The sequence below is a fragment of the Haemorhous mexicanus genome, chromosome Z (assembly GCF_027477595.1).
Source record: "Haemorhous mexicanus isolate bHaeMex1 chromosome Z, bHaeMex1.pri, whole genome shotgun sequence".
Taxonomy (NCBI): domain Eukaryota; kingdom Metazoa; phylum Chordata; class Aves; order Passeriformes; family Fringillidae; genus Haemorhous; species Haemorhous mexicanus.
In genome coordinates, this window is record NC_082381.1 from 67,661,668 (window position 1) to 67,805,846 (window position 144,179).

At 38.7% G+C, this 144,179-nt stretch overlaps 1 protein-coding gene across 5 annotated transcripts; it reads right to left on the reverse strand.

Annotated features, from left to right (window-relative positions):
• Window positions 1-33,601: 33,601 nt before the first annotated feature.
• On the reverse strand, window positions 33,602-94,040 carry PIK3R1 (phosphoinositide-3-kinase regulatory subunit 1). 5 transcript variants are annotated; one of them, XM_059837022.1, is made up of 16 exons: window positions 93,861-94,040; window positions 88,537-89,287; window positions 60,439-60,531; window positions 58,988-59,062; window positions 56,075-56,206; window positions 54,990-55,191; window positions 54,715-54,794; window positions 44,595-44,697; window positions 43,817-43,915; window positions 43,515-43,695; window positions 42,940-43,065; window positions 41,800-41,942; window positions 41,350-41,526; window positions 41,184-41,252; window positions 38,631-38,801; window positions 33,602-38,174 (listed from the first exon to the last, which is right to left on the reverse strand). In XM_059837022.1, exons 2-16 carry the CDS (start codon window positions 88,868-88,870, stop codon window positions 37,985-37,987), a joined length of 2,175 nt encoding a protein of 724 aa, XP_059693005.1. In that variant the 5' UTR covers window positions 88,871-89,287; window positions 93,861-94,040; the 3' UTR covers window positions 33,602-37,984. The 5 variants fall into 5 exon arrangements, with proteins under 5 accessions (XP_059693005.1, XP_059693006.1, XP_059693007.1 ...); XM_059837023.1 differs by lacking the exon at window positions 93,861-94,040 and adding an exon at window positions 89,577-89,642; XM_059837024.1 differs by lacking the exons at window positions 88,537-89,287; window positions 93,861-94,040 and adding an exon at window positions 70,266-70,326.
• Between the last annotated feature and the right edge of the window lie 50,139 nt (window positions 94,041-144,179).

Consider the following 144,179-nt stretch of genomic DNA (forward strand, 5'->3'; position numbering starts at 1 on the left):
CTTGGGCAGATGTATGAGGTTTTAGTATACACTGGGGAGAGGAAAGATGCTTCCTCCACACCAGGTTTAGTTAAGACAGTGCTCTGCCTGAGCAGGGCTGGGATAGAGTGCTCTACTCCACGTGGGAGAGACAGTGAAGAAGTGATCTGTAGACAGCCGCAGCTATGGAAGAAAAACTCAAAATGAATAAGCAAGTAGGAAAGACATTTTCTGGAAGAAAAGCATGGGTTCAGAAGAAGCACAGAAAAACTGAAGAAGTAAGAGGAAAATGCATGTTTCCCTCAGCACTGGTAGAGTGAACAGTTAGTAAGAGGAGAGAGCTATGCGATGAGATCTGAATAAAGTCCAGGTTTGGCTTTGCCAACATCCTGTGTGTAATAACACCCAAATAATTTCATCTTTCCTGTGTTTGTTTTTTTTTTTCCCCTTCACACTTTGGTAATGTCTCTTGCTCCAGGTTTGCATGTGTCGTGGTTCCAGCCAGGATATAGTTAATTTTTTGCAGTAACTGTAATGGGATGTAAGTGGAACACAGAGGTTATTCTATACCATCTCATGTCAGTGCCAGGAGCAGGGGAAAGGAGCTCTCACTTCCAGAGAGAAGGGGTTGATCCTAGTCAAGAAGACGTGGTGGAGGGAGCTGTCCAGTATTTTCTGTTATTGGGGAATGTTTGTCCATGTGAATACTTTATTTTCTTCTAGCCTTTGTTAATAATATTTTTGCTGTTACTATTTGTTTTCTTATCTCATTGCTGTTTCCGGTAAATTGTTCTTATCTCATTTAGCCCATGACCTTTGCTTTCTGTGCCTCCAGTAGGAGCAGCATATGGCTGGGAGAGTCTCCTTGGAGCACTGAATGGGGCAGTACCATTCCTATGCCACAGCAGCATGGTTCCAGCACAGGAGAGCCTCGGGTTTCCTGGGGCCTCCAAACACCGTGAAAATGAAATATTACCTTACTGAAACAGAAGTAACAGAAAGGAGGCCAGGTCCAAACACAGGCCTGGAAAATGAAGGTAAGTAGGGCAGAAGAAGAACACAAAATATCCAGAACTTTTTCTAGGAAGGAGGGGTGTTCATGGTCCCTGAAATGTCTGGACCACCTTCTTTTGTCCATCCTTTCCTTCTTGTCATTCCCCTTGTATTGTGCCTTCATTTTATAGTTATCAGCCAAGGTCCAGCAGCTAAAATCTACATGTTATTCACAACTAAGGCTCGCACACTGCTAAAAACTACCTCTCTGTTTCCATGGAAATGAAAGCATGACAATAAAATAGGAGAGAACCATCAAAAGAGAGCAGTTGAATACCTTTATCTTACTTCTACTTAGTAGTAGCAAGAAGGCAAATGCTTTCCATCCAGAGCAATTTCTAGTGGTGGATGTCAAAATTCTTTCCAAGAGTAACTACAGCTAGCCTCAAAATGTCCTCGAGGAAATAGTCCTCTCTTTTCCTAGTGGACAAACAGGCTTTTTGGGCTCCCTTCCCATGTAGATGTGAATGTCCTTGTTTGAGACTGGGCCTTTCAGACACTACATAGCAATGTTATACAGCATGTGACTTGTCAGGACTATATTAATATGATCAGGAATAGATTCCTATATGAGATGCCCATATAATCACATCATTTTCTCTCAAAAACAATCTTCTTCCTAGGTGCAGAAGGAAGCAAAATGGCCTTTCCCGGCTTTGTGGGAATACAGATTGAAATAAATACCACCAAAAATAACAAGTGGGGTGTCTGACTTTTACTCCCACAATCATTCTCAGACAAAAATTAGATCAAGGAATAATAAAGCCTTTCAAGCTCCTTTAAAACAATTGCCTATACCATATGCCTGACCTTCTTTCTCCCATTTCCATGGAAACAGAGCAGAAAAAATGAAATAGAATGGGACAGAGGACAATTATGCCAAATATATGTAATAGTTCTCACTAATAGTTCTCATTGCAATTTCAGTTTGGGTGCATTTTAAGGAAGGGGAAAGTTAAAATCTAATGGGTATCTGAAGGTGGATCACTCACCAATACAAGTCTTCTCCAGCTAGTCAAATCTCTTTTTCTTTATCATTCGCATCACGATAAACTTTATTGCACTGATGTGAGAGTGATTGAGCACTGGAACACGAGGCCCACAGAGGCTGTAGAGTCTCATTCCCTGGAGATATTAAAAAATGTCTGGGCACAGTCCTAATGTGGTCTAGGGGACTCTACTTGAGCAGGGAGGTTGGTTTAGATGACCTCCAAGGTCTCCTTTCAGCTTTATCCATTCCATGATTGATAAATTTCTTCAGCTTGGTTCTTGGTTGCATCAAACTTGGCCTTGTGGAACAAATGTATTAGAATAGGCACAAATAAACACCACAGCCTTAAAGCAAGCCTGAGACACATTGGAAATAAGCCTGTCTATCTATTTTTGGGTCCACACACTTTTGCAATACCTGTGCACTTCTGTGTTTCCACACTGGGTCAAGCCTGTAGCACTGATTTCATATGCCAAATTCCATGTAATTATCTTTGCTTCCTGGAGTGATACAAATGCTTTAATGAATTATATGAATCATTCTGGATGGTACTGCAGCTTAATGGGAACAGAGCAACATTTTTCCTGTGGGTGAAACATACACAAATGACAATCTGCGCATCCATCAACAATCCATGGGAGGCAGCAGGCTCTAGATTTTGGCTTCTGGTGCAAAAGACACTCAACTTCCTCCTTTTTTTTGGTAAAGAGATGAGGAGAAACTGGTGATCATGGGCTCATACACACTTGTTTATTTTGTGTCACTTACAGAAGCAACAAAAAATTCCAGAGCAATCGTTAATATACAGCTGTAATATTTTAAACAGATCAAACTGACACTAGGAAAAAAAGAAAGAAAAGCCTTCCAGAACTTTTTGATGCCATCCTGGCATGGAGGTGGTCCTGCAGGTGCATGAGGTCTGATATCTGCATGGTCTGACTGTTGTGAAGGTCTGTTTGAGCTCAGAAGTTTACATGTGGGCATCTTTTTGCAAGTTAAACCAGTCAAGAGTTTTCCAATGAAACCCTCCTAAATGAGGTATACTCTCCAGAAAAGCACATGATCTTACACAGAGGAAAAGGGGAACATGGATTGTTAGGACTTTACCCAATTTAACAGATTCTCCCTCCCATGAAAGACTCTTTGAGCAAGAAGACCAGGTGGCCTTAAACAAAAATGTTGTAAGATGCTGTAATTCTTCATTACAGCTGCTTCACAGCAACTTTGTACTCTCTTCTGTCCTTTCTATGGACCATTTGGTCAGAAAATAGAGGGAAAAATGCCCTGAGGCCAGTAGCAGCCTCCAAGTCTCTTGTTAAAATACCCAGCATTACTCAGAATAGGAGAGTGAGGATTTTAGTGAGAAAAGGGGAGTTGCTGGGGACATGAGATGCAGACTCTTGGGAAAAGAAGAGCCATTTAAGCCTCTTACAAAGAAGAGTCTTCTGGCAGGAGGAGGAAGGGAGCAGGTCACTGAGTATAGTCTTGCAACATACTCATTGGGAAAATGCAAACAGAGCAAGTGAGGGGGAGCTGTGGTCTGCTTATGGATATTCTGGAAGCAGACAAACAGGCTGATTTAACTGGATAAGTTATTAACCATGAATTACTCTTTCCACCTGGATGATTAAAAAGTCTGTTTATCTTTCTAGCCCATTTTGTATTTCTTCACAGACCTCACAGGTAAATTCAGAACTGGTTACTTAGGTAAGGCATTTTGATAAAGGACAAGGTAAATTAGTCAACTTGATTACAGTGGCTTCCTGCCCAAGGGCATTTGACAAAGATTACATTACACAAAGAAATAATTCAGATGTGCCTCTGAAACAACCACATGACTAACTCTGACCCTTTATAAGAAACCTTGTCAGTTGCTTACCTGCACAATTAATAGTCTGTATCTCACTTTGGCCTGAATAGAGCTAGTTCAACTCTCCTTGAACTTTACTCAGAAAACTCCGAGTTTAGACAAAGTAAAGCAGATGTATCTTTACTGACAAAGCTGAGATGTTTTTGCAAGGTTGATCTAAACTGAAGAGAGCTGTTAAGTGATGGTGTCCTTTCAGTCCAGCAAAGGAAAGCAGGAAGTGCTGGCTAATTTATTTATCCTAAGATACTGCACAGAAAAAGAAAGAACTGCTATTCTGGGAGAGCCCTTCCTTTGGTGCTGGGAAATAGTCAGAGCAAGGTTGGTTTAAAAAAAAAAAAAAAAAAAGAAGAAGTGCAGCATTAGAATTCATCTCCTCTTCAAACTGTTTAGGAAAGTTTTGCCATCTGCCCCGTCTAACTTTGAAATAAAGTGATATCACAGCAAATCAAACAGATTTTGTCTGGAAGCCAGGCCACCCAGAGCAATCTGCTGCTTCTGAAAAAGGGAAGACAAAACTTTGCCCTTGGGCTGATTGCCATGGCTATCTGCTATCTGCTAGACCTGCCTATACATCTGTGAGGGACAACTCCCCGCAGAACCTCCATTCAGATCCAGTTTGTACTCAAGGCTCTCCATGTGGCCTTTCAGCCTACATAGCTCATGTTCGTCCTCCTCCCATTATCACAGCTTTCCTGTACATTGGCCTCCTTTGTGGTTGTACCCCACACTGACTGCAGAATTGAATGTGTAGCTCCAGCCACCACCAGTACTACGATTTTTTAGTTGCTTACCAGAATATTTTAGGTCTGGTAACAAAGATTCTCCATGTATGAGGGATGAGGATGGGTGACTGATGTTAGCTCCTTTGCTTCTCAGCTTCCCCACTCCTCACTCTATGCCCGTTTTTCAGTTAAATACTTCTTGTTTCATGGGCCAGCAGTGGTTTCCCAGTCACTTGTCTCCCAGCTGCCTTAGGAGGAAAGTGCAGGGAGTCCAGCACTGCAGGGAGGAAGGCTGATATTCATCCCTTTGAGCTTTATTTTCCCTTACTCTTGGTGAATACTCAGGTGCAATACTTACCTTTAGACATAGATGGTGGTGTCTCTGCTCTGTTGTAGGGGAGCACAAACTTCTTTGCCATGGACAGCTTCAGGTCCTCTCCTGTGAGGAAGGGGTATCCTGCAGTGGGTTCTGTGCTGCAGAATGAGGCTGCTTGTGGCCCACTAGGTCACTCTGAATTTGTGCCTTGCACATGATTCTGGGAACCTGTGACAGGTCCCTTTCTCAGAAAATTCTCAGACATAAGTTCTGGCTTTCTTCCAATGACCTGAAATTAATCACTAAAACATCAAAGAAGGCATACAGAAGAGAGAGGCATGGTAAAGCTTGACTCTATTTTGGAAGTCATGTGGCTTTTTTTCAGGAAATCCTTTGGGTCTTTTGAGGAGGGATTTGGCTACTCACAGAGAAAGTCCTGCTCATCCCTGGATCCCGGGAGCTGTTTCCAGAGCTGTCTCTTTGTCCCTGAGTCCAGCTCAGTTCTAATCCCTCTGTGGTGCAGTGCCTCCAGACTGATGTGGCGCAGTGTGGGGTGGTCCTGCTGGGAGGTGGCACCAGTGATGCCACACTCAGAAATCACAGCTACCAGACTATGGTGAACGTGGGTGTGGGGCCATCTCCTTAAAGAGATATAACTGCAGCCCTATTACTTTGACTTTTCTGCTTATGAGCTCAGGAATGTAACCTTGGAAATGCTGTTTAGTTTTCCAAATATTACCTTTTGCTTCCATACATTCATCAGTAATCTTATCAGCAGTGCTGTACAGTTTTTGCATTGAGCTAGATTGCCAAAATAGTTTTAGTTGGGTTGTGACCCAAAAGATCTGGTGTCTGTTCCACATTCTGCTATTAAGATCATCTGCAACTCTGAGTAAATCCCTTCTTCTGGCAGTAATGCAGTGAGGTGAGCCAACAGCAAAATGAGGGGATTCAATGTTTTGCTTGTTCATATGCAGTAATCATTATGCCCCTGTAACATGATAAGAAGTAATGCAGTGAGTGAAAAACACAGATAAGTTCTGCAAAGCTTCAGCATAGCACCGGGGAACACAGAAAAAGAAGATGCAACCTTCTAGAAAGTTCCATCTAGTCTTTAAGCTACCTGGAGCCTGTTGAAATATTTTAGCATTTATCAGATCATGCTAATATTTAAATTAATTTATGAAAAAGCTGTATAGCAATATAGCTGTAATTATAAACATAGGCTGCAGTTTTAAGATAGTTTAAACCTCAATATACGCGTATTTTATAAAACTTTTATATACGCATATAGCTCTACACAAGCATAACTGGAGAATCACACACTCTCTTAGATGTGTATATCTGTGTCTTTCTGTTGAAAAGGAGTGAAGACCAGTATAATATTCTAGGATAATATTCTATATATTCTAGTATAATAAAGGTCTCAACTGAAAAAAACCCAAACAAACACAAAATCAGCTCAAGTTTAACTCTCTTCCTTTCTAAAGAATCAACCAATAGAAGTCAACCAATCTACTCAAAACATACTGAAAAGACAGCAGACCAACAACATAATCTTCATTACTTTGGAAAACCATGCCAAAAGTCAAGCTTAGACTTTGAAAGACTTTTATAGTGCTCACACTCTGTCATTTGAATAAGAAGTAATGACTTTAAAACTATTTTACAGAAAAAATGCTCTATCAATTTGTTTACCTTTCTACACTCTAACTTTACTAGGTTATTTACTGTGCTTTTCAAACTTGTCTCCAAACCTCTGCCCCTTTACTTTTCACTGTTTAAAACAACTTATGAAAGAGCCCATTAAAAGTCAGCATAGCCTCAGACTCAGATTATGATACGTTGGATCAGCTCCTCCCTACTGACCAGCTTTATCTTGGTCTACAAAGAAATTTGCAAATTAAGCTTGTCCATCTGGCTGATCAGTGACTATACACATCCTGTGAACTGATTATGTTCAACTCCTAAAGAGACCTCGTGTGTTTCCACATGTTTTGATGGGTGTCTGTGTCCCGAATCCCTCAGCTGTTGTGTCTATACAAACATCCTTGGCCTCTGAGCCATTGCTGCATCCAACTCCTTGGTCTGTAGTATGGTCTCAAACATGACTTCTCACTTTTGGAAAGACTGCCTGATACAGGAATCAATTTTAAATTAACAACTTCTCAGTTTTCTTTCAGCCAATACAGAGAATCACAGACTTATGGCATTTGCAAAAGACTGCTAAAATCGTCAACATACAATAGACACTAAGGCTTTTCCTTATATTGCTCCAAAAATGCACCAAAGAGTACCATGAAAGTTGAGCACATAAATGCACAAAAAGAGATAGTCAGAAACAATGAAGAATATGGGAAAAGGGCAAAACCACTAAATGATTATATTGTCCTGTTTTGTTTTGACACAGACTGTTTATTCCTTCTAATTAATCCTAATTACAGAACTATTTTGCATTATTATCTACATTGGATAATTAAATTTTTTCTTACTCTGAAGAAAAATGTGGATGTATTCCTTGCTGTCACTGAGGAAGCTTATCCAAATTCTTGCTCAGATTCTCTGTGAAAGGAACCAGAGCTGTTCCCTCAGCTCTCCAACCCTGGACTCCTAGCACATCCTGTCTACACATTTTCAGCGCTGGTCATAGGACTGACTGCATGTTTTCAGGATATTCTCACTAAAGAGATGCCCAGTAGTGTTACTTCTCCATCCCACTGAAATTTTTATGGACATAACTCCCAAAAGTGGCCAAAGATGCAGACTGAACTGTTATAGACAGACTGCTTGTCATCTTCATGTATTCCTGAGCAGTATCCTTGCCAAGGCTTCAGCCTAACTCCAGTGATATTACAGAATATTGAAGGAATTCAGCACGTTGTATATACAGCTTGGCACAAGAAAAGTATTTCATTGCCTCTGGATGAAGCAGTTTAAATTTACTTTTTTTGGTGCATGAAAGACACACTCTAAATGGACTGCTACAAATGATGCAATAGGTACTAGACTAACTGGGAAAACTGGGAAAAATTTTGTTTTGGAAGAATTTTATAATTTCAAATAAAAAAACCCAATATATTCATAAAACTGTCAGTTTTGTATGACAATTTTTTAGTGAAAGGGATTTGAAACCTATGGCCATTTTCAACAAGTTTTCATTTCTTGCTACTTCTCAACCACAGGAACCAGTGCAAAAGGTTCTTCTTAGTCCTACCCACACATGAGTACCCTTCCTTTCTTTTCTCCACTCCTCATCTGTGATCCTCATTATCAAATTCAGTTAAATCTTCCAGGGCTTCTTATTCAGCAGCTACAATTTCAGAAACAACTTCTGTTTTAGGTAGCTGCTTATATGCTCTGCAGGTGCTGGCTTTTGCTCACATCTAAATCCCGTTGTAGCAGCCTTTGTGCACTTTGCCCTGCCTATTCCTCTTCTCACCCTCTCCTCCAATATCCTGCCTCAACTCCAGTGAACACTGTATAATGACAGAAAACATAGAAGTTACAAATATTTATAACACCTCACAATCTACTATAGAATAAAACGACCTAGCACCTTGCTTGTTTTTTCCTGAATCCTTTTTCTTTAGGTCCTTCTGCTTTTTAAGTTACTCCTGTAAACATATAGGGATTAGGATGGCTTTTTAATTCTGATTTTGCATCTTGTTGATGATAGTGGATTGTGTCCACAACAATCATATAGTAAGTTGTTAGTGAGATGACAATGGTTTTATACACAATAGGACAAAATGAAATTAAACAGTGCCAGGATGAAATAAACATCATGATTTTTGAAGCTTACTGGTAATCTCTCATCCAAGTCATTAGTTGATCAGAACCACCAGAATAAATGAATGATCAGATTTTGTGGACTTCTCAGTGTTGCAGCAGCTGTCCTGTCAACTGTAGAAAATGAACTTTTGCTTGAAGTTATTCAGTTACATAAAGAACCACTAACCCATCAGCATGAAGTCTTGACTACTGCAAAACAACCATGTGCCACGTCATTTTTGAGAGTATGTGTTTCTCTCATTCTCCTTGGCTGTACTACTTGTCCTCGATCTGACAACATTTTGTAATCCAGTCCCAAGGGGAAAAGAAAATGAGGATATTTTTACATCATGCAATGTTGCAAATTCCTTTGTTATAGTCCTGTTTTGCCTTTTTACAAGAAATCATCTGCTCTGATTCTGCTTATGAGCACCCATTTAAATAGAAAAAAAACCCCAGTGATCTCTAGATTCACGTATGGCCTTTTCCATTATGTTCTGGAGGTGTTAGAGTATAATTTGTCTCCTTTTTATCTAGCTATGAGCCCTATGGGGGAAAAATTTAACCATCTTTGAAATGTTGTGTGATATTAGATAGATTTAGGACCACAATATTTAGTGAAATAAAGAATATCATTTCAGATTATGTAAACAGAGAATGAGGAAGGGGAGGTGAGCGCATTTTAACTTTGTAAAAGTAGTGAAATACCTCAATCACTGTGTGGAATAGCACTCAATGGAATCAGTGTGCTGTTGAAAAATGATTTTTGCAGTGTGGCCTTAGCCTAAATACACTCTCCCTGCTGCTGCAATCTGAATTGGCTGGCCCCAGATTCTTCAAAGAAGATGAAACATTGTTCTCTCACAAATTTCACGTTTATTAAAAGATTTCATCTTCTCCTGTGCTGTGTTTGCATCACAACACAAATCATCAACTTGCTTTGACTGTGACACCATTTTATAGGCTTAATAACAATAAATCTATGTCCTGAAATAGTTTCTGCAGATTACAGCAATCAATCAAAATTCAGGGAGCCTTAAACCATTAATGTCATTGGCAATGATCCAGCACCCTGGGAATCCATCTAAATCAGCCATTATTACTGAAAATGCTCCTTAAGAGCCTTAAGATAAAGGTAGTATTTGGGAGCATAAATTGCAGTTCTATTTTTATCAGCCACTAAGGGATGATTTTCATGGCAATGTTTTTTGTATCTGTTTAGAACAAGACAAAGCCAGAACAATTCCTTCTTTTGCCTCATGCAGCTCTTTTGGTTATTGTTACAGCAAAATAGAAGCCAATACATAGCAGATTGCTTTGCCTATGTGAAACGTGTTTGTTATACAAAGGAGTCTCAGGATTTTTTGAAGGAAAAGGAAAGAGCTGCCATCACAAGCCCTTGTTGTACTTCATGGAGACATTTCTAGTTCAAGGCAGAGTTCCTAAGAGAAGCTGTGCCCACTTTATGAGACTACAGATATCTACAGGTTTGGTAATTTCACACTCTGAAGTTTGTTATGCAGAGAAACAATGCAAGACTGTGGGACAAAGCAACTTTTTCACTGAGAGATACATCTACAGCTCTTTGTCTCAGAATTTTCTGTAGATGACCATTAGCAAAGTACCTGAAAACCTTTCATGTAAAATCAGTGGCAATTGTGTAATGCTGCAGAACTCATATATATATATCTCTTTTATTGGTAAAATGTTTACTTTCTACTTTGTGTGTAGATTTTTTTAAAGATTCTTTTACCTGTTGTAACATGATTGTTTAAATATTATTTTTTACTTAGCTGTTTTGATTGAGGGATTCTAGTTAAAAAGAAGGGCCATATGCTTTGGAACAGGGTCTTTTGAAAGTGTCTAAACTGTGTCCTGCTGATTATTTTGCTTATTGTGCTATGACAGCTTGTTCCCACTCAACTGTGAGCACACCATGCATCTCAAGCAAATCGATGCAGGCTCTGTGATCAGCATTGTTCTGAGAACAGCCATCATTTTATAAAGACCTGGTGTCCATCACTAGTGGGAACGGATTCAAGGCACCACTGAAGACCAGGCTGGGCTCACAGGTTTGTTAGAAGCAGTCTGATTGCCCAGCAGCCTGACCCTAATGGACAGTGCTGAGGCAGTTCTGCAGTCTCCATCTTCAGCCATCAGTCTCTCAGCAGAGATCCAGCCAGATAGCTATACAACATGCTAGCAAGCTAAAAGAAAAAATGTTTAAGTCATTTTGCAGAGGACAGGATTGTTAATCAGGTGATCAGACTGTCCCTAACACAAGACATGTCTGAAAAGGAAAGAGTTTTTCTTCCTCTGATGGCCTAATTCATCCACAGGTACAGCTACACTGTTTCCTTTTTCATGACTTGATCTTTCTGCAGAACACAGCAAAGGTGAACTGGATGGACAATTCTGAATCTTCATATCAATGAAACAAAAGAAAAGATCACAAATAAAATCCTGTGTTGGAAACTATGTTGTTCGAGACTCAATGAAAAGCACCTTAAATTTTTTATCTAATTCAAAGGAACTTTATCTACAGACAGGTTTTAAGCTTCCCATTTCACACTGAAAAGTGGAATATGCAAGGGAATCATTTTCTGGTTCCCCACTGCAGTCTGACTGTTTTTGCAACTGCTTTACTTCCCTGTGAAGAGACCAGCTGAGTTTTGTACTTGAAATACTATGTAGGTATTATTGTCTAATGATGGTTCAAACCAAACTTCAAGGTGTCAAGGCAAAACGATTTCCACAGCTGACCCATCCCCAGTGAGAAATCTCTAAACTTTGCTCCTAGTAACCAGGAGGTTACTGGGTCTATAAAATTCTGGAACCATCAGAAGCATGACAAGTTTCTCTACTTGAATCTGGATTACAGCTTGTGGAGTCTATGCAGTAGAGAAAGATGGTTGTAAGGAAAAACCAAACAAGCATTGTCCTTTCTCACCTGATCGTAGTTAATGGAAAAATAATCTATGAATATCATTAACTAAGGAGCATGCCACTAAATCTTCTCTGGTTCTTCCCTTAACCTTGTATTTCCTGAAACGGTAAACTTGACCTTTTACATCTTTTAAATTTGATAGCAGAATCTTTTAAAAACAGACAGGCAATTGTGACCTTGTCAATGTCAAATAATTTTATCTACCATTAGATGCCAGTCCTTCTCATTTAACTGATTTACATTTGGGACTGCATCTCTCCCTGAGCTAGGTGGCTGTTAATGGGGCCTGTTGCTGTGGTTGGTGATGCAGTGAGCTATAAATGCTGCCTTTTATCTTAGCTTTTACTATCCAAGTGAAACCAGTTACTGGAAAAGCTGTTTGGTCAAATGGGTGACAAAGCCCTTCAATTGGACAATGTAGCCCATCTTGCATCTGAAACTTTGCTACAGGCATTGCAGCTAGACTGCAAAGGTGGAGACTAAAAAGCCCCAAGTTCAAGACTTTGGAGATGGATAGTTGCTACTTTAACTGAACAGTGGAACAAGAAGCAAAGTTTTTGTTATTTCTGAGGCAAGTTTTCTCAATGCACTGAATGAATGCATTCAGCTAAAAAACAGAGTTACATGAGAAGGAGAAATTTGATTTCTTGGAGTTCAAGGTATTCCCCAGTATCACAATTTTTGGCTGGTCTAGGTTATAGCTCACAGCTGCTACCCACATGACAGGACAAAGGAAGATTTCTCTGAGTTCTTTTTCTAATACATCTCTGTGTGTAACACGTATCAGGCTGTATAGGGCTTCTTGAGGCTCTGCTCTTCAGTTCTAACTAATGGTTGTGAGATCAGTGTTTGAAGTGGTGGTTGGTGTAGGAATGAGCCACAGATCCCCTGACAATGATGAAACCCATGGACCTGCATAGTAACAGAGCTCAGGGATGTGCCAGGTAATGACCTAATCCTCAACTGAGGGTAAAACTAGCTTCTTTCTGAGTAGCATTTTATCTTCAGCAGAGCAAGCAAAGGCTAATGAAATCTGTATATGTGGTGCAAACAAATTTGGAAGACTGAAAACCATGGTAAGTTTTGGGATGAACATTTGAACTCTGAATATCTAACTCTTGACACAGTATCTCTGTTCTCAGAGGAGGGTTATCTTATCTAAAAGAAGTGCTAATTTGCACTGAGCTGTATTTCTATGCAATCTAAACAGGAAGAGGGTATTTCAGAACTGGGATGTCTGATGTGTGTGGACTCCCTGTACTTACAAATGTTTACTCTTTCACTTAATGTTTGACCTTCCAGTTCTGACTGTCTCGTTCTGGAAGTCTGATCTGTGAACTCTAATCTTTCCCCTGAACTGCAAATGAAGACATTGATACCATCACATCAAAGGAGAAAAGATGATCAGGATCACCTGCATGCAGAGTACCCTATGTGGCATAGATGGTTCTTCTGGCAACTAACTCCATCTCAGAGATTTCTAACCCTCTTGGTTCTTCAAGAAGCAGCCCAGATTCTGCCACATTGCATTCGGGTGAAACTAGATGAAGGAGATTTGCTGACGTAGCGACTGTGTTTATACTACAGTAGATAAATTAGATCATAATCTTAGAAGTCTACATCTGATTTTGACAAATATGTTCATGTATTCAAAAGAGAGTTTATTGCACTTAGTTAACCATATGCATAAAATGTCTCTAAGAGCTGAACTTCAATTGTTGAATGTATTTCATCCTGTTCTATGTTCTCACAGATTTGTACCATCAAGAAAGTGAAAAACTTGCACTTGTGGGATACTCCTGAAGATTAATGGAGACAAATTAGTATAAAAAGACCTAGTTTTAAAGTATATATGTCTTTCTAAGTAAATCAAACATGATCTTTCTGACTGCATTAGCTCAATTTTGGCAGATTCCAGCTTTCCCATTTACAAGCTTTACACTCCAGAAGATTAAAAATTGTTCTATTGCTTCAAATAGCTTTGGGGTTGTCCCAGTTCTGATGGTTCCAGTAAGCCATGAGAAGTTATGCCATAAGGCATCCGTTCCCTTCAAGTGCACAGCCTAGTCCCATGTCTAGTGCAGGGTAAGAGGCTCCCTAGGAATATCAAGTATCCTCTGTAGGAGCAGTTCAAGGTGCGAAGTCTTGAGGAACTTGAGGACAGATCAGAAATGGCACTGAGCTACCCAGTGATTGTTCCTGCCTACAGGAACTAGGCCTTTCAGATCTGCTACAGCTACAAAATAAAGCAATCAAGACTACAAGTTGCCAGGGTGTATTAAAGAGAAAATTGGAAGGTAGGCAAAGAGCTAAGTATAGTAATGTGAAAATGTACATAGAAAAAAATCTTCAGCATTTCTGGAGGCTTTTCTGCTCCTAATCTTCAAGTCTAAATCATGTCCTCAGTGAGCTGGTTCTTCCAGTACCTGTCTCAGTCCTTCAGATTATTTCCTCACTGGATGAGGACCAGAGAGGAAAAGCAATAGGTGGAGGCAGGGTGGTGATATAGGAGAGAGCAATACTTACACTAATGGCTTCATTGAGAGAATAATTTAAGGATTATTGCTTACTGCTTATTGCTTTTGAGGCCATTTCTGAAGCTGAAGATGAAGGGAATAATTATTATTTTAATTATTATTCTGCTAAATATTGTGAAGAGGCATTTAAGAATCTCCAAACTGTCCATGAGGAGGTGTTGGTTCTCTCCAGATTTCCAGGAGATAAGGCAGGCTATCTGGTGTCTGTCTATTCTTTAAGACTTCCAAGGGATAGGGAAATTATGTAATGAACAATAGGATTACAGCTCTTTCCCATTAAAAAAATAATGAAGATCTTGCATTAAAAAGTTGCTGAAAGTGTCTCTGAGTCTTTCATTTCTTTGTAGCTATGTGCTGTCATTCCCATGGGGTCAAAGTGGAGCCAGGATGGGGCAAGAGAAAGCCAAGAATACAAAACAATCTTGTCTGCATAGTTGTAGAGTAATGGTCTACAGTTAGAAATTATTTTAAGCATTTCAGCTTGATGTTTTAGTGAGGATCAGTACACCCAAGGCCTAATGAGGCCTGTAGAACAGATTGGTCATAATAGAGAAGCAGCTTTCATCACCTATTTTTTCATCCACATTATTCTAGATATAATGGGAAACAACCTCAAAGATTTGAAGTGTCTAATAAAGACAAGTTTTTCCTTCTTTGAGAAGAAATGTCAAGTGGAAGCATCTGTATTTAGGATGATAATTTCTGAGCTCAGTGAGTGAGCAGAGAGCTGACGAATATGTAGTGAAGGGTTCCTGAAAACTAGCCATGGTTTTGAATCACCAATTGCACATTAAATATGTACGTGGCCTGACATTATGTGCAGCTCTTAGCAGAGGTGTAACAGAGAAATAAATTGCATTCAGTGTTTCCTCTTTTAGACCTTGCCAGCTGTTGTATAATTCCTAGTGGTGACAAAAGTCTTTGAATCCCAAGATGTTAAAAGGATCAGTATGTGCTCAGCATCTCTTCTCTGAGAGGACTGAGTCAACAGGCTCACTGCAAATCAGAGCCCAGGGCAGAGCTGGTAGGGAAGTGATAACCTGCTGGTGGGCAGAGGCTGAAATGTCTATAATCTCATTGATCAACACCTCTACAGGTAGGCTCTGATGCAGTCCTGAGACAATGCAGCAGTTTGGCTCTGTGTAATAGAGAGCTGGACTTGGCTGGACAGGGAGTGTCTGATTGAAGTCCCATCCAACCATGGTGACCCTATGCATGCCAGCTACAAAACAAGTTTTCCAAAGTCTTCTTCACTGCACCATTACAAAGTGTACCACACTTCATTGGCTGTCTAAGGATATGGTTTAAGTTGAGGACTAGAAATCTCACTGGGTAGAGCAAAGTGCAAGTAGCTTTTGCACCACACCTATCTGACAGTTATGATAACATTCACAAACCTTCAGGATCTGGCCTGATTATTTTGTAGGGCAGAAAAATCAATGTCCAGCATACGTTTATTCTTTAATGTTGAACTCTGTTCCTGCTTCCTCAGAGATTCTGTTTCAGCATTCTAAAAGGTAAAATTTTGCAATCATATTAGCTCAAGCAATGCAAATCATGCAGTTCAAAGACTGTTATGTTAAACTGCAGGCTAATATGCTCAAAAACTTGTCAGCTGCTCATATTTGGTTGGGGGGCTAGTGTAGGCTACAATTCATTTCATACCTTCAAACTTCACTTTGCTCTTAATGTAGTATAAACAAAACCACGAAACAATATAGGTATAAACATATTCCAAGAGACTGTCACCAATATATATGTATGCAGATAGATGTACATACAGGTTCACTATCTAACTTCTTTAGCATTAGAAGCCAGTCATTTTCATTTAACTAATTTACATTTACATTTTTCACTATTTAACTTCTTTCCAGTGACATTCAAAACAGTGACATGAGAGCCCAGAAAAAAGCTACAGGATATAAGAGCGTTATTAAAATATTTGAACATTTCATCTGTGTCCTGCACTGGGCTTTTCAATCTCCCTAAATTAACCTAGCTACACCTTTTCTACTCCTAAAGAAGAATGAAAGCCCCATGATCAAAGATACCTCTTCCTTATTGCTGACTGTAATTAATGGCATTCATCTGACTCAATAGACAGGGTAAATCAGATAGTTGTATTTTGCTTGAGTAAGTTTATACAAGACACACATTTTCCTATTGGTCCTAAAGCACATAGCAGCTTGATGGAAGTAAATTTGTGCAAGGATTTGCTTCCTGCTTTCTGATTTCAAATCCAGACTAAGAATCAAGCCTCAGTTTTTAAAAGGTTTAGGATCATAAAGTCATAGAACGGTTGGTATTAGAAGGGATCCTAAAAAATATCCTGTTGCAGCCAGCCTGCCATAGTCAGAGACAACTTTCAGTGGACCAGGTTGCTCAAAGCCCCATTAAGACTGGCTTTGAACACTTGCGGGAATGAGGCAATATAAAGTTCACTTCAAACTGAAGCTTTCCTTTGTGAGGCTAAAGAGAAAACGGAGCTCTTTGTCTGCAACTCCTGCAGCTGCCCAGACTGGCGGTGCTGCCCCAGCACTCCCGCCAGTCCCTGTCACGCACTCCAGCTCCATCCTTCTCTGGGTCTCCACTCTGTGTCTGGTTCAGCTGAGGCTTCCTCTGCACTTGGACGATGTGCTGGGCAGCACAATCCTGTTCGGTGCCTCTCTTTGGGTGCTCATGTGGCATCTGTGCCCATAATGTCCTACAGCCAAAAGGAAAGGCAGGGCTGTCGTTGCTCTGAGCTGGCCAGCCCTCGTGCCCGGGCACAGCGTGTTCCCTCGGCCTGCCTGCTGCAAGGGGGCTCAGGAGGAAGGGCACACAGCCCTCACGCTCTGATGAGAAGGATTTGCTTGCCAATTGAGCCATGCTCTGTGTTGCAGCTGACTGCCACCTCAGTTTATGGACGCGGGAGCACGAACACGAGGCTTCAAAAAGCCAGGCCCAGTCAGCGCTGGCCCTGGTTGCAGGAACAGGAATTGCTTGGATGGTTTCCAGACACCCCCTGTGAGGGCAGAGCCTGCAAGGAATGCCAGGCAAGTCACGCTGGCCTGCAGTGCTGGCATGCCCCTGAGCTCAGAGGGCTCACTGCAAATTCGGCCACAGCATCGCCTCGTCGCCACCGCAGTCGGGGCCTGGAGGAGCCATGGGAAGGTTTCCTGACGCACTGCAGGAATCCTTCCCGTTGCTCGCCACCCCTGCAGCAAATGGACGCTCTCAAGCATGGAAAGCTGCCACATCCTCAAGCTCCTTCCCACACAGTGTGTCCCCCCCAGCTCAACTGAGGCACTTGATGGCAGGAGCTGCTCCAAACCACAGGTGGCTGCAGCCGTGGGGCAGGACACGGTGCTGGCTGCTCTGTGTTGGCATCCGGGGCACGGGGCAGGGGGCTGGGAGGGGACAAACAGAAAGGCAAGTTTGGCTGCTCCTAATGATGTGCAGAAACAACACAATTACCATCCACGAGACAGTCATTTCATGGCCCCAAAGCTGTAGCCACACCACTGTTTTAAAAAGAGGACGTAAATGGAAGATCAATTCATGATCTATCACAGAACAGAATTCGGTCTATTCCTTAATTTTAATGGCTCATGAGGTCATCATGGCTTATGCCATATTGTCAATTTTTGTCTTCCCCGAAGAGATGCTCTATTGCAAGTGAAATGTCTAAAGTGCAGAATTTTATGTGATTATGACGGTGCGTTTTTCCTGACAGAGAAATGAAATGAACCTCTATTCTCTAAGTCCTTGCACTGCAGGGTTCTTGGTGCACCTTCCTCCCTCTCCACTCCCTCCCTCCACCCACCCTCCAACAGAGTTTAAAAGAACTACAGGAGGGGATTTTTTACTGCTCTAATCACCCCTCATTTGTGCTGGAAGTAGCTCCTGGCCAGGGCTGCTTTACTTCAGGCCAAGCAGAGGTCAGGCTGCTCAGAAGATCAAGCAAAGCACAGCTTACCTTTCCCTGGTGCTGTCAGCTTTCTGAATATTCTGAGTTGGAAACCCCTGCCCACTGCAACCACCATGTTTTAAAATTTTGGAATTGCTAATGCTTTCTTTTCAAAAGGAGAGCACTGCTACAAACCTACGCCCCACCTGCAGCATAGCCTGACTTTGGCATGGTGTAACCAACAGCTGAACACTGACTGGCAGTGGTCCAACAATGAGCGTGGTGATGCTGCCCGTCACGTGCACACGGACACCTTGTTCTTGTCCTCCGAAGGAATTGATTCCATGCACAAATCAGAAGAACAATTGCCACAGAGAATTTCATCGTCAGAGAAGCAAAACAGGGCTGTGGAGAGCCAGGGGCCCACGGAGCAGGGTGGGGGGCAGCTGGAATCTCAACACACTGTGCCTTGTCCCAGTTTCATCCCTGTAAAAGTGAGAAGCAGAGCTGGGAAACGGAGGGCCTGGCAGGGCCCTGCAGTTTTGGACATCTGACTTGCATGGTGCGGCAGGACTACTCTGGCAAAAGGTTCTCCACTGCTCAAATGAGTTCTTCTCAAATCTTAACTTACTCCCTGCCTCATTACACTAAAACTGAAATACTTCTTAGGAGGTTACTGAGGCCTTGGACACAGTAACCACAGCAATCATTCTCTGATTTCTGATCACTTATTGAGACAATTTCACTGCCATTTTTACTGGCCCTTTTTTTGGTGATCTTTAAAAAAACTTTATTATTTTTTAATTTTCTGCGCAGTTAAAGTAAAAATGATGGTGACAGATTGCCTAGTGAGGGATGAATTGGAGTATTGGTACAGCTGCAAGCCCATTCCAAGTGTAAAATATGATACTGATTTTGTGCCTCCCAGAGGTATTTTTACAGTTGATAGGGCTTGCTGTATCAGTGTTTCAGTTTCTGTTTGAGATAAACTGCAACCATAAGACATTATTAAAATTGACAAAAATATTTCCCAGTCAAAACTGGAATAACAAGCCATGTGTACAGAGCATTTCCTAAACCATGCCCTGCCAAGCACCCTTTCCCACGAGAGGGACTCCTGCAGCAGCCCTTTGTGTTCCTGTACCTGTGCCCGGTGCAGTGTGCTCATACTCACATGACTTCCTCCTCAACACAGCCTTCGCCACCAGCAAATCTTCTTGAGTGCTTTCTTCAAAAATCTAACACAAAAATAATCCAGAACACTCTTTGAGTCTCTCCTATTAGTCACAGCTTTAAAACAGCTAAGCAGTTTATTTTAAGCCACTCCTTCACCTAATTCCGTGTCTCTAATCAAATTATCCTGCTGTTAGCTGCTCTATCAGTAATCCTCAAAAAACTGTTTTCCAGCTAAGCTGATTTGTAACAAAGTCTACTCCACAGGCCTTAGTACTGGGGCCAGAGCTGGCCCCTCCACCCTGACCCGGAGCTTGTAATGGCTTGAATGCTTTCCCTTGGGTTTCTTTTCCCTGAAGGAGTCAAAATGATGCCACACTGCTGAATTGCTCCCAGAAGCAAAGCCCATTTCAGAGGACTTCAAAATCCATTTACAACAGCTCTTCACTTAGCGAGAAACAACTGCTCACTTTTAAAATGTTAAAAGATTTATTAAATCTTAACAAAAAATACAACAAAAGGACTAAATAATGAAAAAATTACAGTATTGTGACTGAGCTGAGCCAAACTCAAGCTGAGCCCCACGACTACCAGCTGCATGCTCATCTATAAAATGAATGCTCTGCTTTTTACACCCTTAGCCCTGCCCAAAGTTTTGTCAATCAACTCCTCTGCCATTGGTGGAGATCACTTTCTTACATCCTAATTGGAGGTCAGGTGTTGTTATGCTGTGCCTCCTGGCAACAAGCCAGCCTTCTCCCAATGCCCTGGCTGCTGAGGCTACTACAAGGGGAAGGGGAAAAGGGACTATGGAAGGACATATTACCATAACATCACTCTACATTTTAACATCCACCTAATATGTATCTCTTAATTGTGAGAGCCAGCTATTAAATAACTCATATAACAACTTCCTTATATATTCCAGAGAAAATGTGTCAAATGACATGGGGAAACCTACGAGCTGGAATGCTTTTTTCTTGCTACAGGAATGGCATTGTAGTTTGGTGGGGGAAAACCCAAGGGAAAGGAGAACAGTCTTATGCTCACTACAATGGGTAATTGCTGATGAGCTTCTGTCCCTGAGTCAGTTTAAGAAATCAAAAAGCAGCTTGTCCACAACATAGTGGAGTCACCACGATGCAGCCACATATTTGAAATATGACTTTTCCAAATGAAAACTCTTGTTAGTATCATTAAAATAGATAAATACTGTCTACTAGAACTTATAAATAATTAAATCGGTGCTAGAGAAGGAACTTGAACCTTGTCTCCTATATCCCCCAGTGGGAGATCTACCCACTGTGCCATCATATCCATCCTAATTGCCTATCATTGCTCTAGGCCAGTGAGTGTTTAATTATTTCCACAGAGAAGAATAGCTCCCACAAAAGAGACTGGTATTGGTGGAGAGTCTGGTAATGATACTACTTTGCCAAAATATGGTGTATTGTTATAATATCACAGCATCCTTCCTGAAGTACTGTGTCCTTGGTCATTTCTCCCTGACATGGAAAGTGGAAGCTCTGCAGTCACAGAGCCTGACCGAAATGATTCTTTTAAGAGTTTTTTTTTCACTTTTCATGTGTGTGTCTAATTTTTTACTCTTCATTTTCTAAGGACTGAGTGTTCTCTCATGCCTTTCCTCCCCACTTTAAAGAAGCTTGTGGTAGAAAGCTTAAAGATAAGGCTCTGCTAAAACAGAGAAAAGAAAAACTGTGACCAGTTGCAATAAGAAGCTTGCACTGGGAAATTTGATACACACATGAGTTCTGCTTTCCTAATATGCTGTGTAAGTCACTGCAGTAGTCAATTGGCCACAAGAAAAACAAAACCGAAGGGAAAAGAGAATCTGAATAGGAAGAACCCGCCCATGCTCCAACCCTCCCAGAGAGGAGTGAGGGAATTTTTGGTACCCAAATATTTTAGGTGAATTATGTCTCCCTCCCAGAGTCATCTAGATGAAAGGAGACAGGCTGATGAGAGTCATTAAGCTTTCCACAAGCATCCTGGTCTGACAGAAAAGTGCCCTCCCAATTAGTTTCTATTAACATAAGGCCAAAAATGAAGTACAGTGGCTCTAAGGCTACTGGGTGCAACTGAGGAATTGAGGGACAGACAGAGTTTAACAGGCTCTTGTAGCACAGTGGATCCTCTGACAGAGCTTCATCTCATGCCTGGAATGAATTCCAGATGTATCTGCATTCCAGTGAACAGGAGGAACTGCAATATCTGCCTTGAAAATTATTCAGGATCATATAACTTTGTACTAGTATCCAAACAGCTGGAGACAAAAATTGGCTTGTCACTGGGTTAATCTGAAAGTTGCTACTTTTCTTTTAGCTTTGTCTAAATGAGGGATTTTTTAGTTTCGTCTCTTTGTAATAGTTTTTTGTTCATTTTGGGTTATGGGTTTGTTTTGGTTTTTGTACCTGCAATGTATGGAAATAGAAGGAGATTCTATTTTCCTCATACTTGTCCAAGTAGTGAAGAATGAGAAAGGAGACAAAGGGTAGGAGGGAATAAAAATTTAGAAATTCATCAGGTGGAAATGCAGTGACTAATCTATGATAATTCAGGGATTAATAGGCTTAATCCAGCACAATCCATGGGTTTTTGCTTTCTCTCCTTTCACTTCAAGACAAAACTTCCCCTTACGGCTAAACGTAGGGAAATAATAATAAAAAAAATCCTCATATTTATCCTACTTGGTGAGTGTTTTCCAGAATGGAAAGGAGGAGGAAGCCCTGTTTGAATGACTAAAAATTTAAAGACTAAATTATCAGGAAAATGTTTCTGACTAAATAAATATTATTGGCATGTAGCATGAGTTCTGAATATATGGGCAGGCAACTACTAAATGTGTTATAGTGCAATCCATATTGGATGGCAGCTAATGAACTCTTGGCTTCAACATGTTTGGATAGAGTAGTACCTTAATTTTTTTCCCCTTCCTGTTAATGGGAAGAACAGCAGCTGGGAGGAACATTTGCTATGGGCAGAGTGTAGACTGCATTAAAGATCAAACATTTAAGCAGAACATTTCAACAGGGATACAGAACCCATTTAGATTTCAGCTGTGAACATGTTCCATCTTGTTTAAAACTGAGCCTCTTAGAATGTCTCTGCAAAAGCTGAGGAGTGTTAGAATTTAAGATTGTATTTACCCTTGAAGCAAAAGGTCATAAGAATGAAATAAGAATATTGCCTTATTTGTTTATGTTAAAAAATATGTGGTGTAGTTATGGTACTGCACACTGGAGTGTGCAGTAACTGTTTGAAAGTGAGTCTCACAGACTCTTGTAGAGATGCATTCCTACAGATGTTTCCAGAACTTCTGTTAAATCAGTCATGAGCTCCGGGAGACTTGGGAGGGGGAAAAAAAAAAAAAAAAAAAAGTGGTATTCTAAATGTGAACCAAAATTCTGGAAAAATGGCAAAGCATAACAAGACCTGACATTTCTGAATGTAGAACTATGTCAAGTTGATAATCACAGGTGACCCTATAAAGGGTCTATTCCTAAAACCGTAAAAAAATTGGCATCTAGACCTGAATGATTTCAATATCTTTTTACTATGTACTTGATTAGTCCCTTTATAATAGCTTCTGTGGCTTATCATTCCTTCAGTTCTACCTGCAGTCTACGGATTTTCCTGCCTGTAGTTGTAGCAGCAGTTTTTATTCAGCTATCTGGCTGTATTTGACTGCAATGAATTTGTCTTATTACCCCTCAGCATTCATAGTTTCCCAGGCTAAAGAATTTTACAGTGCATCTATGTATTATTTGTATTTATGTGTTTTAAGTTAGCCGCCTGTTGAGTTTGTTTAATGCCCTTGGACCTTGTCTTCTAAGAAGCAGTAACTAAATTTTCTGTTCATCTTCTTTCTGTCTTTTACAAGTTGTACCTACCACACCTCCTCATCAGTTTCTTTGCTGAACTAAAGCACCCTAGTCTAACTTGTGTCCTCTTTCAGTGAAGCTGTGCCACACCTTTGACCACATTTGTCATGCTATCTCTACTTTTGCTAGCTTTGTCATCTGCTTTTCATCTGCTTTTTTTCATGATGAAGAAGACAACAACGATATGTAATCAAAGGCTCCCACTATCTTTGAAACAGCTGAGTTGTCTACCAACTTATGAACTGAGCCTCTTTGGGATGGGTTCCACATAAAGGCTTTCTCACAGGTTCAGGTTTGATAAGGCAACACTGAAGTGTGAAGTTCCACTGCCAGCCCAAGAAAAAATAGGTTTGTCTGTACAGGTCTTCAGGATGATTGTCATCATGGTGCCGGGGAGGGTCTAGCAGTGACATTTACTTATTCACTTGTCCTATGTGCCTGAAGAAACACATACAAAAAGCCCACAAAAAGAAAACCAAACCAACAAACAAATACAACCAGCTTTTAAAAGCATTGCAGTTTTAGAAGAGGAAAGGTACACCTCCCTTTGCCTTTATGACTAATGAAAAAAGCCACTTCCTCTGCATACCCCACCCCAGCTATCTCCACAAAGAAACAAGAGATAGAAAATGTTGAACCCTCAAAAATAAGGTAAGCAACAAGAGAAAATTTTCTCACCACCCCCTGAAATTTTCTCTTGTACCAACTGCTTGCCCCATCCTGAAAGAGTGGGGCTCCTGACTGTGTGAGACAAGCATCTAATCTGACTGTCAATTTGCCCCCATTCCCTCACTCCCGCCGCTTTATTTTTCAGACAGGGAGATGAACATGCAGAAGAACTTAAAAGGCAAAATCCACCTTGTGTGAACAATGTATAAACAAAATTTATATTTCAGATTCAAAGGACAAAGAGATTAAGAAACTTGATCATCTGTTATAACAGTCAAGCTCTCTAATTGGGAAAGACAAGTTCTCCATTGCAAATATTATTCAGGTGCAGTAGGTGCAATCAGTCAGGCATAGAAGGGGAAAGGTTTCTACGACACTAGTACAAAAGCAGTTGACAGGAACTTGTGGCAGAAAAATTACGTGAGACAGATAATTTACAAAAGCACTTACAAAAGCAGTATCATCAGATCTAGATAAATTATTGAAAAAGTTGTCAAATAAATAGCCTAATGGATATGATCACTGTTTTGCTGGTTGAACAGCATTTGAACAAGTGCTCCTCCAAAAATTTGTAAAAGGGATTGTCTGAGCGAAGTTTTAATGTGACTTTCCTTCTGCTAAACTTTTAAAAATTAATACCCTTATGCAATTTCATCACTCCCTCATAATTTTTGCACTTTGATACTGCTCCCTTAGAAGTGATAGGAGAAGAGTTTCTCCTGAACAGACTATGCATGTTTTCAAGACTGGGACGACTGACCAGTGATTTTAGTTCAGGCACACTTAAAAACGTTGGTAAAGAAAGAAGAAACCATTTTAAAATATTCTAGTGTAGCAGGTAGGCAGGGCTAATCACTTTAATTTAACACCAAGAATAGTGACCTAAATGGTAGCCATATCTACCTATAAGGTAGATAATTCTGGGGAGACATTTTGTCCTGGGACTAGATGGGATCAGTGAACCTAAAAAGATTTTTGGCACATGCTATTCCACTGTGTATATTTGTCCGTTTTTAGTTCACACCAATTTCTGTTGTGATTGGAGTAGTCTGGAGGGAAGGGATCTGAAACAAATAGCAAAGGGTCTTTTCTAACTTGGAGTTTCCAATCAGTGTAATAGTTAGTTATGTTTTATGGTTAGTGCTTCATGCAGCCATAAAAGATTCTAATGCATTCATTGGCCTTTTTTTATTGATGTGGTCAAGTGTTTGTGTTTCCGATTGAAAAGACTAGGCAGTATTGAGTTTTTCAGTACAATGGAGCCAAACCTTTGATTTCTGAATGTATAAGAAATGGTTATGAATATACCAGTCCAGTCTGGTTTCTGTGTCATACTCAGATCTGGCTAGGTTTGGTTTCCTGCTCTGTTTTAAAGTTACTTATGTCCAAAGCAGCAGGTCTGTCATTTCTACAATTGCCTGAGATGTTTTTTTGTGGTCTTCCACAGAAAAATCTCCCAGATTTTGATACTTTGGCATCCAAAGCCAGATTCACATTGCAGACAAATCAAGCCTTAAAATGTGGATATTGATCTAAAAATAGTTCTGATCCTGATATCACTTCTTGATCTGTAATACTCAGTAAAACCAAAACCTCAAACTGCTTATAGAAAAGCACCACCACTTTTATAACTATACAATTACCCATATCTACCCAATGCCTGCCTAGTTTTCTTGCTCTAGACATGCAGTAATCATTGAAGCAGGGATGTGAATTCAATCTTCCTTTTTATCTGCTGAGTGACAAAATAACCAGGCATTATAATCAGTTTTCTTTATCCAAAGGAATATTTTTATTTATTTTATTTTATTGGTGGACTAAAACCACCAACGAACTGAAACTATTTCTGTAGTGTGGTGGAAATTGCATAAAGCATTCACCTAGAGCATCTTCTCCCTGACTTCAGCCTCTGCTCACTGAAGACTCTCCTAGATCTCACATGGGCTAAGTGACTACTAGAATGGTCACAGTTGGCTAAGAGGCTTTATTAGATTTAAAATGAAGTCCTGCTTTTAGTTTTGAACCTCCATATGGGCCGTTCACTTCAGAGTTGGACTTATGATCCTTGTGGATCTCTTTCAACTCAGAATATTCTGTGATTCTGTGATCTGTAAATGAGTTCTGCTAAATTCATAACCCTTGTGAGGATTTCATATGAAATAAGTGAGGGTTTTTAAATAAGAATTTCCATGGAAGAATGATTCTTGATCAACTCTAATTTGTGCATCCTGAGCCTTTCCTTCCTAGGGTCTTTCAAGGTCCATGACTAAATTAGCTTCTCGGAAAGGATGAAGAATGGTGTTATCTTGCTTCTAAGTGTGTCATTTATATGACACAGGAATATAACCTTGGATTATCAAATGCATCAGCACTAACAAGTACACTAATAACTTTGAATTGATAAGGGTGTTGGGCTGGAAAACTTTATCCTCAATTACCTGCAGAGCAAATTCAAAAAGATAAGTAAATCCAAGGTTTTAGAAGACTGTGTGGACACCTGGACATATTTTTGTGCCTTGACCCTTCTGCTTCCATTCAAAAAGATTCACCAGGAATATAATGCATTGCAAATGGGTAGCTCAGGAAAATAATGGAAGAAAACTTGGTTTTTCATGTCTTGCGGTCCTCCTCCTGCAGTGGGAGCTAGTTCTCAGAGCTCCAGAGTTAGGTTTGCATCAGAAGCCGTAGAGATGAAAATATAGATAAACTTCAGATATGAATTATGTGCAGAGACTCTGAAGATGTCAGCTCAAAGAAGAAAACATGCATGTTGAATTGGGCATGGACACATACCTGTGAAGGGCTACATACGTATTACCAGACGAGAGAGTATTTTTTTTGAGTTTCTGGATTAGGCATGTTTCTCACACACATCCTGATTTCATATTAGGGCATAAGACAGCCACCACCTTCCTTCACGTCTCTGGTTGCCACAGAAAACAACCCAGGTGCATGGGTAGGAGTAGCTTTGGCTGCTTCAGCTGGTTTCCCAATCAGTGGACAAAACACTAAAATTTGAGAACAGTCAAATAGAACACAGCCCTTGTTTTTTGACTTCATATAAATATATCAGATCTGATATAGAAATAATAAATATCGCTGTGGTTTGAAAGACAGATGTCTTCCAAGGAAGGTGGAAACATCCCTTGGAATGGAGAATAGGACCCCTTCCATCCAAATTATTGTAAATTTGAAATTAGGGGTTTTCAGGCAAAGATATGGAAAAGGAATAACAGTTCTTCACTGGTATGTATGTGTATAACAAGGCAAACAAACAATAACAACAAACAAGCCAGAGAACCCAATGGAGTCTCCTCCCTGCGGTTTGACCCATTTCCCCTTCGGTGCAGTTCCGGTCACAGCCAGCAGGGGCGCTGCTGGCTCCCGGCCAGGCAGGGGGTGCGGTGATTCCCCCGCGGCTGCAGGGGGCGCTGTGCTGCGGGGTCGGGGACCGCACGGTCATGGCGGCTTGGCCGAGACGGGAAGGATGGAAAAAAGGTTTTCTTTACAAATTCTCAGGGGTAGCCAATCTAGGTGCCCCTCTGGATAGTGTAATGAGTTGTAGCAGGGACCTCGGAGCAGCAGCTGGAACGGCAGGGATGAGGAAAGTCCTGGAGTAGTAGATGAGGTATATCAGAAACTCTGCACCTGTAGCAGGAGGCCTCGGCAGGCACTGGGTGTGGGGCTACAGTGTAGTGGGAAAAAAACCCCAGAGCAGTGGCAGAGCAGTATTGGGGCTGGGCAGCAGCAGCCTGGCTCCTCAACACGGCAGGGAGAGGTTCCCTTGGAGAGGGAAAGAGGCTCAGGGATCCCAGGATGCCCTGAGGGAGCTGAGCAGATGGCGAAGGATCCTGTCTAGTGAGGTAGGGTGTTAATAATGTCCCAGTGCAATGGCCGCTCTTATGAGCAGAGTTCCACTCCTGGTAGGAGGCAGCAGAAGACAGAATCCTGCAGGGGTGGCGAATTCTTCTGACAGTGACCCCAGCCTCTTTTACCCCCTCTTTTACCTCTCTCTCTTGCTGAGAAAGCAATACAGAGCTAGGAGCTGAGCCCAGCCAGTTCCCTCAGCCCCAGTCTTGTGGTATCTCTGCCCTTTCCAGGAGAATGTCCCTTAGCTACCATAGTAAAGCCAGCTGCACTCCTCCTTCTCTGCGGTCACTTCTTTTCTTTCTCCCAAGTACCAATCGTCACTGCTTTTTAGCAACAAAATGGGAGAAATGCCCTAAGAGAAATAAAATAAAAAAGGAAAAATCCTAACCTCAAACAAATATGTACAATAGGGATGGGATCTATCAAGCTCTGTAAGTGTCTCTTCTGGAAAACCTCTATGGCAATGTGTTTCACTTGGGCAGCATAGTTACTTCTTTACTGAGGCATTCACATGGATTTCTTTGGCCTCTCCAGAGGCTTTTCCTCAATTTTATACTAATTTCAAAGGATGCTTGAATTTCAGAAATTTGGGAAGAGTGGCATTTTGAAAGGAAGACTATTCATTGGCATGGCCTGACTAAGAATCTAAAGACATTTTCCATAAGTTAGCGTGTCTTCAGACGTGAGGTCATGTTATTGGGTGTATTCCACTAAGGAATGTCAGGTGAGCCTTAGGTCATGGATGTTTCAGTTGCTGTGTCTCCAACAGAGACATGCTGAAGGGAGCATGTGCATCTACACTGGTATAGTGAAAATAAGGGAGAACTTGTTCTTGTAATTGCCACAGCTAACCATCTCCCCCAGTAAAAGGAGCTCTCTCCAACCATCTTAATAGAGGACGCCAAAAGGAAAATTCGGTATGTGACGCCAAAAGGAAAATTCTTACTATCAAAACTTTAATAACAATCCCTTTCTTCTTCTGTCTGCTCCCATATTCTGGAAATGGCTATTTGGAGCCAGGATTTCTCAGGAGTTGCCTCACACAGCTGTCAGAAGGTCATGCAGGCAAATTGTGTATGGTCTCTGGCCACACCCTTCTGGAAGTACATGTGGCCCAGCCAGATAAGAGGCATTTTTTCTACTGGAGAGCTGTGGACAAGACCTAGCTCATCTGGGCCTGCCAAGATTACAGTGCAAATTTTACAGGCCATGACAAGATTACAGTTTTAGTAACACTGTTATTGGTAATGAAGATCAAGACATTATCAAGACATTTCCAAATAACAATGTCATTTAATTGTGTGTATTTGTACACAGGTGGCTTTTTTTTTTTTCCTTAAAACCAGTTTGTCCTCTCATTCTGTCTGAAATACAGCCCTGCAAGAGATTGGCTGTACAAATTCACTCACAAACTAGGTCAATCTGTTTTCACCTAGAATCAATATGCTCTTGCCCAGAAATCTACAGTGCCTACCATAAAGAGGTGCAATGCTGTGAACCCATACTGAGGATTTTACTGACATATCCTGAGAAATCCTGGTGCTCAAGGGTTGTTTGTCAATCCCTGGCTTTCTTGTTTACATTGCCTCTTATCAGTAGAGTGACAGACTGTTTGCAAAGCAGCTTGTCTTCCTTCATCTCAAGACTTCTGAAGCTTCTCCTCAAAATTTTCCTGCTTTTGACCTGACACTGGATCTGCTCTAGCCGTAGAAGTTATTCAAGGCCTGATCTCCTGTTTCGGGGAAACTCCCCAGGCTGTCTGCAGACTCTTTCCAGTAGAACACTCTGCACTGAAAGGTTTGGTTTAACTGGAGTAGGTATGCACACACTCATGTACCCAAAAACCACCACAGGACCTGCCACCTTCTTGAATTTTTCATGTACTAGATGCCTGGGGGATTTCACACAGTTCTCTTGACCTGAGGTAGAACTCAGTCTGACTGGGAGGTAATTTGTCAAAAGTCCTTCCTATCATAGTTTTACTATCACAATACCCCACCCTGTGGTCTTGGCTATGAACCAACTGGAAGGAAAGAAAGTCAAGTTCCCTAGATTTCCCTTGGATAAGAAAGGAAATACAGATGCGGTGACTAACAAACTGATCTTACTTGGAAAAAACAGCAGCATCTTCTTCATCCATGTCTCTTCAGTGACCACATGGCTGGCAAGAGACCAAATTATTCTTCAAAAGACAGGTCTATAGCCCTCACAAAGACAGGCTGTTGGGAGGTACTGACAAGCCAGGTCTGAGGCAGTGCCAGAAGACTTTTTCCCTGAAGCAGTCAGAGAAGGCGGTGGTGTCATGGTATTACTGCTTATCTGGATTCCTCTGTGTGGAGACCAGCATTATATCTCCAAGGAAGATATGGGCCAGCATCTCTTTGAACCTGTCACCCTTGCAATTATTATAAAAACCCCAAGTTCTACTAACCAATTGAAATTCCAGACCCAAATTAATTGTCCTTTATCATTATGCCTAAGAGCAGAAGACATTGTAGCTCGTACTGGAAGGACTAAAACTGAACTGCCTATCAGCGGGGAAGAGACTGAATTCATCTAACCACAGTCACATTAAGGGTGCATATCTAGCATAAGCCATTTTCCTGGGCTCTCCTCCCAGTCAATGGAACAATTCCATGGAGTGATTCACTGCATCCTAGGAATAGTGCCTGAGGTAGGTGGGGTGAATCACTCTGGGGAGTTGCCTGGCTCTCTCTGAAGAGAGTTTTGCCAGACAGCTTTGATGACAAGCCTTTCTTTATGTGCTTAAAATTAGATGAGATGAATCCCACCTCTGAGTGTTCAAGCTCACTGTTTTACTGAAACAATGAAGAGCTGCAAATTGCATAAGAATGCAAACAGCTGATGTTTTTAAGTGCCCAGATTTACCCAGGGCAAATCCTGCATGGATTTCGCAGTCAGGGTGGAAGGCAACTGGACAATGCAGTCTGTGTGGGAGGTGCTTGCTCAGTCTGCAGTGGGAGGTGCAAAGCTGCTCCTCTCACCTTTGCTCCCAGATCCAGCTCCAGTTCTGACACCTGCTGATTTGCATTCATTTTGTATTTCCACATCATGCTCTATGAGGTCTCTACTCCCATTCAGCTGTACAACAAGCAAGCTATTAAGAGTTGCTATACCTTTTAGATAGGTAAAGCTTACTTCTCATTGCCATGAGTACAGTGACAGGCATGAGGGGCCATGAAAGCCATCACCAGTATGAACCACTGCCATGGTACTGTGCAGGGGTAATAGATGACCCTGTCACACAAACAAGACACAGGATTCCTGCAGAATTGACTCCGAACATTAACTCTCAGTGTGTCTGTTTTACCTAACACCCCATGGATGACTGCTGGAGGACTTCCACCAATTACAACAGGAACAAAAATGTGAATATTATGAATCCAGCAATATTTGTTTTATACCAAGCACAAGATTTGGGGGGAAAAAGGTAAACCATGTAGAAAGCAAACATTTATAGAGGATTGAATGCTCTCAGGTATGAATTCATTATCTTTCTCCTCTGGCTATGGGCTTTTAATGAGTTAGGAATACCAGAGACAGGACAGTGAAATCATCACCTGAATTGACTATATTCGTGTCCAGTTTTGTCAATATTTTTTGTCCAAAGACCTGGGAATGGTAGGCTTTATATCCTTTTATATGCTCCCTGTTGAATTTTACTCCTGTAAATATTTGCACGTTTAAATCAGTAACCCTAAAGGCCTCCATTTTTAGTATGCAAAGGTAGTTTCTTCCTAGAGGACAGAATGGCACAAGTGGTGTCCTTGTAATGTCATTCTGGCAGAAAACAAACCCTGGAATTGCCATGGATAAAAGCCCGTTTTTTCAAAGGGCATTTCTGGTTATCTCATTGCTTGATCAGAGGTCAAAAGGCTTGTCCCTGCAAAGACTATCCAAAGTTTAAATACTGGCTGATCAATTAATATCTATTTATCTAGAAGGTCCCAACAGAATTTCTTTTTGGTGGTCTATGTACTTGAGGACATAGGTCATCAAAGGGATTAAAAGACACCAGAACCATGTGGTGTTCCCACAGTTCCTGCTTTTTGTTGTCCCAGTGGCTATAGGGAAGGCCTGATGCCTCTTGCACAGCCCACATCTGTCTGGAAGTATTTCTGGCCTCCCTCCCCCATAAGCTGCCCTGCAGGGAAAGCAAAACCACTTATTTTTTTGCCTTCTTTCCAGTCAGGGATGCTGGGAAGTCTCTGCTGTTTGCTATTTCCTCAGTTTGCACCCTCTAAATGAGGGAATGGGGCCCCTGTGGTAAATGTTAGATGTGTCCTAATGGCAATCACTTCAAAGGAGTCCATATGAACAAGAGTGACTATTCCCCCATGATGGCTGGGAGGGCCATTATGAGCAGCGATGGGTGGCCCAGGGCTTCAGAACTGCTCTCCTTGCCCCTGCCCTTCTGTGCCTGGCTGCAGACCTGGGAGCACCTCTTGGTCCATGCAGAGAAACGGAAATGGCAACAGTGAGTTTCAAAACTTCCCTCCCCTTTTTGGCTTCACAGCTCAAATAAAGAGATTTGTGTGAAGTTACTTGCACACAACTTTGCACAAGTCAAGCAACTTTGGGATAAAAAAATCCCAACCCATGAGCATTCTCAAGCCTTTAAAAATATCACATCCATTTGTATCTGCACAAAAATAGATTTAAGCACTTTTCCTATGATTCTGGACCATCAAAGTTTAGCAAGAAAGCAGAGAGAGAAAATGGGGGAGGGTTCATATGCAGACAGTAAAAATAGAATGGCATTTTTGCAAATTACTTTTCTAGTCTGCCAAGTGATTTCTATACAATGTATGATACTGGCAGGAAATCTGCCAGTCCATAGATTTTTCTGGATTATGATCCATCAGTCTTAATTTCTCTCCAATAGACGATGATATATAACACATGATTCATCACCTACAGCACCTTATTTTTCAATGATGACTCTGTGGCTGCAGAAGCCTTTGTGGTCCCCAACATCGGTTCAGGGGGCAGGAGTGAGATAAACTCAGTGTCAGTATAAAAAAATCAGTCTTCTGAGAAAAACTGCAACAGATGCAAGTGCTGGAGGTCTAGCCCCTCTTGCTATTAAGCAGGCTAAAAATACAGTAATAGCCCTCAGTCTAAGTTTCTTGTAAGAATCTCTAAGGGCCAGTGACAATGTTGTGGTTGTTAAAAATTGTTCAAGTTGGTGCTGAATATCTCAGTCAAGAATATTTCCACATTAGTGTGAGCAATATGTAAGCAAATTTTAGAATGAAAACCTTGGACAGAATGGGAATAGGAATCTCTTTCTTCTTCCAGAGTAGCTGGCTGACTTCCCTGGAGGACCTCTCTTTGGGCAAGATATGAATGAACTCGAAGAAGTCAGATATCATATACCAATAATGAGGGGGAGCAAACAATATTCACCATTGCCCTTACCCAATCCCCTTCCCCCCAAACTTCCTCCCTCTTCTTCAGTCTTATGCTGGGTTTCACAATTAGATGCAGACAGGAAGCTGGTAAATGACTTTCAATTGCAAATTCTGACGGCTTCACGGAAATCAGTGACAAAACTCACACTCTTTTCAGAAGAACCATAACTTTGTCTGCACTGCAAGAGGCAGATCACAACTCATGAGCATTGTACTGTTTTTGCAATAGTATGCGATGAGCAAAACCGTCATTTTGTCACTGTTTGATGAGATTATTTTGGAGCTACTCAACTACCTCATTCAGTTCAAGACACAAAATGGCTGTGAGTCAGCTGAAATTATTTGCTCCCTAGTTCCTCTAATAATAAGAGCATTTGGGTATCATTTTCAAGGAAGGCATCATATTGACAGGAAGAGTTAGGCAAGGATGCTGGTAAATAGATATCACGGTCCTTATTGAAGCCTCAACAAATGAACTGCAGTTTCAAAACAACCTTTATTCTGCTTGAAGACTTATTACAATTTTTAAAGCAACTCAAAAACAAGACACAGCTCCATCAACTCTACAGCTTGAACAAAACGCTAAGGAGGCATGTTTTCACTGTTGCCTTGTAAAGGCAATGTACAATCTGCTTTACTCTCCACCTCCTCAACAACAATTTTAAAACAAAGCAATCTTAATGTTTTAAAGACATGTAACAGAACAGAGCTTTATTTTCAAAAAACAAGAAGAAAAAATAAAATAAAATAGCAGCATCTTGGGCAGCTAATGCAATCTCATCAGGACAAGTGCAATGTAACCTTACCAACTCTTACAGTTTAGTCTTAACTGCAGTAAACAGAACATGACTCTACATAAAATGTTGCACTTTGTAACCTTGTCCCATGGGAGGCATTATGCTTTGAGCTGCCCATTTCTAAAGTGACCCTGAAAAAAACCAGTATCAGGATTCACTTTCCCAACTTAATACCATGCATAGCAAAAGCACTGTGTGAAAATCGGCAGTTTCCCCCATTAGAAGCATCTGAATGTTTTCCCAAGCATTATTATTTCATTGCCAATTACAAGACAAAGCCATTTTTTCACTACAGAACAGTTGACACCAAACAGAAAATCTGAAGATTTGGTTTTACAGATTGCTTGACAAGATAACGGAACCATACGGACAAGCTTTTTTTTTTTTTTTTTTTTTTTTTTTTAAAATAAACTATCCAACAACACAGAAACTCAGTTTTTTAACTGTATCTGGAAACATGCTGCACCCACAAAGGTCTAGTGTGCATGTGTGCGTCTTGAAACAAAGTTAATGATATCACTTACTAAATTCAGCAAAACGATCATGTTCTGTGAAAATGTATCTATATTGGGAACTGTTCATACATAAACACAGCAAGTGTGTATGAGTATGCACAGATATGCATCCCCAACCTGCAAATTCATATTTCAACTGAATTAAATCAGAAACTCTAAATTTTGCCTGTGAGTTTTGGTTCTCTTTGCTATGTCTCGTGCCTTTCAAAGGCCTTGTGAAAGAGATGCTGCAATGCAGCATAACTCAATTTAAAATAAAATGAAAAGTTACGCAAATAAAAAACAGAAAAAAAAAAGTAACATAGCCCATCCATTGATTATATTCGATGAAAAAATTATGCATGAATAGAAATACAGAAAAACACTGTGTTTCTTCAGTTATATCCCCATGTTTTTTTTCTGTATATAGTAGTCTGAGATCAGATCAAAACTGGAGTGAACAATATAGTACATTAAAGACAAACAACTCTGCAGTGAATAGGGCCTTTGGCAGGACTTAGCTCTGTGCATTAAGTAGGGAGAGAAATGCAGAGGCCACACAATATGTAAGTACCAAAGAAAACCCACTCATGCCAATTTGAGGGCATAAATGATCCCTGCAAATTGCACAGACCCTGTGTAGGCAGAACATCCCCTTAAGAAGCCCTAAGCATTCATCCTTACAACATAGGGCTAATTTCTCACTGCTGCTTGTGCAAGAAAAGCAAGTGTCAAATCTGCACACACACTATTTTTTTTCTGCTACAGCCACGCACAAAGAGAAGTTGCACAGCACACAGGAATGAATTATATTCCATACTGGGCTGGGCATGCTAAGGATATGGCCCACTGACATAGCAGGGGTTTTCTTAATATGAGGAAAATTAGATCCAAATGCTTTAACTATGATAAAATTTCTTGACAAATGCTACGTAAAACATCAATTCAGATTACATATATTTTGCCTACAGAGAAAAAATACAATTTTACTCTTAAAATATTTAACATTCAGAAATTAATACATGTCCAAAGAATATCTTGGATTGCTATAAGCGTTAAACTGCTGTATATTGAACTAATCTGTTACTTCAAGCCCAGTAGTACAACTGGCATGCTAGAGTTATTGTTGGTGTTTTTTGTGGTATTAACCAGCTATTAGTATAACAGATTCCCATGGTCCTACAGGCCTGAAAAAAGTATGGAATGAGAAAGGGAAGGCATGAAAACTAAACTTCTAATCAGAAAAATATTCAGAATAATTTTCTAAGTGATGACTATCATGAAACAGTATTTGTTGGATCTTGTTTCCGGATATAAATAAGAAAATACACCTATAGGAAAGCAAAGACAACCCACCAAAAAAAAAAAAATTTAGACCACAAGGTCAAAATAAAACGAAAAATCTTACAGCCTCAGAACTGAACTAACAATGTAAAAAATGAAAAGATAATATAAAAATTAGTGGAGACTGTCAATTTTCTTCTTATTATTTCCAACAGCTTATAAAGCATTGTGTACTTTGAAATAAAACACGAGGATCTCTAACCAGAGCTATTATAAGGGAACTCCATGGGTCTCATTCTTTTGATTGTGTGTGCAACTCTCCTTAATAGTAATAGATCTTATCTTTTGCGTCTTGGGGGAAGAATAATTTCATATGTTCACTTAGTCAAATCTTTTCCAAGATTTCTCTGAATGTCATTACTTTATTGATTTGCAATGTGTGAATTTCTTGAGTGGTCAGGACAATAAAGAACTATTGCAAGCCATTGACAGTGAACTATCTCAGGATTATGGGTAACACTGTTTTAGTGAGATTTATGTATTTGTTTCCATTAACTGAAACATGATTTTGTAAGTCTCTGGTGCCCTAAAATTAAGGAAGTGTTCACTTTGATACTGCCTCAGCCTACAGACTTTTGAAAATACGTATCATAGCCTAATCATTTTCAAAAAATATATTTTCCAGCCTTAATTAGTTCTATATTGTATCCAAATGTTCTCAGTAGAGGTGGAAGGTTTTTTTTTTCCACAATACTAATACAAAAAACAAACCTAGGCAACAGATTGGAGAAACTTCCTTCATGTGAAATGAAAATACCTTTACAGGCTGGCAAAAATTCTGTCACAGGAGGTCAAAAAGTCATTTATTTACTGTGAAGGTGGATTCATTCTGAGATCCAAACTATCTACACTCTACACTGCAGTAGCAAAATATCCCCATTTATTTCTGCAGTCACTATCAAAGAAGGATACACTATTTTCCTTGTCTTCCATATACAAAGACAATCAGGAAAGAAGTCCAAAATGCTTCAAGATGCAAATGTAGCATGGTACCGTATTCTAAAGATATCTCTGAAACAGTATTGTTGGACTCAGTGATATTTTGTAATATTCATATAATTTTATTGAATTAAGCAGCTTTGAAGCTTATCAGGCACTGCCCAACAAAGTATTCAGTCAAAAAAAAAAATTATGAATTTTTAAACTTTGAGCTAGTAGCTCAATATTCTATACACTGAAAACTGTAAAATATTTCATAGTTTAAATTTTCAAGCCAACTCTTGCTGGCTCCCTGTACATTAAAACAAAACAAAACAAAACAAAAAACCCCAAACAAACAAGGAAATTATTAACAAAAAGTAATCACCAGGAAGAATATCCTTAGGAAAATGAAATTAAAAAAAAAGAAGACAAAAAACCAAGAAAAACAAGCTTAATCTGTAGATATGCTTGACACTACAGCCTAAAGAAAATTCAGTATTGCATAGCATAGTCTAAAAATTCAGCTTTCAGCAAACAGAAAAGGAAAAAACAAAGCAGTTTGGTATTGACAGTTTCCACCAACGACAGTTAGTCATCCAGTACTATGTACATTATTATACACTGTAAGCCATTGAAAATCCTGTTTTCTTCAGTCTTAAATATATTCTTAAAACAGGATTTTTAATCATCTAAACAAAACACTTCCTGGCACTTTGCTATTACAATTACTCTGAGCAACATACTGTAACTGAAGTCCTTTTAAAGTGTCTCTTAGAAATGAAAGTGCCACTCTGCTACATATCATTCACCAGAAACTAAAATAGAACCACAATGCTGTATGTCTGGATCCACTGAGTGCAGCAACACCATTCCAAGTCAGATTGTGACCACGAAATTCCAATAACTGAATGACACAGACCTCTTATACCTTGTGTCTAGTTAATCCAATGTTCTAGCTGGTAAAGCTTCAGAAGTGGTCGTAAACAAGCACCATGCTTAAAGGCCTCTATGTCCCTGCAGGGAGATCAGGTTTGGATTTTTCTCTTGTGTTTTTCTTTTATAATTACAAAAAAAAAAAAAAAACCAAAAAGCACTTCAGATTATAAACATACATTCACAGCATAACACTGTGATCTCTCCCACTGCAGTTGTGAAGGAAATCCTTAGTTCCATCCGAAGACAACTAGCTTTGATACTGCAAATTCTTGAGTAAAGCTGAAAGGAGCCTTTTCTCTCCAGAGGCCTCAATGTTGCCAAGTATTTTCTTTAAAAAAACCAAAAAACAACCCAGAGTATTAGGATCTTCATCGCCTCTGCTGTGCATATACTGGATAGGCTAGCGTGACATTGAGAGAGTCATTGTGCTGCACAAGTGATGTGTGTTGGTAATGTAGCACCAGTTCTTTGAGCGAGTTGTACAAGTTATATGGCTCTGCAAATCCATACCCAGTAGGTGTTTTGTTTATCACACAGTGCTTTACTTCACCATCCACCCTAAAAAAACAAAAACAAAAACAATCAGTCTTTAGTTTCCATGTACAGTAAAATTAAGATCGAAAATAAGGTATTAGCAATACATCTTAAGATGCTAGTTAGTACATAGAATTCCTCCATTTTGTTGTAGGAAAATGGTAAAAACCTATGTTGAGTCCAAATTTGTGAATGTCATTCTAGCTTAGGGAGGAAGGAGATAGGCAGGACTTAGCAGCTGCACAGAAAGGAGAGCACACATATTTTGGTTTCCCCTCTGAGTGAGGCTCCTCTGTGGGAGTGGCATAGGTTGGAGCTGTATAGAAAATGGAGCAGCAATAAGAATGGCCTCAGGAGTCCTTGACCTGCTACTAAGTCAAAAGATCCAAGAGGAATTGCGCATATGCAAGTCACTATCTGCCCCAGCTGAAGGCAGCCCCTTGCATGTGGGTTATAACGTTCACAAGTTAGGGTACATACACAACAGAGCAGGCGTAGCAGCCTTGTTTGCTGCTCTCTCGAACAAGGAATGTTCCATCTCGTTTTCCCCGCAGCAGATTTTCAGCTTGGCTTCTATTGATATTTCCCACATTCCATGTTCTCTCGTCATGATGAGGCAAGTCCTCATCATCTTCTACCATAGAGTATTGGCTGTTGGAAACAAAAAATGTGTTTGTGAAACAAAGAACAAAATCCATTAATTAAGTAGTCTTTATTCCATGTTACAGTGGTTAGCAGGATGCCTCCTTGGTAAAACTAAGGATTTAAACTAAATCATACTGCACCATTTAAACTACTGCATAAAAGTAAAATATAAGCTCTGTTTCTTGTTTCTTTGAAGAACACTCATGTAAATTTTAGGAAGAATATAAAAAGATGATGTGTTATTTTTCAGAATATACTGTGAGCACTTTAGTACTTCTGCATTGCTCACTGTTTTGGTAAATAGTAAGCCCAACAAAATCAGTACCCTCTGAGTCAGCTTCATTTCCAAAGAGCAGAACACTTGGTCAGCAGTGAAAAATCATGCAATGTATCAACTACAGCTTCTGCCTAGAGAACCTCTGAGCAGTTACATAGGGAGGCATTAATTATTTATAGGGGAATGGCTTTGTGAAAAGGTGCAAGAGTAGAGTGCTTTCTCTCTCTCTCTCTCTCTCTCTCTCTCTCTCTCTCTCTCTCTCTATCTCTCTCTCTCTCTCTCTTCCCCCCCTCCGCCCCTTATGAGATTATGAAAGTAGCATGCAATACATGCTTCTCTACTAAATCAGCAACCAACTATAAAGCTGATTCAGAGTTACAGAGAACCTTCTGAGCTAAAGCTCACTATGAAAAAAGAAGCATCTGGTTCAGCTGTGTGGGTATCACCTTGGAATTTTGCAGTTCCAGAGCTCCCCAATCCCACAACAGCTTGTAGTGTTTGGCTCTCCCTCTCCTGTTCAGCTTGCAATAAGTCTGTGTTAGGCTAATGCATTCATTATCTCTGTAATAGGCTTTTAATTAGTTTTCCTTAGGTCTAAGAAAAGATAACTTCTCACTCATCTATGGTTCTGTTTTTCTGAAGATTCTTAAAGTAGTCAACAGAAACCAGCAATCGCACACAAAATTTTATTTTTCATAAAAAGTTCTTTTTTTTTCAGGTAACACTACCTCCAGGTGCTTTATCCCATCACTCTTTTGACCTGCACGACATTCGCATACATTCAGTAGTGGCTCTGTTTTCAACCAGCATCTAGAGCTAGCAATTCTTGTTTTCATTGTGCTTATTATATTGGGGGATTTTATTCTGCAATACAACTCTGGAAGAAAAGCCATATTCTAAAAGTTTAATTTTTCAGCAGTTACCACGCTTGCCAGCAAGGAGTATCAGAGTGTGAGAAAATGAAGATTTTCTTTAAACAGTTGCATTATTATTTTGATGCTACATTAAACCCACAGAGTGTTCTTTGTCTACTGTCTAAGATATAGGAACACTAGTGGGAACAGGTGCCTACATATTTTACAATATCTCATCTTTGAGTTGTGCTAAGACTGAGAAACCAACACGTCTTTAAAATGTGCATGTCATTTTTATCTCCTGCTTCTACCACAGTGATCAGCACAATTTCTAGGATAACAGTAAGAATTTATTTATTAACAATAAACCAAGCCAAATGAAAATAGATATGGACAAGGCCAGAATGCAAGGCAGAATGCACTACAGTCATTGTCAGTCTGCTGCTTTCATTTTATATTCAACCAGGTAGCATAAAAGGGATGCACAAGAAACTACATAGGCAGGAAATGTTGATACAAATACTACTGAGACAATTTTGATTTTTCTATTTGTTCATTTTTCAATGTTACTGTGCTTCAGATATTATTTTGTGACTTGCTTTTGTTTAAATTTGGCCTATGTTTACACAACCCAAGCACTTTTTGCCTTTTTCTTCCAGGAATGAAATGAAATGCATTTATCAGCCTACCCTCTGTCAGAACCTACAGTAAACCAACTGTATGAAATGACAGAATACTACCCTGCCATTTTCCAGAAAAACAAAACAGACCACAAAACTACAGGATATCCCTCAGCACATACAAATTCCTCATCTCCAATAGCAATGTGACACAATGATGTGGGTACCCTTATACTGGATAACATCATGAGACCCACAGTTGAGATTTGGAAAAACCTGCTCATGCCTAAGAGACCCTCTGAATAATTTATCCATCTGTATGACATCTCTCTAAAGTACTAACACCTTACAAACTTAATTTTGCTGGTAAGAAAAAAGACATAGGTTACATTTCAGTGCTTTGCTACAGTAACTTGAATATGCACTTCGCTGAAAAAAGGAGGAGAGTAGAGGGTGAGACAGCACCCTTTCTAATACTTGCATTATGTAGGCTGTCATGTCTTAATAGCATGCCTTGTTACTGAAGACCTAGGCTTGAGATTTCCTCTTTGTGGTCCAAGACTTAAATATGCCTTATCTCACTTCTGTATTTAGGTGATTTGAAATACCAGAAATATCTAAATCTTTCAATACTTACTCTTCTGCATTTTCATTTCCAAGCCATTCATTTAGCTTCTTTTGCCGAACACCTTTTTGAGTCAGCCACCTGCACAATAATTGTAAATTAAATTAATTTTTAGTCTCAAAATTTGGATACTATTAAGAACCAAACAACTTAAAATTTGTTAATTCATGATACTCACATCAAGTACTGATCTCTTGTCTTCCTCAGCTGTATGAGATCTGGCTTAATGCTGTTCATACGCTTGTCTATCTCTCTATATTCAGCTGCTTGCTTTTTTAAGTCTTCTTCTAATCTACGCCTGCTGTCCACAATTTCACTTATCCGAGACTTCAGTTTTTCGTAGTTGTGCATGATTCTAGATGGAACAATGTGGTAGGTTACACTTTGATGTCTTATTCATAACTTTATACTCTGTTATTTAGAGGTGTAGACACCTAAGAGAACAGATTATTTCTCTAGATATAGTTATACATTTTGCCAGTTCATGTCCACCCTATTTGAGGCTTCTTTGTTTACAACTGAACAGTTTCAAACTTGTCATCTTCCTTCAATTTTAGGCAGACTTATACTTGGCATTGTTTGTTTTTTCAAAAATCATACAATTTGATATTCAAAATCAAATACTGACCTTTGTATTTCTTTTTCATTTCCTTCCCGTTTAAATTTTTCAATGTATTCCTTACTGTATCTTTCCTGTGTTTGGCACTGCTCTTCAAATATTTTTATCGTTTCATTAAATGCCTCAATGGCTGTTCTTTTCATTTGAATTTCCTGAAAATAAAATAATTGTTATTGCAGTTGTTATCAGATAAAGGGGAAGATTTATTGGTTTGTATCACAGAAACACTTCAGTATATTGTAGGAGAATTTCCTTTCAATATCCCTTTATCAAAACATATTTTGTCTGCTGAGCCTCATGGCATAGAGACAACAGGCCTGCACAAAAATGTCACTGTGTAAGATTTCCATGATGAGGTTTATCAAGAAATAGAACTGCTAAAAAAAAAATCAGTTACAATCTTTGATTTATATAAACAAATTGATGCTTAGAACCTTATGGCAGTGCACTTTGCCCTTTGTATGAACTCAAGTCATTAGAGGCACACCTGGCTTTCTGAAATAAAGGTGGCCTTGACAGGTCTCAGGAGGTTATCTGGTTTACCCTCCTGCCTCTACATACCTAGTTGGTAGCCAGGTCTTAAGACATTAGTTCAAGTTGGCGGCAATTCTCCCATTTTCTTCAATTCTTTTTAGGTGTATTTCCTGCACACTTTAGGAAGCAGTCTTGATTCTGGGACTTTAAAACTGGACTTTCAGTGTCACTTCAAGGCATGGCTAATAATTGATTAAGCTGAAAGAGGCAGCTTTTCATTCCTGAATTTTGTCTACACAATTCATCTCTTTATCCTGCATAGGTAAATCAGACCCTTCAAAAACTCAAAATAAAATGCAATGCTTCCCTGAAAATGTGCCTTGAAAACTGTAACTCAGCTGGATGAGGTCAGTATGCAGAAGTGGTGTAAATCAAGACAGTTGTAAATCAGACTTGCTTTGGATGGAGCTTTCAGACTTGGGCAGAGGGTGGCTTAGTTTACAGGTGGTGGCTGTTCAAACGTGAGTAAGTAATTGCACTATTCTGAGCAAGCACATCAGGGCAATGCAGTGGTGGTGGAAGAGAGGAGTAGGAAGATGAAAATACAAAAGCACAATAATATTCTTCAAAATCTGCAAAGTCTTCCATTCCCCCTTTGGTTCAAATCCAGTTTACCTGAGATGTTCTTGTGTAGTCTTCATAGAGCCTGTCATATTCTCTGCTTTTTTCTTGGAACTGGGTATTATATTCATGTAATTTCTTTCCTACTGCTTCAATGCTATCCTCTTTTACAACTTGATCCTGGAATGATGAGCAGAAAGATATTCTGTAAGGAAACAATTATATTGCCCAGCTTTTCTGGACAAAACTGCTTAAAAATGTTTAAATAATTACATGGAAATGTGACTCCTCTTTCACCAATATGCACTAAATGCATGATATGCAAATGAGATATTATTGACAAAAAGGAAATTTGCATTGCAAGTGTTTAGCTTTATACTGAAAATTACATATTTCACCATTGAGTGGGATAATTATTAAGATGTTTATTTCCTAATATTATACCTGCATAATTTAAAGTTTTAAATATTTACATGCAAAGCGTGGAGTTGGTTTTAAACAAAAATATCAGGTTTTGTACCCACATGATTTTTTCAAACAGTAACAGAGCTGAAGTTCTTCATGTTTGGCAAGTTCAACAATAATTTCTCTGTATTTAAGTGAAATGGAAAGAAAATAAACTAAATTACCTGCTGGTACTTAGATACTGGATAGAGTAATTTTACATCTAGTTTAGGATTATACTGGGCTAGAGATTCATTCCGGTAGTGGTTTATTAGCTCAACCACAGAGTTGAACGTTAATGGGTCAGAAAAGCCGTACTTTCCATCTCGGTGAAAAATTTTGATTAATTTGTTATTTCCTCCTTTCCTGCAAATAAAGTATATTGAAAAGTTAGCCATGCTTCAAGTATTCCTAAGAATACTCTGCATTAAGAGCAGTTATTGCATTTTACTATAAAGTATTACAGACCCAGGGTAACTAGTCTTACCTCAGTGTCAGTGTGTAGTCCCCGTGCATTTTGGTTGAAGCATCTCGTACCAAAAAGGTACCATCAGCTGTGTCTCGAAGCTTCTCATTTACTTCTTCTCTAAAATGAAAGCAAAAGTAACCAATCATTTCAATCAGTTCTCACACACTCATTCTTCCACAGAGCTCGAAATTCAAATTCAAATGTTTTGAAGTAAGAGTGTTTTAGAAGCCTTCTATGTCTCCATATTAATACAACTATATATTACTTATTTAACGTTGTTAGAGTACAAGTGGGATAAAAAATGGCATACTCTGTGCTCTCACTACTGGACAAAATAATTATTCATGCAAAGCTCTTTCTGCTTGCTCATACAAGCCTATCCAACTGGAGCAGTCAGTGCTGCTCTAATACAGCTATATATAGTACAGATAAAAATGTTGCTAATATATGGCACTTGTTAGTCTGACTTGCTGATTATGGTGGCTACAGCTAAGGTTCTGAATGAAAGACAAGAACAAAATTCTTTCTTAGTGCTATCTTTTCATGCTAGCATTTCATATAAGTCTTAAAGTAACAGAACAACCATTTTGCATACTAAATTCTTAGTGACTGCCAGTAAATTTTTAGTCAATTTGGAATGAAGCTAACTGTAATATGTTTATGGTGGAAACTATCATAAAATTGCTCTTAAAATTGTGAATTTTCTATACTCAAAGCCTAATACATATACACAGAATAGTACAGCAGTAATAGGACAAAGCCAAACAAAAGAAATACATGTCTTGAGGTGATTTACCTTGAGATATCCCCCCAGTACCATTCAGCGTCTTGTAATGACATGTTGTTATTCATGCTATTGTTAGTTACGGTATTGGGTTTCGGTGGCTTAGGAGGCAGTGCTGCAAATGAAAGGGGGGAAGAAAAGTTGTAACTCACTGAAAACATGACCATATATTCCTTGAAATTACACATTATTGCATAAATTTTATAATTCTATGAGTGTGTTAAAAAAAAAGAACTGGTTACCAAATAGAGTTGTCCATCTTTAACAGAGTTTAAAAGACACTACAGGAATCAAGAAATTTGAAAACAAAATAATTCAAAATAAAGTTTTACTGTTTCAAAAATGATATTATCTCGCAATAATATATTTTAAGGAAAATATAACACCATACTCAACTCCTGCCCCTGTGAAGAAAGCATTTGAGAAAAAAAAAAATCTGAAGTTTGCTTTTACCTTCTTTCACCATAACTGGGTGAACACAAGTAATAAAACAAACATGCCATTTTTTTTTTATCTTTCTATGTAATGATCATAGAGGAATGTTGCTGCTTTCTTACCTAGAAGCTGAGTAATAAAAGATGCAAACCCATAGCAATACAGTATATTTGAAGAAGAATCAGGGTTTTGAAATCCTCAGCATTCTGTGCAATGATTTTCAAGAAAACCAAAAAAACCAGACCCAACAGTTTAAGAAACCCATCTGTGACCCAAATATCCCTTGCGTTAATCTTAGTATCCTACAGAATAAATTGTGTTCCAAATGCCAGGACTGATTAACCACCCCCCCCCGTTTTTCAATGTCAAAGCTGCATATGTATACCAGTGGGTGCCAGAGAAGATACTGCAGCACTGACTTAGTAACAAGGGGGACTACACTGGAATCAGGATTAAAAATCAACTCAGCTCCTTCAGTTCTCCATTAAGTACAACATTCCCATCCTGTATATTTTGACCAGGCTGAAAAGACAATGTTTTTAAAGTTGCAAGGAATATCAGGATAGCATAATACTTTCATATGATATGAAAAAAATGATGCTACAACAGGAATTCAATTACTATTGCTAGATTTTAAAATTGTTTTTTCCTTAAACAAACCAAACCAATGATTTGGAATCACTGTTTCAGGAAATATGAGTGTTACTACAGCATCTCCTTTTAGGCACAGTGCGGAACAGAGAGAGCAAAAATAGTAATAAAAGAAATACAATTTTTACATGATAAAATAGCAGGACTAAAACTACATCTGACATAATAAAATCAAAACAGAAACAGGTCAATTCAGTAAAACTTCAATTAAGTAAGCAATCAGGTATTTTAATATGTTAAGATTCTAATTACTACAACCATGCACTAATCCACAATTTTATTCTAATTTATGAAAAAAGGAAAACTATTTGTATCAATAACAAAGTAAAGAAACCCTACATATCCAGTAACAATTTTTCAGCAGCTATTATAAAGACCAAAATAATTTAAGTCTTCTATAATAAGACTGCAGTTTTACCTGGTGGATCCATTTCTATGTAAAACATCAAGTCTGTGCCACAATTTATATCTGTCTTAGGATATTCTATATCCAGTTCTTCCATATTCCAAACAGTATTGTACATTTGTATGAGTTTCACTGAGTAAGCTCAGATACAAGAAAAGAGTCAGGCTGTCTTTGTAATGGTGTCTTGGAATTCATTTTAAAACCTATAAGGGGCTGCACTGTAACCTATTACATCATAATCCTCAGCCAATCATGTCAAAATAATGTCACCAAACCACTCCTGCTTTCTCATTTTGTTCTACATTAATCTTAAAACAATTTCAGTTTTGGAAAGAATCTACATTTAGCAGAATTGCAATATAAAGCTGGTATTTCACGCAAAAGGAGCAAGTGGACTCTCCTTGCCCATATTCCTGGCTCATTTTCCTGACTTTGCAGCATGGTACAGTCCAATCCTGGCAGGATGACAAAAGGCTGATATGCTGCAGCACGTAGCTCTTAGACACAGGCGCACACAACACTTACACACAGGGCAGCTCCCTTCAGAAGCAGGTTGCTCACATCTCAGGTGCATTCTCCTGCTTAAATGCCTGAAGTTTGCCATTCAAAAAGATTTTAAAGGATTCTATAACTACTGCACATATTAGAGATGCATTACAGAAGAGCATGACTGTGTGTGTATATCCATTACACACTCGTTTCAAATAAACACACGGAGAGATATCTATATCCACATAATGAAATATGGATTATATTTTTAAACTCTGCATATTTCTGCTATTTTTATGGGCACATAAGTATGATAGAGTTTATATTATGATATAAATGTGCTTACTGCAGAGATGTCTTCCTCTCTTACCATTATTATAACCACTATTCAAATCAATCTATATTAGTTAATTTTGAAATCTAAACCCCAAATATTGTAATCTTACATTCAGCTGATTCACTCAAACAATGGAAGAAAGTTATAACTGAGCAAACAACCATTCAAAAATGGTTTTGCTGAATATAAAAAGGCTGTGAGGACACAATAAGATTTAGTCTGCCTTTTCACACAGTTTCTCTACCCTATTCTCATTGATATATTTATCAAGTTAATTGTTTTTAAAAGCAAGAGTCTCTTGTCAGTGTCTCCTTCACCCCTTGTCTTTATGTCAGCAGCATCCTCCAACCATTTAGAGATATTTTATCTTAACTCCCTCATCACTGTCTGTAACTCTCTCTGACCTATTGGAAGAAACATGGACAGAATAGACTATTAACTTCAGAGCAGAATGCTATGTAAAGCAATATACTTGCTATAATCTATAGGGGGAGAAAACCAGAGACCAAAAAATAACTACAACTAGCTGTAGCAACTATCTCTGCCTTACATCTTAAGAAATTGTGGAACAGCTGCAATGTGCTCTATTTGACAAATACTCATTTAAAAAGATTAACACAATTTATACGATTTCCAAATATTTCACTCCTGCCCTTCCCCCATACCCCTCCACTGTCTGTGCCCCTGAGCAGGTTACCCCTTTCAGACAAGCATCAGCATACAAGAGCATGCCTGGAGTACAAACAAATACAAAAAGATGCAAGCTAGTTTACTTTGTACATTAAGAAGCTTCATTTTGAAGTAGACTCTCCCCTTCCTGTTGAGGTAGATATGCTCCAAAGATTCTTTCAATTTCCAAAATGAAAATCACCCCAGACATAAGTCTAAATGCTAAACTTCAGGGTTTAGCCCACCTGCTACCCAACCAAGTAACTTGCCAAGGTAATTATTTAAATTCAGTTACAAAGATTTCCTATAAAAACTGCATTGCTGCTTTTAGGTCTCATATGGGATCAGTAATTTTTTTTTATTCCATTGAATAAAGACTTTCAGGAAAAATTACTCCCCTAGAGTTTCAGTGGTGGCCAAATCTAGGACTGAACAAACTTGTATAATCAGGTTAGTGCTCAGCTCAGACTAGCCTAGCCTGCAGGCAAGAAAAGACAGAGGAGGCAGATAGGCTATTACCCATTCCGTATATAACCTGGAGAGGTACTGAAGTACTAGACTTGAATTCTTGTATCTTAAGACTTTTAAAGCTCTACCTGGTAATCAGTTACAGTATAATACTTCCACAAGATGATGAAAAAAACAGAGAAATTCAAAATCACTTACTTTGTAAATTATGCATCACAAATGATCACTCTCGTAAAACAGTCAGAAATACAATCCAATATTGGTTTCCTGTTATAAAAATCTTGCTTAAAAATAAACCCTAAAACCTCCATTTGCTAGGAAGCTTCTCTGAAGCAATGAAGAAAAAGAGATTGCTCTGCTTTCCAACCAATGTTCCATAAAACCCCCTAAAAGAGTTGTAACTTGCAGTGAGAAAATCCAAGCCCTCTCTCAACTGCTTAAACCTCTGTGCTGTGCAGAAGGTATCCACTTACTCTGGTTCATCATTAAAAAGTGAACCTGACTTCAGTACTGTGGAAAAAAAAAAGAAACCACCACCCTCAGTAGCTTGCACGTCCCTCTCAGATAAAGATCTCAGTTTCATGATTAACTTGGGTAGGTTCAAATATTTGCTGAGCCAGGAATTTCAGCTGGGGGATGGGAGCCAGATTCAAAGTAAAAGTTGTCATCAACTAACAAGTGGCCAAGGCAGAGCTAACTTTCTCATTTTAGCTAAGTAAATGAGAAGACCATTGTAAGAAGCCTTAAAATAGTCCCTATCACTGGCTGCTGCATGCAGCATTGAAAATGAGAAAAGCACAAGAACGGCCAAATACAGGAAGTGGCTAACTGCAGAAAAAAATAGAATAAAAATTTTCCTTGAAAAGAGCTGCATCTCTAGAAGCAGCCTTGTGCAGGCAAAACAGCCTGCTTGCAAGTACAGCATCACCTTGTACATGCTAATGCTGCATCACAAATATAGGTGCTGCTTCAAGACCCTTAGTCTGAGGCTGTGAGACTATCAATTTCCTATATACTAAAAATATTTTAAAAAACCAAAAAAAATCTGTCTGTATCCGTGGTGGTTTCCAGTACATCAGGATTGTTCATTTCTTGGGCAGACAGGTGGGAAAAGGAACTATACAGAGAAGGAGGAGCTTAGGTTAAATCCATTTTCCTTGCCCTAGTGTTTGGTGAAGATCAAAATTGCTAAAGGAACAGAGTAGCAAACGAAGAGCCTACTTCCCTCTGCCTTCAGAGGTCATCTTCTTTGCCAGTTAAACTTCCAAAAAGAAAATAAATTAAAAGTAAAAGGAGAAGCAGACACATTAAGAAAAGGGGAGAAGGGGACTAATGTTTTCCTTACACTTCTTGCAAACAGTGAGAATTTCTAATAAAATCACTGAGAATTTCTTTGAGATCTTCTTGCTGCTCCTTAAGACAGTCAAATAGTATTGAAAAGTTTTTGCCTTAATACTTCACATACCAAAATCCTCCTACACTTTGAAACATCACTTGCATCTAATAATGAAATCCCAAATACCTGCAGTACATTTTGATGTTTTGCACTTGATTGATTAGCTTCACCAATAACAATCCCTTGCTTCCCCAGTTTTAGCCTCTGCCTACTTGAATAGTTGTCACTTCTAAATATAATTTAAATCTGCAGAGTCATAAAAGGTACAGCCTACTTCAAGTGGAGGTGGAAACTTGTATTTCTGAACTAATTCAGCTTCAGACTGTACTTAATATACTTCTTTACTGTTAAAATTACAGAAGGATTTGAGAACATTTCTTGGTTTTTAGGACCACAACACAGATGTATATGGTCAGAGGAGAAAAGACAATGCAAACTTGGTTCACTTTTTATCAACTAAAAAAGCACAGATACCCACACAGAGATAATGAGTTCCTCATTATCCTGCAGGAGAGATACAAGTGTCTTGTCAAAAAGAGATACTGGCATGCGCACACCTGTATTTTCAAATATTGCCAAGTCTTTTCTTTTTATCTAAATTTCAAAATCCTAAGTGGTGCCCATTTAATTTGTAGCTTACTATTCCTTGCAGTCATACTCACAGTGTTCTTCTATTAACATAGCACTTTTTTTCCCTAAAATATTATGTCTGAAGCAGGAAAAGAACTTATCCAGTTTTACATGCTTCCATGTGTTTTACACATACATACCTGCACATGGACATAACAATCTGTAAAAATGCAAATAATGTTGTACGTATTGTTTCACTTTTACAAAATTCTTGCAATTAGGTATTGAGAAACACAGAGCACTGGCTTGTGTGAAAACTTAAACCAAGGATACAGCATTCCAAAATATGGAGGTTAGCCGAGCATTGCGGTTTCCGTTAGGTCAGGGATAAAGCCTGACTTTTATTAGCTTAGAAGGGGAGCCCTCTGCTGGGTAGGACACGGATGCACACGGTCCCCCCTGCCTGCCAGCCGTGGGCACCGCATCTGCTGTGCCTGGCACTCGCAGCCTTCTGCCTGCTCCAAACCCCGCTCGGCGCTGCTGGCAGTCCAGCCAAGACTCCGACACGATGCAGATAAGTTTTGACAACTGACAGCATTCCTACACATTTGTTTACGTCCCCAGGACACTACTGACAGGACTGTGGTCTTAGGCTAAATGCCTGTAACAACACAGGGTATCTTTGGAAGGAATCAAATTCCAGGAGGAACTGCATCAGCCTTTACATTGCCCTGCTCCAGCTGTTACGCCACCACTCTTGTGAATATTTTTTGTGACCAAAAACAATGTTTCTGCACCTTGGTGATGCTACCAGGACTTTCACCTCATCCCCACCAAGTGAGCAGTTACATATAAGGCAGCCTTATTACCTCACTCATTCTTGCGTATGATGCTCTAAGTAATAAAAGCTACTTCTTCAGCCTGCAGTATTTTAGTCTGAGCTATTATTTACAATGTTACATACAAGCCTGAGAAACAGGGATAAACTGGGATAGACAGCCCAGACAAAGCAGCTCAGCTCTAGTCAGTGCACAGGCCATTGGAGGCTTTGATTAATTGATACCAGGCAGCTCTTTGCTGTAGCTCCTCTTCTGCTCTTCACCAGCAGCGCTACGAGCTCCCCACATCCCCCTGCTCTCTTGCCACATCCCACTTCCTCTTTGCCTTCCTTAAACAGACATTCTTACACACCCCAGCTCCAGAAAGGACCCCTATCTCCCTAAACTCCCCACCCAAAATTACTTCCCAACTTTCTCTGTGTGGCCTGCTTTCGCAGCTATGAGTGTTAAACAGACACTGTTGCTCTGAGCACTTACTACACCTACTACGGGCAGCTTTGGGATCTTCATCCAGGGAAAGCCACCTCCAGGAAGAAAAACTAGGAGCCTCTAAGATCCTTGACAATTAAGTGAAAAACTACCCCAGTCTTCTGTACCTACAAATATAGCCTAATATAGTCTATATTCCACTATTTACCTTCACAAGTCTGTATGAAGTGTGAGATTCTGTGACACCTGAGCAGCACTATTTGCTAAAATATGTTACAAGTAAGATATTTTCTCCTAATAGTACTGTTTTGGATAGCACATTTAGAGGCTTGTACTTTGTTTCTCACTGTGCTCTTTAATTTAAAGTCTGTGCAGCTGTACATCAAACTGGGATGTTCAGATGGGATACAAAAACCACCTACCTGGCCCACCAACACCACCTTTTTTATTCTTTCCTACTGACAAACTTGAAGAAAGAGACAAGAACCAGAAAACTGATCTAATTTTTTCCAGCCTTATTTCTCCTTCAACAGTACTTTGTCTTCATCTGCTACACAAAAATATACGCTTCTATTAATAGGTATTGTTAACTTTAGTATTTTTGTGTAGGACTAAGCACTATTTTAATCCACAAACTAGAATCTACAGTTTGCTGATGAACACCATGACAGACAAAATACCCCAACCCATATGTTCTGCAGTTAGTCAAGTAATGGTCTAGGAGTAACTCTTTTTTTCATGTATGACATCCAAGAAGCACCACTCTAGCTAAAAGATGTCCAACTGAAGATGCCTAATTTAAGATACTAATTTTAAAATACAGTATGATGTAAGGTCCAGCTGCTTACTTTCTAGTGTTTTCAGGTAAGGAGTATAATTAATGGGTGATGTGGTAAGGAAAAAAACCCAGAGCTGTGCAAAGATCTGCCAGCTATTCAGATTGGTTATCCCTTAACACCACATTTAATGTATTTATACACCGGAGAAGATGATACCACTAGAACTTCATGCACAGTTTGTTTTAGACGGAATGTTCTCATCTTAAAAAGAATTGAGAAGGAAGGAAGCCATCACTCCAGCCTGTGAAAAAGAGAAGAAACCTGGCAGCACTAGCTTCCCTGTTATCACTTAGTTATCATGATGTTATTTTCAATAAGTAAACTTTCTGCTTAAGATCTCTCAAATTCTCCACTTGCACAGATCTATTTAAGATTGTAATTCTCAAAATACTTACATGATAAATAAGGTATATTTTATTGGGATTTTCTTTTTATTAGAGTCTAGCTAAACAGTCTTTATGGAAAATCAAGCCACTAAAAGCAATAATCTTAAAGATGACAATTCTGAAAAACACATCTTAGAGTGCTTTTTATAGTTCTATGAGAGCAATAAAAATAGACCACTTCAGATGTTCAGAATGATATTGGTGTGGAAATGGACCCATGACCTAATCCTGCAAACTCACAGAACATATTAGTAAGATTCAACTTCAGAAAATTATTCAAGCTCCTTACAGGCCTGAGGGCAGCTAACCTAACACTCCAAAGCCTGAAAATTTGTATCTGAGGGCTTTTTTTTTTTTCCCAGCATTTCAGTATATGTGCAAATGTTCTACTAAAAAGCATTCTACTAGACAAAATGGACTTTAATGCACAGTGAAGGAGTTCTGTTTTTGTAACAGATCACATGAAAACTCCTAGGACTGTCAAAGTAAATGATTGCATCGTGCTATATTAATTAATGCAGAAGCAATATTAAAAACAATCAGGTGTTCCATTATAATTATTAATGTAGTGTCAAATCCTATAAATCTGGTGGATATAATGGCATTTCTTCAAGCACCTTAATGACACTCTCAGAATGACTAGATTCCTTGTCCTCATTAGTAGTTCTAACATCAACACCTTTCACTTTTATACTTTCCTCACATGAAGAACCTTGGGCAGATAAGCAACCAAGTGATCTCTTAAATGAAACTTATAAAATTCTTGCTTTGAAACAGAAGGAACTGTTGACCCTTCCTTTGTAACCTCCCAACCAGCTTCTAGACATATATATTTACATACTCCTAAGCATTTGCAAACATGTAACTACAAAAACTGCTATTAGCACCAGACTATTAGAATCTGTTTTGCTTTTTAAGGCTTGAAACACATGACAAAGACAATAATTCTTTAATAATTAGCAGCTATTTGCTGATTCTTAGTAAAACAGGACAAATTTGTAAGTCTGGCCTCTCCTGGTTGTTACAAAGCATTAGGCAGAAAAATACACAGTGGTTCTGGAAATCCCTGTTAACTACTTCACCAAAATTGAACAAAACTAAATAGCAAGCTGAAAACAGATGTACACAAAATATTAGGAAAGTTTCCTAACTAACAGAACTGGCAAGATTAGAAAAGCCTTTCAAACAGAGCATTAGGAACAAAAATTTTAGCTGTTTTAAATTAATCTTCATTAAGATTAATGAAGACCATCATTAGCTGATGAAGAGGATTATACAATGTGCCTACCTGAAATACAGGAAATAAAGCACTTTTCTGCTGTGTTCTAGCTCTTCAGATCTTAAGTAACTCTACACATCCTACTGCCATGAACTTTTTATTTTGTCCTTTGACTACAGAGGTGGGAAAGGTGTAGATGTCCCATGTTCTATTCACCCTTTCTTTTATTAGCTTATTCTCTGTTAATATGCTGTGAAAGGAATTGCTTTCAGCTAATACATAAAGTTCTCTGCATTAATAATTTCCTTTGCACATAGTTAGCAACTCTGCCTTGCTTCTACCGAATACTTGATTCAAACCCAGGGATTTTCCATAAATTAGAGGTGTGCTTTACTATTTGTTGACTTAATTAGTTCTGTAATGTTAACTTACAGAAAAAATTCAGTTAGGATTTAACTTTCCTGGATGGAACTAATTCTCCTCTTAATACAAGGAACTTTCCTCTTAATATTTTTTACATTATTTATTGATATTGACAAATAAATCATTTGTGTATCTGGGTTAAAAAATACGTGTATGTTAATAATGTCTCCATATGGTATAGCAAATCTAAGAAAATTTGCCTGGGAGTAAACTGAGAGCTCAATAAAACCCCAAGAATAAGCCCCCCCCACCATTATATGATAGGCATTCTGCTTGTTTACAGGTCTTAAACTCACAAAATCCAATGTGCTGTTTACTGAAAGAGAACAAAAGTCCTAAGGCTGTACAAACGCTATTGGCGCTAAAATTATTTTAATGAAAAATACTATTTCTTATAAAACAAACATTGCATACCACTATAAAACACACAACTTCTGCTTAGTTCTGTAATTGTGCACCTTTGTTTTCCATTAAGTTTGATTTAAATAGAAAAAACTGCAAGCATTTACAGTCATTAAGTTGAATTTTAATATTTAAGAGAACACATAACTTTTAAAATTAAAAATATTTTTTTACCTGGTACAGGCTGTCTCTCGTTCCATTCACTTGTGATTAAAACCTCTAGGATTTTTATGTGATGTTCTGTATTATCAGAGCTGCAAGAGAGGGATTAGGCAGTAAGAACTAGGAGAAATACAAAAGTTTACTTTAATTATTTTTTAAAAATGGAAAAAATTTACTACAATGCCCTCACATCAGAAATAAGGTCAGAAAATTATTTAATTAATCTTATTTTGTATATAACTAGTTCATATTTACAGTACAAAATATAGTAAAGATGACCCACATACCTTGCTATCTGGAATTTGAAAAGCAGAGGGCTGAAAATTTCAGCCAGAGACCTTGCATTCAACAGATTTTTGCTGGAGGCTTGACAAACTCTGAGGAAATGTTTGAGCAAATACTGGAGCGTGAGCCAATACTGAGGAGGTATATTTGGAGATCTGATCAGTTTCTTCAGCAACTGAGCATATTCCTCTGAGCTCTGCACTTCTGCAAGCAAAGAGATAAGTGGTTCTTGAAACCAGCACAGGAACATTCAAGTGAAATGCAACTATATGTGACTCCTTTAGAAACACCAATTTTACAGAAAAAAATCTGTCCTTCATTAGAACCAAAAGATAGCTTTCTTCTTTTAAAATAAGAGAAATGCTCAAAGAAGAGTAAAGAACGAGTATTTAAAAGTCAAATGGAAACAGATATGCATTTTGGTAAAAACCACAATGTGTTCAGAGTGTACTGGTAGAAGTCTGTCTTGTGTTTAGCGTCACACATGATTGGGTAATTCTGAGATGCACTAGATAAGTCTCACAGGTGCTGTTCTAACTTTGAAGGTTACCAGTAACAATATCCTGTCCTGAGATATATAACAGAATACTTGGCCCATGTGCTGAAAGCCTATAACCTGTACTTGTTTGAAATTACCACTATAGATGACGAATCTCACATGCATGTACTTCTCACTTCATAATCTGCAACCCCAATGTAACGCAGCACTACATGACCTCTAATACATTTACTTTGTCAGCACTGATAAAAAGTTAAAAATTAGCTTTCTGTATACAGTTAAGTCCTTGATTTTTTTCGCCCCGTTCTTCTATTGTATTTCTAGTTACTAAAATGAAGAGAACTGTGTTATCCCTTATATTTTACATTATGTTTGACTAAATAAGTAACCGAATAATGCAGAATAATGTCTAGATCTAAACAGAAACAGCTTTCATAGAAAAGGGAAAAGGTATATTTATGGCTTCTGATATGCTGCCAGGTTGTGTAGAATTTTTGCTGTTCTGTAGGTAACAGCTGAACCACCAGTTATCCAGAATTCTAATAAAAGCCTTTTTGTTTGACATTTGAAATAATGTCATAATCATACCTTGAGATACAGAAATCATGTCACTGTAAACAGCTGCTGGAATGATGGGATTCGGCAGGTCCAGGATATACCTCTTGAGAGCATCCGATAAAGTGTGAACATCAAATGTCTCTAAATCTAATGAAGAGGCATCTAAAGGGAAAGAGCAACATGCTTTTTAGACTTCAGAAAGCAGAAAAAATATACAAGCTCATAACAAGCCAAAATTGCTAACTTATATCTGGATCATGGGGAACAATTCATAAGAATGTAAGACCCCATGAAACATCTTTGAGATGAAGAACACAGAGAGTTCAACACCATGTCCAGTTCCTTGGCGTCTGATGAACCAAATGGTTTCCATAACTGTGTGTGGCCTTCTGTCACATAAAATTCAGGGCTGAACTCAGACTAACGGTAGTGACTTGCTGCATCTTGGCAATGTTATGGAACACCAGAATATTTTTAACAGCTCTCTGTTTTATGTGTAAATATTTTGTGTAAGAAGTGAGTACTAACCAAAGGATTGGCCAAATGAAGCTTCTCTACAAGGAGCTGCTTCTATTATGACTAAAAGTTTGATTAATATCTTGGGGATCCAAGTCTGCAAATATTTATGTAAGTAAGTTGAAACAAATATACACATGCAGAACAGTGTGCTTGGTGTTTTATGCAGCTGTTGAGATTTATCTTGTAAAACTTGATACCCTTCCAGAATAGTTATGACTTGGGATAAGGTTTGGCCGTGTCACATAAAGAACTACTTGTTAGTGTTGGAGCAAAGAATATCAGCAGCAAAAATAAAAATGAGAAAATACAGAAATCCTTATTTAGTGAAAGCAAGGTTAGAGTTCATCCTATAATATGAAACTCTGGCACAGTAAAGTCCTAAGTGTATACAAGAAGATCCATATTTTGTACAAGAATTTAGAGGCATTAATGCTGATTAACCTTCTATCTAGCAAGGTTCTTGGTAAAATAACTATTGAATCTGTTTGTCTACTTTAAACAAAGGGAACAGGGAGGTAGAGGACTCAAATTTAAGTGGTGTGTTTACCAATACTGTGAAATAAGGTAGCCAAGAGGGGGTAATGAGAAACTAAGTGCTCCTCCACCTCCTTCGTTTTCCTCAACAAAGAGCTTGCAGTATGAGCTCAAACCTTCTCAGACACCAAAGAATTTGCATGAGAGAAAAGGGATAATAAATGTCTTAGATGATATAAAACTTGCAGTGACGGAATGATTTCTGCAAGAGCAATTATGTGTCAGAGAATCTACAAATTCTTAAAGAAATTGCTTATATCACTTTTGCTGCTTACTGACTGTTCTTTATTTCATAAGCCAAGTTAAATCATGCATCTTCAGTGTTGACCATTTCTTAGAAGTATGTCCCAAATTACTATAATGAATACATGACTAAGAATATACTTATTCTGCAACTCTCTGTGTGTAATATCATAACAGACCTGAACTCTTCCATCTGCTGAGCTGACAAGATGTAAATCAGCTTTGATTTTGGAGCCAGATAGGATTGTGTTGATGCTAACAGACAGTTATCCAATTAAAAAATGGAAAGCATTTCAACCACTAACAGAACAGCACACTAATGCAAGTTCACAACTTTGAGACCAAAGCTGACTTTCCTCTCTGAATTAGCATTCTGCTAATTCAAAGAGAGCAGGCAGAGGAAATGATATGTGCCTCTATCCCTGTACCTGGATACTCACTGCACCAGCTCTGAGTTGAAGATCCTAATCCTATCTTAAAGAGAAGTACTAAAGGGAAAAATTCTGTTTCTGTTACTCAAACCTAATCACATTTTAAGTAGGAATACATGTAAACCATGAGTTTTTAATCTCAAGTGACAGATAAACCTTTCAGAAAATTATAGCTCAGTTTAGAGACTTCAGAAAGGATTCAGAAAAATTAAGAGATGCAATCATATTGGTGCCACACAACACTGAAGAGGTTGCTGCTATCATGAGGCTGCTAGCACCACATGCCTATCTTCTCTCCCTGCTTGTACACATACACTTCTTCACTCCTACAACAATCAGCATAGGACAGGATGCTTTTTTGTTTTGAAAAAACAGACAACTCAGAGTATAATCTCTTATTTGCTTTGTTAATGTTTGTAATTATTAAAAATAAGGAGACTAAATCACTGAGAGAGTTTGCTTTCTTTGTGCCTTTGGCAACAAGGCATGTAACCATTTCCATTTTCTACCCCTTGTATTTTTGCACTCTTTTAGGCAAATGAAAGTTCACACCACACATTGCAGCCCAGCTTGCCAAGTCGTGGTCAAACACTCCTCCTACTCTGATACTGAAACAGTGCTGCCATGCCAGTATATTCCGTCCTGAAGAAGAAATTAAGTATACCAAAAAAAAGAAGAGGAAATATATGTCAGGAAACTTGAACGGGTATGTGGTGTAGTTGCATTTTACTGTCTGAGAACTCAGCCTACAATATTAATTCAATTGTCTTTCTCCAGTATCACTCTGTAGCAGGTAGATAATGGGCTGCTATTGACACCCCACCTACGGGACAAAAAAAATGCACCACAGAACTGTATGTAAACTGGCAATTTGTTTACAAAATAATAACCTGCAGCCTTTCACGACTAATGTATCTTTACCTTTATTCTGAACAAAACATCTCATTTTTCCCAGTACAGCTAGACTGTCAGTCTTTGAACAAGGGAGACAAGAAATTAAAATAAATACTCTTAGAAAAAAAAAGTGCAGTCGAGCCACGAAAAAAGACAACTTGTAAAATGAAAACTACTTTTCATATCAAGTGTAAAATTTAGAAAATATTTTTATTTATATATGCCTTTTTAAAAGTATATTATTGAGAACCAGCACAATATGAGTGAGAGTGGTCTGACCAGAAAATCTTTCTAGTGCTTTAAGGAAGAGACCTATACTTACCACATTCAAAAATTTGTCTTAATTCCACTGTGCTGCTTGAGCCTTGTGCTCCATACAAAGTTGAGTACTCCAGACCTTCAAAACAAAATCGATAGGATGCGTTCAGGACAATATTAATATTTTGGTGACTGTTGTCCTGATGCAACATATTTCTGTTTTGTTCAATAAGTACTTACAGTACAAACTAGCAACATTCTTTCACCTACTACATTACAGAATGTGATTGGTTTTTTAAGGCTGTAAGACACCTCTTTGTGCACTCAAGCTGTTGTGTCTGCAAAAAGAGATGGCAAAGAAGATCAGAGATGCAAGTAGTCCCACATATTCTGTAGAACTGTCTACTGGTCAACTGTAAAAGACCAGGACTAGGAAACAGATTCACACCAGTGTCAGAGAAAATATCTGTATATATCACATAATATGCCTAATAATTCACCTGAATTGCTAGAAAAGATATCAGTAAAGTGCTTTCACATTAAAGATATTGTTTACAACTTTCCTACATCAACGAAAATAGAGAAGGCACAAGGAAAGAGACCATATGCAGGGATGCAGAGCACTGACGATTTAACACTATCAGTGGTGTCTCCTGAAAGCAGCTCCTTATGCACACTTGTGCTAAATACTGGCCCTCCACGTTGATATCAGCAAGCTTCTATTCTTTCAGGAAATGCTTACACTCTTTTAAAGTGCCAGAGGAGTATGTCAGAACCCATGTACCCAAGGACAGCAGCCTGATTCTCATCAGAATACCACTTTTGCTCTTGTCCCCCAGCTTAATGCCCCTGAATGAGCAGGACTCATAGAGCTGCTCCTTACCTCACCAGCACTATGAATGACACATCAGAGAAGATGCCAGGAAGATACAAATAGGGCAAAAGAAGTATGACATCGTAAAAGAAAGAAAAAAGCCTCAAAAGGATGGAGAGACATCAACACAGGAAAGCAGGTGAGGGGAACAAAAGAATAAAAATAACACTATCTGGCTCACTATAGAGCAGCAATAAAGAATTGGCTCCTGAAGAATAAAACCAGTTCTTGAAACATTTTCATATTTTATTATTTTCTTTTTTCTCCTGCTTTGGGGCAAAACATTACTTTTTTCCATGTGCCACCAACTCAATATAATGCTGGCAATTACATAACCAACTAAAGGTGCTTACTTGTTAGAAAAAACAAAACAATACCAACCCTTCTCCCTTCCTTTGCAATAATACTTATATTAATTATTAAATGCCATTTGAGGTAAGCTTTGGTTTTCCTCCTACAGTCCAAATAGCTTCTAATGAGCAAAAACCAGTGCAAAAAACCTTAAAGGAGATTATTTTGGATGTTAAGTAATGTGATGCACTATCAGCTCTAGAAAGAGGACATGCCAGCTCTGGATCCAGTTCTGCAGTCTTGCTTCACATAAGCAACAGAACACTTTGGTAGATCATTCTTCAGCCTACCTTTCTTTTCAATTGTCTCTACTATCTTGACAAGAATTGGTGGAGCAACATCAGGAGGTGTGAACTGCTCTGTAAGGTCTGGAAGTGAAAAAGCTGTAAAAAAAAAAAAAGAAAAATAAGCCAAGCTGCAGATGAATGCAATTACTTTTATGAAAATCATGACATGTAGTGCAACAAGTTAATTTTTAATCACAGAACAAACTTGTCAGGGCTGTATGAGAGAATTCTGTACTTAATAAAAAAATGGAATAAAAATTATGACAACTGCATTTTTTATAGCATATTCTTTCAGGGACCTCAGTTCTAGATTCACTCTCCATATTGTCTAGGAAAAGAAAACACAATAAAAGTTTGCAGTCTATGGATGTGCAGAAATACATTGCAAGTAAGGAAAGAAAAAGTCTTTCTGTCTGAGATATTTACATACACTGTGCACCAAGTGAAGGAGCTATTAAACACATAACTCTCTGTGAGTGCCTCAACCCCTGGGCAAGACAGACTTAAAAAGGCCTGAAACAGCAGTAGAAACAAGTATTTCACACTCATACACAAGCTCAGTGACTTTTGTGCATTTCAATTTTCAAGCAATATACTGTTAACAGTATAGTTTACTTGAAGCAAAAGTTTTCTTTTCTACATGGACTGGTTAGGAATAAATATCAGTATAATTGGAAAGGGACATTTTGCAGATTTCAAACAAAACTGCACACAGGTTTTATACAAAGTCAGTTTTCATGCAATCTGGTTTCTTAATGGAGAGAACATACTCTCAAAAGTATGTTCTGGTTCTGTGAGGAAAGATCTATCTCTAAATACACAATTTTTCCCAGAAGAATAATTCAAAAGTTTTAGAATGGTCCTGTTTAACACTTGGAAACAAAAATGTTTACATAAAGATATTAAACTACTGCCAGAACCATCTGGCATAGTTTGATGGATTATGATTGATTAAAAAAATTAATCATTGAAGCAAAAATTGCCATTTGACTAAGCAATGGTGATCTCTGCTCAATTAAACTCACCATGGACAGAGCAATTTTTGAACACACATACACAAAGGTGCCTGTAAGGATAGGCATGAATACATATACGCAAACCCTCCACATCTATTTTCAGAAGAAAATTTTCTGAAACAAAATTATGATGATAACTATGTTGAAGGAGGAAAAAAAACCAGAAAATTATGAACAGAGTTTTTAAAGAAAAACTTTGAGATGATAACAACATTAAAAAAATCAACTGAGAAAGAATATATATCAACTGAGAAAGGGAGAGCAGACAGTTTTGGCTGGTAATTCACCCTATTTTGAATTACATAACTTCATAAAAATGCAAACAATTTTGCTGTGGTTTAACCCCAGCCAGCAACCAAGTCCCACACAACTGCTCAGGCATTCTCCTCTGGTGGGATAGGGGTGAGAGTAAGAAGAGTAAAAGTGAGAAAATTAGCGGATTAAGGTTTAGATAGCTTAATAGGGAAAGCAAAAGCCACATACAAAAGCAAAGCAAATCAAGGTATTGATTCAGTACTTCCCATGGGCATGCAGATGTTCAGCCATCTCAAGGAGAGCAGGGTTTCATCACTGGGTAATGGTGACTTGGGAAGGCAAACACCATCACTTTGTGCATCTCCCACTTTCTTATTCTTCTCCCAGATTTACAGTTGAGCACAGTGCTCTGTGGTATGGAATGTCTCTGTATCATTTGTGGACAACTGTCCTGGCTGTAGTGCCTCTCAACTTGTTGCGCACTCCCTGTTTCCTCACTTGTGAGGTGGGGTCTGAAGCAGAAAAGGCCTTTACACTGTATAAACCCCACTCAGCAATAATTAAAACATCCCTGTGCTATTAGCATGTTTTCCAGCACTAATGTGAAATGCAGCCCAATGATAGCTACTATTAAGAAAATTATTTCTACTCCAGTCAAAACCAGCATAAATTTAAAAAACAGTAGGACAGCAAGGAAGGGACAGGAGTTTGGAAGTGTAGAGAGATAAGGAGTGAAATGAAAGACAATAGTAGTAATGGAAGTGAAGCATACTGGCAAAAAGAAGGAAAATTACAGTACCATAATGATGGAAATACTTTTCCAACCAATTCATAACTGAGGGTATTAGAATAACATCTGTTAGTTGTAACAGTTTAACTTAGGAGGCCTGCAAGATAACCGTTCAGGAGTTTCAAAGGAGTTGCCTATGCAGATCTCTGCCCTGCTGATGCTTTTTAATGACTTGAAGAAAATAAGAATAATTCCCACAGATCCAAGGAACTCTAATACCTGATCCATACTCTGCAAGGACTAGTAACATGCCTACATGCTAGTGTCATTATAAGTTCTGGAGAAAAAAAAAAAAAACAACCTAAAACTAGGCTCATATAATGTAAAAAAAGACAGCAGACAGCACTGTAATTAAGGATCATCTGCACAGCTTTTTAGAAGATAGGTTCTTTCCTTAGTGGCACCTTTGTGAGCTGAAAAAGGCCAATAAGTAGACATAATAAACTCCAAAATTCTGCCAGATAGTTGACATAGTATAACACTCCGATTAAAAGCTAAATTCAGGGCAAGCATGTTATATATGTGTATTAATGCAGAACAAGCTACTCAGGGAGCAAATGAACTTTTCAACTCTTTTCATCTTCAAATCACTTTCAGATTCCATTTGGAACATCTCTTTTATATCTGCTTCATAAACACAAGATGGGTTCAAATGGAAAATGCTGCACTCTAAGTAGCCTCTGCTGAGGCATACTGAAATACAGACCAACAGATTTGCAATATTCAAATAGTTATTTTCAACCCCAAACTAAACTATGTATCTATCTTATGATATGGATAAATCTATTGAAATAATAAACAAAAGATTAGAGTAGTATCAAAGGGTATGCTGTAAAAATTCTCAGATTGTGAGATACTAAGAGACTCAAGAGAATGTTAAGGGCTTAAAATGGATCCCTTACATGGTAGCAGAGGAAGAATAGGCTTTAAGAACAGAGTTTACATATTTTTACCTATGAAAGTAACTTTCTGGTCCCCGAGGGAGCTAGTTGCATTTAATTCCTCCCTCTTTCACAAATCAACAAAACTGCATCATCTCTGAACCTAATTCCAGATGAAGGCAGCATGCAGCCACAGTCAGCAGCCTAAAATGAAACAGAGGAAAGAGACAAAAAAGGATAGAGACAGAGGATGGATGTCAAAACTGACAGACAGTTGGACTTCATGACAGTTGGACCTCATGAAGTGACAGCTTGGCAGTTCAGGGATGGCCTGTCTAGGCTACTGAGCAGTACAGTGCTTTCTTCCATTAACCAAATTGTGCCTTGAAATGACGGCAAGACATCAACAAATACCTATCAACAAGGTCTATTTGGAAAAATAATGCTAATTTCCACTGATGTAGAATTCCTACACAAGGGACAGAGTCCAAGGAAAGCAAAGAGGAGAACCCAGCATCAGGGGAAGAAGCCCCTTGCAAGGGGAAGACAGGACAATACAGAAAACAGTTTGTCTCCGTAGACTTTACCAAAATTACCTAACCAGAGAGGGCCTCTTCCTGCAGTATTTTTGGTGCTCCATGCTTTTCATCTTAACTTTTAGCAGAACTTTAGCTTAAAATAAGGTTTGTATCATAATCTGTTACAAATATCTTTGTTGTATTCATCAATCAGTAATATTCTTACTTATTGAAAGCATTTTGGAAACTATGGATTTCTCTTTATATTTACACAAAATCTGTAATATATCTACAAAACATGTGTATGCAAACAAAATGCCACATTGCTTAAAATGAGAAGTTTCCAAAACTTTTCTGCTAGCATTTTAGGAGTTCAGAGGATTTCTGATGTCTCTTCCTCTCTTTATCCCATTCCTTTCCAAAACTGGAAACTTATATAGCCAAAGATATTGCTGAAGTTTTAGATATGACATGAGACTTCAAGTGAATGACAATCCCTTCCATAAATACATAGTATGTAAAATACTTGCGTATTCGACTGAAAACTCAGGATATTCATCTCTCTTTTAAGCTCTACAGCAAAAAGACACAAACAACAGAGAGACACACAATGCCAGGTCCAAAACCTGCAGTTATCAGCAACTCCAAAATTACAGAAGAAAACATCTAAGTCACATAGTTACAATGCTCAGGAATGTAGAAGAAAAACATTCACTTCATCAGCATGTTGAAGACAGCATGAACAAATTAAAATCATTTATCCTCCCACCTGTTCTAGGATTTCCTAGTCACTGTGTCACTTCCAATATAATTAATGCATAACATCATACTGACTTTTGCTTCAAATTTCCCAACTTTTGCACAAAATAGAAAATTAAGTTTGTTTAAAGGCAAAACACTTCACAAGATACATGTAGTCAGGAAAAAAATCCAAAAAACTTATCAGTACTCAAAGAACGGAAGCCACTTTATTACATTTATAGAGAAGACAGCCCAATTTGGGAACAATGTACTTCAGTTTCAAAATGCTGAGGGGAAATCTCAGCAGCTAAACTAAGAAAACTACACCTAATTTCTGGAAAAATAATTTTTTTTTTTACTCCAAGAGCCAGAATAGAAGTTATGATTAAAGAAGTCCTGATTCTAGATTATGTGTACCAGGAGAAAACCCAGCATACATGTTAAGATTTACAGTGGGAAAGGAAGACTTTTTAGATAGGTCAGTTTTAGTAAAAGACAACTGGAAAAATCCTCATATGCAACCTGCATTTAGTACCTGATATCAAAGTAGTCCTTTTCTTTGAAGGATGCTGTAGGGCAGCAAAGATGTTTGAGGAGCCAAATTGACTCTAAAGGATTTGAGCAAATTTGTAGATGCCTTTGCTAAAATCCTGTATCAGTTTTTCATTAAAAGCAATATTTTTATCCAGATGTTTCTGTTTTGTTCTTTTTTTTTTTTCCTTTATCCCAGGGTCTCCAAAATATAATGGTTCTCAAAACTGTCCTCTTTCTAGGTCCAGTAGTGGGTCTCCGACAGTAAGGAAGCTCCTGATGACACTTGATAAATGCTGGGTATTCCACTAGCTCTATTTTTACCTTGCCACAGTAAGAATCAATGAGATGAACCACAAATCAAGGATTCTCTCCAATCTGCAAACTCTTCCTTCTCCATGTTACAGACAGGACTGAACAGCTCTAAGGCAATGGCAATGTGTGGGAGATGACAGCATACCTTACATTCGAGGCTTGGCAGCACAGCTACAAAGTGCAAGATGAAACCAGTACACAGCTGCACCTTTTGGAAGGGTTCTCAGTAAAAAGATATAGAGTTAGTACCTGGCAATGACAAGTGGAAATTTAAAGCTGCAACTTGGCTTCAGATGATTCTGAGACATATCTTTCATTACCGCTAGAAGAAGAATGAAATTTTAAAACATATACAATAAATGCCCCTTAAAATGTACAGTACGAACCATGAAAGGGAGTTTAATTTCTAAATAATTACAGGAAGTATATACCAACTCTACTTGAATTTAATTTTGAGTTAAGATTACTCAATGAATGTTCTTATTTTTCCAGAAATGGCATTAAAGTTTGTGCACACATTTTGCGCTTTTGATGACAACACAGCTCTATATAAAAGTCCACTATTTGAGAGCTCAGGTCTTAAGATGATCATAACACTTATGGTGCATGCAGATATACTCTTTATGTTAGTGCATACAACTATATCCACTAACATGATGATTTTCTATAGCTTTACACAGGTCCCTTGTTTGGAAGTCATACAATAACTCCAGTCATGAAACAGTTTACCAGTACTTAAATCAGCTATATTAAACATAAGCATATTAATTAATGCAGAAGAAGAAATGCAAAGGTAAGGATCATGGTCAAGCAAGTTGTGATAATGCTCCAACAAGATTAGCCAACAAACTGTAAAGAAATGATGGCTGCTCAAGCACCTGAAATACTTACGCCAGTGGCACTATCAGTATAAAGCGTTACCAGCTGTGGACAATGGGGGATTTCCTACATAGTTCAACACCCATGCTTGCTATTGAAAATTCTGGGAAACACAAGAGCTTACTTTCTTGATTGAAATACTATTATTTCAGCAGTTATGTATTCCACTAGGTATGGGAAATGGAGTTCAAACAATGTGCCACTATTATTATCCATCTTCCTCGAAACAGAATCTGGATTTCAATAGGGATAATGTCTGAATTCAACAGCTTATCAGTATACAATGTTGAATTCCAGTGAAGAAGCATTAGAAATGAGGGCAGTTTGGCAGTTCTGCAGGCCTTTCTGCAGGCAGTGGTATGTACTGAGCCATCCCACGTACTCCTCCAGGGTGCTGGCTGCTAGTGACTCCCACATCAGAGACAGCAGAGCTTGAGGAGATTGTGCTGAGAACACACCAAAAGCCATGTCTGCAGAAACACAAATTCAGACCCTGGATCTGAATTTGTGTTTCTGCAGAGGAAAGAGGAAAGCACTAGGAGGTACATCATAACACAGATGATGGCACAACCTGAAGCTTCTCCTGGCTCTGTGGTGGCAGCTGGTACAGATGCTGAGACTCAGCCATCACAGCCCTCTCAGCATCTGCTGGATTAAGTTGGAGAAGAGAAGCCTACATGAGCTTCACAATACGTCTGAGTGAAAGGAGCCTTACTGACAAAAAACTCCTGTCAGCAGAGTTTGTGAAAGGGAATTCTGTGATGCACTAAACGTTTCTTAACAGTCTAAAAAAGTAGTGAGATCCCGCAAAAAGTTGCAGTACAACAGTATGAAAGGCTAAAAAATCCCTAAACTCTAACTCTGGAGAAATTTTCTATAGAAATCTGTGCTTTGGGTTCAGTGTCAGACCAACACAAAAGATAAGTCTAGTACTAATTAAATAACAAAGAGCAACTCACCCTAAGATTTGAAGAGCTCAACCTTGCCTTGACATTTGCATTTTGAGATAACCTAATTATATTTACTAAAAGAACAATGTTTAGAACGGCCCAACTGCTATTAGCAAAAGGTTTCACTAGGCAAAGATGAAAGACAAAAAGGTGAGAGTGATAAGAGAGTCAGTGTTACTGTGTGTCTCAAATAAATCAAGGACTGGAACAGATAGCAAATTCAGCTACAACTGTTGATAGAGAATACTTCTTACCCCTACTGAGATGATTTCATTCGGCTATAGTTAAATGCTACTAGAGGTTGAAAGCACCATTTAAAGTGTCAGGAGGAAGAGCTGTCCAGGGCTCAACCACTTTCTCCAGTACTGGGTTCATTAGAAAGATTTTAAAACACCAACACCATTCATGGAAAAATATGAAAGAGACTTAGGCATCCATGAATTTGACACATCATTACAAGCAGCTTGATAAATCTGCCAAACCATTATTTGTCTCTTTTGTGAGATGTCATCAGTCAGACAGGATGCAGACTCAGAATATCACAAAAGCCTTGGCAGTAGAGAAGACTAGATTCAGGAGAACTGAAGAGAGGTGAAGAGTATTGCAGCACTAGAAAAAGAAATGGTCATGTCCACCAACACTATGAGCCTTTGAGCACAGAAGAAGTCCATTTATTATGGAGGCAAAAAATGTTTGAGACTCAAGATTTATTGTGATATGAATGACCCCAGAGCTATGAAAAGAAATATGGAAAATGATTCCTGCTAGTGATGTTAAATTACTGGGGTATAACTGCAAAGCAGAATGAAAATATTACCACTTTATAATCCTTGAATATTATGTACCCAGGACAGTCTGCTTCTTCCACTGGCTAACAGTTGTTCGGTATGAACTGGAGGGCAAAGTGGTAACTTGATTTACATGTTTCCTGTTAACAGAACACTGAAGATTTTAGCCAGGAAATACAGATCTGTACTGAGAAAACAGTTTATTACATCTCCTGTCATTCCTCTTTTTACTCTGTCTTCAATGATGGAACATCTGAATAAAGCCTTTCAAGGGCATCAATGGCAATATTTAACCCTAATGGCAAAACAGTGTTCTGGTAATACACTTTCAGACTTCAAATATCTTTGTAAAGCATTCATAGTTCTGCTGTGATCCTACATCAGTAATACCGAGTGACAACAACTTATCCAAGGGACTTATTCCAAAAGGATGACAACAGCAGCTCTCACAAGCACGATCTACTGACTCGTCAATCCCAGTTTACTGCCCAAAACAAAGCCACCATCTCCAGATTCCTCTGTGTAAGGTAGGTACTAACAATATAACCTATACAGTTGAAAAAGGGACCTCAAACTGACTTTTCTAGAAAAATGTACAAAACTTGCCATTGTGACACTTAACAGAATAAGGCCGTCAGTTTTTCAGAAGGGCAAACACACGTATATTGACTGGGCCATTTGTAATCCAAACCACTAAATCTGAAAGGATCAGAATAAAAACTGAATGTTACTTCATTTTATCCTAATTACACATAGTATCTCAAAAAGACTTTGAGATACTTTGAGATTTATGAGTTACCTGCATAAATCAATGTTGTAACTGAGACCTACTTTGCCGAGATTCTTCCCAGGGTTATCAGCACACATGCAACCAATGTGGTTAATAAAGTATCATGTGCAGGGTGACTATGCAGGGAATTCTGGGGGCCAGGAGAACTAACTCGTCTCTTCATCCCAGTTTATGAAGCTGTGCCAGCTGCACTCTCAGGGCTAAAAAGAACAAGGGGCAACTACGTGAAAATGGGTGAAAAAGCCCTGGTAAATACAGATACAAGAAAATAATTTGTAAAGAATAGATGGCAGGACTAGGCAGAAAAAAGCTCTGATTAGATATTGAAAGTCTTACTCAATAAGATACCAATTCTCTGAAAGAAATCCAAGATCTTTTTACCCTTCTCTGTCACAAAAATGAATACTTGTTCTAGAGCTGCTGCATTAATCAACTAAGAATTCCTCTAAGACAAACCAAAATGAAGGTAGGGAAAGAAAGAACAAAGAGATTGTGTCCAGCTTGAGGAAAGTTTAGTTGCAGAGATAAGCAGAAAAACAAAACCACAAAGCAACATAGTATAGAGAACTATGTTTTTTTATACAGTTTAATACTTTCAATAGTGGTTGATAATCATGTTTCACACTTATTAATTTAATATTTCATAAAGCCCTGTTTCTATCATCAGTTGAAAGGGAAGTGATAATGTCTGTACTGGGAAGAAACTCTGTACATAATATTCTATCAGATTAAATCTCAATAACTTTATGAATTATGAGCTGTCAGACATTTTTCTCATCTGCTACAGAACATACTTCTTAGAAATAGAAGCTATAATTAAGACAACAGATGTTCTTTGTTGGCTTCATCTGAAGCATGGATAATTTTTTAAAAGCAGCCTAGAGTTAAGACAGTATTCTGCTTCCCTCTATGGGTGAGCTTTTGCAATACTCTTTTTCCAAACAGAATTGAATTTAATGGCTGCAACTATTTACAACTATTATTAGCATGATTAGAAAACATGAGCAGTACTGAGGAAAAAAAATCATTAACTAAGTAAAATGTGCTGGCATGAAGTACACTGCATAATGCCATACATAATGCATACATAGTTTTGCAAAAGCAATTCCCTCCCCCAAAAAGCAAGGAAGAGGTGGGAAAACCACCAGCTTATTCAACTCTTTTTTCAAGGTTCCATGAGATAAACAAAAAGAAAAAAAAATAAGAAATAAGCAAGAACATAGCAAAAGATGTCTTTCTGCTTTTAAGTAGAGGGGGTGCTCAAAAAGCTGAGGAGGATAGAGTGTGGGTCAGGACAGACTTAGCTGGAGCTCAAAACCAAGCAGGCTAGCACTGGAATTTTGACACTGCTGGCTTCCAGGAGAGGAACAACTCACCTCCCTCAGGTGGTTTGGAGCATTGGCACAGCTTGAGGCTTCTCATGCTTTTCTCAGGCGTGGCAGACTGGTGAATAATTCTTTCTTACCCTTCACTCTCAGAGATCAACCTAAGCCCTGTGTGACATGCAGAAGCACAGCAGTAATAGTGTTCTCACATTCCCTACCAGCATCACTTTAAATGGAAGGACAGGTTAACGTCTCTAAATAGAACAAGCCAGCATGGATTTCAGTGCATGGTTTTAATGACAGAGAAAAAAAATATTTTAATAAGCTAACACCTGTTTTTCATGTCTTGTGGACATCTGCAGGTTCTCTGCCAGCAGTTTTCAGTCAGAGATACCAGCAGATGAGAGGTAAGCTGATGTAGGTACCAAGTTACTGCATCACCACATGCAAGGAGATGATGACAGAGATGACAGAAAGGAAGGAACAGGACAGGGTCAACGAAGTAGCTGAACCAATAAAGTGCAAAACTGCCTTTTTCATGAAGTGAGGCTTGTTATATTCCCTCCCCTTCCTTCAGGATTGCCGTTCCAGGACTAGAAAATAACTGAGATCTACAAGAATTTGAGTAACTTGGCCTGCTTAGCTCTCCTCAGAGACACTAAATGACAATTTCAGCTTCTGGCAGTGGTTTGACACGAAACCATACAAGAAGGGGAACTTATACCACTGAATGTTCAAGTGTAGTATGGACAGTGCTGGCATGAGGACAAACAGCACATTCCCCTGGCAGCTGCATCTTGTGACTTATCAAGTTCCCGGTGCTCCAATGTTATTATTGCCATTAAACATTCAGATTTTAGTGGTGGTATATAGAAGTCCTTATTAGACAAAATTTTGATAGTTCTCATAACAAAACCTCCCTCACTGGCATTATGATTAACTAAGCATTCCCTTAGAACTGTTGCCAGCTGCCTTCCCACAAACTACCTCATCGTTCCCAAGGATATTTATGCCATGATTTCTATTAAATTCTAGGCTTTTTATTTTAACAAAGCAAGAGTGAAAGTTCACTAAAAATATAATTTATTGTCAAGTGACTAGATGTATGCTAATATTTTTACATGGTACTTTTGCTATGGTCACTCCATAAGGAATGAGCAGCAAAGCTCCCTCTGATGCCTGCCATACTACACAAACACATTAACAAAACTATATTGTAAGAGCATCAAGACCAACACCAAGGTCAAGCACTCAAAACTTAAGACCACAAAGAACAAAGGCTGCATGTGCGATTTCAGTTCATGCTTTTGTCTCTTTTCATGTAATGACATAGAATTTTCCCCACGAAATTACACTGCCCATTTCAGTGCACAAAGACCAGAGCTCTCAAGGGATAAAACTCAGTTGAAGAACTGAGTACTTTAGTACCTGGAATATTATCCAGACTGTACAAGAACACATGGTCATGCAATAGGCTTATATTCTCCTGTTTATTTTCCTCTTCAAACCTGATTTATCCATCATCTCATCTCAGAATGGCTTCCCATCTAAAAGTACTTTGGTCCACAATTTGTTCTTGAGTTCTTCCTAGCAAGTGGGAGAGGAAATACGTATTTGGTTTTTCCTGGAAACATCTGACACATAGGAAGGAGGCAGTTGCCTATCTTTTAAGGGAAGGAATGCTGAGGTCCATCTCAAGAGGCACTTGAAAATTTTGGTACTGGCCAACAAGTGGAAAGCCACTGTGAGACTATTTCAATGACCTCTATCAGACAAAACTTCATAGACAGAGCAAGTTCATGTGCTGGAACCATTTTCGTTTAAAAAGTAGTAACATGTATTTTAAAAAGTAGTAAAATGTATATGATAGTCGGTGCTATCCTACACAGATTACTAACCTCAATTCCCTTTCCCCATATAAATGGTGACAGTTATAAACAGTGCTCCTGCAGCATCTGGTCTTTGTAACCAAAACAGATTATGAAGGTGGATGAACCTTCACTGTGAGATACCACAATCACAGCACTGTTGAGAATGACCTGTCCTATCTCTAAAGGATCTTTATTTCTTATTGCTGTGTCCTTTTTTCCAGTAACATAAAGTTTCTTATGCAGGGCAAATGCTGGTTTGTGATAGTATCTCTGCTTAAGAAGAGCAGAATTTAAAGCATTTTCTTTTTATTCAATAATCATAATACATAAAAATTCAGGGCAGTATGTTGTTTTGCTCTGAAAGAATGTTTTGTTTTGTTACCTTTTTGCTGTGGAGAAACTAATGGGAGAAGAATGCCAACAAATCCCTGTCAAACTATCCACAGACAAGAAATCTAGAAGAAAAGAATAGGCTCTTCACAGCTGCAAGAAAAAGATAATGCATATTACTATGGTTGAGAAGTCAAGTTGTTTAGATCTGGAAGACTTACATAAAAGAACTGGCAGAAGCTGCTGACAGATAAAAGTCAACACTGCTCCTTCATCTTTTGGGAATTATGGGAAACATTTGTAAGTACACAGAAAGTTAAAAATAATTAGTGTACAGCAGTCAACCAGAAAAAAAATGCAAACAATTGAAACAGCTCTCCAGCACCAGGAATTTTATTCAAAAATTGAATGTGTTTTAAATCAAATCAAACATGTTTCCTCCTCTAAAAAAAAAAAAAAAAGAAAAAGAAAAAATGAAAATCTTAGAGCCGTAACTGTAGCAACAGAATACAGCAATGCTGAAAGGCAGTCTTATAAGAAAGTAAAACTGGGTTAATCCTTACAGCCTTTAAACCATCGGGTGATCTGACATAGATACAGAAACAATATTATTAGGAAAATCCTGGACTGAATCTACAGAGAGGAAATCCCACCATCCTCTTCACCCTCAGATGAAGAACACAACTCCAAGTCTATATGTAATAAATTTTTTTGACCCATATCATACTCCTGTGGAGATTTCTCTACATAGCAATATCAGTGTTATTTTCCTATTCCAATATATTTCACACTATAAGATCCTAAACAAAAAAGATGTCATACAATATCAAGTACATGTACTTAATGCATGAACCTAAGATCTCTCTTTCATAAATAATGTTTGTTTACACTTCTCTGCTGACGTAGCTTTAATTCAGACCTTAGAACTTAGGGAGACGAATGAATTTCATGAACCTTTACAAAGCTGTCAGAGTTCCAACTGGTCAACTAACTCTAACTATCATAACACCTTCATTTGTGTACTGACCATCACACTGTGTTATGAAATTCAAATAGTGTAAAACCTATAGGAAGGTTTATAGGAAGTATTTAAGAAAATTGACAAAAAACTGGCTGGTTTTACATCACCATGTGCAAGTGAAAGATTAACTGAAGTCAGGGTAAGAAGGTATGGAACAGGATTTCAGTCTGCAGTGGGAGCATTCATTTGCAAACAGACCAAAAACTTGAGACAAAGCCTCTCTAAGAAAACCCAAACACTTCAAACCCAAGAAATCCTTTTCTAACCTCACAGTGTTAAAGTGTTTTGTGGTCTAAAACAAAGAAAAACATCTCTCTCTTGAAAACCAGTGGTGTATTGTAGAAGACTGAGACTGAGCAGAATAGGATGAAATAACTTGAAGAAATATTTTGTAAGCGATCTTGGAAGGTGTAAGCTACAGAAGGGCAAAACTAGAAAAAAAACCTGATTAAGAGCTGACAACATGTTCCTTATGATCTTTAGCTCCGGTGAATCAAATAAAAGCAGCTCTTTCATGGAATAAATGAGGAAGCAGAAGCTCTTTTTACATCCTCTACAAAGACCCAAGAGATGATCAAGAAGCATTCTGATCCACTGCTTCCATTCCTTACTTCAGCTACTCAGCAGATGCCCTACACTGACCTACTCCAGCACAGTGGAATGTGCTGTAGACATTCTCCAACTTGCTTGTAGAAAATTCATGGGTAACAGGATCAATGCTGTCTCTGAACTTAGAGGACTACTAAGTGTGTACATGAGAATGACAAGAAAAAATAATGTCTTGAATATTTAAGTACTGCTTGTGTACAGCTCTTCTAGAGGTCACACACATAAAACATCCAAATTATTTTTTCACCATCCTGCTCCTGCCAAGAAAGTTAGCTGGTCTTCTAACCCATCCATATCTGAAAATGTAGTGGCACTATCTATCTATATATTTATCTCCATTTCCACATATGTACAGAGCTTAAAGCAACAATAACTCAATTGACTTGGAATGTTTCTTATAGGATGCAATAAAGGAGTGAAAATACATTCCCGACTTGAGCAAGATGTGATCAAACATGTGAAAAGGCCTTCTAGCTATGACTCACTAAGAAATGGGTGGGGGATTGAGAGGCTGAAAAGCTGCTGGCTGACTGGAGTAAGTGTTCTTCCACATTGGCCAGCAAGGACTGAGAATTGACTATTCTGTCAAAATGCCAGGTATATCATGCTTGTTTTCCTGCTATCCTACTGGGTGTGGGGTGGTGTGAGGGCTGGGGGAAAGAGAGAAAGAGAAAGAGAGAAAAAGAGAGAGAGAGAGAGAGAGAGAAGGAAGTCTTACATTTATGGTCTTTTTGTTATTGTGTTCCAGAGGAATCCCTTGGTCATTTTGCCAGAAGAAAGACCCAGTTACCTTTTTTGGCCCTAACAGAAGTGAACACCTTTTCCTCATTTTGTTTGCCTTTTCAAATTTATTTATCTATCTATCTATCTATTTGAATATTGGCTATGCCAGAAGGAAAAAGGGTATTTCACTCCCAGAAGGAAAATCATTCCAAAAGAACCAGTTCCCTGCTGAGAACAGAAAAAAGAGGAATACACTAATTTTAAACTGACCTGATTTTTCTAAAACGCATATGACTCCTTGTTTTTAAGCACAGTTCACACGAACTGCATGCATGAAGCTGGAAAAACTTGTCTCCTAAATAGCTCAGATGTGGCAACTTCAGAGAACTTTACTGAGGATTTTTCAAGATAAAGCTCCTCAAAAATGGCAGCAGACAGCTGGTCTAACTCATCTAAGCTCTGCTATGCTACCACCAGGTACCTATTTATTGCAGGACCTATTACCTCTCAAAGGATTCTAGTCTTTCATGGTAAATGTGCCACTAGTAGTCTCTAAAATAATTTAGACGTGTCAGTATGAGCAATCATCTAAACTGTGGCCTTATTTAAAGGGAAATTCCCTTTTATTTTTGCTTTTTTGGTGGTTGGGGTTTTTTTCAAATAGCATGATCTTGATCTCTCAGGGGAGCCAGCCCTTCTGCTTCTCTTTTTTTTGTTTCAGTACATCAGTACTGCTTTTCACCTGTCAGCTTCCCATATTTCAAACCTTGCTCTCAAACTGAGAAGTAAGTCTTAGGAGACAGCGCAAGGTGGCTGGTTACTCTATAATGTCATTCAGGTAGGAGTGAGCAACTCAAAGAACCAAGTCAAAATGCTAATCTGTGCTGTCTGAGGTTGAGGAGCAAGACATCATGAAAGTGCTAGGCCACAGGTGTAGACTTCTCTAGCTACACATACTCAACTTGTTTGTCTGCTGATTACAAAACATTGCAGGATAGTTTTGTTCTAAACTTGGATGCATAAAGACCAGGTTTATTTCATTTTTTTTCCCAGAATAGCTACAAATTACATATCACAAAATTAAATGCAGAAATTTAACATACACTGGGAGGCAACAGTGTAGTTTTGAGCCATGCTAATAAAGACAAGAACAAAGTTTCATGGCCTATTATAGGGGCCACTTATGTCACAGTCTGACAGTGTCCTGTAAAATATCCAAAACAAGCCGTGATGTTTTTTAAAATTTGAGTATGAAAATAAGCATGGATTAAAGATTTCTGACAAGCTGCAAATAGGTAACCAAATAATACTTAGCATGATAGAAAACACACTATTTTTCAGAAAATTAACTTGATACTGAAATAAGAGAATTTCATGTTTTTACTTCTGCATGGCTATCAACTAGAGCCCAACAGAACAAATTGGAACCATATTCAAGTCTATTTTTTCCTGCTGGCTTTATAGCTTCCCCATGCTTTCTGCACATTACACGTTCCCTCTCTTTTGCTCTCAGCATTTGGACTCTCTCCTTCAGGCATTCTGTATTCCTGCCAGCCAAAGAGCTTTGCTTTTAGTAAGTAGATCTGCCAACTTAAACACCAGTCTCCTGAGGCAATCAAATAATGAAACACACATGTATGTACTTGCACATAATCTGTCAAATACCTCTCTAGCCCACTACAAATGATTTTTGCAATCTGGGGTTTTCAGAGGAGCATGCATTCATACATAGTTTTCAAAGATCAAACGCCATGGCTCTCCGGAGTTCTCTGTCTTGTTTGTACACTCAAACACAATGACCCTGCAATTTCTATATTAACATCTAAAGATATGAAAAATTAAAAACTTAAAAACAAAAAGGTTTTTGTGCAGAAAACTTCATATGGAGTAAGTATATCTTTCAATTTTTCCCATTTGGCAGAAATTTCCTGCAAGACAGCATAGATTCCTCCACAGCAGAACATGTTTCTTTCTATGTTTCTAGTGTGCCTGGAAAGTTAATGAATAACCATTCCAGGTGTCAAGAATATTTTTCATACCTCCCCCATTACTCATCTGTCATCCACACTTGATGTCTTGACTTCCACTTTCTAAACTAGTGTTTTCTGAAACAGGAATCTAATGTATGATGCTAGCAACAGAGTAACCCAGGAAAAACTTTGAACTTTGTCATACTGGGATAAAATTGTGCAGCTGCACCTCTTGATTAAGCAAGGTTGCATTTTACTAAGTGACAAGATAAAGATGGGACCAAAAGTGTCTTTCAAGGAAGCAAGTTATTGATTAGTATTAGAAGAGCAAAATTCAAGTTTCAAGAATGGTAATTTACTATGTAACGTCACCATTTGCAAAAATTCCTGTATTGTGAATCACAACTATGATACAACAAAAACCCCTCAAAACTAATAGAGATGCACCATAAAAACTCAAAGTAAGAGGTGCTTAAAACATGTGTCACTGAAAAGTTCTATTGTGAGACATGTTTAACATGTACAACAAAGTACCGAGAATTTGAAACTCTGGATTTGCAAGATCATGAAACAAGTAAGCTAACACTAAATTATGTTACCATACATGTAGAATCTGTGCATTCACTTTCTAGTAATTATTTTGATTTTGATGCTTATATTTGGATTCCAGCTGGTGCAGGAAGAGGTATGCTAGGAAGATTTGTTCTGCAAGGAATTGTTTTGGACATCCAGTACATAATAACTGAAGCCAGACATGGAGTGAGAATATGGTACTCACTCCCTGGGACAAATAAAGATTTACAGAGTCAAACCTAATCCATTTCTGGTTCCTGGTTTTATTTATCTTAATGAAATGTAACTCCTAAGGTTCTCATATGTTAAGAGTTTTTAAGAGTTACTCCCCAGGTTCACCTTTTTGAAGTGGCCCTCCTATGATGAAGAGATTAACCTTACACTATTTTGAAGCAGAAAGTTTGTTTGTTTGTTTTTAATTGTTTGGTTTGTTTACCTTATTCCTTACAGGAACCATGATAGCACCTTTGCTCACAACAGTGTCCTAACAATGACTTAGTACTTGTCATTATGAAGTTCTATGAAACACTAATTAGTCATGTCATTGGAAAGAGCACAAGTATCGATGAAAAAACCTGTTTCCAGAGAGAAGGCTGAAGGCTGTGAAGAACGGGTGGCTTAATACCATGAGCTGATCAACCTGAATGAAGCAATTTTAATTCAGTGAAGATCTTGAAAAAAACAAAGCAAGAATAAGTAGGGGAAAGGGTGGGACAACTATATCACTAAAAAAAATTGCATCAGATGGTATACACTGAAAGAAGTTGTACTTTTATGTACAAACACAAGATTTAGATGCAGTTTTGAAACCTTAATGTTCTCCTACTGTAGTGTACAGCTCACTGTCTATACACACATATATCAAGGTGATAAAACTCTGTATTTATTCTAAATATAATAATTTGTTACAGTAACAGAGTATACAAACAAAACTGTCAGCATATCTCTTCCTCAATTATAAGAAACCCCTGTTACTGTCACATTAGTTACCCAAACAGGCAGGCCTAAGGAAAACATCAGTTGTGTCAAAGTATCTATCACCCTAGAGCAAATTTTTAACATGTATCAGTGAAGAGTTCTGAATATATTGAAAGAAAATAACCTGGTGAAAGTAGTTTCTATACTGTCATCACCAAATACAATTAAATATATGTAGTTTCCCAAATGAAAACATTTTACTTCTAAATTCACAGTTCTTACCATCTAATGGATATTAAAGGGATAAAAAGTTAAAGAATATGTACTAAAGGAAGCAGTTTGGACTCATTAGTAACAGGCTTTAAATTCATGTATAAGTTAGGAGCTCAAAACAGGAATAACAGGGTGAAATTACATGCCCTACCTTAGCCCAGTACCACAGAAGAGATGCTCACAACAGAGTTTCCCTTACTTGTATGCAAAATTTATGAAAGGACAGTCAGACTCTGCTCTTTATACCCATGTTTATGGTGTAGTATTTCATGTACATTCATATTCTATGATTCTGGTATACTGGAATCTCTTCCAAAAGGAGATAAGATTTGTGTTCCAAACCCTAAAGATACTGTGAATTTTGCCAAACAGAACTAAGATTAAGAACTATGGGATTTTTTCCAATGCTGCTAAATCTTCACTATAGGTCTGATCCTGTTCCTTTTGAAGTCAAGATGGGTTTTGCCACAAATTTAAGGGAAAGTAGAATAGTAACCTATGGCTTCTTGTATGAACAAGTTCTTGAAGTAAAGAAAAAAAAAACCCTAAATCATGTATAGCATTTTCAAAAACATCAGTACTTTACAATAATTTTTAGTTTGCATGAAAAAGGATTTTGAAGAAAGGATTTTAATACTCCATTTAGAAGAGAGCAGCTCACATTAACAAGCATGGGCATGTTCCATCCAAAATGCTAGACAATTTACCACCGTATTTGATTGACTGGCTATTCAGTTCAAACAGCCACCGAGAATTTAAAAAAAAACCCACACAACCCCCCCCCCCCCCCCAAACAAAACAACCATTCTTGTCTAATTGGCATGCTCTTACTGTGTCATAATAAAACCCTACATATTTGTCTTAGAGGAAACATCTGGAGAAAAAGCATAACAGTTGGTAACTGTCTTCCCCTTTTTTGATAAACTGTTCATGCAACTCAAAGTCCTGCATCCTAAATCACTCTGGGAGGCACCAGCATCCCACTAGCTTTTTCAGCGAAGGTTTTAATATCAAAAATAGATGAGACTTTCAACTTGCTAAGAAGCAAGATTTTATGCTAGTTGTTCTGTAGTAAACGTTGTTCAACCAGTGGTTTAATATAATATCCAAATCCTGGCAATAATAAAATTGTGAAAATGTCTTATTTCATGTAGGGGACTGCAGTTTACACAGGCTACCAGAAACTTTTAAGAGTTATAAGCAGTAAATTTGATCCAAGAGGTAGTCAGAAAAACATAGAAGTTGCAGGCAACGCACACTAATCTTTCAACCAAAGGTAATTAATTATAAATAAAGCAAAGAGAATTCAAACATTTAGAATGTGTTCCTTAAAATTCTATCATTTGACCAGGCCAGATTACAAGGGTGACTAGAAAAATTTTTATACCTAGAACAGGCTTTCACTGGAGCAAAAAAGCCCCCCTTAATATTTTTCTTATTAAGAAAATTGCTTATTTAGACTACTGACTAGCTACACTATTCTGGCTTCAGAACAATTGAGTAGATTTGAACTGGCAAGAATATATTCTAAATTGTACTTAAACATCTGTACAGATTTTACTCCAAAGTACCTAAAATAAGCCTTCACAGAATACCCATATACCAGCAGAGACTGAAAGGCCAAGTAACAGATCACACCTCGCTGCACCCCATCGTGTCCTGGCACCTCACAGCTCTTTGCAGACCACATCAGGGCAGATGTCTCTCATGCATGTACCAGTCAACTAATAGCAAAGGAGGAAATGATGGAGGGGTTTTGCCATGGTCTTTGTTGCTCCTCACCTGTACCAAGCAGCTGTGTCTTGGCAAGGAGACAATTCAAGAGTAAGGCTGAAAACACAAGAGATATTTTCCTGCTCCCTGCACCCAAGTGCAGCACATGAAAAATTGCAATGAAATTTGCATGAAAATATAGCATGTGTGCTCACAGTGTTGAACACCATGTGCAAATACGAAAAAGACTGAAAATTTTTCCCCTTAACTGCTTATTTCTGGAATGTTCCTGGATAAGGAGATAATGAAACCACATACAGCTGTGCAGCCTTATCTACCATGACGCATAATTAGCGGTTTCTTTCATTAATTCCCTAATTTAAGTGCCTTCATCTACCTCCAGCAAAGAAGAGCTGAGGAAGAGGACTGGAAAATAAAAAAGTAACCTTACAAACTAAGAGGCTTCTCCTTGAGAGAGACTTCTGGAGAAGCTGTAACATGTTTTCAAACATCGATTTGCAGTGTACCATTCAAAAGTTCCTTTGCCAAGAATAGTCCACCATGCATATCTGCTATCTACCAATGTTATGCAAGCAGGATGAAGAGATCTTGGAAAAACAGTGATAGCATTGAAGTTTTCTCTCCTGACCCCAACAAATAAATTCCACTGTTATATCTGTAAACAAGACATACAAACCTGGTGCAGCTATGCCTTGTGCTAGGTTGTCGTGGTAACTCTATCCCAGCAAAAACCAGCTCAGAGGTGCATTCCCTCTCAGACTACAGATCTCAGGTGGCGCTACGCTTCCTTCCTTCCCAGGTGGTGAGCAGGAGGCTATGGAACTGGAGTGGTCAAACATGCTGCATCCAACAAATACAGCCCCAGAGAGGAGAAAGAGCAAGGTAGAGACCACTTGAATTAAATATTCTTGAATGGAATAATTTGGCTTTTCGCTGCTACTTTTGCAACTTAAATTGTGCATGTGCTTTACAGGGAAGCATCAAAATGTTCAATGAAAGCAGAGTTAACTTTGTTTTTCTAAAACACAGACACTTAAAAAAAAAAAAAAAAGGCAAAAAACCCACAGAGAAAAATCAACCCCATCTATATTACTGGAAAGATACAATAGCTGAGCCCTAAATGGACTCAAAGCAAGTGTCACTCCTGCAAGATGTCTCCCTTCTGCAGGAGCATCTTCCAGTCACAGATGCCACCAAGTCATTTGCCAGCACGGATGGAAACTGGCCTGTTTAGACCTAACAAAGGCAGATCTTTCTTCTCGCCCTCAACATCCACAACCTCCAGTGAAGAAATGATCTCAGATACTGACCTTTGGGAAATGTTCTAACAGAGCAAATGATGAGGAGCATATACAAACAGACCTAGTGGATTGTACGAGAAAATTGTCTGACAGCTAATTGAACTGTTAAAGATATTTTTCATCATTCATGTCATAGTTTACATAGTAGTTTTGAAGTAGAAGATAGTCTCAAAAGATATTTTTGAAGTGCAGAAACCATATGCAATCACATCTTTCCCTGGATCAGGGCAGTAGTGAGTTTTTGGAAATCTGCCTTGAGGATCTTGTTACCTGAAAAGCCATCGGCTTAAATATAATTTTTTAATGCTGTCTTACATACAAACTATTTTATAAAGTGGGTCAACGTGAAAATAAGGAACAAGATTTATGTGCTATTCTTGTGGACTGCAGCACACAGCACTTATAAAAGATTGAACAAAAAGCAGTCACGTTAGTACAAAAGGTTACACCTGCTAACACTTTATGAAAAGATTTCGGGCAATGTCCAAGGATGCAGGTATTTCTACAACACCGTGGAAAAAAGAAAACAAACAAAAACCAAAACCCTAACAAAAAATCTACACATGCACCTTCTCTTAATGAAACAATCATAAAATAGTATTGCATTTTAGACATGTATTTTGCTGAAGACATGAACAAAAGTTAGCAACTATTAACCAGAGTTACTACTGGTTGGGGTTTTTTTAAAGCCAGAAATTCTCTCTAAGTTCTCTCAAGGATTTAGATTCTTACAAAAGTATTCACAGGACTTAATATCCTTCTCCAGTTGAAATAACCATGTCTTTAATATTGTGTAATTCCCTTTGTCATTCTTAGCTATGAAAATAAAGAAGTCCTTTGTATTTCAGAATTCAGATTGATTTCATGGATGTTCATCATGGAGAGTGGCTTTGGTAAGACGCAGATGTGAAACAGTGCACAGCCAGCTGCAGTTACAGACTTGTGTTCTTTCACACAAGAAAATCTGGATGTATATATGGCATCACACAATGATTTAAGCAGGCACAGTTATTTGCTCGGGGTGCTGAATGATCCATTCTTGGCAAACACTTAGTACCATGTATTGCTAAAATTCACAAACTGATGTTATCGTATGCAAACCTAAGTAAGAACTATTTGCTAACAAGTGAAGGTTTTTCTCAGATGTTCCTGGATCACAGCTACAGGACCGAGATGATTCCAATGAGAGGTGCAGGCTAATTCACCTTTGCCATGCTTTACATCTGCCCCAGCTTTCATGTCAGCACAAGGCATTAACAGACTAAATCAGTATAAAAGAAGGCTAAGAAAATGTAAGCAAAGTCATTCAACACATGGCCACCTTTGTAATCACAGAAAGGCATATTAAACTCAGTATGACACAAAACTGACAAATATTTGTTACAGCATCTAAATAGGAGTGTCTTATTATTTCAGCTTATTAACGCAGAAGTGTGTAAAATAAGACCTTTAAAAAATTTTTATTAGATTAATTAGATTGTTACAGTCAGGGAAAAAAGATTCATTTCAGTCACACAAGCCTTTTCAGTCTAAGATCACCTTTGAGGATTAAAAGGGGGTTCTGTGTACACCAAGTGATATATTTTTCAAAGGAACGTCTATTTTTCAATTAAAGTACTATTTTAAAAAGCTCTCTCTCTCACTTTAATTTTTATCCGGTGAGGATTAAAACGCAACATGGAAGACTGGGTTTAAAGGTCCTTCCTCCCTCTTGCTTCCTTCCTCCTGTACCAGCAGGTGGGGCCACGCATCAACCATGAACTTGCCCAGGCACTCTAACCACGTGCGTTCGTACTCGCACTTGCAAAGCCCATCCCTGTGCTTCCTGTGGTGCTTACAAAGGCTTTTTTAGTTATTATCAAGCCTGATATTGTTGCTGTGAAAAAAAATGCTCTATCTCACTTCAGTGGAGCTTGCAAAAATCTTTGCCATCATCAGTGATAAAGCAGTTGGCAAGGACTCTTGTTTTCAGATGCATGCACTTATCTGGCAGCTAGAAATTTGCCTAGAAATGTGATCACAAGTAGCCGGCAAGGCTTTATGGCAGGAACTTGCCCCATTTCTCAGTTCAAGTCAAACTCAGCTGACGTGAAAATTCATGACTGCAACGAAGTTCTGACAACTGCAGCAGGGCAAACGCTTATACTCAAACTGGTTCTAAAAAGAAAGAATTCAAGGGCTCTGGCTTGAATGGTAAATATATTTACCATTTGTATTTGTCATGAGATAGTGACTCATCACTTCGTCCCATAATTTCCTTTTTCCATTTGACTAAATCAGGCAAGATGACTGTTTTCTTGCCAATGGAGGCTCCAGGTTCACCACATTTCACTCACTCTTATGTCCCTCAATACATCAATCTAAATAATTTTCTCAAATGGATTGCTATACTGGCTTTATAGCAAAATTAAAGAAACAAATCCTACAACACATTCAGTTAAACCATGCACAAACATTTTTATGCCCTCTCTCAGTTTGGAACTCTATCAGATATTGCACAACCTGGTTGGTGAAAGGAAAGAGTTTCCAATTGTTATGTGTCATTATCTTCGTGCAACTTACTGATCTGTATCTGTTCTAGGAGAACACTGAAAAAGAGTTTGGACTTTTACTTTAAAAAAAAAAAAATCTGTTTTATAGCTTCACCACAAGAAGGAAGAGCTTCAGATTATTTTTAGGACCAAAATCAGCTGAAATAGAACAAAGTGTCAACATAAACAACCCTTTTAAGTTATACAGGAAGTTACAGGAAGTGCCAAAACATCAAAACAGACAAATTATTCATATAAAGTTCTGGTCTGTTCTTCTGAAATCTCATCTTCATTTCAAAGTGAGAATTTAGCATTCCAAGTTAAATCTGTAAGTATTTCAGTCCATCAATCAAAGCTTTATGCTGCAAAGTCTGCTTAAGATCAGCCTTCACAAAACAGGTAGGGAAATGATACTGTATGAATCAACTCTAAATCTATATGGCCATATCAGATGAGTTGAATCAACATTTGAAAAACGTATCTGGACTTTGTACAGCTTATGTACTTTCCATTTGCAAAGAATTGAGGAAAACTGGGATAAGTGAGAGGAACCAGCCTAATATAGCTTAAATTAAAAAAAAAAAAAAAAAAAAAAATTTCCAAGTGAAAAAACCCCAGTCTTGTAAAATCTTTACTCCTTCACATAAACTTCAGATCTCTAATGGGAGGAATAAAGATGACCCTGTGCTGTGTTTCCACTGTTGCAAGTGCCTCAATCCTCCCAGCAGTGGCCAGGCACCTTTGCCTGGTGGGAAAAAACCGTGGCATGTTGGGTCACTTGGAGCCTCTCAACAGTGAGAGGAATTACATCTGCCTTGCCACAGCACTGACATTGCATCAGGCCTGAGACTGGAAGGTGCTAGAGACTTCTTGGGGCTTTTGTTTCTCTTTTCTTTTCATAAAATTACTGATGCAATAAAAAAAAAGAAAAAAACAACCCAAAAAATTAGACTAAATTTAGTATTTATTGACAAAAACAAGGGGAAGACAGGCAAAATAGAATAGTCCTAAAATTTCAGCCAAGGAATGCCAATTCTTGTCTTAACCAACAGATCAAGAAACTTCAAATAAGTGATGAATAAAATAAAAATATGGGGAAAGAGTTAACTGTTTTAATGGAACTTAATACCACCATCAAGGGGGGTTTTGTTTTCAGATTGGCTTTTAACATTTAGGAAGCTCCCTGTTTCTAAGACTGACTGCATGAGACACAGTCCTGATGAGCAGCTCTGCCCATGTCACCAGCCTCATTGACTGCAAAGTGTGTTCAGATGTCTATGATTATTTGTGTATGAGTAATGCGCCATTGTGAGTACTGGCAGCATTGTGATTAAATACTGCAAATTATATCTAATACAAAGCAATCTGGACATCGATGAGAAAGTGATCATGCTTAATAAAGACAAAGGGAAAAACCATTCAGAGTGAATAATTAAGTATTAAAGAGTATTGAAAGTATTAAAAAATGTTTTCTTCAAAAACTAAACCTATGTATATGGCATATTAAAGGAACTTCTTTGATTATGCATATATATTCTTTGAAATCACAAGTTTCTGATACTCTTATTCAACATATACGCAACAGGAGAACATACAGAATCGACTCTTTACAGAATTAAAAAAGGATATAGATTACAAATAAATGAGGTACGTTTAAGAAGTTACAGTTAAGAAGTTACAGTTCCCCATTAATTTGTCATCTTAATCCACAGTACTTTTAATTCATCAAGTAGTGAAAATGTAAACTTGACTGCATTTGGTCAGGCAAGCTTCACACTACACATTAATTTATTTGAAATACACTCTAAGGGTGTAAAGAGAAGTCTCATTTTGGGAAGAATCTTTTGGCCCACTGCCCATTACATTGGCTGCTGGACAATGTTAACTGTGCTATTCCCTGCCCCAAATAACACACACAAAAACAGTGAAGCCGCCTGAAAGTCAAACATATTGTTCTTTATCTGAACTGTATTTCTGCCCTCACCTCTGGTTTTACCTTAGCTTTCCTAGCATTCTGCTAAATTAAAAATTTCCCCTTCCTTTTGATTTTTATAACACTCTTTCAGTATATTTCCAAATCTGTTTCTAAGATTCAAAGCATTCTCTGCCTTAGATCTCTTCAGAGAAAAGATCTGTAAAGAGAATTCTTATAATTACTTTCCCTAATTTCTTTTAGGAAAGCATAATTTATTTTAACAGTAATTAGGCCTGAAGTTCAAATTTCTATTCAGAAGGGTCTAATCCCTGGTCTTAGGGCATTATGGAGGTGTCTAGCCTCTTATATGAAGCTTAAAATCTTTAATTCAAAACCAACTGTGGGAACTCCTTTTTTTTTTTTTTTTTTTTTGAACAGAAGAAAACAAGATTGGACTGCAAGCTGGTTCTTAAGCATTTTAGAACACAGCAGGATTATGTGCGCAGGCTTTGAGATGAAGATTCTCAGTTAAATCAGAACATTTTCTTGTTTCCAATTCCCAGAGTCCCATGGTATTAAAAATAAACACGCTGCATGTAAATAGTACTTTGTCTAAAGGCAATCTCACATAGAAGGTTACATATAAGCAGAGCCCTCCCAAATCTGCAGCAGAATTTCCCAAAGTAACTCCCAGCAGCTGAAACTCCCATAAATGTCTGTTACAAACACAATCCTGGGGCAGGATTGGAAACAGCAAGATTAACACCTGGACTTCCCAGCGCAGTGCTGTGGCCAGCTCACAGCATGGTGCTGTGAACAGAAGCATTGAGCAAGCATGAGTACAGAAACCAAAGTAGTTACAAAGTGCTACTTTTTAAACCAAAAAACATCAAAGCCAGGACACTGGTTGCTTCACTACAGCATGCACGTGTAAAGAATGGGATTTTGTTTCCATTCTCTGCTGCTCAAAACGACCGGTCAACATTGAGGTGTCTGTTCAAAAAATCATGTTTCTTCTGCAGTTACATAGGATGGTGATAACTATCTTCACAGGTGGATTAAGAAAACAGCTAAAGTCACCTGAGCAGCATAATTAATATCAAATAGAAGGAATGATCAAAGATGTAATAGCTTTTCTTTTAAAAGGAAATAATCCATTTTCAGAACTATGCCAAGGAAAGAGAAAACATGAGGCTCTAATGACTAGCAGTTAAGAGTTCAAGGACTTCAGAGATAGGGACAGTATAACTTAAAATCCCCTACAGCCTCATCTGCCCTCAGCTGTATCCTAATAATGATTTACATCTAGGCACTGCAGATGCTTCAGTGCTCCAGAACACTGCTATATAAACCAGTGCAGATTCACTGTTTATTAAGTCCCCACCAACCTAGAAATGCTTCTGCCAGGTTAACTTAGCTGCCACATACACTTTTATATATTTCTGCCCTTATCTTTGCTGGTTATCAGCACAGCTGAATATAAACTTATAATATGCATAGAGGGATGAAAGTTGATAAACTGGTACCGCAAATTTGCAAGTGATGCTGCAAACATTTCTGTGTAGGAAGTGTGATGATAGTATTCATTACTATGGTGTCACTGTGAAAATCATGACCACATACTATAACTCTTCTTACCTACAGTTAGAAACTCAGAAAATTTATGAAGCATTAGAAGTTGAAGAAATATAAGCCACTCTAGACTTCTCCAGTAAGCTGTAAGGTCTATTCTAAAATGTACTTGGCTTATTAATCTGTAAAACCCAACTATCTGAATGTCAGTAGGTAAAAGAGACAAAATCACTCAGAGGAAGAGTTTTTTTTGTTTCTTTTGGTTTTTTTACCCCAAAGCTTTTCCAATTATAAAAGACAAGTCTTGTTTCTTCTCTTAACAGAAGAGTTCTGATAAAACTCCGAGTTGTTGCAAATACAGGTTAAAAAGCAACGCATGAAGGAATTTCCTCTGTTTAACCTTTTTTTGTATCTTTTTCTACGGCATGCCATACCCCCAAAATTATAAATCTGAATTTCTCTTTTTTATAATTTCATTGGTAATTTCAAAATATTCATTTTTACCTTTAATGCCAGGAAACCGCCCCCCCCCCACTTCCCCATGACCAGAATATATCTGTTGCTGCTAGCAAGAGATTTGTGGTAAGAACATAGTTTTATTTAGAATGCATAGTATTGGACTCACTGAGAACTCTCTCAATAGTATGATGAATCACAAAAGCAAATACTTCCATCAGTTTCTTAGAAACCTAAAATAAGTGTTAACCATCTTATTTTCCACTTAAGTTTTTACAATGGAGACTTAGAAGCAGACTTTCCAACCTGTGAGATGTACCTCACAGTAGGTCACTGGTCTCTAGAGACAAGCCACACAAAACTACAGCGTGAGAGATAAACATTACAATGTAGAAACAATTTTTAATTGACTGAAATGAGCTGCACACTAAAAAGCTGACCAGCAGGTGCTATATACATGAAAGTACACTCAGACAAGACTGTGAAATAAAAATACCTGAAACCATGCACCTTCTGAATACTGACCTTGTTGCTCACTCTCCGATTCAGCTTTTGCAGGACTTGGTGCTACTGGAAGAGGCCGAGGAGGACGAGGCTTTGGAGTGGGGGGAGATATTTTTTTTCTTCCGATGTACTCTACATAGGTTCCTGGGAAATCCCCCCTCTCCCCTGTGGTTTCATTAAAGCCATTCAACCAACCAATTTCCTCAGGCTTTGCTTCTTCCCCTTCACTGAATCCAAGTGCTAGTAAGGTACCTTTATTCACAGTTAATATATCTCCTAAGTGCAAGTCAATATCTTCTTCTCGCTCCTTTTTGTAGTCATATAAAGCTCTGTATTGATATCCCTCAGCACTCATCTTGGCAAATGATTTAACATTCAAAAGTGTTACTAAACAGTATTAAAATGCAATTGTCCAGTTATAGTTTTATGTACAGAGAAATTCAAGATGAATTAAATGGGATGATGAAAATGTCTCTTAAATAATAAAATCCAAAAGATAATGAAAAAACACAGTCTGCCTTTTCACTGTTGATGTTTTTACCAATGTATTTATTCTTAGTCACTGTCTGTTGCAGAAGTTAGGTGTTCCAATTCTTCTGTGTCTAGCAATATTCTTCCAACTAGTTCTTTTCCTGGGCTTCCTGGCACTTCTTTGTCTCCATACACAAGTTCAGCCGACTCTTTAGCTGGTCATGCTTTCTTCAGATGTACTTGCCACAGACTGCCCACATACCTTAAATATTCTGCCACCAAACTCTGCACACATGGTTTCCTGGAAAGAAAAGAGAAATCTGATTAAATCATTTCACATTCGCTTGATGATTGTGAACTTGGTATTCTATCTCTGACTGAAGCTTTCTGCAACCCTAGCAAAGACTGTGTCCCACACAAGAATACTTGTGCTTTTGTGCTCTTGCTTGATTTTATACAATAAAATCAAGCAAGAGCACAAAAAATATCTCCAGCTAATGTCTGCATTTTTATAAAGGACATATGTCAAATTACTTGAACCAAATTTGTACCCCTGCAGTATGAGGCATGCTTCCTTCTCTGTGACTTACGGCTACTGAAAAGTCTCAGGGTGAGAGGGCTAAGCCCTGGAGCTATTCCTCCAGTGCAGTATCTAACCTGGCAGCAAGATTTTATATATTATCTCCCTGAAGCCAGACAGCCACACCCCTTCTCCACAAAAGGTGTGGCAAGACAGAGGAGGAGCTTACTGTAATTAGCATAGACCACTGAGGTATCCAGTCTCCTCCTGTTTATGACAAGGGTGAGGATGGGCAACAATCCCCATCCTAAAGCCTATATTTCAAAAATTTTTTGGAGGAACGTGTCTTCTCATAATCTGTAGAAGACCCAAAGATTCAAAAAACCTTTTACTTCATGACTACCATATTTCCCCCCATTTTTTTTTTAAGAGGGCCTTTACCACTCCCCCATCTTCCAGATGTTTTTTAATGTGTTTATGGTATAATACTAGAAAAACAATCAGCAACTGAAACAGGCACACCCAGACCACCTAAGCAGTCCTAGCAGGAGTGAAGTATCAGGGTGCATGCTTAAATTACATTAAAGGCAAGAGAACACAGGCCTGAACTTTTAGCTCAAGGTTGCCCAACCATAAAGTAAAAGAAAAAATATGACTAAAACCCAAATCTATTTAGAGAACAGTTGCTTGAAGACATATAGAACACTGAAAGCTTTCTAAATATTATTTCAACTGTTACTAATTTTCATCTACTTCAAAAGACAGGCCAAATCATAATTTGAAATGCTATACTGGAAACCAAAAAGTACTAACTACACAAAGCTGCACTGAAAGTCCTAAACTTCATATGAATAAAAGACCTGAGAGAGCTGTGTAACACCAGCAGGTAAATATTGACTATATACTATGTATTCAATGTATAGAGAGCCCCTTTTTTTTTGTGAAACACTCCCTTTTTACACTGTAAAGAGACATCAGTAGGCAGGGCTGGAACAGGGAACGTCTGACAGCTCTTTTCCACACCATTTTTTCTAATGCCTCGGTCATCAAGTCCTTTGAAATGTGACTGACAAGCTAAGTGTTTAAAAGAATGCATGTGGGCTTTCTGTGCCAGCGAATGAACCTGATCCCTAATTTGTATGTGGCTCCTCTTCAGCCCATCAGGTCCCTGCAGCATGTTGCACAACATCTCTTGTGACAGAACACAGAAGAAAATCTTGTTAAGTTCTTGAAGAACTTCCTTATCATCCCTTGCAACCAGTTTTTGTTGCAGGAAAGAATTATGTGAGCCTGAATTAGACTTCCTATTTCAAAAAGCTTGCACATAAGTATTTATTTTAACAACTTGCAAATCTATCCATATGTATTAAGCACCCAGCTCCCACCAAAGTTTTAATTAGATATTTCTGCAGCCACTTCTGAAAAACCAAACTATGTTGCCTACCTGACTGATGCTACCAAATATCACAGACTTTGTAATTAGCATGAATAGTTTCACTTATATTTAATTTTGCCTCTTCTACCAGAGAAAAGTCTACCAACAAAACCTGTGGAAAAAGTACAAGTACCAGTGTATCTACTAAATAGCAGAGAAGCCTTTACAAAAGCACGGATTTCTCCTGTTTCACATAGCAAGAGAAAAAAAAATGCACTTGGACAGTTTTGATCCAAGTGTTGTGATTAATACAAATGTTTCCAATCAAAACCAACTATGCACACAGCAAAGTCTGCTAGAAAATTACCACTCTGACTACTTTAAATACTCTGAAATATTTATTTTCTTTTTAAGGAAGGTTCAACAAGAGCTCTGCTACAACTACTTATTTAACTCCTACTGCCTGTGGGCATTTTGGCAGCCAACGAAGTCTTCTAAACACTGCATAATTCAACTGACTTGACCTACTCCTCTGATCTTTTATTATCAAACGTATGATAGCAACTTTATGGCCATATATTTAAAATGAGTACTTCTGTCTCTTATTCATCTCTTGAAAACACAGAACTGGAAATGTTGTAGTAGAATTTCTTAGGACAATTTTAAAGCATATTTTAAAAACTCAAACCGTTAGAAAAACTCAATGAAGTTATGGTAGCAAAGTTTCCTTAGATCCAGTTTCCCTGGGGCTCAGAGCTGCAGTACCTGTTCATACTCACTTATCAGCACCACCCTCAGTACAGAGTACCCAGGATCTGCCCTCCTGATCCATGGTTCACGTACCTGGAGACACTCCTGTGAGTCAGCCATTCTGAACTCCTTGGATTTATGCCTTTTTCTATTGTTACTATGTCTCAGGTTCAGGGATGAACTAAAGACTCAGAGTTCAAGAGCCTTGCATTAGATCTAACACAGGGACAAACACCAGTTTTCCACACCTGCTCAGTAACACCACAGTGTATGCAAAATGCCCTCTTAGAGTGCTTGGCTAAGATCCTGCATTAAAAAAAAGTTCCCTTTACTCCAACTGAAATTACACAGTCTCTACATTCAGGCATTTTGATTCAAACTGACTTAAGCTGACTGGTCCTAAAATACATAGCTTGGACACCATGTTAAATAGATTAAAACAAACAAACCAAACACTTCAGGGAAGAAATACTCCTATATTTGAGATTATTTTATTACTGGATTTCCATTTGGCTGGTCAAATGGAAAAGGTGGAAGAAGTATTGTAAGAGAATCAACGTACATTTGTTTTTTATTTACTGTCTAAGAGCATGATGCCACTAAAAGATTCCTGAGTTCAGGCAGAATTCCAGTCTCTCAGCAGAATGGTTTACATTGAGCATTTCAGTAGGGATAAAATTTAAAATTCAACAGAAAAACTCGAGACATTCCACCAAATTTAGGTGGAAAATGAAGGGGACATGAAATCTTCCCTTTCACCCTCCCCTTCTTCCCCTGTTAAATATGACATCTGGCTCCCACTTCACTGGTACCCAAGGGTTTCCTCCCACACAAGCTATCATGCATTTGGTGCTGGAGAACAAAAACTTCTACACTGCATATACATGCACAGTTGATACCAGAGGGGTGGGCTGGTTACTGGTACAGCATGCCTAGTACAAGATGCAAAGAATTTCTTCACCTTTATATTAACTAATTTAATAACCATATTTCCTTGCACTGCAATCTCCTTAAAAATAATTCCAAAAATCCCTAGAGAAATAGTGCCTAACACAAGCTCCCTTACACTGCCGGATAAGCTTGGTAGATAGAAGAGCTGACTAACATACTCAGGGGGACACTGAAATAATGAGAATTGAGAGTTAAGCAGGGAAATTTGCTTGGAGACCAAGTCTTCTCCCCACTAGGTGTCTACACACCTGTGACTCAAACTGCAGCTTTCTCTGAAATACACTCTCCAAGTGGAGACGACCAAGTACCACATTAGAACACTATTTTCTGCAAGAAAGTGAGGTCCGTGATGTATCACGTAGTAATACCTTTATACCACTTACAGTCTGAAATAATTATTTTGAATCTGTGGACATTCTATCACAAGTCTTTGAACGAGTCCAAATACATACACATTGAATAAGTACTCTAAGTACTGTACACCACATGTAATTCTCAAACATCTTAAAGCCCTCATAAAGGCTGCAAACTATGGATGAAGGGAAGTGATAATTAAAAAACTTAGGAAAGCAGTACAGTCTGAACTTCCGTCCCATTGAAGAGGCCGGCAGCTTAACCACTCCGGAGCCCCGCGCCGACATGCAGTTCCCGCCGCAGAGCAGCCGCTGTCCGGGGGCCGGTGCTCAGGGGGCTGCAGCCCCTCCACCGCCGGGGCAGGGCTGCACCGAGCCGGCGCTCCACTGCGGCGCGGGGACGATGGCGGAGCCCCGGGCGCGGAGGACGCCGCGCTGATCGCTCCCGCCCCAGCGCTCCCCACGGACACCCCTTCCGCCACCCGGGGGGCTGTATCCCGGAGCAGGCACCAGCCCGGCTCTCCCCATGGACACCCCTTCCGCCACCCGGGGGGCTGTATCCCGGCGCGGGCACCAGCCCGGCTCTCCATGCCATCCGGAGCCAGGGCTCCCGGGCAGCCCCGCGGTGGCCGCGGCGCGCCGCTCGCCCTGACCGTCCAGGAAGCGCCGGGCCGAGCCGTCCCCGGCCGCGAGGGGACAGGCTGCACCATCCTCGGGGCTCGGCCTCGGCCGCAGCGGACGGCCGGCCTGGCACGGGGGAAAAAGTTGCGCGGGGCGGCGCTGCCGCTCGAACTGTCACCCCCCAGGGGCGGCCGGTGCCCCGGCTCCGGGCGGCCGCACGGCCCCGCGCCGCCCCCTCCCGCCCCGCTCCCGTGCCCCGGCGGCCGCCGGAGGGGCAGCACCAGCTGCAGCAGACTCCCTTTACCTCAGCGGCAGCAGCGGTAGCAGCAGCTGCAGCAGGAGCGGCGAGGGGGCGAGGGGGCGAGGGCGGCGGGGTCGTCACCACCTCCCTCCCACCGCCGGACAGCAGCTACAGCCGCGACGCCCCACTCTCCGTCGTGCGCCCGTCCCACCGCGCTCCCAGCCGCGCTCGCCGCCTCAGTGCCTCGGCGGTGCCGTGCCCGCCGCCGGCTCTGCCCCCGCCCCGCCCCCGGCGCCTTCGCCAACCCGCTCAGGCACCGCCTTCCGCAGCCACTGACTGACGGCGGCACCGCCCGCCCCGCTCTCCGCCGGGGCCTCGGCACAGCTCGGTCCGGGGCTCGCGCGCCGCCCGGTTTCCCGCAGCCCCCCCGCCGTGGCCAGGGGCCTTTGGGCCGCCGTCAGCGACCTTCGGGCCCGGCGCTCAGATATGCCTGCAGGCCTCGGGCGCCGCCTCAGCCCGGGAACGCCAGTCCAGGCCGGCAGGCGGCAGTGAGAGGAGCACGTGCTTCTACCTAGTTCCTCGTTGGGGATTTTCCTGCTCTCTTTTCCTTCTCGCCCCCCGCCCCGTATTAAGGCAGTGTGTCACGCTGGTGAAATGTGAAGTTGGTGAAGTCCAGAACAAAGCCAGCCACCGTGGGGCGTGGATGCCCGGCTGTGTGCGGAGCAGGGCCGTGCAGTACAGCCAGCTGTCCTCCCTCGATAGACTGTCAGGGGCTCCCGCCCTTGGTGGCGGTCTGGATTTGACCCCACGCGGTTGTGAAAGAGCCCTGCAAGGCTGTATACTTGAAAGTCCAGGATCCAGACCCTGGAAGATGGTAAAAATGCCTTCAGTAGTCTACCTGGCAACCTAAAGACACAGAATTGCTTTTTAAATTGATACTTCCTTTGGAGTAGAAACTGTTGTTTGTACACAGGTAAAAACATTGCTATAATTTAAATAGTAAATAGTAAAAATTTTGAGGAAATTGTCAGTTCATACAGGGTTTTTTGGGGGGGGTTGATGGAGGGGGAGGTGGGTTCGTGGGATTGAAAATGTAGGCAGAAGCAGAATTAAGAAAAAATGTTTCATTTCTTCTGTCCAGACTGCTGTCTCTGGCATTTGGTATTGCTGAAGGCAAAACCAGCATGGATTTTGGAGGGGATTAGTCAGACTGGCTGGGTGGAATGCCAGTCCTGGGCCCTGGTCTAACAATGGGTATTTAGGGGAACTAAAGGTCTCTCAAGTAGTATTTCCCAGCTGGTGAGACTAGACTTGTCCCATAGGTGAAATGCAGGGCTACACTCGATGTCTGTGCTCCTTCCCTGCTGGCATGGTGTCCCTCAGTGGAGGGAAAAGTCTTTCCTGGAAGTTCCAGGACCACCTCCTTTCTTCCTCTCTGCCCCTCCAGGGTGTGTGGGTCTCTGCTTTTTTGACAAGTTTTCTCCCCTGAACTTGACTTTTGATTTCACTTTGAGCATCTAACTTTCTCTGTCAATCAAAGAAAGTAAAGGACCCAAAAGAGAAAAAGTAGGCAATTGCAGCACGTGACTTTGATGCTTCCCTTGCTGGCTTTGTTGTTATGTCTGTTATGACTTAAGTCTCAAGGTCACTCCAGCTCTTTCACACCTCTTTCCGCATGGATCCCAGCAGTATCCCAGTGTTTCCAGGAATAATTTCCTATGTTTAATCTTGGTAGGTGAAAGTTGCACAACAAGGTTTGCCTAGGAATGTTGCAAAGCAACAGGAGACAGGAGACAGAAATGAGAATGCACAAATTGAAAACCGTGTCCCTTCTTCTATCAGGTACTTTTCAGAGGGTCTTACGGACTCCATAAAGTTTACAGTGGGCTTTAATGGATGTATGTGTGTTTGATTAGTTCTAAGTTTGTTGAGAAGGATATTATTGAGGCAGCATGTAAACAGGAGGGATTTTCAAGGCAACAGTCAGCGAAAAGCAGAAGACAGAAGGGTAAAATATGGGTAAGAGGGCAAGATCATCAAGGTACAAGCTATACACACATGTTTTTGCTAAAACAACTGTAGTCTCATGTCAGGAGACCTTTTGAGCATTTCTGCTAGAAGCTGCTTAGGAGAAGGCAATAAAAAAGTGAGCAGGTTCTTTTTTTCAGTACTAGTAGCAGCTGGATGATATGAGCCTTTGCATCTTATGCCTGTGTAAGCTTTCTGTGATAAAAGTCATGCAGCACTGGAGAGGATCTACATGGAAGCTCCCTTTCCTCTAGGAAAAAAGTTCAGTGAGATCTTACAAAGGAAATTTTAAAGTATGGAAACTGAGAGGAAAAAAATGTTCTTATCCGAGGATTTGTGGGAAAAGCAGAGTTTCCAGAGTATACGATCTCTTCCACTTCAACTAACAAACTCAATTTTTTTTCTTTACTGACACATTTTAAGCAGTAAGGTTTCCTTCTGTTTCTTATAGGATGTCAAGGCAAATCCATTTGTGAAGTAAGATGCCTAGATTAATGGACAGTGTTAAGTTCACGGTTGGACTCAGATCCTAAAAATCTTTTCTAATCTAAATAATTCTATGATTTTACCAGTGCCGAATCTGGCCTCCTGGGACAGATAGACAAAGGTGGAAGAGACTATGCAGAGGAGTTTTATTGGAATATACCTTAGGTGTGATAAATGCTAATGGCACTTGCCATATACTAAGTTCAGAATAGGGTCCTGTGATTTATTACATATTATCATACCATCCTGCATCAGTGGGGTTTTCAGGCAGCTGATTTCAGGGAAGGAGGAGAATCAATGCATACATGCATTTTACTCCCACCATTTTACTCCCAAAGATGAAAATTATTTCATACAGTGTGGTTATACTGTTCTACTAGCACACATTGCTAAATGACTCATATAAAATTCCCAAAGGAATGGGAGTCACAGAAACAACAGGAAAAACTATCCATAGTTATTGTAGACATGAATTAAATGCAAAATAAGTACAATAGATCACAAGAAGGACAAGCATCAAAGACTGTGAAAGGTGATGTTTTCCTGTCATAGCCAGGACAAGGAAACATTGCTCTTCAGAAATGTAGCTTTAAGTGTGTTTCAGAAGTCAAAACAGTACCATGAAAAGCAAGTTCCTTCTCTGCTTAAAAGCTTTCTAGCATGTAAGGGAAAAGAATGAGCTAAAAATAAGACAGAGAAATTCAGGAAATAAAGAAGCAAAACTTGCTATCTCGTTACGAATCATTGAAGTAAGCCTGACAACTTTCATTTTAAAGCTGGAAGGAAGCTGATTAGCAGCATGCTAATCATGCTGGGCATCACAACGTGATTTGGTTTGAATTTATTTCTGTTCTGTGGGAAGGATAGAATGGTTTCTCTCTGGCCAAAACTCTGACATCAGCAATAAATTTTGTTATCTCAGCTAATCAGACAAATCTGCCTTAGATATTTCCGCTTTATATTCATGTCATGGTTGACATCTAAGGCTGTTTTCCACTCTTCAAGATACAATGCACCTGAAGAGGCAATGGAATCTCCATCATTAAATGTTTTCTAGGAAGGTAGTCAAGTATCTGCCTAGCTGAGGTACTGGTTGTCCTGACTCAGCCAAAGAAAGGCGGCCACTGGAGGCCTTCTGTGATTCTCGAAGTGGACATATATACAAATTATCAGAAGCAGGCACAAACCCTGAGAAATTACACTGTCTCTTAAATGAATTTTCCCATGAGAATAGAAGTGGCCAAAAATTTGCTCCTCCTACTGCCACCCAATATCTGAAAGACAGATGACTGCAATTGTTAAAAAAATAGGGCCTTGCTTCTGCAATCTGATCTTTTAGCAAGGAGTTTCTCCAGTCTGCTTTAGATCACATTTTTAGAACACAAAAGTAGTGGAAAATAAGATTTTTGTGTGCTAATCACATCTAGGAAATACTTTGTATTCATGAAAAGTCTTCAAAATATTTTGCTTAAAAAAACCCCCAAACTACTTTCAGTTATCTGAAAGGTGACTTTTTATTTAATTTTTTTCTTTAGTCTCATAATTTTGGCTAAATGTATGAAAATATGCATTTTGTCAAGAAACTTTTTAAAACATGTAAGGATTAGGAAATATAAATATACCATGATTTTCCATGTCTGAAGCACAGCATAATTGATAAAATAATGTTAAAAATATAATATCTGCAAATGCAACATCTGTGTTTATCTTTCAACCATATAAAATTACATAAACAGAGATTCTGCTTTTTATGAAATCTATGAGTAATTCCTCCTCTGCTTTTTCAGTGCTTGTATGCTAAATGATAGAAAAGTCAGGTTTGACAGCCATGTAAAACTCATGTCTTCAGTGTAGAGAAGTGATGCAGAGTGAACAGAAATTTTAGGAGTTTTCTCAGGCACTGTGTCATTTTTGCACTGACATCTATACTGACATTTCAGCTCTGTCTGAGTAAGACTGCTAGGAATAATAAGATCTCCATGTGTAATAATGTTCCTAAATATCCAGGGTCATTTGCAGCTGCATTTTCTATTGAAACTGTTTTCCTAAAGATGCTGTTTGTAGTTTTCAGTATTGACACTGGTCACTGGGAAATTTTAATTCTGCAGAAATAAGCTCAGAAAAAGATGATCAGCTTAAGCTGAGACCATTTAGTCATTTTGTATCAGTTTTTACAGAGTAAGAGTTGTGTCATTTCTTCAATAACATCAAGGTGGAAGGTGTCACATATTGTTACAATTTTCTGAGATATCCTGGATCCGTAAATCAATTATTCAGAGGAGTCGCTTATCACAGAACATCTCAGTATGGATATTTGATGGGTGGTACACTCCCTTCTCTTTCAAAGTGGATAAGATGCAAGACCACACGTCAGAAAGCTTGCCAATTTAGATGTGTTTTTTGTAGAGCCTGTGAAACCCACTGCAATATGTGCATGAATAATCCAGATTCTGCCAGGCAGGAACATGTGCTGTTGCTCCTACATAAAATGCATCTAAAGTGACATATCCAGCAATTACAGTACTAGGAAGCAAATACAAAATAAAGGGTCATCCTGTGAAGCTAGTAGGAATTCAGGGCCAAAAGAAAAGTGTATTTAGTAGGTTGCTTGCTTCCTAGATTAGGAAAGGAGGAGGGTTTTTTGTTTGGTTGGTTGGGGTTTTGTTTGTTTGTTTGTTTGTTTGTTTGTTTGTTTTGGGGGTTGTTTGGCTGATTGGTTTGGTTGGTTGTTTTGTTGCAGCAATAAATAAATAATTTCTTGGTGTTTAAACTGGTGGGTCAGAGGTATCTTGCTTTTAAAATATGAGAGAAATTTCCAATGTGATTAATTAGATGTATCAATGCATTCTTCTGCTAATGAAAGGTGCAGCCCCAGAATTTCAAGCTTTTTATTGCAAATATTATCACACAACATGACAACTGTCATTTGTGCAAGCTCAAAATGATAATGCAGGAGCTGTAAGCTGCACCTTAGAAAGTCAGGCTTCCTTAAATCTCAGTTAGTTGAGAAGCCTGTGAACATTTGCCTTTCACTTTTTTGTGGGAAAATGCATGGCAGCAAATTGCCTTTATTATTCCTACCTACACCTCTTCCAAAGGAACAGCAAACAGAAGGTTTTCAGTCCCGCCTTTCAGCTATAGGACGGGATGATTCATCATGGGTCTCCACAGTGCACTTGCATACCAACCAACACATATGCACGTATAACTGATCATTATTTGTGCCTGCCATCTGAGTAGGGCGTTTGTGTCATTTTATGGCTACAGCATAGTTGCTGTACTAAAAAAAGATATGTTTTACTGTAAAACTGTCACAAAGCTTTTAAATGAATGTCACTGTAAAATGAGCAATTATAAGAACAATTAGTGTTTGTAACTTTTTCTGTTTACATGATCTAAATTTGAAGCTAGGCATGCTTGGAGCAAATTACAAAGAATGGACTGAATAGCCCCCAGTGGTGCTTTCCAACCTAAATTATTCTGTGAGTCAGTGACTCTATGAAATTTTAATTTCTTTCATTTTGACTTGTAATGTAGTAGAGTGAATGTATTATATGTAACATGTCTAGAAGAGTATTTACTTGGTGTGTACTACTAGGAAATCTTTTTAATGAGATAAAAATAGCACTTTACAAATGTGTGGGAGCTAATATATTTCAATATAAATGGAATAAATGCTTAAATTGTACTTTATTTGAAAAAAAATCGGGAAAATAATAAATTTTTTTAAAGGCTCATATCAAGACAATTGCATCAGGAATTTACTAAACTGAAAAACCCAACCAGAGAAGCCCTCAGTTACTAGCAGAAAAAGAAAATGCTATCCTTGGTGTTCAGTTGTCATTTTCATACTATCAGCAAGCCTCAGAATAACAGAATTATTTAATGTTTTCTACATGCAGTGAAAGTGGTGAAACCTCCTCCTGTTCTGACTTTATCTGTTAAGCCACAAAGAAAAGCGGGGGGAGCCTTGGAGGAGGGGGAGAGCAAACCACAGTTTTAAAGCAAGGTTTTGGGTCTAAGAAAAAGAATGGAAATTCAAAGATGAGGATGGTAGTGTCTACCCTTTACCCACCAATTTGTACATTGTTGTTACATGTTTCATATGAGAAAAAGTGTTTCACTTCTCTATGACTTTGGAAACAGAATGTATTTGGGAAAAGAAGCACCTCTTAATAACCTTCACAAGACAAGAAAATGAACCTTGAACAGAGCCATGTCATCTCCAGCAGTATTTGTTACTGGTGTATGGGGTTTATTTGATTTGTTGGTTTTGAACAAGTATAGGTTTAGATGGCAAACAAAAATCAGTGTCTGGTGCAAAGATACCATAATCTCCTGCAAATCATGATGAAAGTGAGTTATGTTGTTGCTCTCACCATCCTTGTCTGAGTGTGCCAGCTGCCTGAAGCAGAAACTATGTTACAAAGGGCAATGTATTCATGCAATTTTCTGCTGAAAAGTACTCCCTCGATGTGATGCAACTGCGGCTTATGGTAGGGTCATCAGCCTCTTAAGAGACACTACTGCTCTCTGGCCTGTTTTCTTAAACATAGCTTTCTGAAGTAAAGCAATTTTGGGAACTTGTAGTTCATCAGCTGTGTCATATCGTAAATCAGACCTCAGAGGGATCTTGTGGTAGCCTTGAGGATGTAAGAACTAGCTGAACTCAGTACAGAAGTGGGATGAGACAGTATCCACCATAAAATGTGACATAGGAGAAACCTGACATTTGTGAGTTGTTCTAGAAAGTCTTAAAAGAAGAAGAAAATGCTGATGGCTTGAGTTTAGGAAATGATGCAAAATGTATAGGCTATGGGAACAGAGGGGTATGGTGAGGTAACCGTAGGAAACATCATGGTTAAACGCAGGACAGAAGAATTGCTGCTACAGCAAAACATTTTCTTGGAAGATGATGAGAGGAAGTGCTATTAAAACAGTGTGACATGTTCTGAAACTGTGGCTATTCTTGTATGAGTCTGATTTGAATTACTGACAAGGGTCTGAACTGTGGGAAGATAATCTCCTGTCTCAGATCGAGCCACAGCACCTGAGGACTACAGTCTGCATTTTTTCTGGAAGACCAGGAAGTAGAAAATGGGGGTCCAAGTAGGTCCAGTATCTCTGCAGGGTTGTCTTCTCACAGTGCTCACTCAGCACAGATGCCTTAATATATTCATAACTAAAGTGCCACACAGAGAAACTCCAATCTGAGTGAGCCTGTGGTGTGTCTTGCTCAAATTTCATTTATGTGCCTTAGTGTAGCCACAATGGTCTCTCAAAATGGAAAGAAAATGGAAGAAGCTGGAAGGCAAAACTGTGGCTCATACAGGTCCACGGGAAAATTGCGGTACAGTGACATTGATCTCTGAAAAAAAGTTGTAAGCAGTTGTCCTTGGAGAGCTTTTCTTCTTTGAGTAGAGAGAGACAAAGGGAGGTCTGAGTGAGCACTGTGCATGGTGTTTCATGTACTGCTCTATAGTGTTAAAATCAGGAGAGCTGGGAGGATATGGGGCCTGTTGAATTCACCGTCAAATATCTCAGTTTTACTGAAAGCTTCCCCTATGTATTGTTTCTCTCTGTGTGTGCACATGTGTTGTTGCTAATGGTTTGCAAAATGTTGCAAGGAATGCTGGAATAGCATTGCTGTGATGGAATAGGGAGCTGGAAAGAACCTTATTTGAAAGAAAAGTCAAGGAGCTTATAGTCTGCAAGGAGCTATAGTCTTTTCTGCAAGCTGGGAGTCCTTTTTTATTTCAAACTGGACAGTATCATATGTACTGAATTTTTTAAAGAACATTTCAATTCTCTGCTTTCATACAGTGCAACCCGAATTTGCTTCTACTTCTTGTAGTAGGAACAGGGTCAGGCTGAATCATCTATGTATCAGAGTTTCATACATTAATGTAACAATTAAATGGGAATGAAGTAATTCCATTCAGCTTGGTGACCTTGTTTTCTGCACAGTGCTAATTTCATTTTTACGGCCAGTCCATGGAATCTCAGTGAGCCTTGGCAAGAAAGGGAGGCAATTTTTGGGGGTAGGCTGAGATTCAACTCCTATTCCCTTTCAATAGGAGTTTTAATTCTGAAGCCTCAGTATTTCTTGAAGACTTCACGCTTCTTCCATGAAGACAGCAGGATATTCAGTTTGTTGCCCTGACTATCTCTGTCAAAGGACATCTCATTAAGTCAGCTGAGGCCTGTGTGCTTATAGAATAAGAAAAAAATTTTCTTTCACAAATTCCAAATGAGATGAAAGATACCTCTATAGTAGCTTTGTTGCAGGGGTGTCTTCACAGTAATATATGTGATCCATAGCTCTTCATTTTTGCTGGATTATATCCTGTAGTTAGATGTATAAGTGGGATCCACGCCCCTGCTATGCTTATATTTTAGGAGGCATTGCAAAAAGAGGCTCACTCTGGAGACCTGTATGATGAGAGGTAGGTAAAGGGCTTTGGTCAACTAGTGCCTCCCTCTGTGCTCAGTACTGTTGGAGTGCTCCTTCTTTTTATGGCTTCATTCTCCATGAAAACCTCTGTTGGCTTGCACACCTTGACCTTGATTCAGTTTTGCTGTGTGGCAGGGCAGGGATGTATGGTGTCCCTCAGGGTTGTTGCTATGACTGGACAGTCAGGCTTAGAATCAAGCTGGGGACTTCCATAATGAAATGCCTGAGTCTCACTGCTTTCCCTGCAGCCAGATTCCAGCTAGTGGCAGTTACTTCTGTTCCATAATGCATCAAGAAATACACAAATCCAATGGAGAAGAGTAGTGCAATGCTGAGAAACCTGCTGGGATTCTGCCGAGCCTCGTCTCTGGCCAGCAAGTTCACACTTTGCATATTAACTTTATCCTATAGCTGTAGAGAAACTGTGCAAATTCCTTCTTCCCATATGTGCTCACACAACATAGGCCTCAGTTAGCAGGTCTACAACTTTTCCAATTCAACAGTCCTAATGTCTCACCAGCCTATATTTTTATTATAATCTGAGCAGAAAGCTTTAAGTTCTATGCTTGCAGTCCATTATGTCCAACTCAACTGGCTACAGCTTATGTGGTATAGTCTTCTCATCTGCAGAAGAGGTGAACAAGATCCTAGTGGGGTACTGTGATGGATCACTAATTCAGTCCATTAGGGCCTTGTTTCATGTATAATGAAGAAAAAAGAACATTCTCCGACTTTAATGTTTCAATACAATTTTTAATTCATAGATCTAAACCCCTAAGAAGCCGGCACAACCCTCTGTCATGCCAGAAAATTGTGAGGTGATTATTTACATATGTCCACTATCTTGCATGATAAATCTGGATGGAGTACATTCCACTGGACATTTCTTATAATTTCAGGACCTACTTTACCTGTGTGAAAAGTTATTTTACTTAGAAAATTATTGTCATATCTTGTCCCACAGAGGAATCAAACCACATAGTCCCACATCCTTATGTTGGGTCCTATTGAAGCATACTTGTAGATTCTCACCTTAGGTGAACCAGAACATATTTATTGAAGCCATTTGTCTATTTATGTATTTGAGTTTATTGGTAGTAAAACAATTCAGACAAATCTGTTTAAAGGATTTCCTTTTCTGGAATGTTATGAATTAAAATATTAAATATTCTTGGCATAATTATTCATCCAGTCAATAGGCAAGATTTAATTGGATTTTATTATTAAATTACCACACAGACCTATTAAATAATCACAAATGCATGTAAACATGTTCCTGTGTCTACAAATAAAATACTCTCCGCTACAGGAAGTGAGAAAATACCTATAGGGACTAAATACCACAGAAATAGTATCCTACACACTTTGATCCATTTTTATACCGCTATGTAGGAAAATGAAGTCTTCAGCAAATCTTTTTTGTATTAAGAGTTACTCCTTTGAAGAATTGTTCCCCACATCTTCCCACTAAGTGCTAACATTGTTCCTGGTAGAATCCGCTATATATACTTGAGTGCTAAAATTTACAGTGCATTTTCTCATTTGTTTATAAGCCATCCTCAAATAGCAATTAACTACAACAGTTGCTCTTGTAAATGGAGTGTAACAGTAGGTAATTTTTTTTCCTGAGCCCAGTGTGCAAGAATGTGAAAATGAATGACTAATTTGTTGTTGATATGGGAAGGAATTTTAATCTTTTATGAGAACATCTTGAGTGTTGGTGTGCTTATCTCTGAGAAAGAGAGTTGGAATTCTTCAGTGGGCAGTCTGTGAATATTATTGAGGCAATGTTGAAAGTAAAAATTATTGAACAAGGATTTAGTAACAATTTCCTCTTCTGTATCTAAGAACCTTATCAAGAACACTCTAATCAGATTGCTAGCCCATATGAAACAGAGTATTATTTCAGATCTAAACCATTCATTTATTTATTTATTAATAGAACATTAATTGCTTCTGCAATAGGATGCATTGTTACAAACAAGCTAAAAAAACAATTTGGCTCATTTTTAATAAACATTCTCAAAAAGGTGCCTTAATGACCAATATAAGTGCCATTGCTACTTTAATTAGGATTTCAGAAGAGATGGTTGTCTTTTGTATTCTGTGCCCTACTCTTAGGTCATGGTTCCACTGAAAGTTCACCAATGTGATTGAAAATCAGACCTGGTGATTACAGGGGCAAATCAGTGTTCTGCCCTCATCACCAGCACTGCCTGCTGCAATACCTTACATATATTTTTATGCAGCCTCCTTTTTAATCAGTGTAGCTGATAGACAGAATAAAGAATGAAGCCCTGGTCAGCTCTGGCAGTCTCAGCTCTGTTGGTCAGATGTGTAGTCCAGAAACACTCTTCCACATGTGTACTTCCAATAAATAATTAAAAGTCATGGATACTGGATCTACTACCTATCTCACTCAGTGAATCACAGCATGCAGAGGATAATGAATTTAAAGCAATACCCCTCAAGGTCTTTTGGTACTACTGTTGATATAGTGCTCAGGAAAGAAATAGTAAAAAATAGTAAAGTAATCTTCCTAGCAAAACCCAAGAACAGTGACATGACTTGTCCCTTATACACATGCATGCTCATCCATACTAGCTACATCATTTTCACACTCTGCCATTTTCATGATCTTCTCCTGTACAAGCCACTCTTTTGTTCAGATGAGAGCTGAAACGACTCAATGTGCTGCTAAACCCATAGACAGTCTAAGAAAAGTGGCCATTATTTTCTTAGGCAGAAACACTGACTTAAGACCTGTTTCTCAGCATCTTTCTTTGGTGTGCTCTAGCTGCTGTCTCTCTGCTCTTCTCTTTCACCTCACTGATTACCACATTTTCAAAGCACTCATTTTACCTTACAATTCCTGCCCTAATAGGAGGATGCCTTTCTTTGTGCTAACATAGCACCTAAGATTGTGAAACTTCTGTCCGCTCAAACCTTCTTAATGATGTTGTAGTATGAGTAAGTGGTGAGTGCTATCTTAGCTAGCCACTGCACTAACTCCAATAGCTGAGGCAGATTTCCATTCTTTTCATATCTTTGCATCCCTCCTATAGAGACAAAGCTAGACTTTGTAGATCCCCAGATATAGTGACTCATGAAAAGTAATTTCTCGGTCCTTCTCATTATAGCTGTCTTCTTTTGTTTGAGGATTGGCAAGAGCAGGAATGGAGAGGAGTGTGATGGACACACTGCTGGCCAAGGCCAAACCAGTCAGAGGAGGTTGTAATGCCTCAGTGATATCATACTTAAGAAGCAAAAGAGAAGTTACAGTGCAGATATAACTGGGCTCAGAGAAGAGCAGAGATAGAATAAGTAAGAGGAGCAGCCCTGCAGACATCAGGGTTGGTGAAGGAGGGACAGAAGGTGCTCCAGGTGCCAGAGCTGAGGTTCCCCTGCAGCCTGTGGTGAGACCATGGTGAGGCAGCTGTGCCCCTGCAGCCCATGGAGGTCCCTGAGGATGCAGAGATCCACCTGCAGCCCCTGGGGGAGACCTACACTGGAGCAGATGAATGCCCAGAAGAAGGCTGTGACCCTGTGGGAAGCCTGTGCAGTAACAGGCTCCTGGCAGGACCTGTGGATTGAGGAACCCATGCAGCAGCAGGTTTTCTGGTTGGAGCTGTGACCCTGTTGTCCATTGTTCTTGAAGGACTGCACCCTAATGAAGATCTGCAGCCCATGGCAATGATTCACGCTGAAGATGTGTGAATCAGTTTGTGGAGAACTGTCTCCTGTGGAGAGACCCCATGAGGGAGCAGGGGAAGGGCTCCTCTCCCTGAGAAGCATCAGAAACAATCTGTGATGAAGTGATCATAACCCCCATTCTTCACCTCCCTGCACCACTGGAGGGGAGGAGGTAGATCCCAAGAAGCAGGAAGGGGTGGGGGAAAGGTGTTTTAAAGATATATTTTACTTCTCATTATTCTGCTGTGAATTTGAACAGTAACAAATTCAGTTAATTTCCCCAAGTCAAGCCTGTTTTGTCTATGACAGTAATCTGTTTGTGATCTTTCTCAGTTCTTACCCCATGAGCCTTTTGTTATATTTTCTCTCCCCTTTCCAGTTGTGGAGAGGAGTGATAGAGTGGCACCTGTCATCCAGCCACGGTCAATCTGTCCCACATGATCTTGTCAGTTCTCTATGACTGACTTTGTTTTCTCTTTGGAAAACAATACAACTGGAAATTAAAACCATTTTAGGATGAAAACAGTAAAATTTTAACGTTTGTGGCGGCATAGATTTTTATTCTTCCCTTTCTTGTTTTTTGGGGGAAAGTCTGTTCTTCCTTTCTCTTTGCAGTCTAACATGACTTCTATATTTGTTTGGCTTTAAATTTAGTGTTTCCCTTTACTGATTTCATAGAGTTTCACTTCTTTTACAGAAATGTAGAAAAATGTTTTGTGCTTTTTCACACAATGCACTTTCAATTATGTTAGATTGTAGTGAAAGTGGGAATGGAAATGCCAGTTTATAATTCTAGTTGATGCTCTTCATACCAAAATTGTTGCATATAGATATTCTCAAGCACCTTGTGTAATAACATTTTAAGTGGTTCTTCCATTCTTCTATGAAGGGTAGCATTTACATTCCTGTAGACTTCCCCACTATACACCTTTCTTGAGATGTCACAATAGTTTAGATACACTCCTGAGAGGTCACCTACCTTTGTGCTTACAATAGGCAACTTTCTCTCTTTTTGTTTTAAGGAGACTTATTCCAATAACTTTCTAGATTGGTGCAAAAAAGCCCTGAACAATCTAGTTGTTCTTTCTTTTTGCATGCTCCAGAAAATGGCATCAGAGCATGTAGAGTATACATGCTTTTTATGCTTGTAAACTAACATACAAGTAAGTATATGAATATTGCTACTGCCCTGTTGATTTTACACTGCAGAGGAGATGCTATTATTGGCTTCAGACTCAAATGTCATCTGGGTTTGGAATCTTCCAGATTATGATTTCATCTCTGTAAATTCTAGTTTTCATAAGTCTGTTTATATGCACTGTAAACTGAAATATTCCATCTGAAATAGTTACAGACATAAAATGCTAATCAAAACATTTTATGGTTGAGTTATGCCTGCTTCTACTCTTTTAAAAATTCTGCTAGGGAAATCATAGCATTGTATTTTAGATTAGATGCCTACCATTTCCTTGTTTCTGTGCTTCCTTTACCCAGACAAGCCACCATATTCAGTTGAGCATGGCTTAGGACTCGAAAAGGGACATTCTTTTTGGAAAAAAAAAATAATGGCATTTTTATTATTTTCAAGACAAGCTTATCACTGTGGATTTTATTAGTTTAAATCAGTTGCCCCCTTGAATTTGCTGGCTACCTTTAAAGACCAAGCAATTCCTTCAAATTCCAGGATAAATGCCATTATAAGATGGTACAGAATACGGATTGGTGAGCTTTTTTGTATGTCTCAGTGAGCAAAAGAGGTGACAAGAAGCTGTTCTGTCTGCTTAGACATTCATCCAAGTCCCGCTATAAGGACTGGAAGGGCATCCATTGACTTCACTGGGAACTGGATGAGTCTCTAAGCATCAATAAAATCAAAGAATTCTCACAGTGAATCGGCCTATCTGGCACGCATTAAAATAAACGATTGTAAATTTTGAAAATGACTCGTCTTGCAGCATAGGCCAATTGGTCAGCTGCAAATTTGGCACAGCTGTGCAGCATGTGTCCTGGGCAGTCCACAGGAACATGATGTTCTTTTTCACTCCTGAGAGCTTTGGAGAATGAAAGAAAGGACTCAACCCATTGCTGAAGACTAAATGCTGAAATAACGGAGCTAAATAAAGAAATCAACAAAAGGCTTACAAAGGTAACATTTATTTTGGAAGAAAATAAATTAACAAAACCCCCAAAAGATGAAACATTTTAAAGGCATGTGTGCTGCTTAATAGGGTGTTCTGGAAAGAAAAGGACAAAATTCAGAAAATTCTCTGGCAGAAGCTGATGGAATTTGACCTTTATATCAATGCACTGTAGAAATAAGGCAGAATTCCTGAAAAAAAATACTAAGCATGTAATTTTCATCCTTTAACCATCTGTGAGAGGAATGAAATTCATCCAAAGAGAGGAGAAGCTACTGAGCCCTAGGCATCCACACTGCTGTGAAGAAATGCTGCTGCTATGTCTTCAAATAGGAGGATGATTTTTCAGCACGGACTCCTAGGGAATGCCTTTAAAGCCTTGTGCAGTGGGTATGAACTCTAGAAAGAACAGGTAGATGGATTTTTCAACTGCACATAAAGACAGAAGAGCAAAAATTACAGTAGTATATTGTTTTTCATGTAATGTGCAAATAAAGCACAGCACATGCACACTTAGGCTTGAAAGCAGCCACTGAAAGACTGGTTTTGATTGCCCTGATTTCCCACAAAGGAAGCTTCTCATGCTTAGAAAGCTGGACGAATGTCATTAATGGAAAAGGAGCTTCGCCACAATAAAAGAGATGCAAGATTCAGTATCTGTACCATGCTGTTAAGCACTAATCCCAAAAGACCTTGAGTCTAGCTCAACATTTTGCAATTACATAGTAAAAGATACTTTAGACTTCCTTATTTCATGTATTTGGGGATAGTCTGCACTGGTAAAACAAGATATTGCAGAATATATGATTAGTAACCAAATATCCCTGTGATCTAGCGATAACTGCTTCTCTCCAAGATAAGTGAATTCCTGAAGAGTCTCTTTGCAGTTGTTAAAAGGTATTAGAAAGTCACTGTTTTAAAAAATGCAATTTTAAATTAGCATTTTCTAGGGGCTTTAGAACCCCAAAATGTCATCTGTGTTTTGCTTTGCTTTTTACTTCCAGCTGTTGCATGTGACCTGGAGTTCTCTTCCTTCTTTGCTTCCCTGCTGGCTCTGAATGATTTGTGACTGCATTCCACAAAGATCCAGTGTGACAAGAACAGAAGAATACCTTAAAATACTTTTTTTAGAGATGATCTTAAAACTCTCTTTTTGCTAATTCAATGGGTTTTTTTTCAGTGAAAAAATCTGACGACTAATAGTTTAATTTGACTTGTTGATGCTAATGGTCCATGTCCACCTCTGTTTCTATGGAAATGGATGCCAACCTGAAGAGCAGGGAATGATTTAATATTCTTCATAGAAGCTGTTACCTATTGGGTGTCCTTTATCTCTAAAATCTGACTTAGAATGGTTTATGCTAGCAAAACAAAGGCACTCCTAAATAGTTTATAGTAATGCAATTTGAGAACCAAATTTACCAAAATACATTTTTCAAGTATATACAGAAGAAAATCCCAGGTTCACTGGCTTCTTGATCCTCATTTGCTATTGTTTTGCATTAAATACAATAATTCACCAGATCAGAAAGAGTATATCAAATGCTATGAAAGTAGGATGGGTGAACAAGGCATTACCAAAATGGGACAAGATTTCTTCATTGTTCTTTGTAAACAACCAGTCAAGGTGAGAAGGACAGAAGGGTGAAAAACAGGCAAATTTCAAATAGCTGCTCTTAAAGGGAGCATAGACATTGTCCTCTCCATTGAGGTTTTGCGAGTAAGGTCTAATGCAACATTTCTCTCTGAAAGCTATCACTCTGCTGGAGCATTTATTTAGGCTGAATTGGTTGGTGTTATATTGAGGTTTTTTTCTGATTCATGGGTAAAATTCTGGTTGGTTCAATAGATAGTATTTACAGAGGAGAGCAAAATTGTTTCTAAAGATATAGGGAAAACTTAAAAGCCTTTTCTTTTTCCAGCAAAAGGCTGAAAGACTTCACTGAAAATATCCTATTCATGTCTCCAATCTGTATATGCATGTGCACACATGATCTCGGTCTCATAAAACAGTGAGGAATGAGTATTTACACAGAGTAACATAATGAATACAAGTCACTTCCACTTTTTAATTAACTTCTTTGGCACAATGTGTGAAGGCAGAGCACATGTTCTGGCATGTATGCTATTTCAGCAGATTGTGGAATATTGCCACATGCTTGTTTTCATGACTCTTTTATGGGTTCTCCCATTGGCTATCACCTGGTTTTAGGTTCTTGAGTCAGATGTAATCTAACAGGCGGCATGTGTATTTTAATGTCAGTAACTGGACATACTGTAGTTTTTCAACAGCATAGCCTCTGATAGATTTAACATGCTGAGCATTGTGTATAGTGCATGACCCATGGATTCCATATGTGCTTCTCATCGTCTCAGGTCGTGCCCTTCATGCCTCCCTCATTGTGTTCTTTGTCTATTCACTCCATTGATCAAGTGGCAATGAGCTTCACTGAAAACAGTGCTGATCAGCTTGCACCTGGTTGGAGCAGCTGGCTTAATATTGATCTTAAGACAAAGAAATCGTCTTGACAATTTGTCCCAAAAACTTTCTCTGAATGGGACTTTTGTCCTGGGACGGTTCCCACCTAGAAAAATGACGTATCATTAAGTGGCAAGTTTGGATTTTCAGATTCACTGGCTGGACTAGAGAGAATTTTTTTCCTTGTTGAATTTTTTATGTTTTCTGAAGTGGAGTAAGAAAAAGAAACGTGGTGGGGCCTTTTTCCCCCAAATGCTATGGAGGTTGTAGGTCCTGTCACAAGCTACAGACCCTCATTTCCCTCGCTGAACTGCTAGGATGTATTACAATAATCCCTGATCTTAGTACTGTGGAGAAAATTTAAGTCACAGGACATGAACATTAGCATATATCAGATCAATCAAATTTGGCAATGTTGACAGTAGAAAGATTGAGCTGAAAACCAACATTGTGTTTAAAACTTAGTTGAAAAAACAATTTTCTGTTGGAATGAAGTTTGCACAAAAAACCCCATTCTCAACCAGTAATATCTGAAAGGCCAATACTCTGCTGATGGCAAAGTATTTGGTTGTTACTTTTGTACAGATGGCTGCATAACATTCACAGAAGGAATGATTCTAGAAGCCAGTTTTTCAAATGTCATCTTTTACATATGTAAGTGCAAATGGGTCCCGGCATATCACTTGTGCATGCAAATGATAGACCTAGCATTTGCTCATCAAGCACAGATCATCTTTGGGCATTATCCTGCAGATGGACAGATACAGTGTGAATCACGTTTATTCAAAGAAATGCAAGCTAAAATCCCTTTAGAAAGGCAGTCTCTTGATTTGTCTACTCCTGGCAACACACAGTTGCTGAGGTAAGCAGTTACACCTGCAGAATTTTGTGAAGAGAATTTTTTCATCCTCTGAATATGCTCTTATTAATCCTATTTTCCAAAGGTATGATACCATTTTGTAAGGCTGTGCACTGCAGAAAAGAATAGAGTTTTTAAAATTAATATTGACTTGGGCTGTCAATAATTACACACTTACCTCTGCACAAAAATTGACAGAAAGAAAATATGCTGGGTCAATATTAGGAGACCGGATTTTTAAAAAACATTTTGTGATATCCTTGTCTTTAATCTGTCATGTCATTAATGATGCATCTTTGGCTGAGGAGCTAAGACACATTATTTATGGTTCTGATTAAATATAGCCTTGTGAAAGGGTTTTTCTTCCCCCCAGTCTATTTATTTGTGAGAATAGATTTTTTACCAGTACAGCTAAGACTAAGAAATTTTGGTCTCATCAAATCTAAGCTGTTTCCATTGGTTTCTATACCAATTATTTAGTCATAGATTGGAAATAAACACCTTCATTGAGACTCACAGTAATTTGGAATGGTATTAAATTGTTACTGGTATGCTATGTATAGATGTACTGATACAAATGTGATAGCTGGACATGCATCATATGTCATCGCATTAAAAGTTTTATTACTGCTTCACTGAATGCTAGAGAAGAAAGTGATGTTTTACTGTTACTGAGAGTAGGAGCAGTTATCCAAACAGTACCATTTTAAGTGAGCAACATGCAATAAATTACTTTTTGTCTGAAGGATTTAAATAGTATTTATATTTCAAAGAAAAAAATCACAAAACTTTTCCTTGTTTAAACACAATTCTTTCTGTGGTATCTTTCTGAAGGAAAGGGAGGTTGAACAAATAATTTTAAGCTTTTGTAGATATTTATTGTTAGCTTTGCTTCAGTATTCTTGATATTTTTTTAAGGAACTCAGTTAAGTGTGCCTTATTAGCTACATTGTCAGGTATTTGATACCAATAGTCTTAACACAGGAGAAAGAAAGTTCATGGGAAATATTGTGTTTCTGAAAAACAGACAGCTTAGCACATTCTCTATTGGTCTGGTCGTATGACAAGGGGGCCTTATCATGACATGATTGGTTTTACTAGAAGAGGTAAACTTTTTTTTATGTGGTGAGCTATTTGGCTGTTACAGTACTGCACTTTGGATACTGAGCCATAAACACGTGGGCTTTCAGATGTATAAAAAAATCAAGGATTTATATAATCACCCATGAAGAGGAAGAAGAAGAAGAAGAAGAATCTAGTATGATTTTTGTTTGTATTCTGTAGGGAGTATGGCTCAGATGAGTGTTAGCTTTCTGACTGAAGACAACACAGTTTTTAACAGATTTTAGATCTTTGCATGTGTGTAGCTAACTTAAGAAGGCTTCAAAAGGCATTCAGAAGTTGTGGTGCCTTTTTTTTTTTTTTTTTTTTTTTTTTTTTTTTTTTTTTTTCCCCTTAATGATGAACTTACAGCGCTTAAACAATGTAAGGTGATAAACAATACTGGAGGAAATCTACATCTTTTGAGTCCAAGGAGAAGGGCCAGAAGACCAAAAATAGTGGACAGTGGGTGAAATTTTCCTAGAAGTAGTAACACACCAACGGCAAAGCAAGATGTCAAGCTGGGTGTAGCAACAGCTACATAAAATTAATATTTCCTTCCTCTTCTCTCTACAAATAGATTCAGAAAAAAAGACCCTGTGACTTCTTCCCCATTGAACTTAAATTGTTTTTACTGTCTGTCAATTTCTGTAGTCATCTGTAGGGTGAATATGACATAAACTCTGCTAAGAAAAGCGCAAAGAAATTGAGAAACTGAGTCATATCTTCAGTAATTATTTTGAATGGGAAGGGAATGGACCAAAGAAGCATGACAGGAATTAAGACATGTGTTAAGACATGAGAATAATGTTTTATTACATAGTTATCTCCAAAGACAGGTATTTACAGTGGAGTTCGTAATCTAATTCAGTTCTTAGAGACCATCTGAGAAGAGCATTTCTCTCTGCAATTCTCCTTAAAGTCCCACCATGCATTTAATTGAACATGAAAGACAAACATCTGTTATGAACAATGAAATCATGTTTCTCCTACTTTAAAGCAAAATATTGTACCACATAATCTATTGAGAAGTCTTTCCTATTTCCTTTTCATTGATTATATTGTTGGAGGCAACTTCCCTGTGCTCCTACAGGTTTCGTTGATGCAAAACCAAAAATACAACTAATTAAAATTAAAGTACTATCTAATTTTCTGTCAGAAATTCATTAATCAGAAAGTAAAATGCAGGAAAGAAAATGGTCTCTGTCTCTTCTTGGATCAATGTCACTCTATTGCCAAAAGTTAATTCGTTGATGTGGAAATGCACTTTCTTCTTTCCTCAGTGAAAATCCTAGTTTAGGATTTGTATTGCCTTGCCAGTAATAGGGGTCTGATGAATTGATATTTGATAAGTTTGCAGCTAAGTAAATTCAAGACCAGTCTTAACTAATAATATGGAACGGTGGAGCATATCTGAATTCTGTGCTGGGCATAATATTTCCAAGATAGGCAACTCATTTCACTTTATTTAGTGTACCTTTTACTTATGAATTCTAGGCATCCTCTGGTCAAATATCTACAAAAGATGGAACTGTATCCAAGAACTGGATATTCTATTCAGAATGGACAACAAACAACGTGAATTCACTTTGAAGTCACCAAATGCTAGAGAAGTTATCATAAATCCTGCCAAATTTTCTGGATGCTTTATACATGTGATAAACAAAAACCAGACAGCATTCTGCGGGCAGACATGATCCCAAAAAGCAAAGTCTGCTCCTCTTCTTTCCAGTGCAGTTGCTCCATATAGTGGTTATTGGGCCATTGAATTAGCCTTCCCACATACTGAGTGCCAGGTTTCTTATATGGAGTTCTTAAAATGACATGTGTCCTTGATCAATACTCAACCATCCAGATTTCTTGAACTCAAGTTCTTCGACTCACAGGTTGCTGCAGTTGAGATGGACATGACATGACACTATGCAGTTCATGCATCAACAGTGAATTTTTATTGCTTATAGCTCTCTTTTATATGGTTTTCAAATAATCTCTCAGTTGATCCCAATTGACTAAATTTTGGTTACCACTCAGCTCGCTCACCAATAGCTGCCTGTGTCCATGCTTGTCAGTGATTGGCTGGCATTGTTTGAATTTGAATCTCCCAGCTTCTCAGTGCCTTCCTCCTAGGGATGTTTACTTCTTTTCCTTAACAGCATAGACTGGTTGAGTTATACTTAGGGCTTCCTATGACTGTGAGGCCTCCAGACCAACTGTTGGCCATCACAGTTCCCCCTTTTTGTTTTTAAATACAAAGGCAGTGTCTGTCACCCTCTGGAGGGCCCTTGCAGACAGGATGACAAACATGGCACAACGTGTGAAATAATTATGATGGCACAAATGATAAGCCTAGTTTGAAGGAGACTCTTCACCCAACTCGACAAGCCTAGCCTTACCAGCCACTTGTCTATCCCACCTACCATCAAAAGTTTTTACTATCGTATCCAGGAGCTATCAAAAATGAGCACAGTTTTACAGGGTGGTACGCTGCAAATTGTTCACATCTATGGCTGAACTGCTCAAACTAAAGGAAGTTACAAACAAGTCAACTCAAAAAACTGTCAAAGGTAACATTCAAAAACTGTAAGAGGTAACATTTTGCTGTCTTGTCTCAGTTTGGTTTTACAGGTCAGGTCCACATGTATAATTAAAATTTGCATGTCCTTTTGCTAGTATGTCCTTAAATTGTTTGACTCTTCAGGTTTAAGTAAAGTAATAGGTGAACTGTCTTCCAGTTGTCAGCATCTGGTAGCTGTTGGTTTGTTAGGTCATGTTGAATGTGATTGAGAATTTTATGAATATCCAAGGTTTTTGGGGCAGGTATATATCATCCCTGCATTCTCCCTTCTTTGTTTTTACAATAGTATGCTTAACATCATTATTCAATGGCAGTGGTGCAAATAATGAATCTTTTCCCTTTTCAAACATTGAAATCTGAATGTCGATGTTGTTGAAAGGGCTTTTTTATTTTTTTTGTGAGAGCATTAGCTTCATTTCCTGTTGGTCCATGGATATAATAGATACGTGCCGGCTGCCTTGCCCAAAGATGAAAGTAGTTTTTCCAGTGCTGCCTGTGATCTGGCTATGAAGCTGTACAGGCAGGGCTAGCTAACCCATCAGGTCATGTATAGTCCTGAGCACAGATTATACACAGCTGCACAACCTTAGTCAACAGTGTTTCAAATCTGAGAAAAAATGGTGTCAAATTCAAGTACTGTGAAATAGATGAAAGTATCTAAATGAGGAGGCAAGGATTGTTTTGTCATCTAACCTTGCCTCTTATACTGTTTATGTTCCTACACACTTTGGAGTCCTAATTATTTAGCCAGACCATAGACTATATCCTTTAAATAAGTACCAATATCCATTTAACAAGTTCCTTAACAACTTAACAGTCAAGTGCCATTACCTATTTAACAAGTTAATTGAGGTGTCGCACACAGCGCATTCCCCCTGTAAATTCAATTAATCCTTCACAACTGGCTCCGACTTGCTGCCCTTCAAATACTTGCACAGAGATTTAGAAGAGGTAGAATATTTAGTGAGGAGATGAAAGGGAGGGAGAGATGACTAGTCTCTTGCTTTGGCTAGTATTTGTAAATTGGTCATCATATTTGATGACCAATTTTATACATTGCATTGTGTAGGATACACTGTCAGTCTGAGCACCTGAGTATCTCATTGAGGCACATGCAGTTTGCACCCATGTCAGTTGTAGTTAATTACAGTAGTTTTGCGTGGATGGATATATGTACAAAGCCTTGAGACAGAAAATATAACTTCAGACTTTGTTAGTTATTACTAATAGATTAGGAGTGCCTTGGTTGATCTGATTTTGTGGGGTTGTGGTATCTCTTATTTTTAAGGCAGTCTGTAAGATACAAACTCTCTACCCCACACATAACCTCTTCAAACAAAGCAAAACACTTTGAAGGAAATTCGAAGTTTTTTGAGAGTTAAAGCCCATACTTTGTTTATGTATAGTAATTTTTTATTGTGTTAGCACTATCATAAGGCAGATTTGAATACCAGGAAAATGCATTAGATAGTTGCTAGTCAGTTTGCTCTCCTGGTATTTTGTGGTATTTTATGCTGTCTTAATGGCATCACCTGAGATTCTTTGGGCACAAAAATATTTTGAACTGTGGTCTGTAATAAGTTTTCAGGAAATGCTTTTCAAATTCCCACTGAAGATCTGTCAAAAATGTGGAAATGGCCAGGTTATAGTTTTGAGATGGTCATTAGAAAATACTGAATTCTAGTTAAACTGTAAGTATTATATATACATATAAATTCAGCCATAATATATAGAGATATAGGTGATTGTTGAGACTTAAGCATGCCACCAAGAGGTTATTAAATACAGCACACATTTCAAGGACAGCAGGTCCAGTGAAGTGTTCATGCATTTTCAGTCCATTCCAGTATGAATAATGCCAATGCTTGTATCAGTGTCATAAACGGGTTAACTTGCCAAGTCAGGCTATTGCTATGAACACAGCCATGAGTGTGAGCCTTTCTTGAGCAGGCTGTAAATGAGTTCTGAGAAGGTGTGTGATGGCTGCTACCTGAACAGCAAAGAATGGCAGTGCCCAGTTCTCCCTTAAAGGGATGGTGAATTCTACTGCTTATAGTAGCTACTCTGGCTCTGAAAAGAAATCGCTATGAAGATCGTGCAAGTTACCCATTGTTTTTGCATCTCAAATGATGTACTTCAGCTTCACTAACTGTAGTATACCAGCAAGGTGCCAACAACCCAGAAAGCCATCTTCCACTAAGAAGCCAGCTTGATTCATACAGGGCAATGACCTAAACTGCTTGAAGTCAAACAAAGTGTAGATATAAAAATAAACAGGCACTAGGTATTGCTGAATTGGAAGAATCCTAAACAGAATGCTGAGAAACACCTCCTGGTAAACATTCATTCTTTCAAGTATGTTAATTGTCCTCAGATTCAGTTTTATTGTCATATATGAAATCATGTAAACCTTGCTGTATGGAAGCAGCCTGAATCATCTGTTTGTAGCAGGAATTATAAAGCTCACACTTGTTTCTGAATGAAATTTCTCTTGATATTTGAAAACCACAAGTAATTTTCATGCCATATAGCCACATAAAGAGAAGTGAGAAGTCCAAGAGGTTACCATCCAGCTCACTGGCCAATAGCTGCCTTGTTTTCATGCCTGTCAGGGATTGGCTGACATTGTTTGAATTTTGATCTCCCAGCTTCTCAGTGTCTTCCTCCTAGGGATGGAAGGCACTGAGAAGACACTCCTTCTTTGCCCTGATGGCATAGACTGGTCGAGTTATATTAGGGCTACCTATGACTGTGAGACCTCCAGACCAGTTGTTGGCCATCACAACATGTGGTTATTAATGGCTTGGGGAGAGTTTCAGAATAAAACATTTTTTGTTAGGTAAGGAAGAATTATATTTTGAGATAAATAGCTTCAGAAGAATGGGTCTATAGATTGTTCGTATAACCATCACTGCTCTTCAAATATGATAAAGCTTTGGCCTTAGAATTTGATCAAGGCAGAAAGGGTAATAGTTATTTTTTCTTAGTTGGATAAGTAATTCTACCATTGTACTCTTTTGACTGTATACTGAGAATTAAATGAGGGAATGGAAATTTTACAGTTGTCTCGGAGAAAAATTCAAGCATGGATTGTGGCAGAAGGAAGATTGTTGGTTTCGGAATTTTTTTTGTTTGTTTTGGTGGTTTTTTTTGGTTTTTTTTTTTTTTTTTTTGTTCTTTTGGGGGTTTGGGGTTTTTTGGTTTTGTTTGTTTGTTTGTTTGTTTGGGGTTTTTTGTGGTTTGTTTTTTTTTTTTTTTTAATATTTCAAAGGGGTCTAGAAGGTCCAAGAAAAATAGCATGTTTTGTCCTTGAATTGTTAGGTGGATTTCTGCATACAGATGAGAGTGGCAACAGCCAGAATGTTCAGGTTCTTAGCTGGGTTCTTAGCTCCATATAAGTGGTCACAAATGCCACTTAATGCTTTTAGCACCCACTTTTACTACCTAACTTTTGTGACTTTTATCTCTTATTCAGACCCTATTTTAACAACTGCTTCGTTCTTTCTCTTATGTACATTTTTCTGCATTGTGCCTCTAACTGCAAAGTGAACAGTTCTCTCTGGTTCTTGACACCATATCCTCTTTCAGAGGGTAGCACCACATATTTGGTGGCATGACTTCCTAGCCTCTATAGTCAGTCCAAAACAACAGCCTCCTTCATGTTTTTCTGTACTCCTGGAGCTCTTTGGAACTTGTTCCTGGGAGTGGAATGCAGACTAATAAAATTCCAGAGTACATGAGGTTTATAAATAAATTAAAGTACTCTCATCTGAAACACTTAGAAGGGTATTTGTGAACATTAACTGTATGCGTGCAGAGATATATACCCTCACTTTTCATCTCTTGTTGACTTTAAACAGTTCATCCACTCTCTGGTATACATGTGTAAAACATTTTCTCTCTTCACAGCATGCATTGCTCTGCATTTTAGCAAATACCACTTAAAATCCCATTGACAGATACTTCTAGAGACACATAAGCAAGAAAATTCCTACAGAATACTTCTACTTCTCCAAAGAATATTACAACTTTCAGGTAGGGAGTCATATGTTACTTCCCTGCCCTATGTCCAGTTTTAAGAGTATTTCAGTAAAAGAGAACTAAAATAAATACACTTATCCAATCCCAGTCAGGCATGTACAATTAAATCTATGCAAATCTTTCAACCAAGGAAAAAGAACTGTGATTTAGGGAGTGCTATATATCTCATCTTCTAATTGCTATCCCACAACTACTTCAGTCTTATAAGCCAATTTACAGCTTTGGGAAAAAAAAAAGAGTTCAAATTGCAGATACAGTAATCACTGAGTGATAAACAGATATTTTTAATGCATCAATGTTGGACAAACAGAGAGCCTCCCTTCCTCTCATAGAAGACTCTCTTTTCTGGTACCAAATTTGTGCCAAGGCTAGGTTTTCTGTTTGGTTGCATTTTTCTGTTCTAAGTCGGAAACGTCAAATGATCAGTATACTCAACTCGATTTGATTTTCTAAATATGTTCATAGTTTCTAGTGTATCAGGTCTTTGTGATCCTGTTGCAGGGCAATAGGTAAGGCACAATGAAACCTCTGGACCTGAGAGACTGATGAACTGTACTTGTGTCCCACTGTGCAGGTTGTAGGCCAGGCAGGTTTCAGGGCATAGAGAAGAAGGTAAATCCCATAAATGTTCACTAAGGATTTGTGCATAGAGAGCTGGTTCTTTATAAGGAGTAGATGTTGGCTCCAACCTGGATTGTTCAATATACCTTACCCCATCTTCAAAGGTAAGGATGTTTTTCAGATACAATGGAGGCACACTAAATCTCAGCTCCCACTGCAGAGCATTGTACGTCTCAGTCCAGTGCTGGCTGTATTTCTTTCTCAGATTTACTACTGCTTCTTGAGCAGATACTTCTCTGTTTAGATTTTTTTTCCTCATTTGGCTTCATCATCAGGAGTTTCCATTTTCAGTCTGTAGAAGAAAGCTGCTACAAAATATGTTCAGTTTTCAGAACACATTGAATGTTGAGCTTGTCAGATGGAAGAATGTGACTTCAATAGTTTTGATAGATGCTATAAATACAACTTATAAAATAAGCTGCTCTTATTTGAAAAGTTTGTTTGAAAAATGCCTATGATTTGCTAGCACTAAAAAATTAAATTAATGGAGATTTACAATTTCAAATCAAAATGGACTTTTGCCTGTTCCTTTCTGCAACAGGATAACTGTAAGATTACAGAGTTTTATTCACTACAGAAACAGATGACAAAACAAGATGTACTAAGCAACCAACTAGAAGATGGCTTTTTAAGTGCTGACTCGAAGTCAGTTTGGAAACATCTCCAGTGAAAAAATGATGGCCAGAGGCCAGAAGCACAGCTCATCAAGAGAGGTGGGAATCAGACTGTAGAATAGAATAAGATAAAATACATTCAATTTCTTGTGGAATGAAGTCTTAAAGCCCAGATGATTGCTTCTGTCACTGTGTAAATTTTGTTGTTGTCACAATACTTTATTATAATTTAGATTTTTTTTTTCATAAATAGAAAATAGTAAATATTAAATGCTTAGTACAAAATCCAATTGTTACAGTAGAAAACTGCAGAAGCACAATGAAGTCCAAATAAAGTATCTTGATTTAGTTGAATCAGCATGTTTTGACACAGCATAAGGTAGTGAGAAAGCTTCATATTTTATGTCACTGTACTAGGAATAATTTTTGTCTTATGTACCCTAAAAGCCAGAAGGTACAACTGTGACCTCCTATTTAATAACATATCTTTTTTTTTTTTTTCTGGGTCAGACTACTTGGAAACCTTTGCATCAGTGAACAGCAAGTTCCAAAAGAAATTATTTTGCTGCATTTAATAAATTAATTTCTACTTGAGCTGAAATAACTTTTGAAAGTCAATCTCTCTAGGCATTTGAAAGGTCTTCCATCATTGAGCTCTTACTGATATCACTAGCAGAAGAGAAAATTGATGCAGAAGGCAGTATGTTCCTTTGGTAATACTAAGCCTGTTGGTCTTGTTGGCCTCTCTCAAATGGAATGATTTTTCTATCAGTGAGTGAGCTGTCCTATATGGCATCAGCTATTAGAAGTAATTGCTCCCAGAACAGTTAAGGCGTTCTACAGCAAATATCTCTTTGTAGTTATGGATGCTTCCAATAGCTGGAGCCCTGTTTGTAAAAGGCAAGGCAACTCTCATCATCTGCAAAGTGTGATACATTTATCCTCCCTTTGCGTATTAATCTGAATGGTGGATTTAAAATATATAATCTCCATTATATGGAAAAAAACAGTTGTCAACGAGAACCTGCCAATTTCTAGGTAAAGCTCACAAATTCAACTGAAGAAACTGAAACTGGAAAATGGGGATTTGGGGTGAATTCCCCACCCACTAAAGTCACTGGCATGTATCCAATTGCTGTCAGAGAGCATACAAAAACACACCATCTATTGCATTTAACTTGCCCAAATGAATGAGTAACAATGAATGGGTTGAGTCCCTGGCTTAGTCCATTCTGAGGTAATGTCCAAAATTAACTTAATATTCCTGCATCTCAATAAATAATTAAAGAACAGCTATATCAAATCTAGTCCCTGTGAAAAACTTGGGGATTGATCTACAGGACCTACCTACATGGCTAAGTGGATGAATCTGGCTATGCATCTTGACAATAAACATAGATTGCAGATACTTTTATAAGTTCTCATCACCTCTAAGAGTTTGAAGTACTTCCAGGTCTGGTTGTCTGGGCCTAAGTTATCTAAACTGGGAGTTGCAGCAAACTTTGCATATGTAGCTAAGGCAGAGAGCCTATACTAGGTAGGTTATTTCACCTCCACCCTTAGTACAACTGATTTCAGTATTTGCACATCTTCTTTCTCCTGACTGAAATCAAAAGAGACACCCTTTTAAAATTGTGTGGACATAATTGAATCCATCTTGCAGCATGGCCTATGAATTGCTTTGTTGACACAAGGCAAATCCACATCAATTACTCTGTCCCTGGACAGAGGCAATGATAAGTAATCGATGTGAAGTCCAGGTATAGAGCCCTTAGCTAGTTTCTTTGTAATTACCACAGTTACCCCTAGTGCATACGTTAGTCTCTGCATTTGTGGGTGTTTTAAGCTGTAACTGTAAGTGGCTTGAGCTGAAGTATTTTAAATCTTTTTAATACTCAAATTAAAAGTTCTTTGAAACACTTTTGGATCTTTCAATAGAACCATCCACCAAAGATGTTCATTGCCTAAAGAAGAAGAAGGTCTTAAATTTTCAAAGCCCAGAGATACAGTCACCAAGAGAGAACCTAGTTTAAATTTTTCTATTCATGTTTTTTTCATCTGTTTTTCTCAATATCTCTTATTAAAGAGGTATTTTGACTACTATAATGTACCCAACTACAAGAAATTTTTGAAACATAGCTATAATAAATTATACTTGAAACTTCCAAATTCTTTAGAGTTTTTTTGTGCTATGACATTTTAACATGATCTTCAAGGATAAGATAAGGCCAGCGTCAAAATTCAATTTGTTTATCATCCTTCTAAACCAACATTATGTCTAGTCCTTCTTCCAAATATTTGACTTATTTTTATTTCTGTTGAAAATGTTAACAAACCTTTAGTAACTCAATACTGTCAGCTTTTTACCATTCCTTGTCTGCTGTGTAATTTTAATGCCGAATTGCAGAAACAGCATGAACAATGCATCACATAAGCCAGTCATAGTGTTATAATCTCTTGGTTACTTATTAATACAATTCATCAGCTACTTAAATTCCTTAGCTTTGTTTTCATTTTAGTAACAGTAGGATTTTGAGTCTTCTTTTGGTGAAAAACTTTGGAATTTTTTCTGGGAAAGAAATACAGCTTCATTTCTCTGTGGATCCAAAAACTGGATTTCACAAATGCTCGGAGCAATGAAGTCCATTGGTCATTAGTAATACTTAGCATTTATTTTAGCAGGGAGCAGGATGAAAACTTGAGGCTTGTTCAGGCAGAAATGAATGGAATACAAAGTGTTCTTCCTCACTTCACATCACATATAAATTATTAACATTCCTAAAAATTTCTCTCCCCCTCCATCATCTCCTGTTATGCATGAAGAGTCATATTTTTTTCGAATCCTTTTCTTTTTTATACAGTCCACAGTAAGATACTTAGCTGACAAAATGGAGGAATTGTGCCAGCAAAATTGCAAGTACAATAAAGTTTCTTCATTTGAGGAAAGACCCAAGTTCTCCAATCTCTTCTATATTGTTGATTCCAGTAAACAACTCAGGATGCAATTCAGGAAGTAAAAACCATGCCCTAATAGTGAACTTTCATCTAAATCATAGATGAGCTGTCCTGTTCCCTTCTCTTTCTGCCCACCTCCTGAAAAGAAAAAAAACAACCAAAACCAAACTCAATGGGAAAGACATATTACGACTTCTCCATCATCAGCAGTGCTTGTGATAAGCACTGGTGATAAGCACTTGTGATAAGCATGTGCATCATTACCCCTTGACATCCTCTTATGTGGATAAATGTTAGCTTGGTACTGGATGTCAGCTACTTGTCCTCTAAATGACAAATCCATGTAGCTGAGCAGATACCTCTTGTATGGTAAGGGTTTCCAAGCTGGCAGTGTCCCCAGTGGCACTTGCAAAACAGAGTGTACAATCCATTTGCCATTGCACTGTCAGTGCTTCTGTCCTGAACTAGCAGCTGTCTTCCATGCTCAGTTCAGTGATGTGTTTAAGTCAGTACCTTACCTGAGTTTTCTGTACTACGGTTGAGGTAATAATGCTAACTGCATGCAGCGTAGTTAAGCAGACAGTTTTAAATAAGTCTTAATAACCCCAGAATCAGTCTTCATGTAGTTCAAGAATGCAAATTACAAAAAGTGCCTTCATCAGGGGCTTGAATGCATAAGATGAAAACCTCTACAGAGCAAGAACTGCAACTGAAACTAGCCTCAGGTGTATCCACTAAAGCTAAGGCAATTCTGGATTGAATCATTCCCTCTAAAATTTTGTTTTCTATTTGGCAGCATACTACTCAGAACCTAAAGCAGTACTCCCCAAGATGTTTTCGTGTTGTGCTATGATCAGGGTTCACACTGCACTGCTTCTCAGTGGAGAAGGAAACTCTCTGTGTGCCAGCTATGATGGTATCTGCAGCAACACTTCTCATTTTGTGGGTTTCCTATCAACAGCTAGCAGTTACCCACTGGCCTCAGAGCACACACCTCGCCAATTCTCAGCCACATGCTACCACATGAATACTGCTGCTTATCTTAGCAGTAACGGCAGCTGGTTTCCCAATCCAGCTACAATCAAATGACTTGCTGATTAGGTGTTATAATCACAAATATGGCAGTTAAGGCTGACAGACACTGCAGATGCTGCTCCTTTTATCCTGTGCCATAGGGCAAGGTGGTTTTTTCCTCCAAACACTGTAGACCACCAAGTCTCCATCCTGCTTTCTTTACTTCATGCTGCTTCCTTCTTCCCCTGCTTACCTTTGCTCTGTTCCATACCAACCAGAGTAATTCCTTTATCCTTTTCTTCAGCAGCTCTTTTTCCTTGAAAGATTCCAGTAGAATTGAATATATCTCTGAGTTTGTCATTAAAGGGTTAGCAATTATTTTCCTAAGTAGTCTGATATTTAAATAAGAAGCCCTTAATGCCTTTAAGTTAAGCATGGAGATCATGTTTTCTTTCCTGACTAAAATTTGTCTATCATTTTTGGTTTCACATAAACTGCGTGAATTTTTCTGTACTACTTTTCTGTCCAGGTTCACAATTTGCAGAAAACTATATTTTCTCTGCTATAGCCTGAGGGCTCTAAACCAGGCCCCAGATGATTCACAGCCTTTTCTTGTCTGTGAGCAAGATAACAAAATCTTTTGGTTCTTACTTCTTATCTTTCATATATGTCCCCCACTTTGTTTTGTAAATAGGCTCTGATCTTGTTTCACATGTCTACAGAAGCATGTGCAAACGACTTGAGATGACCACTGAATTTTTTGCTCCAGTCTTTTCTCAGCGGGTAACTTAAAACCAGAAAACCAGCCTGAATTTCAAAGGGAGTGAGCAAGAAGGGCCTGTATTTGTGAAGTGGGTACAGACTATATACATGAGGTGTTTTATCTTTCATAAGCTCTCACACCAATTTCAGGCAGAATTGCAATAAAAGCATACTCCTAACAAAATTATAATCTATTTTACAGGTATAGTTGCAGATATTTTCTACAACTGTGTCTATACCATCATGGCTGGGAGCAATTTTCAATACGCATCTCTGTCTACCTGTTTTAATCCCATGCAAGGACAAGACACAGACTTTTATGAAGACGGCTCCTTTTCTTTTATCTTCCAGTTCTTACAGCATACTCCATGCTGTGCTACTGGTAGATGCCAAACTCTGGAATTTATTGAAGTGTTCCCTTGTATTTTACTTGGTGGCATGGCATAGTTGAAAACAAGCATGATATGCCTGTACTCCAGCCGTGTACAGCTCAAGCAGGCTCCCAAGATGGTGGATGCATTACAACCATCATGCTACAGCATCTATCAGACTCCTGTTTGCAATGATAGCATGATGTGACTTGCTACAGATCTTGCTACACACCAGCTAAAAGCAAGTTGCTGCTAATTATTCAGATTCTCTCAGGGAATCACAATCTCTGCCAGTTCCTTCATCTGTTCTTGTTAGGAAATGTCTGAATCCATTCTACTCTGAAGAAACCAGCACCAGAACTCTGTCTACAAGACAAATCTAGATGCAATCTACTAACACCTTTGATCTTTGGTGAAAGTAAATTCTGATTCTTTGAAGACCTGCAGAGTCTCCTCTGTAACAAACAGGTCTTGAAGACATGATTGCTATACAATACCTCCTATCTCTTTTTAATCATAACTGTAAATATCCAGTTTGGCTAGACTAAAATTTTGGAGTAATGATCTGAAACCTGTAATATCCGGTGTATTTTCCTAGCCATATGGAAAAATAGCTCTCTGTGATTTTTGCCACAAAGTTCTTAGAAAGCCACAGCAAGATAGGAGTACTGTTTAAACATATTTTTAATTTAGGAATAGCATGAAACAATAAAAAAAATCTGTAGAAACTCTTCATTACAGTTTAAGATCAAGCCTTTCCCTATGAATTTCACTAGAAACTCCCTTTCCCTTTTTCTCCTTCTCTGCTGCAGCAGAATGCTTCCTAGGAGGCTAATGAGCTGCGTGTGACCATGCCCTTTGCTGGCTGACCTTTGTCTCGCCAGCCTGTAACCCCAGAACCTTTCACCCTGGCTGTGACCTGGCAATAGACCTTGCCACATGTAGTTAACTCATCATCCCTGTCCTGTATTTGAAATCCCATTATTAGATAACAGCATTAAAACCAGCACCAACAGCGAATGAACTATATATTCACTTTTAATAAATATCTGTATTTTTATAGGCAAGAGTTTGATTATTCATAGAGTAAGAACATGCAATGGTTGCAGTTGCAGCTGGGAAATCAGTGAATGAGTTGTAATAATATATTGGTGGGAAAGGTTCCTCTTGTTTGTGCTTTGGTAGACATTGTCATGAGATATTATGAAATACTTCCTAAGTCACATCTGGTAACCATAATGTACTGGAACAGAGCTGTATCTATTTTGGTCATCCTTTGTGCTTGACAGCACTCAAGGTGACACCAAACTATTCTTCTGATCTTACAGATTCCTGTGGAGCTGCTTCTCTATGTTGATTTAAGACATGTGATAAGAGTTTCTCTTGAAGCAATATTGTCAGACTGCATATGGAAGTTGAACTCAATGTAGCTCAGCTTTGCCCCATGGAATCAGATTCACTAAGGGATTATTGAAAAACCTTAAGTGTCTGAGTTGCAGGTGTTTGAGCTTTGTATATGTGTTATGAATACATATGACCAGCCAGCTTCCTTCACAGAGACATTTTTTCACACATTTCTTCAAAACACAATCTCTAGAATAACACATAGTCTTGAAAATATCTCAAGTTAATATTTTCAGAAGACAGAAGCGATATATATGGTGCACCCTCTGAGGAAGCATATGTTTGAGCAAATCTTACTGCATTTCAGAGGTCATCTGAGACAAATAATAGGTATGCACAGAAGGCCTTCAATATATTTCAGAGTAGGAAGGAGTTAGAATAAGAATAAGGTCAAGTTTTCATCAGAAAATGCAGAGTATGAAAAAACTGCAGACCTGAGAGCAATCCATGTTTGCTATTTCACATGTGTTGAGGTGTGTTGGGAAATTTAACTCAAATGCAGTAAGATGTAAGGTGAGGATTTCTAGAAAACCTGCATTAGTGTGGAAAAACAGGACATACCACTGTCAGTCACTGACAGCCTGTGGATAATCAGAAAGAGTTTATTAGAATCCCCAGAGGGCCTCAGCCTTTTATTAATGCTAGTCAGTTCAGAGCATGGTTCTACATAACACAGTGCACAGTAGGCAACTTCAGCTACATCTTAAGTAATTAGGCATCTCTTAATATATTTTAGAATTTCTTGAACAATGTATATTTAAAACTAGCTGCTTAGCAAACCAAATTCACTGTATGCGAATTTTCCTTTCTTAGAGAACATAAAAACTTCTTCACAACCAGAAGGGATGTTAGTACTTTCAAGAAGCAGCAGAATTAGTCTGGAAGGTTAGTGAGGAGAAAGACCTTTGGCTGGGAAAGATTAAGCAAGTGGCTGCAATATGAAGGATGTGACTCAGAACTCAAGCTCAGTAAGAACTGTGAACTAAAGGATGTGACAGGTAACAGATTTGTTGTCTACAGTGAAAATGAATTCACCAAAAACAAAGTCAGAAGAATCTGAGATAATGGGAATAATGCCTGATTATATATATATAATATATATATATTCTGACAATTACCAGCTGTTACTGATGGTTGATTATATGTATTATACATTCTGTCCATTATCAGCTGTTACTGGTAATCCTAGTAACAAATTTTGCTAGAACTGCTCAGAAATGTCCAAATGGATCTTCTTTTTCTTTTAAAAAGTGTGAACTAAACAGAATGAAATCAGCTTGCAAGAAAATACTAACCTGGGAATCTTGAGACAGACTGAGAACACTTCCTGCAAGGAGAGCTGCCAAGATTGGTGCCAGACCAATTTCTATCAGAAGTTTGACAGTTTGCAAAGCTGTATGCTTGGCATATACCTATAATGCATCCTCGGGTTTGTGACCTAGGGTTTAATGGGTTGGCACCCCTGAAAGTTCCTTTCCTGCATATTGCCCCAGAAATCAGCAGTCCAGGAGGGTTTTCAACTTTGCTAGGTCCCATAGAGCAGCACTTAAGAGCTGCGGTTACTTCTGTTGTTGTTGGGAGTTTGATTTGAAATATCTGAAATGAAATCTCATTTCAGAATAAAATCCAGTATGAATTTTCCCTTTCCAAAGAAATGTTGAAACTTCTGAAGACATTTTGGGGCAACATGCAATATCATTTTCTTCCAATTTTGTAATACCTAATAGAGAAGTAATTCTTATTTTTCTCAGCTCTAGAAGCTTTATAAGAGAATAAAAACCAGTCCCCCACTCACTTGCTTCAGCAAAGAAATGGAGTTGTATCAAAAGATAAACTTGTCCATTTCAGCAATTCTGGCCATGCTCAACTTCACATAGTTTGCCTTATGGTGCTATGTTTCAGCTTTTCACTTGTTGTTTTCTTAATACGCATTGGTCATGTCAGATTAAAAGCCCTCCTGAAAAGTGAATGCACAGACATTGGCCAGCAATTAGGAAACATAAGAGAAGACAAAGGCACCAGGGTAGGGAAAATGTGAATTATTCAGAGTAAATATAGGCCAGAAAGGGAAGTTGCTTTCAAAAGGATGGTCTCTCAAGCTGAAACTTTCTGTCCATTATAGCTGGTACCTCTTTTAAGTTCTAAGCATAACTTTATTTCCAAGATTTGCTGAAGCAAACTAAAAGAGAAAAAGGCAAGGAGATTTTGAAATGCTGAACTGTTCTGGATGGGAAGAGTAAAGACATGAATATTTAAATAATTAAATTAGTTATTAAAAAAAAAGCCGTGACAAAACAAGAAGATTTTCTACATAGAGAACCTTTAAATAGTGAAGAAAAACAAGTGAAATGCTAGGTCAACATAAATACAACTAGAACTCCCTCATTGAAAGATGTAATATAATCAGTCATAATATCCTTATAATAATAATATTTTGACTAGCAGAGTGGAAAACTATTGTATTTCTTTGTGGTGAAACCATACAATACATTTCAAACATGCTATATGCTGTTGTTTTGGCTTAACAATGAGGACAGCTGATTACTAAGGAATGCATGAAGATTTCTGCTACATTAATGTAAAGTTGTTTACCTTTTTGCATGTTCATTGAAGATGGAGAGTCTTGGATAGATACCCCTCTTACATTCAGGCTTTGTCATACAAATTGTTAGCAAAACAAATGTTGCAAACGGAATGCATTCCAATCTCAGCTGGGCAATTGCCTTCTACATCTGGACCCCAATCTGAAAAAAATAGTGTGGAACTAGTTTGCCTGATTTCCACTTGTCCAAACATAAAGAAAAACACAGTGGAATATAGATGTCCTATGCATGGCTTTAGCCATGTACATTTCTCACCAGGAAAATGCAATGTAACTAGACTTATGGTTGAAAGAGGAAAGAGAGGTTTATTTCTGCTCTCTGATACTCTAAAGAAGTGTCTTTCTAAGAAGCTGTGCAAGTTTGTCCAAAGAAGATGATTATTGTTTCACGTTAAGAGCGTAATTCAGATGCTCATGTCTTTCATATTATCACTGATAATATTGAGAATTAAATAATGAGGTTGCATGCAACATAAATGTTTGCAATCTCAATTATTTTCATGAACTCTCATTGTCTAGGAAAATAGATTTGCTCTGGATTCCCTCTGCAAGAATTTTTCTGCTCTGTGTCACTCATTCATGATATTGGAAATGGAAATGTGTTGCCCAATTTTTTGATGGAGAACAACATCAGTATTCTGGAATTCTGTACTCTCAGTTGGAGAGAGAAAAAAAAGGCTAGAGCTGTTACCATTTCTGATGTTTTGTTGTTTTCAGCTTTGAGGAAAACAAATCCAGTATCAATGTACGCAGATGAAATAACATTCACAGCCTAAAAAATACTTTTGCTTGCTGCTGTAGTCACTGTACTGAGCGCTACTCTAGGACAGTGCAAATATAGGCTCTGTGTCATATCATTGGCTTTCAAGGCATGAGTATAGGATTCCTCCTAGTGTTAAAGTCTTTCACGGTAAATGTCTGTGCTATAAATTTTGATGTACTTCCCAGCTGAATGGATGCTTTGAGTGGAGACAGACTGGCTGGAGCTAAAGTAGTTAGGTTTGATTTACCTCTGCTTTATTATTCAGTTCTATCAAGAATTTGGAGGAGTCATATCAAGGCATGTTGATTGACTTTGTAGAGTTTGTAGATGGAAATAAAGGGAGAACTATTTAACCTTGTCCAATACCATACAACCTTAAAATTATATTATCAGAATGAAGTAATGTGTAGATTTGTAAGACAGACAATGCAACCTGATCTTTGCAAATAAATTCATTGACAGATGAGTTTTTCCTAATAATCATTCAGTTTGTATTTTTTGTGGAAGTGCTTATGGGGTTTCCAGAATTAGAGAAGTACTTGTGAAGAGTCCCTGTGTGTGCCATTTCTTAAGCACTATTTATACTTAGTTTGATTTGTAAAGTTTGGTTTGCATATATTGGCCACATCCATGCAGTGCATTTCATCTGCTGCTTTTTCTAGAGCTAAAACAGTTCTTGCTCTCCAGCATTTGCAGGATATTACTCCTTGCTACAAATTTTCAGCTGCAGTTGTAGTGAGAGTGAGATAACTATTAGTGTGCCTAAAATGAGTGATGAAAAAGAATTGATCAATTTTCTAAGTCCTGCTATGACACTCTATAGATTTCTTCATAAATATCTATGTACTTCTGATATTTCTTGTCAGATGGAACAGCAGGTGTTTGCGGAGTCAAGTAATTCCCTCACCAGTTTCCCTCACCTAGCTTCCTCACTACAAAGCAAAATATGATTTCTCTTTTCTTCTGGAATCAGGCAATGATATCAGCATTACTTTCCAGTTAATTATTAATGAGATTCATTAACAGTTTTCAAGTCATTAATCCTGTGAAAAGCTCCTGTGTTCTGCTGCAAATTATAGGTGGCTTTTGAAGGACTTGAATTCTGACAGTTTAAAGTACCATGCAATAAAAAGGGCAAGCAATGATGGGAAAAAAAAAAAAACAAGACAGATGTGCAACTGTCCTGAGAAAGACCAGGGGTCATAAAATTGAATAAGTCCTTGCCAGCAGTATTTCAGAAGGTAGTGCGATAGCTATGTGTGAATCCCTAGGGGCTTTCTGAATGGGAATGCCTGTCAACTGTGGCAGCTGTAAGTTACAGTCCTCCAAGCACATATTTGGTCTTCTGCATACTTGTCATGCAGTCTGGTGGCCCAAGGTTAAGCCAGAATTAGGATATTTATATCCTGAATATTATTGTCACTAACCCACACCAGAGTTAGACACAGTTGAGCTGTATTTGGCCATTGCATTAGATTCCGTGCACTCGAGGGAAATTCCCAAAAAGAGGAGGGGAAGGTCTGAGTAGTATCAGCTGTTACCATGCAGCAAAGTGACAATTAAACACTCTGTGTGTACAGTTCTGGTTAGTGTCTGTAAATGCAGAAATGTGACCAGCTCTCACAAACATATCTGCTGTTACTCTGCACCATGCCATGCTGTTCTTGCTCAGACAAAACTGTCAGCAGCTGAAGGTGGAGCATGATTCCGTGATCCAAGACCTTGCATTTCGATCACCATATCCTATAAATTAACTCGTCTAAACAAGGTAAAATATAGAATCCTTGCTGGCTTTTACCAAAATAGAACTCTATAAATGAATCTCAGTTTATTCTTTTTCATCTCCGTCAATTTTCTGAGACCAACCCTTCCCACAGATGACAAAAATGCTTAGCATTCAACTAAACAGCTATATCAGACTCCAGCTGAATTTGAAATAGTTGCAACCCTTAAGCATTCAGGTCTTTCAGAGATATGAAAATCCCAAGAGTGTGTGCAACACAGACCCTGCAGAGTGAAGTTGCAACAGGAGACTTAGTCTGTCTCACGTCCTGAATATTCATACTTGGATTTTTATTCCAAATGAAGCAGAAGTCTGCATGCAATTGGAAGGTTATGGAATAAAACCACATATAGCTCACTGAGTTATCAAAAGAGTGTGGTTCCCATTCATTAGTCGTAATGGATGGGAATTCCCTTTGAAGTTCTAGTATTACAAGTTCTAAATTATTTGCTGTAAGTGGCTGGCTCTGTGTTTTGAATGTTGTATTTAATGCCAGGTAGAATAATCTTGTGATGGTACTTAGGGGAAAAAGAAAAAAGAAAAAGTATAATTGTGCTTTTTCTGTAAAAGAGAAAACGAGGCAGCCAAGTTCAATATTCATCAGACAGCCCAGGACAGAGTGGAGAAAATGAGGAGGAGAGACCTCACAGATGCAGCTCCACAGATGTAAAACCAAGAGCTGTGCTCCTGACCACATCCTTTGAAGTGGTTTCTAAACCAAATCAGTTTGAAGGAGCCTGGGAACATCTTTCATCATCTGTCTCCTTACTGCCCTTCCTTGATTAGTGTCAATGAGTTTGAGGGTGAGGGCTGAAAAAGGCTTGCCAGTGCAGCACTCCTTGTTCTGTCCCTCAGGCAGAATTCAGGGAAACACATGCAATGAATTGTCTTTACTTCTAAGTATTTTTCAGGTGAGACTAATATAACCACCTGTCCAATGGCTGTATACAACATATGAAACATATGTGCTGCAAGTGACACAGTTTTATACTGGCGAAGTGCCAATACCCAGTATAATTTAAATATCCTGGACTCAGTGTTAATCAGTAGCTTGTCTCTGATAAGACTGTGCTGATATTTCTAGCTAGTTCTTGCTGCAAAACTGATTTTTAAATCTAAGGTGGCCCAGTTCTATGAAGTAGAGTGTGAATATAATTTGCTTAACATGGTCATTTTTCATGATTTTATGAATTATATTTCAGAACTAATACTAATTATCCAAGAAGGCAGTTGTTCTCATTTATTTGTGTGGTTCTGAATGACTTGAAATATATCTTGGGATTACCAAACCATGGAGATGTAGAAGACAAAAGCTAAACTATGACTCTATCATAGTATGACTCTTTGGATTTTGTTGGACTATTCTGCTTGTTTTATAAACTCTGTTTTCTTCAATGACATGCTTTTTAACCTCCATAAATAATTATTCCATGTCAACAGTGGAGGTAATTTTTCTGAAGCCCATTCAGTTACCCATATACATGACAACCTTACTGCTATTAGGAGGAAAGGCATGACATCATATTGAGCCACTAGGTACGTAATTTCTAGTTACACATCACATTCCATAACAGTCTCAGTGTTCTACTTTGTGGGTATTTTTGCATACATGTCTTTCTAAATCTGGCGCTAAAAGTTTCAGATGCAATTGTTACTGTAGTTTCAAAAATCTACTCTAAATGTCAGAAGTTCCTCAGTATATGTTCCAAAATCTACTGTCTAAGTCAGAAGTTCCTCACATCAATGATAATTAGACACCATTTTGACAGTTCTCACAGTTTAACATATCTCTTAAGGAGCTAATGACTACATCATAATCCCATCTTTCACTAAAAAATATGTACGTAAATAAATACGTACACAAACGTACGTATTTATTTACGTGCGTAAAACTGGCCTATTGCACAGAACATGAAAGAGGAACACTCAAATCCAAACATCTTTAGGCAAATAAGCAGCCCTCAGCATGCATTTTTATTTAATTCTCATTCTTTTTACCAACACCTTCAGCTTTTTGTGATCAGGATTTCCCCCCCCCCTTTTCCTTTTTCTCCTTCTTTGATCACTCAGGGTTGGCAACACAATCACAGAACCACAGAATCATTTAGGCTGTAAAAGACCTCTAGGATTATCAAGTCCCACCTCTAAAAATACCACCCTCTTAACTAGACCATGGCATTAAGTGCCATGTCCTGCCTGTTCTTTCTTGATCACCTCCAGGGATGGCGAGTCCACCGTTTGGATGGCAGTCCATTCCAATGCTTAACAATCCTTCCCATGAAGAAATTCTTACTGATGTCCAGCCTAACAAGCAGCACCACCCCTGGTGCAGGTTGAGCTGATGTCCTCTTGCCCTGCAACTGGCTGCCTAGGAGAAGAGACTGACCCTCCCAGCTACAATTTCAGGCAGTTGTAGACAGTGATAAGGTCACTACCGAGCCTCCTTCTCTCCAGGTTCCCTCAAGCCCTTCTCATAAGATTTTTACTGCAGACCCTTCAACATCTCCACCACCTCAATGTCCTTGTAGTGAGGGCCCAGAGCTGGACACAGGACTCAAGGTATGGCCTCACAAGTGCAAACACATGATGCTACTCCATGAGAGGAAGTTCTAAATCCATTCCAACTCTCTAGTTTTAGAAGTGAAAAAATAATCATCAGTCTTCCAGTAGTAAAATTTAAATGCCCAGATTACTTGCACATAAGCATGTTTCTGGAACCGTTTGCATTTTACTGCATAAGATTCATTATTTTGTTATATATCTGATGGAGAGACAGAAGGTGATAAGTACAGATGGATTTTGGTAAGTAAATGTATAGGGATACACCATTTCTGCAACAAGATAAAATACATACTTAAAGGAAGAACAGTTTTCAGTTCAAAGAGAAATGCAAAAGGTTTAAAAAGTTTCAATATATAAATTTCATTTTCTATTTACAAAATACATCTATGTTTTCTTATATGCCTAATGTTAGGTAGTACCATTTTCCTTGGAATATTATTTTTTGATTAAAGATTGTTAAACTGTGGGCAATTCTGAAACCTAGACAAATACCTCAGTCATTCTCCTTTGGCAAAGTGACCTCTCAGTGCTGTGGTTTTAAAAATGCAATTGTAGAGGTTGTGTTGCTTGATGTGGAAGAGGTAATGCACCCAAATTTTCTCTGCATTAAGCAAGGCAATTCCATGAAGTTTTTAGAAAGTCTCATGTCAATCACCAGAAAGACCAGAATGAGGATGAAGAATCAGTGGTAAGAGCAAGCAAAGGTTTTGTGAATTTACTGTAAGATTTTCACATTTAAGAAGTTAAATTTCAAGAGATCCTTCTGAATTTCCTTTAATTCCTTGTTAGTTTAAATTTGATATTTTTTCAAAATGTCCTTCATATTTTTGGTGCTGACTCAGATGTAAAAATATCCAAAGGAATTATATCAAGCTAGTAATAAAAATTATGTGATCTGCAACAGACTTTTTTTGGGCACAACTGTTCAAGATTTTCTGGATGTGGAAAAGGCACAGAGTACTTTTCAGAGCACAGGAAATCACTCCATGCTTAAATTTCTTAGCACCTCATGCCATCAGAAACACTGTGATCAAACTACTCCACATTTTTAGAAGAAAAATAATTTGTTTGTACTTGGATTATGAAGAATTTGACCCTGTAGTGACTATAACAAAAAGATCCACTGAAAATGACCTGTGAGAAATAACAGCTTAATGTGAAGTTGAGCAAAGAGGAGCTATAGGCGTGCAATGTGATGCACTCAGACATAAGGGCAAACAGACTGGTGTGTCTTAGAAGTACCTCTATCAGAAATGGAATGGTGTTAGAGTCAGGCCCCTCTACTTGTCACTTGTGAGACCCCACCTGGAGCACTACACCCTGTGGAATGATGGTGAAAGATCCAGCAAGGCCTAAGGCTTGCTGCCTATGGCCTACACTGTGTACCTGCTACGTTATCTTTGGGGATGGAGACTGCATAATGCACATCAAGAAAGGATGGTCTGGCTGAAGGAGAAGGCCCTGTGCAGATAGGATTGGCAATGGCTCTGATGAAGTGCACAGTCATGTGATCGGAATTTCGAAGGGCACCATCACCAAAAATGTAACTTTTAGAATCATAAAGTCATAGAATGACTCAGGCTGGAAAAGACCTCTAAAATCATCCAGGCCTTTGACTGATCATCACCACGCAAACTAAACCATAGCACTAAGTGCCATGTCCAGCTGTTTCTTGACTACTTCCAGGTATGGTGACTCCAGCACTTGCATGGACAGTTTGTCCAAGTGCTTGACAACCTGTTAAGTGAAGAAATTCTTCCTGATGTCCAGCCTGAACTTTTCCATGGTGCAGCTTGAGGCCATTTTCTCTTGCCTTGAATTTATGCATTTAAACACACAACCTGCAAATACTAGTAAGTATAATGAAGTACATGCTGCCATCTGTATGACCATACTACCCAAGCTGTCTGCTTAGATCATGTTGTATCCCCTCCAGAGAAGGAGGGGGTAAGACTGGGTTGTATATATGGGTAGGAATTTCACCTAAGTTAGAAGAAAAACTCAAAATCACCTTATCAACAGCTGACTGGCAACCTTCCTCTCCCTCCTCCCAAGGAGAAACACCTTTTTCCTAAGCTTCTGAGTAGAATGGTTGTTACTATTACACAGGTTAGCAAAGCATTATTGTTATTAGGACTCCATTGCAGCTAGTGCATTCAGCAGCGATGATGCTGAATCTGTATGTCTGTTACTTCAATAAACCATGGTATTTGTGAATCTGTGATTGCAAAGCTCTTACTGAAGCGATTGGATCCAAACTTTCTTACTAATTAATCTTACCCTTCATGAGTCCATGATCCCACAAGTTCTTATTGAATATGATGAGACTTCTAGTACCAAATGGGTTATAATCAGAGATTAAGCCTAGTCACATCCAACCTCTTTGATGTCTGAGGACCAGGTGGAATGCAAGGGGGTTTATGTCCTGGCCAAATTGCTTAACCTTCATGCAACAGACCCTCAACATGCAAAGGGAATGGACTCATTGAAGCAGGTCCAGAGGAGGGCATGAATATAATCAGAAGGATGGAGACCTGTCCTATGAAAACGGACTGAGGGATTTGGGTTTATTCAGACTGGGAGAAAAAAAAGATTTTGGAGACTCCTCTCAGCAGCCTTTCTAAAGGAGGCTTACAAGAAAGCTGAAGATGGACTTTTTAGAAGGGAGCGTAGTGAGAGGATAAGGGTTAATGGCTTTAAACTGAGAGGAGGCAGGTTTTGATTGGATATTAGGAAGAAATTCTTCATTGTGAGAAAGGCAAGGCACTGGAACAGGTTGTTGAGAGAAGTCGTGAATGCCCCACACCTGGAAGTGTTAAAGGCCAGGCTGGATGAGGCTTTTAGCAGCCAGGTCTAATAGGAGGCTTTCCTGCCCAGGTCAGGAGGGTTGGAACTAGGTAGTCTTTGTCCCTTCCAGCCCACACCTTTTTATATTTCTATGATGAAACATCTTTTGTACAATTAATTTCACACTTGGATGTTGTATTTAGGAAAGGTTAGTTTGGATTATAGTGGGAGAGGAACAGAGGAAAAAGAAGAGATTATATGTTGCAAGACACTAGAATAGTCTAGTTTGCTTTACATTGTAAAAACACAAACTATGAAGGAATATGTTCATTTTCTAAAACAAGGAGGAAGAACAGTTGTATATAACAGCAGTTTATGCTGGCAGAAATTCAAGCATAGCCATAGCTCACAACTTTAAATTACAGAGTCTTTTCAAACAGGACAAAGGAGCAAATCACCTTAAACTGGTGCAGACTACTGTGCATGCAGTTAGAGAAGTCTTGGGTTCAGCACTTAGGAGGTCAATTCCAGCATGGCTTGCTATGAAGACCAAACAGGGAAATGGGAGTGGATTTGGAATTTTTTTCAGCGAAATCGTGGAAAATTTTAAATTCTCAAACGAAATTTTCCCACTCTGGCTTGAAATTTCTTTTTACTTGAAACTTTCAATTCCTTTTTTTTCTTCCCCTGCCCAAGCGCCTTGACTGGGCATAAGCATTTTTTGTGCGAAAGGAAAACACTTTTCTTTAGGGCTTTGTTAGCAGCCATACTTGTGCATTGCCTGGCTGTACTGAGAGGCAGTGATTTATATCTCTCTTCTATTGGCTCTTCAAGATTTTAATTCTGTTTCTCTCCAAGTACAGCACTTCATTGTGTATTCTCTGTAACAATGAATACACTTTTTCTGCTTTATTCTGATTCCAAGCCAATATACACGAAGGAATCAGGTCTCTATGTTATCAGGATTTGATCAGTGATGATTGGATATTCAATACTCAGACTTCAAAAAATATCTAGACTCACAAGTATAGTAGATGATAGACCTCTCAGGTTTAGAAATCTACCGACAAAAAAGGATGAAAGAATGACAACATGCATTGAAACTTTACTACACATGGGCAGACTGCCCATCAGCCAATAAGAAGTAATGATGGAAGTTTTTTCACTAAAAGCCTTTTTTGTGGATGCAGGAAGTATGGTTGAGTACAGGTGATCTGACTCAACAGGTGATCTTTCAGTGATAAGTGGGGTAGGCTACATGAAAGGCTTAAGAAGTGCTGGACATGTCTTCAGTCTAAACGTTTGAGCTGGCATATAGCTGCTGACACTAGAAGCCCTGGATTTCTACATTTTGGCTCTCAGTTAAGAGACTCTAGGCCCTGAAATTCCTAGTAGCAAGGAAGTTCTGTTCAAGGTCTTCCCTGCAGGGCCACTCCCCTGGCACATGCTGGATTCTTTCAGAGCCAGCCCATGTCTTCAGGATCTGATTGTATGAACTGGAAGAAGGTTCTCTGAAAATCTGAATTATTCGAAAATCCCATCTCTGAATTATATGCAATTATATTTCTCTGAAATGTTTTGGATAGGGACTGTTCCTGACCACAGTTTAAAAGAAAATTCTCTACCTGACTAGAGAATGAGAAGACATGAGGCCATCCCAATGATGAGCCTCGGACAGTAACACATTACAGAAACTACATAAACTGTTGTTTGCTTACCTTCCTCTCTCCATTCCTTCCTTCCATCCATCCATCCATCCATCCATCCATCCATCCATCCATCCATCCATCCATTCATCCATTCATCCATCCATCCATCCATTCCACTACCTCCACAAACACAAAGTCCAAGAGATCTTCTTCTGCCCTCCTCAGAGCTGCAGTTTTTCTTGGTGAAAAATGCTTTCACTTGCGTTATCGGAGAAGTACATGGGGGAAGTTCTGATTTGCAGCCCTTTCTGGCATGAAGAGATAACATACTGAAAACATGTTTAATTGCCTAGTTGAGTTGGAGCTGAAAAAACTGAAATAACATCACCAACATCTCTGTTAGATATCTTTTGTGCTAAAACATTGCTACCTTCTAAGCATACGTTAAAACAGCTGGCAACAATTAGTTGAGCAAAACAAGCAGTAACATCAGACTGGCAGATACAATTAGAACTGCCTGCCCTCTTGTTTTTCCAGATTAGGATTAATTTTTTAATATTTTCCTACACTTCAATTCTTCCTCCCATTTCAGCATGGGAAAAAATGTTGCAATATCTCAAAAACTCCTATGGAATGGAAGGATACTTTTTGATTTAGATTTGGAGAGCAGTTATAATACGAATAATATTGTTCTTTCCTCTTTGTTTAGTTCGTCTTTCCCTGAGTTTCTTTTCAGTCACATGAATAGAGCTAGACTTATTACAGTGTGAAGTGCCAGAGTTCACTGACTCAGACAGAAAACATATATCTTCCTGCTACATGATCAAAATATCCTTTTAATATAATTTCTCGACTAAATATCTGGGATTACATGCAGAGCTTTAAAAGTGTAAAAAGGAATGAAAAGCTGGAAACACAATAAATACAATGCTCTGTTCAATTCCAGAAAGGCAAGTTTTAGAAACCATCTCACCACATCCCGCGTGTTTTTTGTTATAGCTGAAGCCTTTTGGTTAACGTAAATGACTGTGCAGCTATTGAAACTGGTGTACACAAAACAAAAAATTAATTCATGATCTGAAAGAAGAGAAAGCTACTGCATTTTTCTCCTCTGACTAAACTGAAAGTTGTTGTTGTATTTACAATATGCAGCATTCTGGAGAGAGAAGGATGTTTGTGTGGGACTGGCCTCCCAGACAGATCAAGCAGCAATGGCAACAACAACTTTGTTGTTTAGTGGTTTTCAGAGGCACATTCAAAGCTCTTGCAGGAAGAGCACATTAAAAAAACCTTTAAAGAAACACAGTCAAATACTAAATTTAAAGCAGAAGTGAAAATGTGGTTTAAAATAGACTAGGAAACACATTCCGAAGAGACACCCTTCAAGGCTCTTGAATGATGTTAGAGAAGATATCTGCAAGCTAGGGCTGAGAATGGTCATGACAGTAATACAATTAAACACCATGAAAGTGATTCTAAGAAAGATTTTTAGGAAATATATATTTTTTTAATTTTGCATGACACTAAGTACTTCTGTACAATGCTAGAGTATGATGTAATTGCTAATTAAATGCTCCTCCCAAAACTCACAATAGTGACATTGGCTACATTTACATTATTACATAAATAGGGGCTAGGCAGCAAACAAGAGCCTTGGATTCCAGATAGCTGAGACAGATTGACTACTGATTCACCTCTCTGCTCTACTTGGATGACCTTGTCCAAGATGAAGATAGTCTTGGTTCTAGGGACAAGTATCTTCAGGGAACATTCCCACCAACCCACAGTGCAAGTGTTGCATCAGAGTTGGCTCCCACTGCAGTACACCATCCTCCAAAGCAATCCTGTCAGGCTTTGCATCCCCTTATATCCTTACATACCTCCTTTCTACACTCAGGGGCGTACAGCCATTACCCTGAGTTTCAGCTTCTAAAAATCCACTCTGGCATAGCACATTCTTCATGATGTCACATAGCCCCAGGTCCTCTTTCCAAAAACTTTGTTCACTGGGCCTCTTTTGTTTAGTTGCAGTGATGTACCATCTGAGTCAAATGAAGGTCCACATAGCATAGTGTCCACAGGAAATATTTGCACACAATTTCTTTGGCTAAGAATATGGGAGCAGGAATATAAGCACATGCAAAGCAATTAGGGAATGATACCTCTTGTGCTCCAATACTTTGTTTTCAGGGGTTTTCTGAGGTATAGATTGTTTACCTCTGTTTAATAGCTCCTACAACATGGAAACTTGCCCATGATTACAAGAAACTGAGCATGAACTTTGATTTGCCTAAATATGCGTAAATTATACTCCAGCCCTATTTACACCCGTGCTGGGATTTGGGAAAGATTAAAAGAAAAAAAAGAAGAAAAAAAATAGACTTTAACTGCTTGTTCAATGGTAAACCTGGAGAGTTTTTTTAAAGATATATATTCCACTGCCAGGAAGACCACAGTTTTTTTATTTTGTTGACCTAAAAAGTGTATTTCTTAAGCAGTCATTTAAGTTTAGCAGCAAAGGCTTTAGGAAGATAACCAAACTATCATGAGACTTGGACATTGAGAAAGGCACAGAGCATAGGACCAGGATTCAGAAGTTTCTTATCCAGCCTTGTGCTTTTTTTCTTTTTTTTTTTTTTTTTTTTTTTACCAAAGACTCTTGAGGGCTTTTAAAACTAATATCTTATAATCACCTGTATTTGGTAGCTTATGAAAACCACAAATTTTTAGAGTTTTTTGTTGGTTTTTTTTTTTTTTCAATTTGTAAAAACTGTCATTGCTGTCTTGAATGAAATGTTAACACCGGCAAGAGTTTTTCAATCAAGTTAAGGCCTGTTTATCATCTCTCTTGGCACAGCCTAAATCAGGGCAATGTAATAAACTATCTGGAGAAATGCTCTTCTTAGTATTACTCTTGGATGCAGATGAAGAAGATTAGCTTATGAAAACATTTTGTGTTTATTAGTATAATCTTTGTCCAATCTAGCTATCGTAACAGATCAAATCAATACTTAAAAAAAAAAAAACTATTTATTTAAAGGCAACAAGAATACATTACTGCAGTTCAGAAATAAAACAACCACAAAAAAATTCCTCTTTCATTTTAATTGTTCTTTCACAATAATTTTCCTGTTCCAGTCTGGATAATGCTTTCTCTCTTTGTGGCACACCCAGTCCAGTAGACTATGTATATATTTCCCTATTTATAGCTCTGAAAACACACACACTTAAATATTCTATAAGTTACTATAACTCACACAGAAGCTGTGGGTGAATATTAAAATTGTTGGCTGTATCTTTATACACTGTTTTATGCTGACAGTGTAACTATGTGACGATCCCTTCTGGTTTTAAAATTCCTGACTAAGTATGAATTTCTAGTAGACTATTCATAGGTTCACTTGAAGAAAAAAAGGTGTATTCTGCACACTTTTCCACAGAAATATAGCTATCTTCAAAAGGTAAATTAAATCAGCTTAAAACATGCTATAACCCAACAGAGGGAAACATTCCCACAGTTCAGGTGCTGATTACAAAATCAGTTTGATGCTTTTTGGGATTGATGCAAGAAATGAATCAAGAAATTTCTTTGAAACACAGGAAAGGTTTTGTTTGCATTATTTTTCTTAGCTGGATCCAGGTTTAGACTAGTTCTCATTTTATCTGCGCCCTGTTCCCCACCTTCACATGAGTACACACAAAGCGGGGGCTTCAAAGCTGACAGCACTGGCCTAACTCTGTTCTTGTTAAAAGCATTGGCAAAAGTCCCAGTGGCTTCAACAGCAACAGGATTAGGCCAACTGTGCATGCTTTGAAAAACTCACCCAAGGCAATAAATCTAGCATTAATTCACAAAAAAGAAAACCAAACAGAAAAAGGAATGAAGAGAGGGAAAAGAAGATTCGTTGTTCAGTTGCTCAAAGTCATTTAAGAGAAAAATTTCCCTTGCATATTGTGCATATTGTGGTGCAGGGTCTGTGTGGCTGGTACATGACAGTTTGTGTTAGGCTGCTTAGGGCTGTGCAGAGAGTGAAGATCCCTTCCCTGGCCACTGTGCAGAAAATACCGGTAATCCCGCTGTCTAAATGGTGCAAGAGCAAGGACAGCTCTGAGATCACAGTTCCAGCTCACCTGGCCACAGAACTGTGCTGGATCAGGCCAGCACATGCTTCACCCTTTCTGCTGCAAAGCATGGGCTGCTCCAGCCTCTAGTGTGTTGAGGTACTTTGCTATCATTTATTTGATATATCTGCATTCACTTTTTCTCAACTCATCTTGCATGTCTTGCAGTACCTAAGAGGGGCTACAAGAAGCTTTAGAGGACTTTTATGCAAGAGCATGTAGTGGTATGACAAGGGAGAATAGCTTCAAACTGAAAGTGGGTAGGTTTAGATTACATATTAAGAAGAAATTCTTCACTGTGATGTGGAGTGTGAGACACTGGAACCGGATGCCTAGAGAAGTTTGGATGCCACGTATTTTGAAGTGTTCAAGGCTAGGTAGGATGGAGCTCTGAGCAACCAGGTCTAATGAAAGGTGTCTCTGCCCATGGTGAGTGAATTGGAAATAAATGGTCTTTAAGGTCCTTTCCAACCCAAATCGTTCTATGATTCTATGATTTACATAATCTTTTTTACCACT

Excerpts from the sequence above, each read along its gene's own strand:
- PIK3R1 (XM_059837022.1), bottom strand. The coding sequence starts at position 88,870 with ATGAGTGCTGAGGGATATCAATACAGAGCTTTATATGACTACAAAAAG. Across the intron at positions 56,207-58,987 it reads AAGACAAATTTTTGAATGTG|ATGCCTCTTCATTAGATTTA; the intron begins GTAAGTATAGGT and ends CTTTCCCTTTAG. Across the intron at positions 55,192-56,074 it reads CATGATTTCTGTATCTCAAG|AAGTGCAGAGCTCAGAGGAA; the intron begins GTATGATTATGA and ends CTTTGCTTGCAG.